This window comes from Triturus cristatus, chromosome 6 (assembly GCF_964204655.1).
Source record: "Triturus cristatus chromosome 6, aTriCri1.1, whole genome shotgun sequence".
In the NCBI taxonomy this organism is placed as follows: Eukaryota; Metazoa; Chordata; class Amphibia; order Caudata; family Salamandridae; genus Triturus; species Triturus cristatus.
The window spans coordinates 566,281,176-566,425,354 of NC_140589.1; positions in this window are offsets into that span (position 1 = coordinate 566,281,176).

The window sequence follows — 144,179 nt, forward strand, 5'->3', positions numbered from 1 at the left end:
GTGGGGTTTGAGGTTTCAGTCAGTAATGCAAATACATTCAGCATTACTAAGGCTGGTTGCCCTTGCTTGAGTGTAGGCAGTTACCCAGGTTACACATGGTGCTGGTCTGAAAAAGCAGTTTGGACATGTGCTTTTTTAAGAATCTGAAAAGTGGATTCAAAATGTGACAGACTGTAAAAGTGTTTATCACTTGCCAAAAAAAAGAGTAGTAAGTGTGCTTTCAAAATGGCAAAGAAATTTCGTTTTGTGACTAATGTGAAAACATGAGTCTTTGTGCATATAGGAATTACAGGCAGAGATTTATTGCGTATTGCTCTGGTGATTTCACAGTTGCATTGGATGGAAAGGGGAAGCCATTTTTTGGTGCAGAAGCAGACTCTTAGCACACACCCAGCTGCTTACCCTGTGGAATCATGCACAGTATTCACAAGCGAGTGGGGTTTGAGGTTTCAGTCAGTAATGCAAATACATTCAGCATCACTAAGGCTGGTTGCCCTTGCTTGAGTGTAGGCAGTCACCCAGGTTACACATGGTGCTGGTCTGAAAAAGCAGTTTGGACATGTGCTTTTTTAAGAATCTGAAAAGTGGATTCATAATGTGTCAGTCTGTAAAAGTGTTTATCACTTGCCAAAAAAAAGAGTAGTAAGAAAACCATTGTTTTCTGCCTAATTTCAAAGCATGACTTTGTGTGCACACAGGAATTATTTTTAGAAATTTAATTTGTGAAGGTGTTATTGTGATTTTCATTTATAGGAAAGGGGTTTATAGTATTTTAAGATTTCTAAAGAACATAAAAAATGTAGTAATATATTTAAATAAAATAAAGGAACCTATATTTGAAGACAACTGGAGGACCTAAGTTAGTTGGAGATGCTCATGTTGGGAAAAAGAAAAAATCTTCTGGTAAGCAAACAAAAGATTTTTTAAAGAACATATTCAAAAAAAGGAAAAATGTACAAAATGTCTGTACTGGAAAAAATGTTTTCAATAGAAAAGGAGAGGAAAAAATTGAGCATTTAGTTAATGCAAATATACCTTCTGCAACTAAAAAGATAAACTTAAACAGAAAAACAGCGTTTAAAGAGATACGTAGAAAAATGTTTCAGAGAAGAGTTATGTCCAATTTGATAAAGGATGTGAAGAAATATAAGCAAAATGCTAAGTTTTATAAGAGAAAAAAAGAAATTGAAGCCATTGCAGCAAAGGCATTAGAATTAAAAAGGAAACTATTCATTTTAATTTTGAATAGGATGCGTACATTAGATAAAATGGTTAATGGTTAATGTACTGAAATCACAAAGCAAAAGGAAAACAGTAGTGAACAGAACAAACTTTTGTAAAGTGTTTTTAGGAAAATGGATGCATAGTTCAAGTAGTGAACCTTTTTTTAATGAAGAGAGCTATTTTCAAAGTAATAGTTTGCTGCATGCAGTTGACACCAGAGGTCGTGCTTACGAAGTGAAAAATGGTTGCATAATGGAGAAGGAGATAATGGTTCCAAGAGATGAGGTACAAGTGATGGCGGATGAGGCTATGGGGAGACGTCCTAAAGCCCCAGTGTACACTTGGAATTGTAGTAGTATTTGCACTGTGCGTCAGGAATCTATTGATAAATTTCGTGAGTTTCTAAGAGAATATAGTAAAAAAAGTGTAAAACAGAAGATTAAGGTGCTTCAAAGTCTGGATCCATGCAGAGTGAGAGAGAATACTGGTTTGCAGGGTCATTCTCTGGCTTGTCTATCTAGAAAAGTGTGTAATAGTGTTTTCCATCATTTTAGGATGCTGGCTGTTCATCATACTGAAATGAGAAAGTTTGTGAGACGGTTGTATTTTGCTAAAAGTCCAGCAATAAAGTTAGATGAATTGAATAGGGCTCTGTTCCGTGGATCGGTATCAGATGTAGAGAAGGTTGTTGATGAAATTCAGTTTTGTTACTTTGGTCCTGAACAAAACAGTGCAGAAAAGGACACAGTAAATGAGGAAGAAGTGGAAGAGAATGTAGAACCCTCTGTAAGTAAGACATTTAATGATCACATAACAAAATTTGCAATGATCTCTAATGAAAGACCAAATATTACTTGTATTTGTTGCCGCAGAACTCATTATAGAAAACAAACCAGGTATGTTGATCTCTATAGAAAAAGTGAAAATGAAGATAATTATAAGTGGAAGGATTTTGCCACATATATATTTCTTGAAAATTGTTTTGAATTGGGTGAAGTTCAGCGTATTTGTAAATACTGTTATAATAAGTTAGAAGAAAATAGAATGCCGACCAGAGCTGTACATAATAATTTAGAATTGGATGCAATTCCTGCTGAACTTTCTGAATTAAATACATATGAGTCTATACTCACTCAATGTGTTCATCCGTTCCAGACCATAGTACGTATGGAGCCCAAAACTGGTAAATTACCTCCTTCAGATTTACTGAGAGGTTTAAAAGGAAGAGTGGTGTATTTGCCCTTGGATTTGAAAAAAAATATGGAAACTATTGATGCGGATACTTTGGAAACTGAACCATTAATTATTCTGGTTAATGGTGTACCTACAAAGAATAAGAAGATTTGGCAGGAGCTGGTAGATGTACGGAAAGTACAAAGAGCAAATTTGTATTTGAAAAGGAATAACAAATGGTATGAATCAATTTATATAGAAGAAGAAGAAGAAGATTTACAAGAAGACACAGAAACACCAACTGGACAAATTGAAAAAGTGGATAAGTCAAAGGAAGAAGAAATTTATGAACATTTTAGTATACATCCTCTTCATTCAAAAGAAGTTATGGGAGACAATATTGATCTGTTTCAGATGAAGAAAGCAAAAGGAACTCCCGTGAGTGTATGGGAGGAGAGCTTGGAAGCTCGATGTTTTCCCCAGCTGTTTCCTACAGGAAAAGGAGGACGATACGATGAACGTCCGGAACAGATTCCAGCTTCTGAGTATCGGACTACAAGACTATATGCTAAAGATCCCAGATTTCGACAAAGTATTCCTTATTTGTTCCATCTTTTATTTGAAAGCGACTTGTCTGCACTGTCTTATGCAGTAAATCACATTTTAAAAAGTGGAGTACATTTACAAAATGTGTCTGCTAAGGATTTTATGGAGAAAGTGCAGCACCGAGATGATCATTTGGAAACACAACTGATCAATCTGATGGCTTGTCAACGTGGGACAAATGAATATTGGTACCGACGTCATGGTGAATTAAAATGCATGTTACGGAATTTAGGAACACCAACATGGTTCGTTACCCTAAGCTGTGCTGAGTACGCTTGGGATGATTTACTGGATTTTCTACGAGAGGCAAATTCAAACATTAAAAACATCGAATACAAGACAGCAGGAGAACTGTGCTCATTGGATCCGGTTAATGTTTGCAGATATTTCAATCATAGATTTGAGGCTATGATGTCGTTCATCTGCAATAAAAAAAATCCACCTCTAGGAGAAGTAGTGGATTTCTTTTGGAGAAAAGAGTACCAGGCAAGAGGTGCTCCTCATATTCATATGCTGTTGTGGATCAAGGATGCCCCAAAGTTTGGAACAGATGCTGATGAAGCAGTGTTATCTTACATTGAAGAATATGCAACATGTGCTATACCAAAAAGCACAGAAGATAAAAAGTTAAAGGAGCAAGTTTTACGTTTCCAAAGTCATCGGTGTGGAAAATACTGTCGACGGAAATACAAGAGCAAAGATAAATACTACACTAAATGTCGATTTGGATTTCCTAGACCTGTTCTTTCAAATGGAAGAGTAAACAGTTTTATGTCATCTGTGAGACATACTATCACAAGAAAATCACCTAAGAATACCTACAACCTTAAAAGAAAAGAAGAATCAAAAAATATAAATGACTACAACCCAGTCATTTTATCCATGTGGAATGCTAACATGGATATACAGTATGTAGCTGACAATTCCATTGCTGTTGCTCGATATGTAACGTCTTACATTACGAAATCAGAAAAAACAGAATTGAAGGAAATGTGGGAAGAGATTTCTCACGAGAAGACTGTCAGTAAGAAGCTGTACAGTTTCAGTTTGAAGATGTTATCGCATCGAGAAATTGGATCCTACGAATGATCAGATAGGTTATCTTCTGCAACTCTCTACTCGAAATCAAGAAGAATAATTTGGGCAAGTTTAGGCCTTGCAGCAATGAGAAATCGGGTACTGAAATCTGTTGGAGAAATTGAATATTTGGCCGAGAATGACCCAGAAAGTACAGATATTTTGAAATCAAACATGTTGGACACATATTATCCCAAGAGAAGTCATCATCTGGAGAACATGTGTCTCTATGAAGTGCTGCAGAACTATATTTATTCACGGAAAGCCACAGAAGACATCAACAATGGAAAATATAAAGTTATTGGTGAGGAAGGATGTTTGGTGAAGCAAACAAAAGGAAGTTTGATAAATCACAGGAAGCTGAGTTGCGACACTACTGACAAAAAGGAATTTTACTACTTGGCTCTTTTACAGCTGTTTAAACCATGGCGTACAGAGGATGAACTACTGGGAGAATTTCAAAGCTATGAAGATTCTTTTAATGCTTGCAAAGACAGCATACAATGCAGTACATTCTCAACTTATCTGCAAATGTTAAATGAAGAAATTGAACAGGAAACTACAATTGCAGCAGAAATAGCTAGAGACAGTTCTCAGGACAGCCAAAGTTCAGGAACACTCAGTCAAGATCCCCTAGGACAACCAATCGTTGAAAATGAAGCATCAATAGCCATGAATGAAGTGGAAACAGCTATGAATCAAGCTCAAGAAGAATTTATAGACTTACAAAATTTGGAAAGACAACTGAACGAAGAGCAGCAACAAATTTATGAAGAGATCAGAAACAAAATTGATCACGGATTTCTACGTGAAAAAAAAGAGTGCTCATGCACATCATTTCATCCAATCAGGATGTATGTAAGCGGACAAGCTGGAACTGGAAAAAGTTTCCTTATAAAAGTCATCAGAAGCTACCTACAGCAAAAAACGGATTCTACTTTGTCTTGTGTGGTTACTGCTCCAACTGGGTTAGCAGCATATAACATAAAAGGAATCACTTTACATCGTTTGCTAATGTTACCAGTGGAGCATGAGAACAAAATACAATACAACAAGCTAACTGGAGAAGCATGCTTGGAAGTTTCAAGAGTATTGAAGAAGATGCAAGTTCTCATTATTGATGAGGTGAGCATGGTATCAAACTTAATGCTTGCCTTTGTGCATTTAAGAATGCAGCAAATTCTGAAGACAGACTATGACGTGTTATTTGGAGGAAAACACGTCATAGTTTTTGGAGATCTTTTGCAACTTACTCCAGTTAAAGGACAACCAGTGTTTAATACTGTGACACATGAAGACACAAAGAAGTCATTGGGAAGCATCGGTAATGCAAATATTTGGTCCTTCTTTGAGTACAAGGAACTTACTACTAATATGAGGCAAGCAAACGATGAAGAATATGGAAGTATTCTGAAAGATATCAGAATTGGACTACTCACTGAAGCTGGCAAAAAAGCATTACAGAGTCGGCTCCTACATAATTTATTTCCAAAGGAAGAAATAGTTGCAGAGAAGATATACAAGAACATTGCAGAAAAGAAAAGTGTCATCTGCTTAATGCCAACTCTACGTGAATGCTCAATATTCAATGAGGAGCTTTTGAAATTGGAAAAGGAAGATATCAGGAAATTGGAAGCAGTGGACAAAATTGAGGATGGAAGAATTACTGTCACATTAACAGGCACACTGAAAAATAAATTGCATTCACTAGAGAAGAACATTTCCAAAACAGCTGGATTAGAAAAAAATCTATATGTTTGCATGAACTGTAGAGTATTTTTAAGGAGAAATTTGGATGTTGAAAAAGGTTTAGTTAATGGAGCTATGGGAAGAGTTGTGGGTTTTATTAATTATCAGAAAAAAGATGGAATTGAATGTTTAAAAATAAAATTTGATCAGATAGAAGAAGTTAAAGACATTTGTCGTTGTTCAGTTCGTTTCATGCTTGTGAAAGATTTATATGTACGTAGGAAGCAGTTTCCGTTTTCTCTAGCATATGCTGTAACTATTCACAAGTCTCAAGGATTGACTGTAGATTGTGCATTTGTGAACATTGGTTCAACTGTGTTCAAAGAAGGTATGGCATATGTTGCTTTGTCACGAGTGAAAACATTATCAGGTTTATTCATGATAGACTTTGATGACTCAAAAGTTAGTGCTGATGCAAATTGTTTAAAGGAGTATAATAGATTAAGAAGAAGCTATGCTCCTCATTTAGGTCAGTATCCTGTGTTGGAGAAACGTGTAGTTTCTCGTAAAAGGAGAAATGAGAATATCTGTAATGAAGATGTAGAGAGGAGGAAAAAAAAGAGGAGTGATGTAATTGCAAGCAAAAAGAAAAAGGAAAATGAAGAACAGGTTGTAGGATGTCATTTTGAAAATAGCTCTGGTGTCAACTGCTACGCTAATGTAGTGCTGAATGTTGCATTTTATCTGGAAAGTGTGCAAGAGCAGATAATAGTAAATCAGGGAAAAAGATTCTGTTCTGAGTTGAGTCTCCTTTTTCAAAAGCTGAGTAATGATAAAACTCAAATAGAAAGTGCTACTGAAATTAGAAAACTTTTAGATGTATGTTCAGGACGAACACAGTTTTCTCAAAATGTACAGCAAGATGCACAGGAATTCTTGATGTTTTTTCTTCAGGTACTGGAAGAAGAAGGGGTTCCCATTAAAAATTTATTTGGTCTCTCTTATAAATGGGAACATAGTTGTGAAAACTGTTATAATATATGTGGCTCTAATGTTGATTCTGAAAGGTTTATTTATTTAACATTGCCAGAAAGTAAAACAGTCACTTTTGCTAAATTAGTTAAAGATGCTAATCATAGCATGGAATGCAATGAGTGTCAATCTCACATGTTTTCAACGTTAATTTTAAAGGAATACGGACAGTATGTAATTTTAATGATGCAACGCTGTAAAGCTGATGGTTCAAAATTAGATACTTTAATAAAGAAGTTTACAGGACAGCAATTATCAATTTCAGGAAAAACTTTTGTAACAGTTGCAATAATTTTCCATGATGGACCTACTGTAACTTTTGGACATTACACAGTTTATCTTAAATGTGAAAAAGGCTGGACACTGTGTAATGATTCCCAATTGATTTTTAAGCAACGTTTGCCTTTTGATTTAGCAAATTCCTATCTAATCTTCCTGAAACCTAAATTTTAGAGAGATTTGGCAACATCTGGACAAAACAATTTTACCATTTTATTGGATTACCAGTGGAATTTAAAAAAAAAATGATTTTACAAATTACCATTTGGCCGAATGGAAAGGTAACCAATTGTAATGTGGACTTTTTCAATTTTAAATGAAACTTTGGAAAACCAAAAATTTTGAAAAAATCGGTAACATCTGCACAATTAAAATTTTAGAATGTTATTGGATTGCCATTGGAAATTTATTCAAAAAAGATTTTTAAAATTACTATTTGGCCATGCGGAAAGGTAAACAATTCTATTGTGGACTTATTTAATTATTAATAAATCTTTCGGAAACCAAAATGTTACAGAGAATCGGTGAGATCTGTACAATTTAAACTTTAGATTTTTATTGGATTAACATTGGAAATTTAATCAAAAAAGAATTTTAAAATTACTATTTGGCCTAAAGGAAATGGAACCAGATGTATTGTGGAGTTATGTGAGATATATTTTTGTGATTATACTTCTGAAACGAAAATATCAGACGGTATTTTAAAGAAATAAGTATTGATATTAGATGATATTTTTTAAGAATATTATGCATTTCTATAAAGTTATGTTTATGCAAAAAGAGATTGTGGGCTTTTTTAAAACAATCTTTGAGATTGTTAATTTTTTTTTTGCCTGCTGTTAAATGATGAATGCAATTGCTTTCACAATTTATAGTGAAATGCAATATATTCTGAAAACAGCAAAAAAAAGGCACATTTTTTTTTTGAAAAATATGTAAATATGTGTACTGTATTATAAAATGTTTTATTAAATATTAATACTTTTTTCTTTTTTTTCAGATTGAGATAGAAAATTTTCGAAAACTAGAACCATTTTTAAAGCAATTAAAAAAAAATTTAAATGAATAAATATTTTTTTTTGAGTGGGTATGGTAAGTCAAAAATATCATGGTCCCTTTTTTCCACTTCTCCACAATCACATTTTCAGTTTTTCATTGTAGTCTCTCAAGGACCTTGTAATGTGATAATTGATTTTTAGTGTTTTAAAAAAAAAAAAAAAAAAATGACGCGTACCGTACGCGTACGGTAAAAAAAAAAAAAAATGTTTTAAAAACATATATAAAAAATAGATGAAAGGTAAGGTTGGCTCTTAAAAGAGCCGTTGTGTTCATGCAGGGACAGAGGAAAGAAAGAATGGGAATATTAGACGGTACGACAAGTGTGCTGATCTATTTTATTGTTCACTAGGGAAATACTGGTCTCCCTATAACAAATTAGATCATGACAAGTGGCGCACCGTATTTCAACCCTCAGAAACCGAGGGTTAATTTCCTGAGGAGAAGAAAAAGGAGATGCTCCCCCCACAGATGAAGGGCTCACCTGACCTGCAGAAGAAGGACTCGGCACTGCAGATGATGGTCCAGGCTGAGCTGCTGTGGATGTGCTTGGTTGATTTACTGAAGGGTTACCTTCAGTAAGTCGAGCATGTGTCCTTCTGTGTACATCCGTAAGGTGTCTCAACATGGTGTGATTCCCGAAGGAATACTTCCTGTCGGGATTCCCTCTTGAAAGTACACGGCCACACAGCTTACAAGTCACTAAGGGTGCATTTACCTTTTGCTGGCCCTCTGGAAAAGAAAAATACTCCCATATGAAAGAGGTCTTTTGTTTCCTCGCTCTCTGCCTCAAGGTAGTGCTGCTAGCCTCACTCTCAGAAGGGCTCTGCTGTTCTGCCATCGTATCACAAAGACAACCCAGCTCCTTCTCCTAAGGGATCACAAGCAGAAATGAGGGGAATGGGTGTGGTGTAGGAGAGTTCTAGAACTGAAAGTAGTTTCAACCAATCAAAAGTTGTGTTTCATGATCACATGACCCACCGTACGCTTACGGTGCGCTTACGGTGCGCTTACGGCAAAAGTACGCATGCGCGTAAAAAAGACACGCGCACGCGCGCATGCGCAAAACAGGCACGCCCCTTCACTTCCGCGTAACGTGCGCGTGCAGCGTACGCGTTACGCGCTGTGCGCGCGTGACGTGCGTCTACGCAAATTGCGTAAATGAACGCAAACAGCGTAGAAATCTAACGTAATTACAGCAAGACGTGCGCTTACCGTACGCGCACGGTAAAAAAAAAAAAAAAGGAAAAAAAATAAAATATGTAATACTAATAAATTTTACCTGTTTATTTTAAAAAAATGGTAAAATAAAAACATATTGTAGAATTTTTAAAATTTAACCATAGTCTTTAAAAAAGGATAGACAATTAAAATAAAAATATGTAAAAAAAAAAAGAAGAAAAAAACAAAAATTAGCATTTAAAAAACCTTGCAAATTCACTGAAAAAACCATGGGTTTCACTCACGTTATAGTTAGGAATTAGCATTTAAAAAACCTTGCAAATTCACTGAAAAAACCATGGGTTTCACACACGTTATAGTTAGGAATTAGCATTTAAAAAACCTTAGAAATTCAATGAAAAAACCAAAGGTTTCACACATATTATAGTTAGCTGGACATTTCACTCGTAAAAAACCATTGAAATTCCCCCGTTATAGTTAGTTCAGCTAACTATAACTCGCGCGCCCGCAATGCACTACTGATGACGTCACATATTACATCACTCATGACATGGTCAGTGACATCACTCATGACATCACTGATGACATCTCAAATGACATCACTGATGACATCATCCTTGTGACAGAGTGGTAGACCTCCTCTCACCCTAATATAACCTTTGATACAAACATTCAAAAAAAGAGACTGAAATTTTCAAAAAAATGGACATACCAGTTACAACAACCTATTCAGTAATTCTAAGATCCACATACACATCCACTCATCCACCAACAGTCCTATACAGTCACTCATACATGTACTCACACATCATATGTACTCATACACCTAAACATCCTGTAACACAATGCCACTCATCCATAGAGTTACTCACACATAGTCACTCATGCTAATAAAGAATCAAACATCCATTTACTTGCATATACAGTTATACACACACCACCACACTTACTTTTACAGAAACTTACACATACTAAGGTGCCAATTCCGATCCGGTAAAAACCGGGTACGAACCGTCGGACGGAGCCTTTTCTCCGTCCGACTCGTACCCGGTGCGAAATCCATCCGAAAATGCAAGTACGATTCATACGGAAACACCATTTCCGTACGATTCGAACAAAACACCGACCGAACAGAAACTAAACACAATTCCGATCCTGAAAGGAGCCGACGTGACGTCGGTACGCATCCAGCCTACGTTTCACGAACCAGGAAGTACGATTCGAACCGACGTCATCCCGCACGGAAAATATTTACCGGCTGCCAAAAACTGCCGGGAAATCAGGACGACACACGCAAGGAGCAGCTGGACGCGACGAACAGACATGGACCCGAACCTACGTGCCATCCCTGCCCTCCTAGCAGTCCACCTGGCGTACAGGAACCGACGCAGACGCCGCAGAAGGTCAGCACAACAACCAGGGGCAAAGGGGGGGGCAGGGGCAGGACACACAACACCAACACATGGTACCAAATCACACATGGCCTGGACATACCTGACCATCAGGGCCTGGTCACTTCCAGGGGGTGGGGGCAAGGCCAGCAACGCAAGCGTCCGCCACAACGGAAGTGGATGGTCACGCGAACCGGTACGTACCCTACCCAGGCCGCAAGAGCGTGGGTACGGAACGTACCACGCGTCCCCCTACGTCACTCCAACAATAGCGGTACGGCCCGTACCCACGTCAGAAAGGCCTTGGTACAGCTCGTACCAGCATTGCTGGGGTCATGTAGGGGTACGCGTGGTACGACCCGTAGCCACGCCCCCAAGGCCTGTGTACGGTGCGGACCCCACGGCCCGCAACAATGGTGGGACGCACCGTACCCACACACCAAAGGCATGGGTACGGCCCGTACCCAGGCACGCAGAGCGTGGGCAGGGGTATGTACGGACCGTACCCCCACCCGTGGAAGTACGGCCCGTACCCCCACCCGTGCATGTACGCCCCGAACCCCCACTCGTGTATGTACGCCCCGAACCCCCACCCGTGTATGTACGCCCCGAACCGCCACCCGTGTATGTACGCACCCAAGCGCCACCCGTGTATGTACGCCCCGAACCCCCACCCCACCCTGGTATGTACGCCCCGAACCCCCACCCGTGTATGTACGCACCCAAGCGCCACCCGTGCATGTACGCCCCGAACCCCCACCCCACCCTGGTATGTACGCCCCGAACCCCCAGCCGTGTATGTACGCACCAAACCCCCACCCGTGTATGTACGCACCAAACCACCACACCAGCCGTGTATGTACGCACCAAACCCCCACCCCAGCCGTGTATGTACGCACCGAACCACCACCCGTGTATGTACGCACCGAACCACCACCCGTGTATGTACGCCCCCGAACCCCCACCCCAGCAGAGTATGTACGCCCCGAACCCCCACCCGTGTATGTACGGACCGAACCCCCACCCCAGCCGTGTATGTACGCACCAAACCACCACCCGTGTATGTACGCCCCCTAACCCCCCCCAGCCGTGTATGTACGCACCGAACCACCAGCCGTGTATGTACGCACCAAACCCCCACCCGTGTATGTACGCACCTAACACACACCCCAGCAGAGTATGTACGCCCCGAACCCCCACCCGTGTATGTACGGACCGAACCCCCACCCCAGCAGAGTATGTACGCCCCGAACCCCCACCCGTGTATGTACGGACCGAACCCCCACCCCAGCCGTGTATGTACGCACCAAACCACCACCCGTGTATGTACGCACCAAACGCCCACCCGTGTATGTACGCACCAAACCACCACACCAGCCGTGTATGTACGCACCAAACCCCCACCCCAGCCGTGTATGTACGCACCGAACCACCACCCGTGTATGTACGCACCAAACACCCACCCGTGTATGTACGCACCTAACACCCACCCCAGCAGAGTATGTACGCCCCGAACCCCCACCCGTGTATGTACGGACCGAACCCCCACCCCAGCAGAGTATGTACGCCCCGAACCCCCACCCGTGTATGTACGGACCGAACCCCCACCCCAGCCGTGTATGTACGCACCAAACCACCACCCGTGTATGTACGCCCCCGAACCCCCCCCCAGCCGTGTATGTACGCACCGAACCACCAGCCGTGTATGTACGCACCAAACCCCCACCCCAGCCGTGTATGTACGCACCGAACCACCAGCCGTGTATGTACGCACCAAACCCCCACCCCAGCCGTGTATGTACGCACCGAACCACCACCCGTGTATGTACGCACCGAACCACCACCCGTGTATGTACGCCCCCGAACCCCCCCCAGCCGTGTATGTACGCACCAAACCCCCACCCGTGTATGTACGCACCTAACACCCACCCCAGCCGTGTATGTACGCACCGAACCACCACCCGTGTATGTACGGACCGAACCCCCACCCCAGCAGAGTATGTACGCCCCGAACCCCCACCCGTGTATGTACGGACCGAACCCCCACCCCAGCCGTGTATGTACGCACCAAACCACCACCCGTGTATGTACGCACCAAACCACCACCCCAGCCGTGTATGTACGCACCAAACCACCACCCGTGTATGTACGCACCAAACGCCCACCCGTGTATGTACGCACCAAACCACCACACCAGCCGTGTATGTACGCACCAAACCCCCACCCCAGCCGTGTATGTACGCACCGAACCACCACCCGTGTATGTACGCACCGAACCCCCCCCCAGCCGTGTATGTACGCACCGAACCACCACCCGTGTATGTACGGACCGAACCCCCACCCCAGCAGAGTATGTACGCCCCGAACCCCCACCCGTGTATGTACGGACCGAACCCCCACCCCAGCCGTGTATGTACGCACCAAACCCCCACCCGTGTATGTACGCACCAAACCACCACCCCAGCCGTGTATGTACGCACCAAACCACCACCCGTGTATGTACGCACCAAACGCCCACCCGTGTATGTACGCACCAAACCACCACACCAGCCGTGTATGTACGCACCAAACCCCCACCCCAGCCGTGTATGTACGCACCGAACCACCACCCGTGTATGTACGCACCGAACCCCCACCCCAGCAGAGTATGTACGCCCCGAACCCCCACCCGTGTATGTACGGACCGAACCCCCACCCGTGTATGTACGCACCAAACCCCCACCCGTGCATGTACGCACCGAACCTGCTATAAGAATGGGGTGTGCAAAACACCCCCAGCAGTGCCCAGACACAGGAGGGGTGGGTGCAGGGTCCTCCCAGCAGTGCCCAGACACAGGAGGGGTGGGTGCAGGGTCCTCCCAGCAGTGCCCAGACACAGGAGGGGTGTGTGCCTATCACTCCCAGCAGTGCCCAGACACAGGAGGGGTGTGTACCTATCACTCCCAGCAGTGCCCAGACATCGGACAATATACCCCATCAACAAGTTCAGTGACCTACAAGGGTGATACCCCAGATGCAGGCGGAGCCATCGCTGAGCCAGCATGGCTATATTGAAAGGCAACCCTCACACATCCAGGAAATGTAGACACAGCACAGCACAGCATTTGGGAGACACCCTGCAGGAAAAATGGCCTGGGCCACAGAGGACGGAACACACCTTGGGACAATGTCACCATACAGTGAGAGCAAACATGACCAAATACCATTTGCAGAGACCTTTGTGATGGCACGCAGATGGCAGGGTACACCCCATGAGCAGCACACTCCAACATTTCACAGACCCCTAACACATTATCACCACCCCAACGCAGGGAGCACCAGCACCAACAGCAAGTCCAGGAAAGCATCAGTGTGCAAAACAAAAAGAAAAGGCTTTATTCAGCAGGAAAATATATCAGAGAAAATGTCCACTATGTACAAGGGCCATGGGCCAGCCCAGCAGCAATGTCCGGGGGGGGGGTACACATCGGGACGTGTGTCCCCTAGCTTGCCTGCACAGTTCACAAGTCCATTTCATCCACAGAAGAGGGGGCATCAGGGGGGAGGGTGGAAACAGGCACCGCAGGGACAGGAGGGGAAAGGGTAGGTGTTGTGGGTGCAGGGAGGGATGAATCTGCCACAGGGGGGGTGCCAGCGCCAAAGGTGGAGGACAGAATGGCGCTGCACACGTCGGCAAGTTCCCCCAGCGACTCCCCCGTACCCAATCCAACCACAGGCCCCAAGGAGGGGGGGGGGGCAAAGGGATGGGTCGCAGCGCCACTGGGGGAGGGTGTGGACAGGGTGGGGGACTCAACTCCCCTGGCCGGGTCCCGCCTCCACCGCTTGCGGGGTGGTGTCATCCTGGGGCTGGGGGGCACACTCGCAGTGGATGATGCTGTCACTGACTGTTGGCCAGGAGAGCTAAGGGGAGTGGATTTGGAGGGAGTGGGTTGTGTGGAATGCGGACTCCCACTGTGGCTGCGTGTTCTACGTTTCCCCCCCGACCCAGTGGGTGTGCCTTCCTCACCCTGTGTGTGCGTGACAGGAGGTGTGCGCTTCGACTTCCCTGGTGGTGTGGTGCCTGTGTCTGTTGGGGTGCGTGCACGCTGACGTCTGGATGTGCGTGGGACAGGCACGGGAGTGGGAATTGTGGATGGGGCAGGGGTAGGGGGTGTTACGCAGCGCTGCAGGAGATCCAGTGCTGCAGTCAGTGTGGAGTCTATGGACCTCAGCAACTGCCGTTGGTCAGACTGCGCAGCCGACATGCCCTCCATGTATGCCTCCATCTGGGTCAGCACCTGGGTGTGGGCATGGAGGACATTTAGCATCGCAGTCTGACCAACCTGCAACTGCCTCAGGATGTCCACAGACTCCGCACTCACCGCAGCAGTGGTGACAGGGGCAGGGGGTGCGGTGCCTGGCAGGAAGGAGACATGTGGGGACCGAGCACGGAGGGAAGGGCCACGAGCATGTGGGAGGCCGGTGATGGAACCTGAGGTGGCGGGGGGATGTGGAGGGCTGCCATCAGCTGGGGGGGCAGACTCCGCCACCTCTGGGAGCTCAGCCTCGGACCCGTCTGCGTCATAGTCTGTGTTGGCAGTCAACAGGTCCTCCGCCTCACTCCCTTCGGCCTCCGTGCCACTCCATGTGCCAGACAGGACAGCACTGCTGGTACTGGTGCTCAATCTCTCCTCCCGGTCCGTGCTAGTGTCTCCTTCCGTGTCCCCCGGCGATGCTGTGGGCAAGGTGAAGAGACAGGAGAAAATCAGACACCTGTACACTTATGTCACATGAGTCAAATATACATAGGTCACATTGCATAGCCTGAAAAGCAACAGGAGTAACACCTACAAAACAATGTACACATGTAGGCCATGGAACACACAGTTTTTCTACCCACCATGCCACTGAGACACAATGGAGATCATGACACAACAGCAAATCACTGCACCTGAAATTTTAGAGAGGAGTCAGCCTCTGGGGACAAATGTGCACAGCACCTGCACCACACTGCGTCGTCAAAAAGGGATGAGCATGAATCATATCCATTTACTCTTGCCGCATGCTGCAAAGGCAATACATGAAACCAGGCCACACATGACAGGGTCACTGCACCTTGAGCGTATGTCCAGTCAAACATCACACACAGGCTAAACCCAGCAAGGAGGATGAAGCTTCTGACATGTAGGCCTTGTACGCACAAACCACCCACACCTGAGACAATCTCATTGAGACGGAGAAAGTATGTACACCTCTTACTCTGGGATGGAAACACATGGCCTCCACTAATTCATGACTGTAAACACACAGCCCCTGGTGGCCATGTCCACACATCATTGACAGGCAAACATCATCAGATTGTCTCAACAACACACACAGGTAATGCCCACTGTGAGTATGCACAAGCAAAATGGGTCCCCCTGTACAGTGGACACATGTAGCAACCTGTAGGTCCTAACAGTTGAGCCCAGGGTACAATGCCACCCTACGCAACCCATGGCAAAGACACAGTGAATGGCCATATTGTTGGATGACGCACATGATACCTAGGAAGAGGTGCCCCAGGGCACAGTAGTGCCCACACTCCTCCATGGTCCAGGATGGACATGACTGCAAATTAAGCAACCGTCCCTGCACTTAGCAGGCCTCCCACTCAGGCACATCATGTCAGAGGGCACACAATTGGACATGCATGCTGGAAGGCTGTACATTTTGGAGACACACCCCTATGTCGTGATTCACAATCAGTGCCAAGTGACATGGACACCACAATGACTGAAATTGGCCATGGCACACGCAAGGTCCCCATACCTGTGGCACATCACCCCCACACATGATGCTGATAGCATAGGGCACCTGCATGAACTGCCTGCATAAATAACCTTGTGCAAGAGTGGCGACAGACCAGGGAACACATTGCAAGGAGGGGAAGGGAGGGAGTGAGAACAGCACTGTGCTACTTTGTGGAGAAGTTGACGCACTGCACAATCAAACCCTGGCAGTGTATCCATGCAACTGCACACTTACATTGGCTGGGGACACACAACTGACACACATGTACCTACCCCCTTCCTGCTGCTGCCTCTCCTGTAGGCGCCTGTCCATATCGGGGAAGACCACCGCCAGCACACGCTTCTGGATGTGGGTCAGACGACGGCGGCCACGGTTCTTACGGCTCTCAGGTGAGTCCCCCAGCAGGAGCCGTGCAATCCTCCTCGTCCAGCACCGGATGTCCTGCCAGCGTTTCCTCACCTGAGACAGGCTCCGCCTCCGACCCTCTGTACCCCTCACGGCACTGACGGCTTCCCTCCAGATCTCCCCCTTGGCAATGGCGCCTACCTGTGAGGATGCAAAAGAGAGAATACATTAATCCACATGAGCAAAGACACAGAGACACACATATAGAACAATCCTCATTATGAACAGGCCATGGTATGCATGCAACTAATTGCACCTTTGTCATAGGGACATTATCCACTGTGGAAGGCCAAATGCACTACGTGCCAGTGGAAGCACACGGGTGGCATGAGGGGTACCACACACTCACTGACCAGGGATCACACTGTGCCTCACAGGCTACACCAGGATTATGTACAGCACCTCACAGCAGTCACCTGCCCCAGCACACTGATGCTACCTCAGCAGAGTACACAGACACACACAGGTACAGGACAATCACATGGCATTGCCAACTGCGGGTACACACCTCACTCTGCCCATGTGCCAGTAGACGTGGGTGTCACAGGTGTGGGGCTGGCTCAGCACGGCATGCACACAGCACTGCTCCCTGCTCACATCCGATGGCCAGGCCATATCCATCCCTCATGCTGCTTGTGTGCAACACTCCCCATATGCACTCACCCACATGACAGGGGACTAACACACACACCAATGTGCAGGGGACGAACACGGCCTTTGGACACTCACAGCACAGGTACACTGAACAAACACACATCCATGGGTACTGACACCTGTCACACTGGGGGGAACACAGGATCACATCAGGACTGTGGAAACAACATCCCCAGGAGGAGTATGCAGGCAGAATGTGGCATGCACCTTGCATTCATTGTCACAGTAGGCACTATGCAAGTGAGGAGTGCACACAGGAAACACAGCATGCTCTGCATGGGTGACATGAGGCCTTCCACACCCTGGGACCCACTCCAAACAACAGTGCATGTCTGTCACACATGGACACAATGCCAGAAGTCACTGTCACACAAAAGGGGCACAGTCTAAGCTAGTGGAGTCTGCACTCACCTGAACCCCTGGTCGACCATACAGGCTCTGGAACTGTGGGAGGATCACATCTATCAGGGCAAGGTTCTCCTCCTGGGTGAATGGCTGTGACCTCTCCACAGTCCTGGACATGGTGCCAGAGGAATCACTATCAGCAGCAGTGGTCAGGGATGAATGGATGTGCAGGCAAGTGCTCTCTCATGGGACCTGGCTGCCTTATATATGCCTGGCTGGCCTGTTCATGTATAGGAGTACAGATTGATTGGTCAGTCACATTAGCATCCTACGTTTCATCCAATCCCTTCAAACCTACCCCAGTGTGTGGCTTTGCATGGTTTCAGTTTTGATAATGATGTCAAGTCAACATCCACATTGCAACAATGTAGATTCTTTCAAACTGACTTCTGCTGTGCACCTGGTGCTCAAATTCAAAAATTTAACTCAGTCTCCATGGCAACCATCAGGCATTTAGGCCCTTATACTTGTCCCTCATGTGTCCCCTATGTGTTTTCATACATTTACACACAGGTACGGTGCGTTCCACGCCCTAGGGCACCCCACAAGCAGTGATACCGACCGTACATGCGCTTGTACGGTCCGGATCACAATATGGGCGCTGGCGTATGCGTACGCCACAGTAGTACGGACCGTACAAGCGCGTGTACAGTCCGTACTACTGTGGCGTACGCATACGCCAGCGCCCATATTGTGATCCGGACCGTACAAGCGCGTGTACAGTCCGTACTACTGTGGCGTACGCATACGCCAGCGCCCATATTGTGATCCGGACCGTACAAGCGCGTGTACAGTCCGTACTACTGTGGCGTACGCATACGCCAGCGCCCATATTGTGATCCGGACCGTACAAGCGCGTGTACAGTCCGTACTACTGTGGCGTACGCATACGCCAGCGCCCATATTGTGATCCGGACCGTACAAGCGCGTGTACAGTCCGTACTACTGTGGCGTACGCATACGCCAGCGCCCATATTGTGATCCGGACCGTACAAGCGCGTGTACAGTCCGTACTACTGTGGCGTACGCATACGCCAGCGCACATATTGTGATCCGGACCGTACAAGCGCGTGTACAGTCCGTACTACTGTGGCGTACGCATACGCCAGCGCCCATATTGTGATCCGGACCGTACAAGCGCGTGTACAGTCCGTACTACTGTGGCGTACGCATACGCCAGCGCACATATTGTGATCCGGACCGTACAAGCGCGTGTACAGTCCGTACTACTGTGGCGTACGCATACGCCAGCGCCCATATTGTGATCCGGACCGTACAAGCGCGTGTACAGTCCGTACTACTGTGGCGTACGCATACGCCAGCGGCAATATTGGCCCAGGGACCCTATACACGCGCTCCGAGCGTATGTACGGTGCGTATAACAACTGTCAGTGGTGACAGGCGGCACACAGACAGGAATGGAGCGGACAGGTATTGCCAAGGGTGGACACCAATGCATTGTCTGTGCAATACCACCTGTGTGTGACACAGGTGTGTCAGGATGTGATGTGGCACTTTACCCCTGAGGTGTGGGCAAAGCACATGTACGATGAGCTGTGTACACATGTCGTGTGTGATGGTGCGCATTGTACCACACATCCCCTGCACTCCTTTGACATGTGTGCATGTCGTACACACTAGTGGAGCCATGAGTCACTTGCATGTCCCAGTCACGGACACCCGCACCTGTCCCCTGATGCCAGGTACACGGAATATTACATATGACACGTGTATGGCTGCGTTGCATGCTGCAACCATGTCATGTGTGTGGCATGTCTTTCCATGATTTTGCTGTAGGTGTGTGATTCAATGTGTCAGCAGTTGCTGCTGCCAACATGTGTCTGTGTGTCGATGGGCATGGCACACTGTTCCGCACACCAGCCCACATATGTGATTTGCCATGAGGTGTGTATGTATCCAACTACACGGAGTATCAACACAAGTACATATCCACATGCTCCCTATGTATGTTCTGTCTCGACATGTACTCCTCAAAGGCAATGTGTGTGGCCTGTCCTATTCCTATGACATGTGACCAGTGCATATCGCATCCAACTACCTGTCTGTACCATACGCATACTACCTCTGCACATGTGTGGATGTCTGTGAATCCTGTGATGCGTGTGCATGTTCACTTACACTGGCCCACAGCTAGTCTCATGCCATGTCATCGTGATCTTGCCCCCCTCCGTTAGTGGCTGTCCCTTGGTAGGAGTGTAACCTGACTGGCGTTCGTGTCCAGGAACTGTGGCACAGACCTGACTCACAACGTGGCATATGTGTATTGGCTGTGTAACATGTGCTCAGTGCATTGACGATGTTGTTGTACAGTGCTCACTCTTAGGTGTTCCTTCCATTTCACTGCAGGGCTCCGCCTCTCCCTCGACGTATGCCAGACATTGCTGCCCTGCATGAACGGGACTGTATACGCCGCTACAGATTCAGCCAACGGTTGATTGATGAGTTGACTGGCCGGCTGGAAGCACAACTCCTCCCGCGCCACAGGTATCCAAGTGCACTGACACCCAAGTTGAAGGTGATGGCAGCCCTACATTTCCTTGCCACGGGTACGTTCCAACATACCATTGCTGATGTCGGGGGCATGTCCCAGACGATGTTCAGCCGTGTTCTGCATGATTTCTTAGAGGCCATGTTGGTTCACCTGGATGAGTACATTAAATTCCCAAATCGTGAGCAGTTGACAGATGTCAAGCGTGAGTTCTATGCCCTGGGAGGGATGCCCCATGTCATTGGGTCCATAGATGGGACACATGTTGCGTTGGTACCACCACAGGCACAGGAGGTGGTGTATAGGAATCGCAAACATTATCACTCCATTAATGCCCTTGTGGTGTGTCTGTCCAACATGGTGATTTCACATGTCTGTGTTCGCTTTCCAGGATCAGCACACGATGCCTTCATCATGAGGCGTAGCAGGGTGCCAGAAATGATGCTGCAGCTGCGGAACGAGCGAGCATGTATTGTTGGTGGGTAGACTCTGGCAGTTCAGTGTTTGGCGTCATCTTCCAATCTCACTGCCTGTGCTGACACACTTCTGTCCATGATGTTTCCTTGTAGGGGACGCTGGCTATCCCAACATGCCATGGCTGATGACGCCTGTCCGCAACCCCAGCACGGCTGCCGAGCACCTCTACAACAACGCACATGGGCGGACCAGGAGAGTCATTGAGAGGACGTTTGGACTTCTGAAGAGCCGATTCCGGTGCCTCCACAAGACCGGCGGAGCACTCCCATATGCCCCGGTGAAGGTGTGCAAGATCATCATCGTCTGCTGCATGCTGCACAACATGGCAGTGGAGGAAGCTGTTCCACTCATACTGGATCAAGATGACCAGGACCATCCACCCGTGGAGGATGAAGGGCTTGGTGACGGGGCAAGTGATGTGGAGGAGGAGGAGGCTGTGGAGGACATGCGGAGTCGGCTCATACGCAACTTCTTTGCTTAGTGGTGAGTTCCAGTGTCTGAGTGTGCACGCATTGGGCCGTGTGTGGCATGTGTTGCAATGTGTGTGTCCATCTGCATGTCTGCCAAGTGAGTCAGTGGTGTGTATTGAAGTGTCACTCAAGTGATGGCGCAATGGAAGGATGTTGTCTGAGGGTCATCATTGTCACCTGTCATGTTAACAACATGATACGTGTTAAGTACATGCTTGCGGATGTGCTCCTTTGTGCTGAATCCTTGTGTGTCTCTCTTCCACAGGTCCATGTGCATGCTGTCTGCTGGTGGCATTGTTGTGCTCCTGCTACTCCTCATGAACACAGCGACATGTGCTGATTCAGCGTCACATGCACGGGCAAGTGTTGAAATCTCCTCAGGGTAAGGGATGCCTCACGTCGTTTTGGGTGTGTGAATTGTTTGTAGTCTGTGTGCACTTCTCCGGTTCATGTGTGTTCCATTTGCATACATGGTGATCCTACATGGGGAACATGACATGGGGCAGGCTTCACCTGGAGCCATGCTCAGACTTGGTGACTGTCATGTGGCAGGGGATTGGGGATTGTGATGAGGCCATCATTGTGTGTAACACTGGCCTCGGAAACATACAGGTTGCACCGGGTTGACATGGTGTGTGATTGCCCCATCAGGGCCTCAATGGTGTATAGCGGCCTCTCCGTGGCAGCAGGGGGTGTTTAGCTGTTATCCGTCACTTGTGTGCCAGGTCAATGGGATGCCAGCATCTGTGTTGCAATGGGGGGTGCCAGTGTTGCTCCCACATGTACATCCACATGACCTGTGTATGTGTTGACAGAGTATCATTGTCATTCCAACACACATGACTAATAAATTTGTCCCTCTGTCTCCAAGGTGCCTCTTCCCTGTCAATGGTGCCCTGTTGCCACTGTGCGTGCCGCAGGTCTGGCATAGTTTTCATAGGTGGTGCATATGTGTCTATGTGTAGAGTGACAAGATGCTAGGGGTTTGTCAGGGAGTGGGAACTGTATTATGCACAAGATGCACAGTTCCATCCACCTCAAGGCAAGAGAGACCATCCCCCAGGGAAACTACAACATCTGTGTAGAATCCTACCCTGCAGTCTACGGACATGTGCCTCACGACTCCCATGGTACTTGTCCATATCCGGAGTGCATCTGCACAGCTCTGCTACTGCGTCGGGCAACCAGGCCACATCAACGTCCTAACGGGATGGGGGGAATGTTTCACAGCCAGCTGCAGGATGACCTTCTAGATCCACGCCCACACTCATGATGCAGCCCACAACCCCAACACAACCATGTGGCACAGTGATCCTAAACTGCATTCTGGCATCTCCATGCATCCAACCTTGGCCTAGCCACCATTCTCAACATCCGCCTGACGCAAGCATGCTGCACATTGTAGGGACACATGTCTAGACATACCTGGGAGCGGCAAGCCAGGTCACTCCACATGATCCCTGACCTCTGCGCATGACTGTTGCTCCCCTGAATGTGTCTGTAGCCACAGTTGTGCGGGAACCACTCAGCTGGTTGGGCCCAGCACAGGTGAGTTTGGTACTCCATGTCTGTATCAGATGAGACATTGGGACCCATGTGTGTCCTGGGCAAGACTGCGACCCCACGGTTTGGATGGTTGGAGTTAATTCTGAGATCAGGCATGCTTTGACTGTACGACACACACATGTATTGTAATAATGTAGAATCACGGCATCATCTTGTAAGTGTGATTAATTTATTTGTGGTGGGGTACGGGTTTGTGGGGATGACAAGAGGTGCACAGCGGGAGTGTAGAATCCAAAGTTCACTGGGGGAGTTGGTATCCTTGTCGTAGCAAAATGTCAGAGTCCATGCCACAGTCTTCGTCAACATAGGTCAGACAGTGACCAGCAAGTCCATGTGGCAGACAATGTCATGTGCTGCTATTGGGCCAGAGGGCCAGGTGCCAGGCCAGGTGACCTGGGAGATGGTGATGTTCTGCTGACTCTCACAGTCTTTTTCGTGGACGACCCACCTTCCTGCGGGGACCCTCGGAAGCAGTCCGTGACGATGTCTGTGACGCTCCGTCGGATGAATCCTCCTCCTCCTGATCCCTCCCTGTGTCTGGTAATGGCCTTCGCCTGGTGCCACAGGGAGGGTTGCCCATGTTGTCGGCAATCCGACGGAGTACACCGGTCATTTGGGTTTGCACCGCCACGAGCTCAGCCTGTCTATCCTCCATCCTTCCTTGGTGTTGCAGTTGACAGGCATGTTGCTGGGACTGCAGGGTCTTCATCTCCTGGAGGGTCCCCTTGATGTCATTGAGGGTGGACGCAATCTGGTCCATGCCCCTGGTGTCACGCCGGTATGTATCCAGGATGTTGCTGACCTGGGACACTACCGGGTCCTGAGCTGCCTGGTCAGGTTCGCGCCTCCGCCGTCCTCCACTCCCGCCACCCCTGCCCACGTGCACCTGGCCTGCCGTTGTGGGTGCATCGGGTCTCCGGGACCCCTGAGGGATGGCATCTGCGTTGCCGCCTGCCTCCTCCTGGGTGCCCGGAGGACCGTGTCCCTCCTGGGCAGACTGGCTGGGTGGTCGTGTGCGGGCAGGGCTCCTGGACGTCTCCTGGGATGTGGCAGGAATGGGGGTGGTGGTTGGCACAGTTGTACCTGACGCAGGTGCTGCAGGTGGTTGGACACCAGAGGGGCCAGGTTGGTCTGGGTCATCCACGGAGTGGTGAGAGTCATCGCTGGCGGTGGGGTCATCATCCCGCGGAGCCTGGTCCTGTGTGACTTCCCCCCCAGTGTTGGGGGGTGTTCGTCGACGTTGACCTGTGTGTGAGAGAGACAATGTTGACAGTGTCACATGTGGCATCCATGTTGCATGCATTTCTGATTTGGCACTCTTCCTCTGGGTAGTTGGATCTGTCCTGCATTCCTCTCACAGTGCACTTGTGCATGGCTATGTCCCTTGGCCACAGCTGTCAGGGCTTTACGCATGTGTGAGACACAATCTTAGTTGATGCATCTATTTGGGTACACAGTCAGCAGTGTGGTGTGCGGGCGTAGCGAGCCATGCAGAGGCGCCTTACGTGTTGCACTGTACGTGGCCAAATGGTGTTTTGGCAAGGCAATTTGATGTTGCAGGTAGGGGACTGAAGCATTTGTGACAGGGTTCTTACCGACACGGTGGGTGGGTATACTGGGTGTGTGGTTAGGTCTGTGCCTGCAGCACGGATGGACTCGTGCACAGATTGACACATGGACCGGTCTTCATCTACGGAAGGGGGGGTTGAGGCACTGCCAGACCTGGTCTGCATGCACACAGTCCACCGGCTGACGAGTGGACATGGCCACACCACCCAAGGGTGATTTAGTCTCCCTGTGTCTCCCTTCCTCCCTCCCTCTGTCACCCTCCTCCCTCCCTCTGTCGGTCTCCCTCTGTCACCCTACTCCCTCCCTCTGTCTGTCTCCCTGTGTCCCCCCTCTGTCTCCTTCCCTCTCATTCCCCCTCTCCCTCCCTCTCTTTGTCACTCTCTGTCACCTCAGGCCAGCTTCCTGGGCACACACAGTTAGCCGGTCTTTGAATGGCCATTGGCTTGTTCATGTGAGTTAGTCCCTGTTCTCCGGGCACCCATTGGGCAGTGTGTCTGAGTGTAGGCTGCTGCTGTGGCGGTGTGTGCTGAGACTCTATCAGAGCGATGCATCTTCATTGTCTGCTGTTATGTGCAAATTGTGCCTTCAGACCCATGGCATCCTGCATGGCAGCCATCATTTGCAGGCAAGACAGTACTGTGTGGGTACACACAGTTTGTATGGCTGTGCCCTGGGCCATATGGGCTGAGGGCATTGTTGTGTGCTTGTGAGTTGCTCAATGTTAGTTTTGCTGCCCCCACTCCCAGCATCGACCACATCCTGTGTTGTGTTGGTGTATTGTGTGGCCTGTGACTTGGCATGGCCCTGATTGATGCATGGGGCATGGAGGTGCCAGTGGCATGTGTGTGTTTGTGGAGTGTTGTTGTGTCCGGTGGTGGCTTGGGGGGGGTGGCATGCATGATTGATTGTGTATGGCATCCCCCCCATGTGAGGTGAGTTGTTTGTGTACTCACCAGGGTCTGGGAGTCCTGGCAGTCCGTGTAGTCCCTCCACCGCCAGCGTGGACATCACCTTCTCCTCCCAGGGATGGTATTGTACCGGTCTGGGGGGCGGCCCTCCTCCAGTGATGTTCCCCTGGTTGTGATTGTCAGTCATCTTCCTCTTGACCGTCCTCCGCAGATCGTACCACCTGGATTGGCACTCGTGCCTGGTCCTTCTGGTTGTCCCAACAGCATTCACAGAATCGACGATCCTCTGCCACATGGCGGTTTTTTCGGATATGCTGGTCTGTCTGACCAATGTCCCAAAGAGCTGTGGCTCGACTCTGAGGATTTCGTCGACAAGGATCTCCAGCTCCTCCTTTGTGAACTTTGGATTCTTGGTGGTGGACATGGCGTGGGGTGTGGTTGTGGGGGTGTGGGTGTGGATGGCTGTGGGTGTGTGGGTGTGGTAGTGGAGGTGTGTGTGTGAATGTGATGAGGGGGTGTTTGTGTAGGTGGTTGTGTGAAGGTATGCAAGTGTGAGGTTCAAGTATGGTGGTGTGGGTCGTCTGTGGGCTCTGGCAGCAGTGGGTCTGTTGCAAAGGCTCATGGTTTGTGTGTGTGGTCCATTTTTATTGGTCCATTTGTGGGTGTGGCTGTGTTTGAAATTTGTGTGGGTGTGTTATGAGGAGTGATTGAGTTTTGGGCCTCTGTTTGGCAGTTTGGCAGTTGCAGGTGAGTGTATGTGATGTTTGTGGGGTTGTTGGGCCTGTTTGGTGGTGTGGGGAAACTCTACTTGACTCTCCTTGTGTAAATATGGTTTGTCCGGGTTCAGTACGTGTTTTTTTGGCGTCAGTACGGTCCGTACATGCACTGGTGGGGGTGCGGTCCGTACATTCCCTGGTGGGGTGGTGGTTAGGTGCGTACATACACGGCTGGGGTGGGGGTTTGGTGCGTACATACACGGCTGGTGGTTCGGTGCGTACATACACGGCTGGGGGGGGTTCGGGGGCGTACATACACGGCTGGTGGTTCGGTGCGTACATACACGGCTGGGGGGGGGGTTCGGGGGCGTACATACATGGGTGGGTGTTTGGTGCGTACATACACGGCTGGTGGTTCGGTGCGTACATACACGGCTGGGGGGGGTTCGGGGGCGTACATACACGGCTGGTGGTTCGGTGCGTACATACACGGCTGGGGGGGGTTCGGGGGCGTACATACACGGCTGGTGGTTCGGTGCGTACATACACGGCTGGGGTGGGGGTTTGGTGCGTACATACACGGCTGGTGGTTCGGTGCGTACATACACGGCTGGGGGGGGTTCGGGGGCGTACATACACGGCTGGTGGTTCGGTGCGTACATACACGGCTGGGGGGGGGTTCGGGGGCGTACATACACGGGTGGGTGTTTGGTGCGTACATACACGGCTGGTGGTTCGGTGCGTACATACACGGCTGGGGGGGGGTTCGGGGGCGTACATACACGGCTGGTGGTTCGGTGCGTACATACACGGCTGGGGGGGGTTCGGGGGCGTACATACACGGGTGGGTGTTTGGTGCGTACATACACGGCTGGTGGTTCGGTGCGTACATACACGGCTGGGGTGGGGGTTTGGTGCGTACATACACGGCTGGTGGTTCGGTGCGTACATACACGGCTGGGGGGGGTTCGGGGGCGTACATACACGGCTGGTGGTTCGGTGCGTACATACACGGCTGGGGGGGGGTTCGGGGGCGTACATACACGGGTGGGTGTTTGGTGCGTACATACACGGCTGGTGGTTCGGTGCGTACATACACGGCTGGGGGGGGGTTCGGGGGCGTACATACACGGCTGGTGGTTCGGTGCGTACATACACGGCTGGGGGGGGGGTTCGGGGGCGTACATACATGGGTGGGTGTTTGGTGCGTACATACACGGCTGGTGGTTCGGTGCGTACATACACGGCTGGGGTGGGGGTTTGGTGCGTACATACACGGCTGGTGGTTCGGTGCGTACATACACGGCTGGGGGGGGTTCGGGGGCGTACATACACGGCTGGTGGTTCGGTGCGTACATACACGGCTGGTGGTTCGGTGCGTACATACACGGCTGGGGGGGGGTTCGGGGGCGTACATACACGGGTGGGTGTTTGGTGCGTACATACACGGCTGGTGGTTCGGTGCGTACATACACGGCTGGGGGGGGGTTCGGGGGCGTACATACACGGGTGGGTGTTTGGTGCGTACATACACGGCTGGTGGTTCGGTGCGTACATACACGGCTGGGGGGGGGTTCGGGGGCGTACATACACGGCTGGTGGTTCGGTGCGTACATACACGGCTGGGGGGGGGGTTCGGGGGCGTACATACATGGGTGGGTGTTTGGTGCGTACATACACGGCTGGTGGTTCGGTGCGTACATACACGGCTGGGGTGGGGGTTTGGTGCGTACATACACGGCTGGTGGTTCGGTGCGTACATACACGGCTGGGGGGGGGTTCGGGGGCGTACATACACGGCTGGTGGTTCGGTGCGTACATACACGGCTGGGGGGGGGTTCGGGGGCGTACATACACGGGTGGGTGTTTGGTGCGTACATACACGGCTGGTGGTTCGGTGCGTACATACACGGCTGGGGGGGGTTCGGGGGCGTACATACACGGGTGGGTGTTTGGTGCGTACATACACGGCTGGTGGTTCGGTCCGTACATACACGGCTGGGGGGGGTTCGGGGGCGTACATACACGGCTGGTGGTTCGGTGCGTACATACAGGGCTGGGGGGGGGGTTTGGTGCGTACATACACGGCTGGTGGTTCGGTGCGTACATACACGGGTGGGGGTTCGGGGCGTACATACGCGGGCGGGGGGTGGTGGGGTGTTCGGCGCGTATGCGGGCACATGTCTCCATGGTTGCTATGGGAGTTCGGTTCGGACGGTGTTTTTTGCGTACGGTTGTGAAATGGGGAGGACGGGAGGGATCGTACTTGCGCAGTCGGACTTTATTTTTCCGCACGGTGGGTTTCTCGCCCGGGGACGTGTCGGTGACTTTTCCCGACCCGAGGACGTGTGGGGAAATCTTCCCAATGCGATTCGTATGGACTTTTTTCCGTTCGAATCGTACTTGGCAGTTTGTACGCTACTTTGACGATTCGGACGGAAAAAAATCCGGATACGAGTCGGACGGGGAATTTTTTTACCGGATCGGAATTGGCACCTAAGTCTTTTAAACAATCACTTATAGAAACACATACTTATTCATACAGGAACTCTTCCAATCTCTCACTCTCACATATACTCACTTATAAACACCAATAGTCACATATACTAGTTTAAAACATATGTAGTTACTTATGAAGACACTATTGAGACAGTCATTCACTCACTAACACACCCATGCACACACTCATCTACCCATACAGTCCTGCACACATGCTGTCTTCAACACATACAAACAGTGAGTCACTCATTCATGCATCTATGCACTACGTAATACCCCCCACCGCACCATGAAGACACTCAGACACTCATACTGAGACTCAAAAAACCAAATAATAACCTATATAAACACCCATGTAGCTACTCACCAACCCATGCAGACACTTATACACAAAGTGAGAGACTGATACAGGTATTTACACATTTAAACATTACTCACTTAGCCATGTATTCAAAAAGATACACTTAATCAGTCAGTAATACAATCAATTTTTCAAAAACAAATCATCAATTTAGACACTTATATACTCATTTATTCTTCAATCGACCTTGAGATATACATATATTAAACATATTTAATTTTCAGAAAAACACACATTCACTGGATGATGTCATCAGTGATGTCATTTGAGATGTCATCAGTGATGTCATGAGTGATGTCACTGACCATGTCATGAGTGATGTAATATGTGACGTCATCAGTAGTGCATTGCGGGCGCGTGAGTTATAGTTAGCTGAACTAACTATAACGGGGGAATTTCAATGGTTTTTTACGAGTGAAATGTCCAGCTAACTATAACATGTGTGAAACCTTTGGTTTTTTTCATTGAATTTCTAAGGTTTTTTAAATGCTAATTCCTAACTATAACGTGTGTGAAACCCATGGTTTTTTCAGTGAATATGTATATATATATATATATATATATATATATATATATATATATATATATATATATGTAAAAATTCACTGAAAAAACCATAGGTTTCAGGGGTGTTATAGTTAGCTGGACTTTTCACTTGTACAAAACCATTGAAATTCCCCCGTTATAGTTAGTTCAGCTAACTATAACTCGCGCGCCCGCAATGCACTGCTGATGACGTCACATATTACATCACTCATGACATGGTCAGTGACATCACTCATGACATCACTGATGACATCTCAAATGACATCACTGATGACATCACTGATGACATCATCCAGTGAATGTGTGTTTTTCTGAAAATTAAATATGTTTTATATATGTATATCTCAAGGTCGATGGAAGAATAAATGGGTATATAAGTGTCTAAATGGATGATTTGTTTTTGAAAAATTGATTGTGTAACTGACTGATTAAGTGTATCATAGTGAATACATGGCTTAGTGAGTAATGTTTAAATATGTAAATATCTGTATCAGTCTCTCACTTTGTGTATAAGTGGCTGCATGCGTTGGTGAGTAGCTACATGGGTGTCTATATAGGTTATTAGTTGGTTTTTTGAGTATCAGTCTGAGTGTCTGCATGGTTCGGTGGGGGGTATTACGTAGTGCATAGGTGCATGAATGAGTGACTCACTGTTTGTATGGGTTGAACACAGCATGTGTGCAGGACTGTATGGGTGGATGAGTGTGTGTATGGGTGTGTTAGTGAGTGAATGACTGTCTCAATAGTGTCTTTATGAGTAACTACATATGTTTTAAACTAGTATATGTGACTATTGGTGTATATATGTGAGTATATGTGAGAGTGAGAGATTGAAAGAGTTCCTGTATGAATAAGTATGTGTTTCTATAAGTGATTGTTTAAAAGACTAAGTATGTGTAAGTTTCCGTAGAAGTAAGTATGGTGGTGTGTGTATAACTGTATATGCAAGTAAATGTATGTTTGATTCTTTATTAGCATGAGTGACTATGTGTGTGAGTAACTCTATGGATGAGTGGCATTGTGTAACAGGATGTATAGGTGTATGAGTACATATGATGAGTGAGTACATGTATGAGTGACTGTATAGGACTGTTGGTGAATGAGTGGATGTGGATGTGGATCTTAGAATTACTGAAGAGGTTGTTGTAACTGGTATTGGTATGTCCATTGTTTTGAAAATGTTAGTCTCTATTTTTGAATGTGTTTATCAAAGGTTATATTAGGGTGAGAGGAGGTCTGCCACTCTATCACAAGGATGATGTCATCAGTGATGTCATCAGTGATGTCATTTGAGATGTCATCAGTGATGTCATGAGTGATGTCACTGACCATTTCATGAGTGATGTAATATGTGACGTCATCAGCAGTGCATTGCGGGCGCGCGAGTTATAGTTAGCTGAACTAACTATAACGGGGGAATTTCAATGGTTTTGTACAAGTGAAAAGTCCAGCTAACTATAACACCCCTGAAACCTATGGTTTTTTCAGTGAATTTTTGAGGTTTTTTAAATGCTAATTCCTAACTATAACGTGCCTGAAACCTATGGTTTTTTCTGTGAATTTCAAAGGTTTTTTAAATGCTAATTTCTAACTATGCCTACAGAGATAGGACATGTGAAGAAAGAAGAAAAAATGCACAGAAAGAAACAAAAGAAGTGCAGAAAGAAGCAACAGAAGTCCTCAAATACGAAGATAAGTGCAGGAAGAAGGATAACGTGCAGAAAGAACAAAAAGAAGAGCAGAAAGAAGCCTTGTTGCAAAATCATCCTGTACCCTCAACTTTTTCAGACGGATACTGGTGGTAACTGAGTCTGACTAACCAGTCCTAGAGCCAGTGCCATGTTAAAAGACACTTAGAATACAGTGAAAACACCTACATACACTAGGGAACATTATGCGTTGGGGTCCCCCTGTGATTAGCATGACCTCCTCTGTAAGCCCCTAGTATATAATAGGGCATGGGGATTAAAACTACCTCTTAAAACAGGCCACAGGGCGTTTTTGCACACGTTAACTCAGGCCCCGTGCCCTCCATTCACCACTGTGGAAACACGCCCTGTGTCCATTTTTAGTTGGGAGATTAAGTTCATTTGAATCCTGAGGGTCCCTAGGGTCCAACTAGCCCACTAGGTACCTCCAGTAAGTGCCACAGAGCTGCGTTGCAGAGAGGTGTAAAAAGTGGCACGGCCTGGACCACCTCTCTACAATGCAGCTCAGTGGCGCTTACTGGAAGCACTTGGTGGGCTAGTTAGCCCCCAGGGGCCCTCAGTATTGAAGGGAAATTATATCCCCAATTTAAAACGTGCCATAGTGCGTGTTTGCACACGTCACCTCAGGCCCCGTCCCCTCCCTTCACCACTGTGTAAACGCGCCCTGTGGCTGTTCTAAGTTGAGAGATTAAGTTCCCTTGAATCCTAAGGGTCCCTAGGGTCAAACTAGACCACTAGGTACCTCCAGTAAGCGCCACAGAGCTGCGTTGCAGAGAGGTGTAAAAAGGGGCTTGGCCTCAGAACACCTGGCTGCAGCGCAGCTCCCTGGCGCATACTGGAGATGCCTGTTGGGAGCGCGTTTGCAGAGTGCTGCACGGAGGGGGCATGGCCTCCGGCACGATGCCAGTCTTTTATTTATTTTAGTTTTTTAAGAAGGGGGGCTGTTTGGTTCCCCTTCTTATTCTAATTTATTGGCCCTGATGACCCCATCCCCCAGGGCCAGTCTCCTAATTATATTTTTTTGACCCCAATCCCCAGGGCCGGCCACTGTTTTTTATTATTTTTAAAAAATATATATTCATAGACACACCTAGGACATGCTGGACAAACCGTACGTACCTATCACCATGACGATTTGCGTGATATTCATTAAAAGGCGACTATGCATGCAATGAATCCACGTGGAATGTATTTAAACCACTAGTGAAGCTCTGACATGTCTGATGCCCTACCGTGCCTAATCCTGGTAGACACCCTTGTCGTTTATTTATACAAACATGGGTAGCTATTGACGGGCACATTTAATACACATGCACACCAAGCCATTCAAAGGGGATTCGACAAAAATTCGACCAAAACTATGCAAGAAACCCCCCTCACGGTTAATAAAACACACATCCACTGCCGGATGTGTAATACTTTTTATTTTACTCTCTGGAAAGGGGACGAACATCACTTGAGAGTCACAGCGTGCTCCTGACAGAGCCCAATGCTGTGTTACACCCACCATTGCCTGCCGAGTGCCACACACCTCTGTGTTGTATTCCACTAGCTAGTGCATATGCTATGACACTCTCTAGCCCATGTGCACTGTAACACCACCCCGTGAATATGTCATGCCACACTTGTCTTCGCACGGGTTATATTTCCCCATCTAACGTGCCTTTCTCGATGCCTATGTTATAACGCACAGTGCTATGCCATACATATTACAATCTGGGATCCATATCTTTGTCACAGTGCATATGCAACGTTACACTCCCCAGCACATATTTTATATTACAACTTTAGAGACTAGTTAGGTTACACAACACTGCCCTGTGCATATTACACTCCAAGGCGCATATCGCATAGCACGCGCTAGTGCCTGTGCTATCTCGCGCTCTCCAATGAATCTGTCATTGCGCACAATGTATTGCATATTATATTTCACGCCCGGTTCATCTTATATCACACTTTTTGGTGCATAGTTTATACCATACACTATATCTAGTTTTCATTTTCAATCGTGCTCTCAGGACTATGTTCTATATAACACTGTGTTCACCTACCCTTTTCACGGGCATTACATTTTGCGATAGGGGGTGGAGGGTCAGGGGGTGTTTCTGCCAAGTGAGCCCGGAGTCACAGTCACAAACGTCCTCTTCTTCCTGAATAAAAGTGAGATTATGCTGCATACTTGTTCATATTTTAAGTAGTTCGCACAGACACAATGTTTTAAAAACAATAAAGTTCCTAATACCCGCCTTCTCTGAACAGTTAGCTTGCTGCCCCATCCCCTTCCTCCCTATCCTCTGTTGTGTGAATCCATGGACTAGCCTCCTCCCTCCTGCCATGCATGGTCTGATGTGCTGCCACTGCCCTCAATTTAGTATGATGTACCAGTCCACTCCTCCTGCCCTCCATTGCCCAATTCTATGCCCCATCATTGACCTCCTGCTTAAACTCTGTGCTTAGCTTGCTGCCCCTATTCTCCTTCCCCCTGCCCTCCGATGTCTTTGTGCATGCCCCTGCTCCATCCTTTTTGCCCACCATGTCCCATGGACCTGCCACTCCTATCTACTCTGAGTGTTCTGTTGAGCTGCCACTCCCCTCACACCTGCCTAGCATTGTCAGATGACTGTAACCTGTCCCTGCCACCTCCACCCTGCCTGTCCACATGCCATGCCCCTATCCTCTTCCTCCTGTCCTACATGGTCCATTGTACTGCCACACCCTTCTGCCCTCCCTGGTCTGTTGTGCTGCAACTGCTCCTCCTGCCTGCCCCGTGTGGTCTGTTGTGAGGTCCCTTCCCCTGAACTTTCTTGTCTGTGCACAGGTCCTGACCCTCCCTTCTATCCTCCATCGTCCTTTGTGCATGCCCCTCCACCCTCCTTCTTGCCCATCATAGCCATTGTGCTGCCACTAACCCTCCCACTTGCCATGCATGGTCTTCTGTGCTGCCATGGCCCCTCCCACCTTCCCTGTGTGGTCAGTTAGCTGCCCCTGACCCCCTCCCACCTTCCCTCCATGGTCTGTGTGTATGCCATCACAGTCTCACTGTTGCTCTTCATGGTGTGTCTTGCTTCTAGTGCCCATCCTGCCTGACCTCCATGGCTATCTTGCTGCTCCTGCCCTGCCCCCTTGCCCCCAGCCCTACTCCCTCCCTCCTGGCTTGTCTGTTCCATTGTAATGCCCCTGATCCGTCCCTCCTGCCCTTTATGGTCTGTTATGCTGCAGCTTTCTCTCCTGTCTGTCCATTATGGTCAGCTAGCTACCATTGCCTCTTGCCCCTCTGTTCTCTGTTGTCCATGTGCATGGTCCTGTCCCCTCCCTCTTGCTTTCTATGGATTGTTGTGCTGCACTCCCATCCTGCATGCCCTGTGTGGTGTATTGTGCTGCTGCAAACCCTGATGCCTGCCCTGCAGGGTCAGTTTGGTGCACCTCTCCATGTCCCTCCTGTCCTCTGTTATCCAAGTCCATGTCCCTTTCCCATTTCCTTCCATGATCCAATGTACCATACTTGCGAACATTTTGAACTTGGTAAGAGGGAGATTTTGAAAAAAAACTGGGGTATTGATTTTCCCCTTTGAGTTACATTGAAAAAGAGGATATTGTAGACAGGAGACAGATCAAATAAAGCCCATTTGAGCTTAAAAACATTGGACGTTTCCTGGCTGAATCGGGTCTGTTGGCATGTATGGTTGTACTACCATTGCCTCTTCCTTCTGCCCACAATGGTCTATTACATTGCCACAGCCTTGAAGGAGGGTAGATTTTGTATCACAGGGGGCCCCTGGCCCGTTCTGTCCACACCTGAAGTATGAGAACCTTGTCCTTGCCCTGCCAGCTGCATTTGTAGGCCGTATTAAATTGACCAGCGGGTCCTGTGTTGCTATATAATTATCCTGAGACATCCTTACCACTCAGCCAGCATAAAACCCCTGTGTAGGCCCTTCTGTTCAATATGTAGGCCTCTTTGTTAAATTGACCATAGCTCTGCAATTTTAGTGTATAGCAGTCTGAAGGCAGGTCTGCGAGGCCTTCTGATCCAAACTAGTAGCCCCCACCCTACCCGAGTGCTCCGTGCTCGGTATCAAAGTTCAACATCCCCCTGAAGCTGTCGACATACAGTAGGCTGCATCCTGGACTGGTACTTGCTTCCTGGGCAGGTTTCCCGCTTTTAAGGAAGTGGCAACCGCAGAGCGTCAAGTTAGGAGAACTGAGGAGATTTTATACATGAATATATTGAATTCCCGTACAATACCCATTATTTTCTGCTTGCTCTATGGAACTTACGATAAGCGATTGGCCTGAGAGACTGACCTTTTCACCCAGTCCATTGTCAGCATTAAGTGGGTAAATGACGAAATGTCTGGTAAAATCTGCAGACGAAGCTTTTGGGTAGCATACGTAGGTAGATGTAGCGTGCAAAGGAGCCCACAAAATGATATAAAAAGGGAGCACCCACAGATATCGACGGACTACCTCGCCGTCTGTATGTAGGTTAACAGGCAGTGCAGGTTTTCCCCAAGAGCTGGGAGCTCTTGTCTTCCTTTGCTTAAAATGTCTTGCTCTGCTTTGCTTGAAGTATCTTATTCTATTTTACCTATATGAAATGTCATGTTATGTTTAACCATTGTTCTCTTTACTTTTGCATTTAAAAGATTTTGTATTGTAATTGCAGGAATGCTTGCTCTAAGAGTAAACGTGAGTGTTCCTAGGTAACATTTTCCTTGGTGTAACTTGTTTCTCATGATGCATTTATAGATGTGTTTTCTCTCTCTCTCTGTCAGTACATTAATTGAGATACAGAGAATATTATGACAGCTGTATGATTATCTGGATTCTGTATTTTGTACTTTATGTCTCTATTCTGCGGTTTCTTTGAAGTTGCATCTTCTCATTAAACTGCCATTGTATTCTGCCTCCAATTCCATGTCTCATATGTCTGTTTTCTTCATTTTTGGAGCAAGCGTTCCTAGGCACCCCGGCTCAAATTAAGGTGCCCCTTTTGTCCCTGACTCACTCTCCTGCTCAGTTCTGTGGTGGCTCCCGGGGATCTGGGGACCGCCCCTAGCTTCCTTGACCCGTAATAGATCTTCCCTCCAACAGCCTCTCTTGCAAGTCCTGTATTGTTGGTTTGTTGCCCCTGCCCCCCTTTCCACTGCCCTCCATAGTCTGTTGTGCTTCCACGGCCCTTCCTGCCTGCTCAGTGTGGTTAAATTGTTGCCTTTGCACCCTCCTACCTGCCTTCAATTTTCAGAGTCCGTGCCCCTGGCCTCTGCCTCTCAACAGTATCCTAATGAACAACTAGATTGCTAACATTCTATATTTATTACAAAAGTGTGGAACGCCTGACATCATCTTGATGTAATCAAAACTGTAATACCTAGAGCATTTCCTTTAGAAATTACATATATGAGAGGGTCTTATTGGCATCAAAATTATGGTTAGTGCTCTAAAAGACTAAAATAAGGACATATTTTCTGAGTTTTCAAATAGCGACAAAGCACTTTTAAATTATTTGTTATCTTTATGTTTTTTTATCCAGTTGACCACTTGATTAAATGTTGCACTTAGGGGAGAGGATGTGGTGTTACTTCCAGAACTGCAGACTTTGCAACTGGGGAACCAGGTTGCAGTTTCTGCTTCAGCTCGACATTCTGTGATTCTGGTCAAATCACTTAGTCTCCCCATGTCTACAACCAAAATGAATTTGTTCTTGTGTGATGTAACCAATGCTCATGTAAAGCACTCCAATACCTGACAAGTCTGCACTATATAACACTGCAAAAACACAAAATAATAAGTGTTTTGCACACTTCTGTCATTGGGCTATATTTGGGCTACATCTGGGTGATTTTGGGCTACATTTGGGCTCTTTTGTCTCCGGTGGCCATCTTGGGAGATTTATTTGTTATGAAGTTTCCTAATTTCCTCATGTACTGCAGTCTCCTCAGAAGGAAATGCTTTCAGTTTTTTACTTTTTTACTTTGATTCCATCATGAAGGTATTCAGATATGTCACACATTTGCCATAAATTCTGAATGTTAGCACTCTAGTTGCTCATTAGATCACTGTAGTAAAACTACTGCACCATGGAAGTCTGCTCCTGGTATTAAAAGTGCATGTTTCAGTCTGCATGTCAGAATTTTTTAATGAAATAGAAGAGGATTTGAGAAGTCACTCAAAATGTGCCCTCATTTTCTTTCTTCAGCATTAATCATAATTTCTATGGCAAAATGAACCTCCTCATTGTGTCCCTTTTTAAATTAAATGTTTTAAGTGTTACCAGTTTATTCCAATCAAGATGGCTTCAGGTGTGCCATACGTTTGTCATAATGAAGACAGTAAGCGCTCTAGTTGTTTTTAAGAACATTCTGGGACATTCTGTCATTGGGCTATACTTGGGCTACATCTGGGTGATATTTGGGCTACATTTGGGCTCTTTTGTCTCTGGTGGCCATCTTGGGAGACTTATTTGTTATGAAGTTTCCTAATTTCCTCATTTACTGCAGTCTCCTCAGTAGGAAATACTTTCAGTTTTTTACTTTGATTCCATCAAGAAGGCATTCAGATGTGTCACACATTTGCCATAAATTCAGAATGTTAGCACTCTTTTTGCTCATTAGATCACTGTAGTAAAGCTACTGCTCACCAGGGAAAACTGCTGCTGGTATTGAAAGTGCATGTTTCAGTCTGCATGTCAGAATTTTTTAATGAAATAGAAGAGGATTTGAGAAGTCACTCAAAATGTGCCCTAATTTTTCTTTCTGCAGCACTAATCATACTTTTTATGGAAAAATGAACCCCCTCATTTTGTTCCTTTTTAAATTAAATGTTTTAAGAGTTACCACTTTAATCCAAGCAAGATGGCTTCAGGTGTGCCATACATTTATCATAAGTAGGACTGTTAGCGCTCTAGTAGTTCTTTGGAACACTCTGGGAAGCTGCAGTAGAACACAAAGGAATCAACTGACAGTCTCTGCCCTTGTTGGATGTACATGTTTTACTGAGAATGTCAGACTTCATTCTCACATGACTGAGAAAGATAATGTGAATTTACAGAAAATAAGCTCTCAGTTTAGCCTATAGATCACCTTCCAAACCTCTGTGGTAAAAGCATGAGAAAATATTTTTCTCTCAATCATGATATCCCAGCAGAAGGCTTTTTCACATGGTGAAATCACCTTAGAACATACCACAATTCCTAAAATGAGTATGGTACCATCAACAAATGATTTATAATGTAACTAAAGTCTTAAAACCTTCTATTAACTGCAATGCTTTTTAATGAGGTGCTATCATGTATATTGGTCCCAAGATGGCTGCCAACACTTCTTGGATGAAGTGCTGACAGCCAATCAGATCTCAGGATGAGATGTGTGGTTAGGCTCCGCCCACATATATATATGCTTTTAAATGCTATTTTCTCAGGAAATACTGAACAGATTTACACCAGACCTGCAAAAGGCACTTCCTTGACCTTATGGCTACCTCTCTGCCAAATTTCAAGTAATTCTGTTCAGCCGTTCGGGCTGTAGCTGTGTCTAAAGGTCCTATGGAAAAATGCATGGGGAAAACGTGTTTTGGGACCCCCCTTTTTTCTCGGCCCCTGCTTGACGAATCCCCCCGAGACTTTCAGGGTAGGAGCGGAGCGTAGCGCCCCACCTATTTTGAAAATTTCGCGAGGATTCGTCGACCGGCGCCAAAGTTATTCCAATTAGAATGTTGCGGATTTCCTATGGAAACAGGGTCCTAACTATAACTACCTACTGGCGACCGCCAGTAGGTAATATATGTATATATATATATATATATATATATTAAATGAGTAAAAATAGAAAGGACAACACCCTCTTGCACTTTACTATTAGGGAGTTGGATGTTTCGGGGCAGATTGCTTTTATGGGTATTTATAAAACACACTATCACCCTTAAAAGTATCCTGGTAGTGAGCGGGTGGGTGTGCCTAACCCTGCTAAGAGCAGGCTAGGTAATTGAAAATTCAGGTTTTCATGGAAGTCAAGAAGAGAGGAGGAGGCTCAGATGTGGAGTGGTAAGTCGTTCCACACTTTAAGAGGATGCCCGTCCTCCTGATCTGGCTCTGTATATGCTTGGGATATGTGCAAGAAGGAGTCTTGTGGAGAAGAGGTGTCTTATTGCCTGGTGGAAGGAGATGCAACTGTTCAGGTTGGTCAATTGTGTAGTACCTTGAATGTGTGTGTGAGGAGTTTGTAATTAGCACATTTTTGTATGGGTAGCCAGTGGAGGTCTCGGAGGTGTGCTTCTATGTGAGAGGCTAAGTATGAGTTTGGCTGCTGAGTTCTGAATGGTTTGTAGTCTCCTGGTGAGTTGCTAGGTGAGACTAGCATAGAGGGCATTCCTGTAATCCAATTTGCTGGTGATAAGGACGTCACTGATGTTTTTCTAGGCCTGGGCGGAACTCATGGAATTCTGTAAAGTTACAAAAACTGTACACGAGCTCCTGTGGAGTTCTGTGAGCAGGTGGAAAAATACATGTCATGCTGGTCTCGCAGTGTTTTAACGCCAGTAGCATATTCCGTGCTGAAAAATCAGTTTGAATAACACTTTGTATGCCCAAGTGTGTAGCCTTTTGGTTTTTCACTGCTTCTGCGTTGGTTTCTCCTGCTTGCTGTCTTTTCCCAACTCAATTCTGGCCTATCCACCCCCATATGATCACCCTATTCCCAATCCCATCTTTTATTGACATAGTTTTCTTGATGTCTGTCTTTCCCTGTGTGCATTTACGTTTCTGTGGATGGTTTCTGTGACTTTTTGTATTTTATTTTATGTTCTCCTTATCTGACCTGTCTTCCTCTTGTTTCCCTTTTCCAACCCAAGTTTCTATCCTAGTCTGACTCACTCCCATCCCATCCCATCCCAACCAGTCCAGTCCACTATAGCAGAAGCAGGCAGTGTCAGTGCCACCCGCACCCCCTGTGAAAGCTCCACTAAGCAACAGTTAACAACTATGTCCCGGGGATAAGCATCTCAGGACATAGGGAGACAGCCCTGGGTGGAGGTGGTCCCCAGAGCAATTAATGGCTTCAGAACGGGGTCCACCTGGCCTCCCTCTGTTCTTGCACGGCCTAACTTTTAGAGGTGGTGGTCCCGGAGGCTGAAAACAGCCCGGGAGGCAGCCACATAGCCCCATTAAATATTTGGCCAAGTCCCGGGGAGGTGGTTGTCCCAGGGGCTGTGCGGCCCCTAACCCTTATTGTTAAATTGGGCTGGCATCAGGGAGGTGGTGATCCCCGGGGCCGTAAAAGGACCTGAAGGTGGATCCGTGTGGCCTCCATCCACCGCTATTTAATTGATTGACCTTGCCTGGGGAATTGATGGTTTCTCGGGCCATAAAATTCCTGGGGAGGTGGGCTGCGCAGTCCCCCTACTCCATTTTAATATATTGTCCTGGCTCCGGGGAGGAGGCGATCTCCAGGGCCTGTATTGGGCATGGGACAGGAGACACTTGCACCCCCTCCTCAAAATAATATTTAAATTAGCCCCTGGGACTTGGCACACCGGGGGTTCAACTTTAAACAAATGCTTGTTTTTTTGTTGTTGCAATTTGGCAGCAAATTTGCAGACCCACCACGAAATTTCAGTAAATTGAAAAATAAATGCTCCACCACCAGGTCTAGGTGATTAAGGTATGCCTACCCTGCTCCTTCTCCCTTTTTTTACCTTTTTGTTTGGGACTCGACTGAGCCTGAGTCCAAAAATGGCAGCCAACACTTCCTGGTTGAATTGTTGGCGGCCAATCGGATCTCAGCATGAGATTTGTTGGATCTGCGGAGGATCCACATCCCTTTTTTAACTCAAAAACTACTGAACGCATTTACACCAAAAGACAAAAGCACTCTTTCTGGAGGCTGCCACCTCCCTGGTAATTTAATTGAATGCAGGGGGTGCGCAGACCCCTCTGCAGCTCCAGTGAAAGACACATCCCCAGGGGCTTTTGTTAAATTGAATGCGGAGGCATTGAAAATGCTCTCGCTTTCTGGAAGCTGAGCAAATTCCTTTCAGACAGAGGTGCATGCTCAGCAGCGCCCTATGTCTGAAAGCAATGCTGGTTCCTACAGGAGGTGGGGAGCTGTCAGGGACCGAGGGGACCTTCAGGCTACACCCGCAGTCCCCAATGAAAGTCACTGGGTGCCCTGGGTGGGATCAGGGCACCCAGAATGGAGACTCGGCCCTGGGAAATGGGGTCCATGGGGCCAAATTTGGGCCACTACTTGAAAATGTTTTTAAAAGGGTGGGCTTTTGGGGATGAGGTCCCTGGGGCCGAAATCAGCCCAGAGATGGGGCTGTCTGGACCCCCCTTCACTATATCAAAAACAATTAAAGGAAAGGCCTGGGGGGATGCTGACCCTGGGGCTGAAATCAGCCAGGAAGAGGGGCAGTGCAGCCCCCATCACCTATATAAAAAAGAATTGAAGAAAAGGTTGGAGCCCGCGGATGGGGTCCCAGGGGCTGAAATCAGCCAGGAAGGGGGAGGCCACGTGGCCCCCTTCAACCATTCAAAAAAGGCCTGGCCCCGGGGATGGGGTCCCCGGGCCAAAGGGGGGGGGGGCAGGCGGCCACCTCTTCTTCAGTGAAACACTTTTTTTAAACAAAGGCTGGCCTGGGGGAAGTCGCTGAAAGCCTCGCCCCCTTTCACCACCACGCTGCAAACGAACCTTCTGGAGCACTACTAGTTGAGGGATGAAGTCCCACACAGCTGGATTGCTGAGAGGTCATCAGAGGCAATATTGGTTGAGGGATGAAGCCCCCTTGGATGCTGAGGGTCCTTAGGGGCTGGTTATCCCACACGTTACCTCCAGTAAGTCCCACACATTATGATTGCTTGGACATCATCTGAGGCCCCACCCCCTTTCTCCACCACTTTGCAAAAGCACCTTCTGGTGCACTACTGGTTGCTGATGAAGTCCCCTTGTATGCTGAGGGCCCTTGGGGGCCAGGAACCCCTCCTGTAACCTCCAGGAAGTCCCACATAATTGGATTGCTGAGAGCTGGTTGGAGGCCCCACCCCCATTCTCCACCAGTCTGCAAATGCGCCTCCTTGCACACTGCTAGTGGGGGGAAGAAGTCCTCTTGGATGCTGAGGGTTTTTGGGGGGTCCTTGTTTTATCTCGCGGAAATCCCACACAGCAGGATTGCTGTAAGCTGGTCAGAGGCCCGCACACTTTCTCCACCACTCTGCAAACGTCCTAGTTAAAAAAACATCGAAAAATCATCAAAGGTTACAGGGTTCTCATAGTTAGGAGAGAGAAGTGAAAAAACCTGCATGAGGGCTTTAGCATGCTTCAGGGCTTTATAAGAATGACTGCAATGAGTGCAGATTCTTCAGCAGGTGGCCAGTATGTTGCTGACTATGTCTTATTTTTTTTAGAAAATCCTGCACAATAAGGTTGATGCAGTGAGCCAAACACAGGACCCTGAAATATCCCCCATCTGCCATAGCCATGATTATATTACTGTCATTGTCTGTGGCAACAAATCCAATTCTGAGATCTCTGGGTTGAAACTATTCAAATTCCTTGCTGTTAAAGACTTCCAATATGTTTTCAGCTATATGGGATTACTCCATAGCTATCATCGCTACTATTGCATGCTGCCGAACACCCTTAAAACTTTCTTCAGTCCTGAGACCTCCAGTTAGCTTTTGTGAAACCTCTACAAAAGAGATCCAATGTACAGCGATAGATATGTAATCAGTTGCTTGACAACTAGTCCACATATCTGTCATCAGGTGGATAGTGTGAACAGCACTTTGCTGCAGAGCTTGGCCAACCATTTGCAGCACATGGAAACTAGAGTGCCAGAGTGCTGGAACAGCTACTCTGGCAAAATAAGTCCGACTGGGGACCTTACATTTCCAGCTGATGGCCTCCATAAACTCTAAACATCACACTTGTTAGACCTAAAGCCTTAAGTTGGTCTTCCCCAAAATTTTTGCCTGTCTCCCTCCATTTTTCTGAAGTAATTTGTTCTGTTTTTAGGACTCTGCACACTTTATTACTGCTGGCCAGTGCTAAGGTGCTTGTGCTCTCTCTCCTAAACATGGTAATATTGGTTCATCCCCAATTTGCATATTTAATTTACTTATAATTCCTTGGTAAAGTGCACTATATGTGCCCAGGGCCTGTAAATTGAATACTATTAGTGAGCATGCAGCACTGGTTGTGTGTGCCGTTTCCAACTGCCATTTCGACCTGGCAAATAAACCCCCATGCCAGGACTAAACCTTCCCCTTTTATGCATATAAGTCACCCCTAAATTAGGCCTTGTATATCCTACAGGGCAGGGTGCAGTGTATTTAAAAGGCAGGACATGTACTTTTCAACTTTACATGTCTTGGCAGTGAAAAACTCGCAATTTTGTTTTTCACTACTGCAAGTCCTATCCCTCCCATAGGATAACATTGGGATTACATTATTACATCTTTCAAGTGTAACTCCTAAGTGTGAAGAGATAAACTGTTCAAGTTTAGTGCCACTGAACTCACAATTTAAAATTATAACTTATAGTGAAGTTGGATTTTAAATTCCAGTTTAGCAAATACCTCTTTTTGACAGTTCAAATATATTTAGAGGGGTTAGGCTCTTTATGGCAGCTAGAGTGGGCCATATTAAACTAAATGAAATGATTGTTCTATCTGTCTCTTTTTGTGCTCTTCTCTACTCAAACAGACTACAACCAATTACTCATTTTATAGGCCTTTGTATTTATTGACCTTGATTTTTTGCATTTTTATCAAACCCTTCTCTTCTTTTCGTCAGAGAAAAGGAGAGAGACCACTATTATTTGTTTCAATATATACATACAAATTTTGTGGTGTTGTGAAACAACAATAATTATAACAAACTTTCTAAGTGACAATGATAAACACATTTAAGAAAAAATGAAACATAAAATATAACAATTCATATATCAAATTGGTTGCAGAAAGGAATTACAAAAAATAACCAGTCATGAATTTGCATGATCTAGCAGTAGTTGCCATATTTTTTTTATCAAGGATGGTTCTGTTATGCTGCTATTGACTTCTGGGAACTGATATCTCAGTCCCTAAGGCTAAGAGTTCTTAACCATTCCTCTAGATGATCCTAACCATGTGCTCATGTTTCCCAAGAAAACCCATTATCATTCTAGGGGTTTTCCTCCGGGATATGACTGGGTTTGTTCTGCAAATAATGATGAAAAGATTATAGTTCGTTTCTTGTACTCTTGTACTGCCCCTTTAACTCCATTTGAATGTATAACTACTAAGTAATCAACAGTACCTGCTCTGTCCTCCTACTGTTATCATGTAAGTTGTAGAGCAGTTGGTTTCCCTGCTTCAGTCCAGTATTTAATCCCTATGTGTCATGGAATTTTCGTATTTCAAATAGTCTGTAATGAAAGTTGGCATTTACTTACTTAAGCCATTTGGTGCCTTCTGCCTGTCTCTGGAATACATGTCTGAGGTGGGTGACAGCTGGCTTCCCGAATTTCGTCTAGACAGTCACACACAATGGAAGGGTAGGTATGCCTGAGTGGTCATCTTCATGCAAATAGGCAATCCTGAGGAGGATGGGAGGGTGGAGCTGACACTTACACCTGAAAGGGCTGTTTTCTGTACCTACACAAAGGATATGGTGTGTCTGAAACCAGGGCAGGAAAGGAGAGCTTCTGTGCACTTCAACGCTTTCTTTGAAAGCTCCCCCACTTCAAAGGCACCACTGGGTATAAGTACTGGACCTCTGGCACTACCAGATCAGTATATATCTGGACCTGTGACCACTCTGTCAGGAAGAAGAGGATTTGCCGTGCTGCTGGGACTGTTGCTTTCTGAAATCTTGCCTTGCTGTGGTGCCCTGCTGCCTTCTGCTTTCTCTCTGTGTGGTGAGAAGTACTGCACCTGTATCACTTGAACCCAAAGTGACTCCAAGGACTTGCCTCCTGTTGCCAAAGTTTCAGGGAGACAAAAGACCTAGAACCCTCCTGCTACAACCCTTGAGCTCATCTGCTTGTGAGTCTGTCATGCCAAATGGTGCCACCCCATTCCTAAACTCTTGGAAGTGGACCTAGTGGTTTTCTCAGTGGAGCATCACCACCACTGCTTGGGGAAGATCAACACATCACCTCTAGACTTGGAGAAACGCAGCACATCACATTTGGAACCGCCAAACTTCAGAACCAACCAACCAACTCACGGAACCGATGCATCTCGCTGTTGTGACCAGGATCAAGGTACTTTTGCTCCCCGGCCTGCTTGGGTCCTGTATCCGGCCTGCACTCCATCGCGATGGGCCTGAACTTTTGACTTTGTCCCGGCCAGCTCATCCAATTAGCTATTTAGGCGCTATTTGCTTCGAAGTGCTTTAAAATTATTGCAGGTGTGCACCTATGGCAGGCAGTGGGTGCAGGCCAGGGGGAAATGGAATAATCCTTAAAAAATATATTTCTGGTGTGAGGGTATGGCCTATGGCCTGAGGCTGGTGCAGGCCAGGTTAGGGCAAGAGCAAAGCAAGCTGACTACAAAATGGCTATTGGTAGAATTTTGGACAGAAATGTTCCATCCACCCCTAGATTTTTCTAGTGTTGCTTGGAAGCTATTTGAACATCTTCCTTAGTATCTTCAAGGTGTGGAAGCAGGATGCAGTGATGGCGACGACTTGTGTGGTCATGTTCAGTTTGCTACTAATGATGATTCTGAGATTTCTTGCTTGGGTGCTGGGTGTGGGTGCCAGTTTGGCCGGCCACCAGTTGGAGTCCCGGGGTGAGGTGTTTTTGCCGAAGATGACTATGTCTGTCTTGTTGGTGTTGAGTTTGAACAGTTGGCTTGGCTTTGGTCATGCTGGTGGTCAACGTATTTCTTGTGTTGAGGGTTTTGTCGGAGAGGTAGAGTATGAGCTGCTTGTCGTTGGGCTAGGGGAGAATGCTGTGTGTGCGAATGACATTGGTCAGAGGGATCATGTATGTGTTGAAGAGTTTGGGTCTGAGCGATGAACCTTGAAGCACTCCACAGATGAGTTTGCAGAGTTCTAAGGAGTAAGAGCCCAGGTTGACAGCTTATGTTTTATCAGCTAAGTAGGAGCAGATCAAGGAGAGACTGGATGCTTTGGTGCCAATCGTGTGCAGGCATCAGATGAAGTTGGGGTGTGAGACTGTGGCAAATGCTGCAGAGAGATCCAGGAAAAGAGGGCTGCTGTGTCTCCTGTGTCAAGGACCATGCAGTTGTTGTCTGTGGCTGCAATGAGTGCTGTCTATTACTGTAGAGGGACCTAAATCCAGATTGTGTGGTGTCGAGGAGCTTATGGATGCTGAGGTGGTTGGTGAGGCATTAGTTGATTAGCTTCTCTAAGTCCTTGGCAGGGTATGGTAGAAGAGAGATGGGTCTGTTGTTGGACAGCGGCTGTGTCAGTGAATGGTTTCATGAGCAGGGAAGTGACAGTGGCATGTTTTCAGGTGTCTGCGAATGTGGCTGAGGCAATGGAGGTGTTGAGGATAGGTGTTAGTGCTTTGCTGATCAGTAGAAGTCCTTTGGTGAAGGTATATTTGGGCAAAGGTCAGATGGGGCTCACAAGTGGATAGTCTTTATGGTAGTGGTGGACTCGACGGTGGTGATAGCAGGCCACAAATTCAGGGTTCGTTCTTTGACCATGATGGAAAGTTGAGTCGCGATGGTGATGGAATCTGGTTGAGGGTTTCAATTGCAGTATGAAGAAGTGATTTTGTTACAGAAGAATTTCAAGAGCTTGTTCCAAGGATTTTGCGAGGGGGTGATGTTGCTGGAGGCAGCATGAGGTGTGGTGAAATCTTTGATGATGGCAAAAATATCCTTGCTGCTGTTTGTGCTGCATCAATGCAGTCTGCAAGAGCTTTACACTTGGTGTTCCGTATCTGCTGGTAGCAGCATCTTAGGGTGGATTTGAAGATGCCTTTATCTGTTGTGTCTTGACTTGTTCTCCAGTTGCGTGCAGTGGCATTTACTCCGCCTGAGTTCCTCTGTGTACCAGCTGGCCTGTAGTCGGGCTATTGCCATCGGGTTGCACTTGGGCGGACACCGGATTTTGGTACATGGAGTGATCCAGCTGTTTAAGATCTTGATGGCTTTTGGCAAGTTGCTTCTGTGCTCAGAGCCAGTGTGTGTAGAGGGTGGAAGCCCAGTCCTCTTCTGTGATGCTTTTCCAGCTGCGGCAGGATAGTCCAGTAGTGGTAGGTCTGTGGTGGTGAGGGATGGGTATGTGCTTATGCTGAAACTGACAAAGATGTGGTCTGTCCAGATCATATTTTCTGATTAGTCAACTGTGATGTTGCTGATTGAGGAGGAAATACAGTCCAATATTTCTCAGTCAGTGTGGCTGAGTTCATAAATGTATTAAGTGATGAAGAGTTTTTGAAGGTTTTCTAGAAGGGCCGTAGAGTTTGAGTTGGTGCTGTCTTAAAGGCGAACATTAAGGTCTCCAAGGAGGATGAAGGTGCTGGTGTTAATGGCATGGGGTACAACAAAGTTTGTTTTGTTGCTGGTGAAATTGCTGCAGGGTCCTGATGGTCTTTATATGAGGGTTCCGCTCAGGAAGAAGTTAGTAATGCATATCTTGAATGTGAGGATCCATGTAACTGGTGGGAGTGTTTGTGTAGGTGGTGCATCTGATGGTGTCTTTAAATATGATGTTGAATCTGCCTCAGCGCATGTACTGAGGGTCTTGCATTTATTTATTTATTTATTTTGAAGGTTTTATGGAGCGCAAACAAGATCCTTGCGGATATCAGAGCACTTTACATTAAAACCGGTTAATTATACAAACAGATAAATGCATGTAAGTCGCGTGTACATAACAACTCGTGCAATGGGAAGCAGTAGGGTACCAAACAAAACATATCCATTGAATCCGGTCAAGGTCAGATAAAGTGAATAAAGTGTCTAGTTGGACCAATAACAGAAACGATTACTAGGAAGGGTATGATTGATCTCCGAATCTCTTTAGTCTATGATCAGTTGAATTTTGCCATGAGGGCTTTTACTTCATTTTTGAAAGATGTGGTAGAGGCATTCAGTCTGGTTTCTGGGGGAAGTGTGTTCCATATCCTGGGCGCCATCCCAGAGAAGGATCGTTTATAGGTTTTTTTTCTTGCTGAATCTTTGAAGTGTCAGTAGTAGGTTCTCCGCACTTCTTGGAGATCTTGTTCCCCTAGAGATCGTCAACTTCTGTGCGAGGTAGCTGGGTGCATTGTGATGTATAGCCTTATGCGTCATTCAGGCTATTTTTTGGTGAATTCTGGCTTCAAGCGGTAGCCAATTCAAGTTTTTTAAGTCTGGGGAAATATGGGAACTTCTTTTCGAGCCAGTGATGAGTCTCGTTGCAACATTTATTGAGGCTCTTAGGGGTGCTGTTGTAGTTTTTGGAAGGCCACACAGAGAGACACTTCCGTACTCTACACAAGGGATAACAAGTGCTTGTTCTGCCAGCTTGAAGTCATTGACTGGCAGGAATGGTTTCAGCTTCCTCAGTGTGTTTATCTGGAAGTTTGCTCCCTTTGTTGCGTTGCTAATGTGTTTCTGCATAGTGAGGTTGATGTCCAGAGTTATTCCCAAGGACTTCGCTGAATCCACGATATTTGGATGAACGTTGAATTCCGTAAGATGTTTGATCAGGTCTTGCATAATGGGGACTTTGGCAGGTGGCGCTATAAGGAGAAATTCGGTTTTTAGAGCGTTCAATTTGAGATGGCTTTCTGCCAGCCAAATCTGGGTGTGCCTGAGCGCTGTGTTGAGCAATTTAATGTCTTCTAGGGTGTGAATCTTAAGATAAAGTTGTGTGTCGTCGGCGTACATATGATATTGCACGTTAGACTCTTGTAGCCTTTTGGTGAGAGGTTCCAGGAACAGGTTAAACAGTGTTGGAGATAGTGAGGACCCTTGTGGTGCCACCAACGTAACTGGTATGGGTTTGGAAAGAGAATTGTTGACCTTGAATTTTTGCGTTTGGTTATGGAGGAAAGAGGAAAACCAGTTTAGCACTGACTCCAAAAGACCCATTCTATGTTTCAGAAGATATATCAGATTCTCGTGTTTGACCATGTCAAAGGCTGAGGATAGGTCTAGCAGGATGAGTAGGCATGATTTGTTCTGATCAAGGATTTGTAGTGCATCGTCAATAATGTGAGTCATGGCTGATTCAGTGCTGTGACTTGCTTTGAAGTCTGATTGGTGTTTGTCAAGAAGGTCAAAGTGATCAATATGTTTAGTCAATTGGAGGTGTACACATTTTTCAAGTAATTTGGCCATGGTAGGAATATTGGAGATGGGACGATAGTTGTTTAGGTCCGTGGGGTCAGCTGTGGGTTTCTTTAGGATGGGTGATACCTGTCCGACTTTGAGGGAGTCCGGGATGCAGCCTTGTTGGAGTGAACTGTTAATGATTTTGGTCCAGAGAGGTAGAAGCCATGGGGTTAAGTCTTTAACAGCGTTTTCCGGGAGAGGATCGGTGAGGTGATTGGCAGGCTTCAGGGTATTAAGAATCTTGCCTAAAGCTTCTTCAGTGTAATTAGCAAAAGATGACCAGGCTGCGCCATTTTTTAAGTCAAACTTTAGGGGAATTTGGTGTGGCTCGGTTGTTAGTGGAGGACCGGAGAGTAGAAGTAGGACATTTAGGAGATCCTTCTTGATGTTGTCAGTCTTCTGATTAAAGAAGACAGAAAATTCTTCGCAGTTGGGTTGCGGGCGGGCTATGTCTTGTAGCCATTGAGGAGCGTCCTTAGATTGGGTTTTGATTAGCTCAAAAAGTTTTTGGGGATGATTTCTTGCTTGGTCTAGTTGGTGGCTGAAGAAGTCCTCTTTAGTGCGCTTGATCTTTCTATAATAAGCACTTCTCTTTTTCCTTAGTAACTTGAGGTGAACAGAAGGTGTTGTTGATCTCCAGGTGCGTTCCTGAGTTCTGAGAGACCGTCTATGCTCGCTAAGTAGGCCATTGTACCAGGGCTTAGAATTTATTGGAAACTCTCTTAGGTTGAAGGGGTGCTCCCTCATTAATTATCGAAGTCATAGAATTGAGGTAGAGGTTGATGAGATAATGGACGTCAGAAGATCCTGCAGGGGACAGAAGCAGGTTGTAGCTGGGGGAGGGTAGTATGTTGGGGTTGAGTTTTTTCAAGTCTCTTTTCCAAATCTTTGGTTTTGTGGATTGAACCGAGTTAAGTTTCAATGTTTCGTTGATAAAGAAGGTGATAATATAATGGTCTGACCAGTCACAGGGTTGGATCGACTCCAACTGAATGACGTCACTTTTGGAGATTATTAGATCCAGGATTGAGCCTTTTTTGTGTGTAGGTCTATTGCAAATTTGGGTGAGGGCTACATCATCGAGGAAGTGTTTGAGACTATTGACCACTGCGTCGTTGTGGTCGTTCCAATGGAGATTGAAGTCACCCAGGAATATTTGGGTATTTTGCCGTCCGGTGTTCGTTGAAACCATATCCATGAGGTGTTCGGTGAAGATGAGGTTGTCCCTAGGTGGATGATAGATGATGTGTAGCGAGCAAACTGGTTTGCCGTTGCTGCTAATGTCGAGGCATAAGTATTCGCAAGAGGGGAATACAGGGGATATGGCTCTGTTTACAGTGATGTTGCTACGATGTGTACAGGTGATACCTCCCCCTATCTTGTCGATTCTATCCAATCTAATGATGTCGTAGTTAGGGGGCACTAGAATGTCGATAAGTGGAGTGGAGGATTCCGTTAGCCAGGTTTCGGTTAATATTATCAGATCCAACTTCTGTAAGATGATGAGTTCCGCTATATCCGCTGCGTGTCTAGAGGCAGATCTACAATTTAGGAGATTGCATTTGAGACGGGGACGGATGAGGGAAGAAGTGGGGTCCTGAATGAGAGGGACTCTTCTTAGGTTGTTATCAATGATTCCTCTATTGTTGTGTGTAGAGAACCTGTGTGGGTTGAGGGGGATAGTAGGTATGTACCTCTGAGTGGGAGTTAAGGGGTTCGTAGGAGTGGGTTCGTAAGAGTGCAGTAGAGAGAGAAGATCGCTCTCCGAAAACGGATTGATGCTTCGCCTTGGGAGGGAACTGTTTTCCAACTGGGTGGAGTAAATTTCGAGGTGATATTTGGGTGATTCGGGCGCTCGCTAGATGTAGATGTTCTTGAGGGAGTAGTGCGCCATGATTGTTTCAACATCACCTCCTTAAAAGATTGGAGTTCCTTTTTGATTTGGTGAAGTGCGGTCATGATCTCATCCAGTCTTGGGTCTGGTGCGGTTATGAGTGAGGTAGGTGGCTGTGTTATGCAAGTGAATGGCTGCGACATGGTCCGGTTGGGTGTGTGATCAGGTGCAGGTATGAGTAGTATTGGCGTCAGTGTTGCGAATGTGGATGGCTACCTTGCAGCCAATGGGATGGCTGTAGCGATCTCTAGTGCAGAGGTTTGGTTTAGTTATGTTTCCATGAAGAAGAGCAGGACTGGAGCTTGGTTGTGCAGTATGTCCCATATCTCTATGGTGTGTGATTGGGTGTTGAGGAACATGCATGCGAGTATGGCGTTTTGGGTGGGTGTTGGTTTGTCTGTATGAGCTTGAGCAGTTGGCTGGTTTGTGTGAATGTTAGTGAGTGGGGTTCTAGGTGCTTTCGCTGCGGAAGTGGTTGATGTAGGGTGTGAGAGAGTGCATGAGAAATTGCAGGAGGCGCATTTGAAATCTCCCTCTGTGTTGTGTAGTGTGATATGGTAGCAGTGCGGCGAGCGGCGTGCAGGTTTGAGAGAGAGGAAGTGCAAAGCAGGGTAGCAGTAGTAGCAGACGACCAAATGCATGTATCTATTGTTTTCTCAGAGCCTCATATCAAAATCGGAGGAATTATCATCTGGTAAAATCGTCTCACCACGATGACTCTGTAAACTGGCATCCGTGTTTAAACATGCAAATTGCTCCCTGTTTTACAGGCAGAATTTCGGTGGAGTAAAACCCTGTGAGTGCAGTAATTTTGCACCTGACATCAGAGGTGTCGCCTCCATTGGTGAAGCAGGGGCAGTGGCCTGGGGGTGCACTGAACCCTGACTATTGCTGTATTTCCCAATTCATACAAAACCAAACGAGAGCGAACTAGCTTACACGAATTGAGATACCAGCGCTAAAGCTTCACACCTTCGTCTGAGTCTTGTCAGACAATGCAGCATGTCATACTTTCATGGATAATTTCTGTAATATTCTAAAATGCTAAACTCAATAACAGGGTGTAACGGCGAAACTTGCTAGATAGAGTGTGATTGGCGCGGTAGTTTGAAAATCAACTTTGCATTTTAAAAGGGCATGCCGACTGTGACATATTGTATAACACTTTCTGCACATAAAGTTAAACTCAAGGTCATTGGGTTCCGTTTAGAGTCAAAGTCTGTCTATTGCGATCAGTGGTCTAAACCGTTTGCCCTCTCATTATATCCACTGAACCAAACTTGGCGAAAAAAAATTACCACATGCTATTTTTAACAGTTTCGTTGAATTTAGCAGTTGTCGGTAAAGTGCTGTAACACAAAACAACAGAGATAAGACGTGCTGACAAGTGTGAGGACAAAATAATAGACTTGTCACGAAAATGTCACTTGGCCCCTGCTGAGGGTGGGTCAGTCTGGCCTGACATGAACTAGTTTCCAGACCATGACCCTGCGGCTTTGGAACAGATCCCTCGGCACTGGCGCCGAGTCACAAAGTGCAGGACAAAAATAGTTCAGTTGAATGAAGGCTGGCGGATCTTGCTGCTATGGCTGCTACCTCAGCAGAAAACGTCTTTTCAACAACCAGAAACATTTTTACTAGGCCGCGTTCTGATCCATGAGTAGCTTATTTAGTAAACATTTGGCAATTATAGGTAAATGTTAATTTGGAACTATTTAATTTGTGAATTCCGAAGTCTGCAGACTGGATCACAAAAAGTGGGCCCCAAGGCCGGATCACAAAACATTTTTGTCTGGAACTATTTCATGTCATTGGTGGTAATATAGGCACGGCTTGGGGGCAAAGACCGTTTACCACCATATTAAGAAAACAGTTTTGTACGGAAAAAAAATGCATGAATATTTGTGTGACAATTTTGTGGTGGTGGTGATGTGTTCTGTTGTTCTTTGTGCTGCATTATTGTAGTTTGATGTGGTTATATTGTGATGTGGTGGAATTGCTTTCTGTTTTCACTGTTTTATGGCTTGTGCTCTGTTACATTTAAATTACGTTTTCTAAATTGGGTCATGTTGATTTGTGTATTTTATTATATTCTGTTAATATTACATATGCCAGAAGATCGTGTTACATTTTCAGCCAAAAGTAGAACATGCTGCCTTGAGATGGTTGTAACAGTTTTTGTTGCATTTTATTGGTGTGTTGTACTGTGTTGTTGCGTTGTATACTTGTTATTTTATCGTTAAATTGTGGCGTTAAGTTTTACTGCATTGTGGTGATATGTTTCATTGCTTTTGCTATTTTTGTTGTGTGCTTTTGCAATATCGTGTCATGTTGTTGTGGTGTTGTTGTACCTCAACTGCAGTTTGTCTGCTAATATAAAAATCTGCTTTCATCATACAGTTGTAAAAGAGCTTTGCACCATGCACTGCCTTACTGAACGAGAAGTGTAATAGCGCCAGACCAAAAATATTTTGGAGCAGATTCACTAAAACATATACGAGGAATAATGGCAGTAGTGATCAACTATTTAGTCTTTTTTTATTTTGCTGAGTTTTATATAGCGCAAACTTGACCCAAATCCAATCAGGTATCAGAGCGCTTTACATAGCACCAGTTACGTTACATGAGGACACGCATTCATTATTTTTTTTTATTAGGCACTGGGAGATTTAGTGATTTGCCCAGAATTACAGGATGTTCAGCGTCATTACCGAGACTCGAACCCAGTTCTCCAGGTCTGAGGTCCAGCGCCCTAGCCGTTAGGCCATCTCCTCTCCCGTCTTACATTCCATTGTGAAACTGTCTAGACAGGAAGTGATATCACTGCATTTCCCATCTTCTATCTGCACAGGAAGTAACATCAATGGTTTCCCGCCAAAACTGTCTTTAGAAAAAAGCCAAGCAAGAAGACTTAATTTCCCATCATCTATCTGCACACCGCTCACCACTGTATTCACTTCTCCCACCTTCCAAGACCTACTTAATGGCCGCTGCTGTCCCGATTGTGCACCCAAGACAAGGCCATCTGCACCTGTCCGTGCCTGAACCATGCATTTAATGCCATCTTATTTAACCAGTAGATCGGCTCAATGCAATGCCCACAAAAAGCAACACATTGCGAAAGAGGTTAAAATGAAAACTGCTGACTGCTCCCGCCAATGCCCAAAAAGGTTGTATGCTGTCATTCGATGGTAGAGAAGTTGCTCCTCATGGGTAGATTACATTTTGTGCATGGTTACTGTCTGACAAGGGCAGTCAGACTTCTCAGAAGCACAGGGATTAGGGACATCTCTTTGCTGCCACTTCTATTTCCGTCTAGCTTGCAGGTTGGCATGGTTGAAGGAACGAGCAGTCAAAGAGTCTGAGTTCATTTTTCCTAGAAAAAAAAAAAACTTTTGTAGGTTGATCCTCCTCCCCAAGCACGCTCAGAAGAGTCATCAAGCATGCAAAGTAGCCAGTTTATATACACACTTAAAGCCAGGTGCACATAGCACTGGCTGCAAAATACTGGTCACAACCTGCGACCATTGTTTTTGTGACCAGTGTGATATTTTGCAAAACGACCTATGTACTAGTAGGCTGCTTTGCAAAATACCAATTTCTAGTGGTTAAAAGTTCGACCAAGCTCATGAATATTAATGAGGAACGTTGCACATTGTGACCCACTAGGAATGGAAGCTATCACAGTGATGGCCTGCTTCTAAATAAATCATTTTAAAAAATGCTACCTGTTTTTTAAAAAAGAAAACCGGATGCATAAAAAAAAAAATTATGAATGTTTAAGTAATATATATTTCATGAGTAGGCAGTAGTCCATGGGAACACTGCCCATTCTTGAAAACATTTTTTGTCACCATTCACATAGGGGACTGGGTCGCTTGGAAAACTGTTTATGTTTCTTAGTGGCTTATCACCTCTTTTGAGGTGATGATAAAATATTAATGTTTTGTGACTGGATTTTGATCCCACAATATTAATACATTCCAGACCGAATCGGTGTTAGAAATGGGTTTTCTGGTTGGCTAGGGCAAGCGCCTCAGCCAGGCAGAAACCATCACTCTAGTCAGGGCGAGGGAGTTACACACTTAAGATAACCCCTGCTCACCCCTTTGGTTGCTTGGCACGAGCAGTCAGGCTTAACCCAGAGGCAATGTGTAAAGCATTTGCGCAACAGACTCACACAGCAGCGACACACTAGACACACCACAAAAAAAACTCCACACAAGGTTATGTAAAAATAGCCTTTGTATTACTCATCAAACACATTAGAACATAATCACAAATATACACTGTGCCACCTGGCACTAGGTATTACTTTACAGGTGATTTATATACATGACCGGGCCAATCGGGCCGCTGTCAGAACCATCACACCTCACAATTAGCAACACAACCAGTAGCTACAGGCATGCACATCATAGCATTACATGAGGTAGCATTTTATGCATACATCATAATCCCATTAGGCACACCTTAAGCCTAAACCTCATCAGCAGCAGCAGTGTATCATATCATTATCACTGCCCACCTGGATATTCAGCGTAGCACATTATGCCTTAGCATCAGGAACCATGCACCACAGTAAACACTTGCAAAGTGCAAACATTTTACATCCACCGACCTGTGATGAGGAAATCATCTAGCAATATGTGACACCTTAGGTAACCATCCGCCTCAGGGCGAAACACTTCACTGATGACAGGATGCCCAACATTGACATTTGTGCCATCAATTTAACACCCATTAGTTGCTTCTGTTGCCACTAGCGTCAGCATCCTGAGTCTAGCAATTTGCAGGAGGCACCAAGGCTCACTAGGGACTCTAACAGGCAAACGGGTTCCCACCTGGACGACGGGGCGAGCACACCGTCCCTGGGTTCTCGCGCTAGTTACTGCGATGGACCCGCCGGCCCGCGCTTTTAATCACCACGTGGCTGGCCGGAAAGAGAGCCCCATGCCACTGGTGCTGCTCAGTAGTATGGCACGGGTACAAAGCTCTTTACGCTTTGCAGCAGGCAGCCTGGGGCAACACCCGTGCCCAGAACTGAAATGCAGCGAAAGGTTGCATCGGCCCAGTGCGGACCAGGGGGTTTCTTTTTCCAGTTCTCGGTCCCAATTGGGACTTCCCACCAACAGCGCTCCATCACGGACGGCGACGGCCGTCTGTTTCACAGTTGCCTTTTTGCGGGTTGCACACGGAGCCCGAGAGGCTCCAGTTTGATTGGGTTGCCGGCTCCACCCACAAACAGGCAAAGACTTTGCCTGACTTCCGGTGAGCTCCTGTTGGCTCGCTGTGCAGGGCAATGGTCCCGCCCACAACCAGGCTCAGCTTGGCTTCCGCCTGCTTCCTCCCTCAGACTGGCACTCTTCACTGTGCGGCTGGAGCCTATCCCCAAGGCTCAGGGAGATGCAGCAAAACCGTGCTACACATGCTGTGTTGCCCAGGTGCCCACAACTTTGGGCAGATACGTCTTCTAGTACGTTCAAAACGTGCTTGAAGATAAAACAAACATGTCAAGTGCTCTGCCTGCACTCAGCACCCAGGGCTCTTCACAAGGGGAGCATCCAAAGCGCTTCACCATGTGCTGGAGGCTGAGTCTCCTTCCAGTTTGATCAGCCCAGGCAGGCCAGCACACCGGGGCTCTTCAACAGGGAAGAAGCTTCACTGCCATGAGTAGGGAGCCCCAGATGGGGATTCCTCCTGGGACCAGCAGTTCCAAAGTACGCACACAGAAACCAACAGCCCTCTCATGGGGTCACAGCCCCAATATTTATATCAGTAATGTTCTTTGTTCTGCTCTGGCACAGGGCTTGTGAGGAAATACGATTTTCGATCTCCCTTGTATTCAGCCACCATTTCTTTGTGTTCCACCGCCATTTTGTGTTGCCCTCACTCAGGCAGCACAATGACCAAAGTTTTTCTGCTGATCTTACTGCGACGTGTCAAATAACCTTCTGCCTCTGTTTACAAGACTGATGTCAGGGACTGGCTGAGTCCACTAATCCTCGTCTGGTTTGACTAAACCCTGTCTCAACTGTCTGTCAGTTCACACCATACTTTCCTGACTTTATCTTATCTTCTGGCCTTCGCTATTCTCTACTTGTATTCTCTCATTTCACAACTGTCCTCCAAAGCATACAAATGTCCTGCCACCTGCAAGTTGGGTTGTAGACACTACCACTGATTAACTTGTGGGGAGGGGTGAAAAAAACAGTTGGAAGAGAGGTTTATTTGGGTTACTTGATATCTTGTTTATAAACTCTTCTCATTGGATAACCATGTATGCATTGGGAGTGTTCTTGGTGAATCTATGTGCTATAAAAGATTGTGCGCCACGGAGTAAAGTGGCAGTCTCCTAAGAACATACTGAGTGTACTTCTGGGACAAATGTACTTAGCTGCAGCTAATAAACCTGATCTTCTACGCTCAACAGAATGTCCTGTGTCTCTGTTCAACAAAGCAGGTGAACTCAGGAGATTAAGGCGTGCCCTGCACCGCCAGGCCCATAAGGCCCTGGTTCTTCAATTGGTGCCCTCTGTGAGGCGGCTTCAGAGGTAGCAGTCCTGCCCGAGGGTCGTGAGGAACCCCGCAAGAATATTCTGGAGGAATCGCGAACAACGTCAAGCGACCCCTGTATGTCGAAGTGGTCCGAAGGTCTTTTTCAGCGCGGTTTCTCCTTCCTGACGATGGTGTTCTACAGTGGCCACAGAATGGTAGCTTTGAGCCTGACATATTAGATAATTTGGAAGCAATTTTGTTTAAAAGAAAAGCCCGGCCGGAAATGTTTGACTCTTTCCGCCTCTGGCATAAGGAAGCCAAACAGAGAGAAATTAAACAGGCAAAACGAGATAAGAAAACACAAAGTATGACGATTATACAGGCTGCCCAGCAGTTGAAAGATAATGAGATTAATCATGAAATGGAAATTTCAGAGAGACAGCATCATATGGCGATAGATAAATGCTATCTGGTGTTGCCTATTTCCCCTTCTGATAAAAGTAAGGATCCGGAGGAAGACCCTTTGATGTCTCACTTATTGAGATTGCCTCCTCCCTATGTACAAGGTGCTAATGCACCCCCATTGTTACAACCAGTTCAGCCATTAGTTGTGCCTCCGCCTGCTCCGGCTCTTCCGCATTTGCCCCTTCCGGTAGTGCCACCCCCACCTCTTCCGTCACCGACTTCTTTGCCTCCGTTTCCTGAACATCAATCTCCCTTGCCTTCGGCTCCCCTTATAACTGTTAATTCTTCTGTTAGTTCACCTAATACCTTGTCCCCTGTTCTTATGTCTAATTCTCCTACTGTGCGCAAACGAATCACTGTCTCTGGGTTTCTGTCTCCTTTCTTTGAGACTTTGAATATGTCTCCGGCTTTTTCTCGAAGACAGTCTCGTAGTCAACTCCCAGGTTCCGACGAACGGGTGGTATTGGACTCTCTCGCTTGCAAATGGATCGAGAAGGGTCCCCAGTATAGTGTGAAAGATATCATGACCACCTTTCATCAGTGGGAGGCGCCCACGCAGAGATATGTATTTAATGTTGTGTGTGACACTCTCGCTAAAGAATGGGAGGATATGGATTTGGTTTTACTTCCTCAGGGTTTGTTAGATGTTCAGGCTAATTTCGATAAGGGACTCATTGTGGGTTCTAAGGTTGAGGATGCCGTAAGGACACTTGTCACTTTTAGGTCCTTATTTTCCTCACAGACTTTTTTTGATTCGGATCCTGCTGTTAGGCTGACATCCAAACATTATCCCATGAGAAAGGTTCCTCCAGTGTGGAGAGAAGCGGTTGCACAAGCAGGTGCTAATCCAGCTGTTCCCGCGCACTTCCAGCGTATATGGGTACATGTCCCCTGGAAGAGATCTGAAGTTTTGGCTCTTAAACAGTCTCTACCAGATACCCGTAAAAACCCTGCTGGCTATTATAAGGAGTTGTCCCAGACTGTTGATGCCTGTATTATGAATTTAGCCAATATTGATATGTTGATGGGAAATGTAGTCCCACAAGCATTATGGGCTCGGATTCGTAGGGAGGATCACGCCCTAGCATTGGGTGGCGATTGGGCTGCTATAACTGCCGCGGATGCAGCCCAAGTGGGTGGTGCTCAGCCTGATGCTTTGATTACAGAACTTCCTGGTAGGATTATTACTTTAATGAAAACGATGATGCCCGCCTTGCGAGTTAATTGGGATAAATTAGCTGCGTGTAAGCAGAAGAAAGATGAGAGTGTCTCTGATTTCTTCACTCGTTTTGAGGAGACGTTTATTGATCACAGTGGTCAGGATATGACTACGGAGGGTGGACAGCGATTATTTGTAGATAAATTCGTATTTAATTTGCTTCCCGAACTGTCACATAAGTTGAAAGACTCCGAGAGTTCATGGGCTGTTTCTTCTTCTGCCCAGATATTGGCTACTGCTCAATATTACAAGAACAGGGATAAAGAGGAGAAAGATAAGCAAGAGAAGAAGACGAAAGAATTAAAAACGAAGGTTCTTCTGCAACAAGCTTATCCTCCTCGTTATACTCAGCACCAGTTTCAACAGCCTCCACAGTTTCAGAGGGTGTATCATAAGCCTGAGCCCTTTATTCGGCGACCTTTATTAGGTCCTAACCAATGTGCCTATTGTAGAGAGGAAGGTCATTTTAAGAATAGCTGCCCGGTTTTATTGCAACGTAAGGGAGAACTATCTGCTCCACGAGGCCGTGGTGGTTTCCAGATAATGTACAGGGGTAGAGGTCGAGGTGTGATGCCTCAAGAACAGCGTTTCTTACCCCCTCCAAATTCTACGAACTACTTTGATCAGCAGAATACTCAGTCTACACAGTATTACAATGATGATTATCATGTTGAAGGTGAAAATGAAAGCCTTCATGCTAACTAGGACAGCCATAGACAAAGTGAGGGAGTTGTATCGATTCCAGTAAATCAGGATGGGCCTTATGTCAATGTCACTACAATGGGTGTTTCAGAGCCATTTCTTTTAGATACTGGTGCGATGAGAAGTTCTATCATTCACTCTAAACTCCCTGGGGCACCTTTGTCTGGCTTAACAAATGTATCGGTAGGATTTTCTGGCGCCCCAGTTCGTAACCCGGTCTCCTGTCCTTTGCCTATTTCAATTGGCCCTTATGATATGGAAGCTCCTCTTCTTTTAACGACTGGTTGCGGCAAAAATCTGTTGGGTTTGGATCTATTGAAAAGAATGCATGCAACGATATATTGTTCTCCTTCTGGTGTGTAACTTACTTTAGGGCAGAAATTGACTTCTTCAATGTATTTGTCTAAAGATCAATTCCCACCTGAATTGCTCTCTCTTCCTGTAACGCTCTGGGCTACGGGTCCAAATGATGTTGGTTGTCTTGAGATCCCGCCTTATGTTGTTACTCTCAAGCCCAATGCTAAATTGCCACGCATTCCTCAATACAGAATTTCCAATGAAGGTGAAAGAGCGCTTTTGGATATCATTTATGATTTGGTTCAGAAGGGTGTGATTGAGGAAACGAGAGGAAATGTATGTAATAGTCCTATTCTTCCTGTTCTTAAACACACTGATCCTTCTAAGCCTCCTGTTTATCGTTTAGTGATTGATCTTCCGGAGGTCAATAAAATTATTGTACCAGTTTCCTGTTGTTCCAGATATCACTGCCCTGTTAACTATGATACCTGCCTCAGCGGCTTGGTTTTCTGTTATTGATCTGAAAAAAGCTTTCTTCAGCATTCCCATTGCCAAAGAGAGTAGGGATATTTTTGGTTTCTCTTTAGGAGGCCAAATTTTCCGGTTCAAGCGCGCACCCCAAGGCTATTGTGAAAGCCCCTCCATTTAAAGTCAAGCTCTGAAATGTCAGCTCGATGTTTTTCCTTTGCCCCCAGGTGCTACACTTATTCAATATATGGATGATTTGTTGATTGCTGCTGATTCAGAGGGTGTCTGCAGGAATGTGACTGTTGCACTGTTACGTCACTTGTCTGATCTTAATCATAAGGTTTCGCCTTCTAAACTACAATATGTCCGTCGAGAGGTTACCTATCTGGGTCATCTCTTATCAAAGGAGGGAAGGCGATTAACCCCAGAACGAATTTAAGCAATTGCGCAAATGTCTGTGCCATCTACACAAAGAGAGGTGCGCTCCTTTCTGGGCATCACTTCTTATTGTAGACAATGGATTCCAAATTTTTCTTTGTTGGCCAATCCTTTGTTAGCACTCACTTTGAAAGCACACCCCAACCCCTTCCTTGGACTGACGAATGTCAGAAGAGTTTTTCTGATTTACGTACTGCTCTGTGTTCTGCTCCTGTGTTGGGTACTCCAGATTACAGTAAGCCCTTCACGCTCTATGTCCATGAAAGAGAGGGTTGTGCGTTGTCAGTCTTAACACAACGATTTGGAGACAAACAGCGGCCATGTGCCTATTTTTCAGCTACGTTAGACCCAGTAGCCAAGGCATTGCCTAGTTGACTTAAAGCTACAGCAGCAGCAGCGATTTCTATTTGTCAGTCTGCTGGAGTGGTGCTAGATAATACTCTCATTGTTATGGTACCACATGCAGTGGATACCTTGCTAAATAGGACGAAAACACAACATCTTACAAGTGCTCGATTGTCTGGATATGAGCTGACGCTCTTGGCTAGTCATGTGCACATCAAACGATGTAATATTTTAAATCCAGCCACACTGTTACCTCTTCCAGAAGAGAAAGATATTCGGAAACAACATGATTGTTTCCTCCATACTGAGGAGGAGACAAAAGGCAGGATTGATTTGAAAGATACGCCGTTAGTGGATCCAGATGGGATCCTATGGGTGGATGGGTCTTGTTTCAAACTCCCAAATGGTGAGACAACTTCAGCTTATGCTGTTACCACCTTGTATACAATCGTGGAGACAGCACGCATCAGACATAATTCAGCTCAGGCAGCTGAACTGATAGCTTTGACCAGAGCGTGTGTGTTATCTAAAGGAAAGAGAGTGAATGTGTATACCGACAGCCAGTATGCGTTCGGTGTGGCGCATAGCTTCGGTCGTTTGTGGAAGGAAAGAGGATTCCTTACCTCCCACGGTACTAAAATACAGCATGGTCAATTGGTAACTGATCTTCTTGAGTCACTTGTTTTGCCTACCCAGATAGCAATTGTGAAATGTAGTGCGCATAAGAAGATTACTGATGATGTTGGTCGCGGAAATGCTTTTGCGGATGAGGTAGCAAAAAGGACAGCCAGAGATGCTACAAGTCGCATGTATGTTGCGGGCCCTGTGAATTGGGTCCGGGAAAGAGGGATGTGTGAGGACACAATAGAAAGTGTGAGATCGATTCAGGGAGATGCTACAGATACAGAGTTGAGAAAGCGGAAAGAGAGTACAGGAATGTTAGACGCAACAGGATGTTGGATAAAATTGTCAGAACACCAGCGTTGGCTGTTACCAGACGCCTACGTACTGCCTGTAGTTACTATGGCGCATGGTCCAGCCCACATCAGTGCAAAAGGAATATGTAAACTTCTGGCTCCAGTGTGGCTGAACGAAGGGATTCCAAAATGTGCAGATAATGTGGTGAAGCATTGTATCATTTGCTTGATGTACAATCCGGGAAAGGGAACCCCAACTCCGGCAGGTCATTTTGCTCCCCCAACATATCCTTTTGAGGTGTTGCAAATCGACTACATTCACATGGATCGATGTAACAATCTTAAATATGTTCTGGTAGTGGTATGTGTCTTTTCCAGATGGATAGAGGCTTACCCCTTGAAAGACAACACTGCTTTGTCCACTGCCAAGGTTCTTCTAAAAGAGTTTTTCCCTAGGTTTGGTTTGCCGCGCACTGTCTGGAGTGACAATGGAAGTGAATTTGTAGGCCAAAAGGTGTGTACCGGTCTTGGTATAAGGCAGAAGTTTCATGCGGCAAATCATCCTCAGTCCGCGGGTTTGGTAGAGCGCTATAACGGCACTCTCTAACTTAAGCTTGCAAAAGTACAAGCCAGCACAGGTCTTAATTGGCCCGATGCTTTACCTTTGGCTCTCCTGTCCACTAGATCAGCTGTACATTCTCGTTTGGGACTCAGCCCATACAAGATTGTTTTTGGGCGCCCAGCTAATGTATGGGGAGTCCCTCGCCCTAGAAAGTATTCTGATATACAGTATCCAATGCTGATTGACTATTTACATGACCTCACCACTAAATTACGTGTTCTTCACCAACAGGTTCAAAACGCTTTACCAGAAGCCTCCACAGACCCAGGTCATTCTATCCAACCTGGAGACTGGGTCTGTGTGAAAAGTTTTCAGAGGACAAATAATTTGGAACCTCGCTGGAAGACGCCTCGACAAGTCCTTCTGACAACTCGCACAGCAGTAAAAGTCGAAGGGAAAAAGAACTGGATCCACGGCGTGCACTGCAAGAAAGTGCCCTTGCCCTTGCCTTTTGATCAGTGGGTTCGTGAGGGTATAGGTGATTCTGAAGGAGAAAAAGTCCCCCGATTCATACCTTTCAGTAGTGCACACCTGGATGGAACTCGATCGGAGAAAGAAGATGACGACATTCTACAAGAAGCCGTACCTTCCCATCTCCAATGAAATACTACAGAGCCACAGACCCTATTTCAAGACCAAACTGTACCAACAAGGACTAGATACAATTTAAGACCTAGATTGGTCAAGGACACCTGAGATTTCCATCTCTTCTGCTACATTTATCATCTGTCCAGGTTGCAGGGTCACGGTAGGAGTCTTGGTTTGTGACCTGTATAGTGGCTAGGCCCCCAGGACTTGCAGTGTCATAGGACGGCTAATAATCACAGCCAAGTGAGTAAGGAAGATTGCCGTGAGCAATAATTTTAGAGGATGGATGTTAAATTAGGAAAGAAGGATAATAAGGAAGAGATGAGAAAGAAATATTGTAAAATATTGTACAGTCGATGTGGCGTAACATTGTGTGTTTCTATATTTTTGTGTATCTAATTGGCTTGTGTAGGTTGGGTTATTCAATGCTATGCAGCAAAAAGATGTCCCTAATTCTATCTCCTTGCCTCTTCATTCTACTATCTCCCCACATCAATTATATACATTTCCCCAACATGAACTAATCAGGAGAACAGAATATTTTAATAATTCATTTATCCAATTGTTGCACCAACACCAATTGGTAGTCAACACAACCGACTGTTGGGTGTGTGGACTTATGCCTCATACCATAGATAAAGGGATGCCATATTTAGTCCTTCCATTTTCTTATGAAGGTTCCGCTTGGGCCTATTTTGTAATATTTTCAAATGCATATCAGAGCCGATTTAGACGTCCAGCTGGTTCCTATGGTAGCAAGCCAGATTTTAGTCTTAATTCTCTGATAAAGGGAATGGTGGCTATGACTAAAATTGTGGAGAATAATAAGGTTCCTGTTGACGAGCGACAAACATATACTAATTGGAACGTGACTCGTTACATTACTAGCCTTACAGATAAAACTAAACAGGGAAAATCTCCACCAATTTGGACTGTCCCTCATCAAGGTAATTTCTGTTTACAAATGAATGGCCAGACTACTGACACTGGAAAAAGAAAAAGCTTTTGTTCCCATACATACATCTACACGTCTCAGAATTCACCGCCGTTAGTGCCATCCCAGGGCACATATTTTGTCTGCCACGATAGAGCTTACACGTGGCTACCAACGGATTTTTCAGGAACATTCTATATAGCTTTTCTTCTCCCTCCTACATACACTGCTCCTTCAGGCCATTATAGAAACAGACATGGCAGAGGGATTATTGATTCTAAAGACACGGCAGGACAAGAGGGAAGTGGATTCCTCAAAGGATTTCTTCCTTTTTGGGGCCCAATGGCCAACAGCAGAAACATGAGACAGCTGGTTAGTGTTGTTGAGACTACCATAGATGTCACTGTGTTAGCCTTGAGTAATCTCACAGCTGAACTTCAGGTGGATCGTCTCATGACTTTGCAGAACCGGATTGCACTAGATGTTATTCTTGCAGATTGTGGTGGAGTCTGTAAATTGATCGGATCTAGCTGTTGTATTTATATACCTGACGACGCCCCTACGGTATACCAAGCCATCTCCAAATTATACATGATCTCCGAATCGATTTATCAAGAGGAAGGAGATTGGTCTTTATTAGGATGGCTTTGGGGATTACTATCTTAAATGGGGATGGAAGGTACTAACCTTCCTTGGAGTGGTTTTGGACATCATTTTTTCCTGTTGTCTCTGTATGCAGTGTAGCCCCGCCATCTGCGGTCTTTGTGCCACTCTGTGTGTCACAAGACCTGAGTCACAGAAAACAGAGAACATTAAAATGATGTTGCAGCAACAGTTTGACGACCTCATGGCTATTGACATTGATTCAGATTAACGTGAATCTGTGTGTTTTGCCTGAGTTATGGCAAAAGGAGGGTCTGAGGAAATTCGATTTTCGATCTCGCTTGTATTCAGCCACCATTTCTTTGTGTTCCACCGCCATTTTGTGTTGCCCTCAATCAGGTAGCACAATGAACGAAGTTTTTCTGCTGATCTTACTGCGACGTGTCAAATAACCTTCTGCCTCTGTTTACAAGACTGATGTCAGGGACTAGCTGAGTCCACTAATCCTCGTCTGGTTTGACTAAACCCTGTCTCAACTGTCTGTCAGTTCACACCATACTTTCCTGACTTTATCTTATCTTCTGGCCTTCGCTATTCTCTACTTGTATTCTCTCATTTCACAACTGTCCTCCAAAGCATACAAATGTCCTGCCACCTGCAAGTTGGGTTGTAGACACTACCACTGATTAACTTGTGGGGAGGGGTGACAAAAACAGTTGGAAGAGAGGTTTATTTGGGTTACTTGATATCTTGTTTTCAAACTTTTCTCATTGGTTATATCTTGTTTTTAAACTCTTCTCATTGGATAACCATGTATGCATTGGGAGTGTTCTTGGTGAATCTATGTGCTATAAAAGATTGTGCGCCACGGAGTAAAGTGGCAGTCTCCTAAGAACATACTGAGTGTACTTCTGGGACAACTGTACTTAGCTGCAGCTAATAAACCTGATATTCTACGCTCAACAGAATGTCCTGTGTCTCTGTTCAACAAAGCAGGTGAACTCAGGAGATTAAGGCGTGCCCTGCGCCGCCAGGCCCATAAGGCCCTGGTTCTTCACTTGGGGGCCCAGTTCAAGCCAGTTCTGGGGGGCACTCCAACATTTGTTGACCGTGCACAACAGCTCCCATTGACAGAGTAGGTCCTGGCCCCAGACACACCACAGAGGGGCGGAGCCAGCATTGCACAAGGCAGGCACAGACCTATTCAGGGTCAGGGAGTACCCCTCCCACTACTCCAAATGCAAATCAGCCTATTCAGCCTACCGGTGACTCACCCGACCACTCTGGAGCCACTGTACCTCCCCAGCCTTTGTCACTCCAGAGCCAGACATGCAATACACATCAGGCAGGCACAAAGACACATAGCACACAGAAATGCCCACTTCTAAAATAGTGATAATAAATCTGCATACACCATTACGCAGCATTTATTACCACAATTCCAAACATAGCAAACGTGATCATGCTACTCCTCTCAGATCAGGAATTACCACTGAAACACTTGTCAGGGAATCCCCAATACATTCCTATGAGAGGGCAACCTCATAGTAGTGAGAAACCAAAATTGACTGTTTGTCACTACCAGTACATGCCACACAGTTAAGGCACATGTCCTACCTTTTATCTACAGTGCACCCTGCCCATAGGGCTAGCTAGGGCCTACCTTAGGGCTGACTGATATGTAGTAAAAGGGGAGTCAAAGACGTGGCAAACACTTTACGTGCCACGTCACAGCGGCAGTAAACTGTGTATGCAGGCCCTGAAAGGCTACTTTGGTGGGTGGCGCAATCAGCGCTGCAAGCCCACCAGTAGCATTTCATTTACTGACCCTGGGTATCTGCGATACCACGTTACAAGGGACTGATAGGTGAATTAAAAACGCCAAATAGGTGTAGGCCAATCTTACCATAATTTACCATAGAGAGCACATGCACTTTACACTGGACAGCAGAGATAAAGTGCAGAGAGTTCTAAAGCCACCAACACCAGGTCAGAAAAAACACTAGGAGTTTCTGGGATGAGCCTGCAAAAAGGGCCAAGTCCAACAATTGGTATTTGGGACGGACACCCTAAATATGTCTCTTCGAAATACCAATTCAGTATTTGGTTGCAAACACAAATTGCAAATTAGTTACGTGATACCGATACCGAATCACAACTTGAGTTTTGTACATAAGAAAAGGCATTTTTGCGGTCTCTAATGACCTCATTCTGTGAATCAAGCCCTATGCGAACACAAAAAGGTTTAATACATCTGGCCTGTAATTTTGACTCCCCAGATTTGTGTTACATGTTTAAACAACTGAAAATGGTTGGAATGATGGATATATTCTTAAATTGGGTGTTCTTTCTTAATAACAATCTCTTGACGTGGGTTAAAACAAGTCATATAGGAGCATATTCACAAAGGTAAATTTACATATGTAGATTTACTCATGTGTACATTTACTCTTCTACTTTCTAGTAACTTTATTACTTTTAACCATTCATAATTTCTGAGTGTACTGAAACGTGTTGATTTACATGTCTCTAGTCCCTGAGTTAGGGGGTGGAGTATGCATAGACATAATTTACAACCATAAAGTTACTACAAGTAACTTTACAACAGTATTTTACATTCTGCACTGTTGGCGGAGATCTCTGCACCCGAGGCATAGATACTTGCAGTCAGGGCAGAGACCCGGCAAAAAGAGCAGAGATCTCCGTATGCTGGATGTAGACCTCCGCACCGAAGGGAATAGGAGAATTAAATATATTTGAACCAAATCACATGTACCTCCAATCCATTCTCTTACAACAGAAATACTGCCCACAGCCTCTGCTTTTTCCTCTTCGGTTTTTAGCTGCTGTAGCCACCACATTCTGCTTGAAGGACGCCGACTCCACCCTCAATTCTGAAGAGAAATAGACATTTCACTGAGGAGGAGACAGTCCTTAGATTTGTCTTGATACACTACAAACAACTGCATGTGCTGCCTTCATTCACCTCAGTGGAGCACATAAGGTAATCTGATGGCAGGGGTTGACAGACTCTGTCAATGCATTGAGGGAGGAGGCATGCATCGTGGTGGATAATACAAAGAAGTGGCAAGATAAGAGTAGGTGGGTGAAAGGAATGTTCTTCGAGATTTAGCTGGCACAAGTCCTTCCTGCAGGGACACCTGGATCCTATCTCTGTCTCCCCTCACTGGAGAGGACTGTCCTCTCCACAATACACCCCAGCTGCTGTATGGACTGGCTCTGGCAACACTAATGTGGTTTCAACAAGAATCTAAACATCTGTCTGTCTCCCTCAAAACAAGCCCAAAATCCCTCACCCATATTTGTCTTTCCCTGTACCTACATAAACCTACACCCCCTAAACAAAAACCTTAACAAACACCATTAAACACCTAATATTTTGATTGTTTTTTGTATTTGTATTATTTTCATTAAGTTACTGCTCCAAGTAGAGCTGCTGCTTCAGCTGGTGCAAGAGTTATTCCAAGTGCAGCAGGGCAACACATAGGGAAGGTCTTTCAATGCAACCCAAGAACACACCCAGCTATGTCCTTATGCTAACAATATCACTACCACTCTATAGGGAATTTTATTAAAGTGGTTTGTTAAACCCTAAACCGATATTTTACAATGTGTTTTTTATGACTTATAATTGTAGTAAAATCTGAACATGGCATTTATATTATTAAACTAATATATACTCATGCCCTCTCTTTTTTATTTTTAAGGACTTTTGCTGTTGTCCCAGCCATTACCTGCCACTACATCTACTTCTGCTCCTAGCACTGCTTCAAAACCTAGACCGGCATCACAGAGCACACTGATGGTAGAGACTAGTAAATTAAATGTCTTCTCTTTTGAGTTTCACTCCACCCTCCTGATTTGTTGCCGACAGGGTAGCTGTATGCCTATTGTTACATATGACTATTTGGACCCTGGTCAATATGTAAAGCAGTTGTTGAAAGAGTTATATTTGTCTGATAAAATTGTTCTTAGACGCAGCATTGTAAGGAAACACTAGAAGTGCCTGTTAGGCCTTGTCTTAACTTTCATGAGAGGAATCTGTGTGGGTCTCAAACATTTTATTGAAACCATCAAAATATCATAAAATATCATCTTCATGTATGATTTAGAATGGCTTACTCCTGTAAGTAAATCCCCCTGTAAGTTTCTGTCACATGACAGACCCTGGTGCCCACCTTACAAACATCAACACTGATCATTAGAGACATCCTGGAAGCAGCAATTAGGCTCTCTACCATTCGCTGGTGTAATAAATGTGGTTAATAGTTGGGGGGACGCCCCACTCAAAAATTAAACACAATCTCCCAGCTGGGTGGCACTGTGAGGTTCTTCATTAGAACTGCTGATGCTTCTGGATAGGAGCTGTGATGTGTTCCAGGGCTTAGTGTTACTCTGCATTCGATCTGTTGCAGCTTCTGATGGGTATGGCACAGTGTAGCTCTGTGAGGCTTTGCATTGCTTGGCTTGTGTTCTGATGAAGCCTTCAGTTTGGAACTAGGCAGCTTTGGGGGTCATGCATTATATCGCATCAGATCTGATGAAACCTGTAGCTAGTCAGAGAGAGATACACTCTGACTCCAGATGAGGGTCCAGGACCAGGAGGACATCACTTGGAGTGTCAGGACTCAAACCCACAGAGGCCAGAATGTCTAGTGGGTCTAGTAGGCTGAACAGCAAGGAGGGCCTCTGGAAACTTGTTGTTTTTCTGTAGCTCAAACAGGAGGTCAGCTGGCTGTCCCTTGGAGTCACTTCCGGGGTTCCTGGGTTCAAGGCAAGGCGGTCCAGTATTCCTTCTTCAGAGAGCAGGACAGTCATTCTTCAGAATCTTCTACCGATCCAGGAGTGTTCCGATGAGAGGTTCAGAAGACGTCACATTTATCCCAAGTACCAGCCTGTATGATGTCCCCCATCTTACCTTCCCACTTTACTTGATTTGGCTCTAAAATGTCTAGGGTAGCACAGGGCAGGGCGCCATAGGTTTGAACTGCATTTTTCAGTCACAGGTAGAGGTGGGCAAGCCGTAGATCATGTGACCCCGGACACTGGCCTGGCAGAAAAGGCACATTTGTTGTAGGCAGAAAAATGCCAACTTCCTAAAAGTGGCATGTTCAGAATTCTAACTTAATATCTGACTTTATCCATTAAAGAGTACTTTAAATTATCATTACAATTCATTTGAGTTTCATAAGCATTTCTCTATCTGTTTTCAAACTGAAGTTATCACTTACTAAGTGTAATACGGTAACCCAGCGCAAAGTGACTTTAGTAATTGGGTTTGGTAGTCATTTTGAATCTCCGGCTACATAATATCATTGGAGCCACACCCAGATTGCTTGAGGTTGAGACTGTTGCAGTGAATTAATGTGTTTCTCAGAATGTCTTGAATATTTGCCTAAATTTAAGGAGGTCTGTTCGCAGATTCACCAAACTTCATTCCGTTGTCAACTTCCTGAACAGGTCGAAGTCATTGCATCTGCAAGAAGGAAGTAAATAACAAGGTGAGATGTTATTTCTGAAGTTTAGTGCCTGCAAGTAGGTAAAACCTCAGTGGTTCAAGGATTAACAAGCATATACAAGTCCCTAAAGCACCAGTAGTGCCAAGATTTAAAAAGTGCAAAAAGAACAGATGATGGATGGAAGGCTCAACAAATCAAACATTCACCCCCAGTCATAGATCTTGGTTAAATCCATCATTTTTTTGCTCGCCACGCCTTTCCAGTTTCAACCCAGCTATATGCAAATCTGTCTTGTCCCTGCTCCCCATGGGAACATTCCAGCCCGAACTGCCAGGCCAGGTCCTCCTTGGACCAGAAACCAGCATCCTGGGACTGTTTTCGGGGTAGTTCCCTTCCCTTACTAAACTTTCAATCTGTTGCGATAATTCCATAGCTAACTGAGTAGATACCTTGTATGGGTACATGAAGCTTTCGTTACTCCTTCAGGGTTCAGAGGAATTTTAGATCAGTCCTAACCGGAGTAATAACTTTACAATTTTGTTTATGTGAGTTCCATGAGAAGACTATCCATAAGAGGGTTTTAATGTCGATAAGAATTTTTTTTTTTTTGCATGATCACTACCATTTGTTTTAGGACTTATGCTGCTGGTTCTTACACTGCCAATGCTAACCAAGCTCCAGTGCATGTGCTCTGACCTCTATAACATGTTGAATTTGTGTTTACTCCTAATTAACATATGTGACTTACCTATAAGTCCCTAGTACATGGTACAAAGTGTACATAGGGCGTGTAAGATAAATGTCTCTAGTGGACTGAAGCACCCATTTTGCCACCGTCTATAGTGACAGTGAAAACATGATTTCAGATCTAACACTGTATCCTGTGTGCGCAGTCTTAAAACTGCAAATTCTAAATGTGAAATAACCCCTTTTGGCACGCCTAACCCTTCCTTTCAAACTGTAATAAGTTACTGCATGCGTTTTGAAAGTGGTACATGTAAAGGTTTAATGTGAAAAAATATCCTTACTGTGAAAAGCCCCTAAAAGCTATTTTCACTCTCTCTGGGTGAGCTGTTTATTAGGAAAGCTGCAGGATACTATATTTAATTTAATAATGTTATTTCCAGCTAGAAACAGCTACAAAACTCCTTTTGACGTTTTTTCAAATATTTATTGCAAGCCCAATTAACAGGTGAACACGGAGTTTTAAGAAATATTTTAGAAAAGGTACTTTTAGATAGTTGTCATTAATGATTAGGGGCTCGAAGGACGATACTGGTCCTTCACATGTCCTGCCTTGACTGAGTAATAATCAACAGATGTGAAGGCCATGGAAGGAATTCTACCCTAGTTCAGCAGTAGTATTAACCTAGTAGTATTTTCTACATTGTTACTAACCCCACATACCCACTTGGAGTGTCTTTTATACAGTGTTATGAACCCTCACCTACTTAGTTGGCATGCTTCATCATAGGGTTCTGCCCCACACTAGGCTGATGGTGAAATGCCTAATGGGTACCTCAGGGCAAGGCTCTTTCTGTGGAAATCTTATTACTATCCATGGTGAATGATAGTGAGTCAGTGTAGATAGTGGGTATAGAGTGTAGTGTATAAATAATACAACTGTGTATAAATCCCCAAGAATTTGACTTCAATATTGGGGTCCTACAACAAGATTTTTTTAAAAACATGAGGACCAATGGGCCTAAGTCGTTCTATGGCTCTGTTCTTATGGTCCACATGTTTCATGCCTCTTGACCTGGCTTCAGAACTAATGTGTTTTGCCAAGGTTGTGTCTCCATTAATTTCATATCTTCATGAGTTAAATATGCATTTTTCCATAACAAGATGACTAGTTGATACCTTCGTCTTCTTTTCCCAAGGTGGAAGCAATATGAGGCTCAACTGCACAATGCTAAAGCAACAAGATTTCCTACTAAATCAAACCAAGTCAATTCAGGACAGATGTGGGTCAGGTATTTCTACTAATGGAAACAGCTCTCAGATTGCATGAGTTTCTAAAACTTGGTTTGAATACTTCATGGATGTCGGTGTGACAATGATTGAGTCTTCAGGGTCAGTTAGCCTCCATAGCAGCATTAGTAACCCATGCCCAAATATATCTGACACCCATGTGGCATTATCAGATGTCTCATTATTCACCAACAATGGGGATTATGAACCTCTGTTTTGCATCAGGCTGGACATTTTGCAGGACTTGATATCTGGATCCTTTAGTCAAAGAAATTCCAGTAGCCCCGGACTCTTTATTGTTCTCACAACAGAAAGATGACAGACATGTAGACTGATGGACAATCATTTTGTTCCATGCCTAGAGGCGAAAATAGTCCTAATTTGCACTAATAATTAGATGCCGAAGAGTCATGTGATCATGCAAGAATGAACTTGTGGTACTTTTCTGAAAAACATTGCCTGTGACATTTGTCTGTGGGACAAAGTACACCTTGAGGATCTATCTGCAGACTGTCTTCTAGGGAGGGAGAAGGTGCATGCTGACAGATTGAGCCGATTTTTTACATCTTACATTTTTCATCAGATCATATCAAGATGATGTTGTACTGTACTGGATCTGTTTGCCAGCAGACAAGACCATCTCGTCCCACATTTTTGCTCAGCTCACCCAGAGGACAAACCTAGAAAAGTGAATGTGATGCCATTCCCCTTGCCTCAGGGCCTTCTCCATTCTTTTTCCCATAACCTTTTCAACCAAGAATTGTAGCAACAATCAGAGATGAGAACATCTTAATAACAGTGAATGCTCGATGATGGCCAGATATTTAAGGTTTGTCCTGCTGAATCTGTTAGCACTTGCTTGCCTTGGGTCTTTCCAGTGCATCCTGCTCCTGTCCTTCTGCCGAGTCTGTCAGAGATAGCCCTGCATCACTGGCTTCGCGTGACGGTTTGGAGATTTTGCAATTAGAATTTCAGAGAACAGGGCGTTCAACTGATGTTGCATGGGTATATAAAGATCCAGATGTCCTGTGATTTGCAGAGTCCACAAAAGACATTGGGAACAATATTTAAAACAGTTCTCATATCAAGGTCGGCAACTTAAATCACATAATTTGTTAAAAAACCTGGATTTGGTAAAGGTTGGTTTTCTTTTGTGACTTTCTCCATCTTTTAAGAGAGGTCAGTGGGCAACCATAAGGCTGCTTGGAAAGATGTGGAAGGATATACCCCAGATACAAATCCTTTATCAAGTAGACTTTTAAACAGTTTTGAGAATCAAAATCTGAATTGTCATATATCTGCTTGCTTCGGATCTTTCATTAGAGCTATCAGCTCAGCATGATGTACATTTTGAACTAGTAGAATCTATTCCTATATACTTCTTGAAGTACCAAGTTTTTTCTTTGGATGCCTTTGTTGAAGCTAAATGGTTTTGGCTTGGGTGAGATCTCTTTATTTATTCAAGCCATATCAGATCATGAGGTTTTGAAACTGAAGCCATGTCCAAAGCTTTATAAATGTTTCACCCAATTCAGTATATTGTGTGACCTGATTTGTTTTCCATATCAGAAATCTGATGAACATGTTAAGTTAAATATATTGGATGCACATAGGGAAGTGACTGTGTATTTGAAAATAATGTCTTCATTTTGTTTAACTAACTCCCTTTCTGTTTCTTTCAGTACTTTAGATAAGGTTAAGAAATCTTTCTTACACAATGAGTAGCGAGTTGCAGTTGGCAATTTCAGATTCATATTCTCTTGCACGAGTTCCTTTGCCTGGAAATATTAAAGGCTGTTTCACTAGAGGGGTTGCTGTCTTATGGACTGAGGCCCGGGGTGTTTCATTGAAGGATATTTGGCTGCTACATGGTCTACCCCTGATACTTTTGTTTAGCATTATTGTTTCCATATCGGAGATGGTTCTTCCACGTCATTTGAAGAAGTGTCAGCAGAACATTTATGATAAAAAATGTGAATAAAGGTATTTTGCATCTGAGCTAACACTGTTGTTATTATGATATGGATTACTTGTTTCTTTCTCAATCAGCGAGGGCTGTGACAAAGAAGGCGGATGATATGGTAATGTTTGGATTACATGCAGATAAGAATCCTTACTCCAATTCACAGCCTTCCTCCTCACAGTCTGACATTCTGTCCCACCCTCCAGTCTCAGAATTAATAACTAGTAATGATACAGGAAGTGATGGTTGAGGAACCGTGTTGTATTAATTCAATAACACAAAATGGAGGACGTCAAAACAGGAAATATTGTTACAGGTAGTTGAAAAAAGATAAGATACTGTTTTTATGTTTATTGTGTGTGCAGAGGCAATTTAAAATGCCTTCTTGGGTTGTGGAAATGCTCAATCATTGTAGACTATGACAAGGAAAATTCTGGCAAGGAGTAATGAAGATTATCAAGAAGTGCTACAGCTATTTGAACCAAGGAGTGTAAAGATGTCAAAGGAAGTGCTACATAATTTGACTCTAAAAACATAATGTACAACATAATTTGCCTTACCTTGCTGCAAACTTGGTTGCAACATAATCCTATGCAGTAGTATGGCTAGCTTCCAAACTGGAAACAAGTTCAGATGAAATTTCCTGCTCTTCTGAAAGTGATGTGGAGGAACAAAATGTATAATTTTAGCCAGCCAGAGGATGTAGACATTTTCCTATCTAAGATAAAAGAAGAAGGACATAAGGGGAATTGACTGTGAATATGAAATAAGATAGTTGAGGGGAAAACTGTTTCAGAAGGAGAGAGGTACGTGGGATAAAGAGGAGAAGGGGAAAAAAAAAGAAAAAAAAAAAAAAAAAAAAAACATAGATATGAGATAAAATAAAATAAACAAAAATATGGAACATAGGGATAGGTGTTAGGAATATATAACTAAATGTTTCTGCTGTAAGAATAACTGGCATATGAAGTAATATGTTTTGTGGATGGTAACTCCTATTTTGTTTTATGTTTTATTTGGCGTGATTTTTGCATGCTGTCGCCACTGGGGTCTGGGCTCCTGAAGAGGCGATTTCAACGCCAGGTGTGAAGGGAGGGTTCCTCATGGGAGGGTGTGGAAAGGGGGATAGGAGGGTTAGAAAATGTGTAAAATTGTTCTCATATTGCGCAAGATTGTTTCTTTATGTTAATTGCTCTAGAAGTCTGGTAAGATCAGGACGGTATGAGTGGATCAGTTAAGATAAAATTTCTCTCCTGGAACGTCAACGGTCTAGGAGGCAGCAGGAAACAACGGAGGGTTTGTGAGTACTTAAGGGGTACGGATGCCCATTTTATTTTGTTACAGGAAACCCACCTAGAGGCAAAACTATGTGAACAGGCTTATCGCACATCAGGGTGGGTTCAGGATATATTATGTTCACATCAGACAGGTTGTACCAGAGGTGTTGCTATAATTCTTAGATCGAATAGAGGGATTAAAGTTCAGAAATGGGAAACAGACAATTCAGGAAGATGGTTAGTGGCGGCCCTATCTATAGCTGGATTGGTTTTCACGTGCGCAGTGTATTACGGCCCGAATGATGATGATTCGGGTTCCATTTTAAAATTGAATGCATGCCTCATACAGTATCCTGCCCCGGTTATTTTAGGGGGAGATTTTAATTTAGTTTTTGATGGGCAGGCTGACCGAACCTCAAGGGCGAAATATTGTGTTCCAACCAAAACTTTGTCATCATTGAAGTATATGATGAAGGATTATACGCTTCTAGACATTTGGAGAGTGAAAAATCCAGTTCAAAGAGAGTATTCCTTTTACAGCAAGAAATATAAGCAATTTTCAAGAATTGATTTTTTTTTGGTGGATCAATTTTTGCTTTCTAATACTGTCTCGACTGCTTATATTCCGGTAGGCCTTTCAGACCACTCTCTGGTAGAACTTGTTCTTAGCTTAAATCTTATAAAAACAGTGACTAGATGGACACTTGATAGATCACTTCTCGCGGATGACAAAGTGATGGTTCTAGTAAGTACGGGAATAACCGAGTTTTTTTATTTTAATCTTGGTTCTACCACCGTACAAATGGTTTGGGAATCCTTTAAAGCTAGCTTAAGAGGCTTGTTGAGCTCGCAAATGTCATACAGGAGAAAAATGCGTAAGAGAGAAGAAATAGATGATATTAAAGCCATAAAAGACAAAGATTTGGATTTACAAAGGGCTGCTTTGATGGACAGGGAGAGGATCCCCAAATTTGAGAGAGAACTGTTGGAACTACAAGCAGCGTTCAGCGCAAGGTGCGATAAGATCAATAAAGAGAAATGGGAAGCTAGTAGGCTGAAAAATTTTGAGTATGGTGAAAAGTGTGGAGCCCTTCTTGCCTGGAAATCAAGGGCGGATAGGGTTAGGAATAATATAAAGGCTGTAGTGCAAAGGGATTCTGGCCTATTAACTTCAGAGGATGATTCGATTAGAGATGAGGCGATGGGGTTCATGTCTACTCTATATCAAGAGGATACTAGAGTTGGATTGGGCGAGGTAGATGAATGGCTTAATTTGGTTAATCTGCCTCAACTGACAGAGATAGAGAAAATACACTTAGTTAGCGAAATCAGAGAGGGTGAAATTCTAGAACAATTAAAAAAAATGAGTAGAGGGAAAGCTGCTGGCCCGGATGGGCTCCCGATAGAAATTTATTCTGATAACTCTGAATTAGTTGTTCCCGTTCTGAAGACACTTTTTAATAGTATTCTTTTAAATGGAGAGTCTATCCCCCCATCTTGGTCGGAGGCTACTATAACTTTGTTAGTTAAACCAAACAAAGATCCACAAAAAATGGAGTCGTATAGACCAATTTCATTGTTAAATTCGGATCTAAAAATCTTTTCAGGGATATTGGCCACTAGATTGGCGAGATCCATTAAAACAATTGTACACCCCGACCAAAGGGGGTTTATACCAGGGAGGCAGCTCAACGAACTCACGTTTCAAGTTTTAGGAGCAATTGATTATGCTGAAGTAAAAGGGCTCCCGCTGGCCATTGTAGCAATAGACGCAGCCAAGGCCTTCGATCGGGTGAACTGGGGGTACCTTTGGGCCTCTTTGAGGAAGTTCGGTTTCCCTTTACTGTTCATTGAGGCACTTAAATCCTTATACTCTGGACCTCGTGCAAAAGTCCTAGTGAATGGGGGGCTATCGGATTGGTTTAAAATTACTAGGGGTACAAGGCAGGGTTGCCCCTTGTCCCCATTATTGTTTGATCTTTATATAGAGCCTTTTGTTTGTACACTTAGAAGTGATAACACAATTATTCCTTTTAAAATCGGCGAACTGGAGTTGAAAACTGCACTGTACGCGGATGATCTCTTATTGTATACGTCTAATCATGTTGAGGCAATTCCACGGCTTTTTGAACTAGCAGAGGAATTTGGAAGAGTCTCGGGGTATAAAATTAACAAGGAAAAAACGGATATAATGGGTTGGAATAATTTAATCCCGATAGAAGGGGCTAAACAAAAAATCAGATACTTAGGAATTCTTTTGACTCAGAAATTAGCTGATATTTCTAAAACTAGTTGGTTGCAAGTTGTTAAGGAAGTAAGTAAGCTAATGGTGAGATGGGGAAGTATTCCGCTTAATATTTACGGGAGAGTAAATCTCGTTAAAATGATCATCCTCCCCAAAATAACGTTTCTTTTTAATACTATCCCTTTAATATTTAATTATAAGGACATTGCCTCTCTGCAGGGAAAGATTAGTTCATTTATTTGGGCCACCAAATCGCCTAGGATAGCGTGGAAGAAATTGAGGAGGGGTTTGAATATAGGGGGATTGGCTCTACCTGACTTGTTAATATACTGCCATGCCTTTCATTTTAAGAATTTTAGAATACTGGTTAATAAATTGGACTCTTCTTCACAAGGGCGTCTTTTTCAGGCTCTACTATATGACCAACCACAAGGTCTTGAGAGTTTTCTTCTTAAATTTGGAGACCAAAAATTTTTTAAAAAGGTCCGCCTCAAGATTCTATTAACAGCACTTAAAAATTGGGGATTTATTCGGAAAACTTTCGGGATCCCCTATTTCAATCAATATGCCCCAATTTGGGATTCCCCAGGCACTCCTGAATGCCTTTTAGATCAACTATCTCAGCCTCTTAAAGTAGCAGGGATCAAAGTATGGGGAGACCTGTGTTGTGAGTTTAGGCTTATGGATTGGGAGTCTCTAGCAAACCTAACGAATGGATCCCTAACCAGGTTTAAGTTTTATCAACTGTCTGCGTGGTGGGTTAGACAATCTCGGGGACTGACAGTGGATTTCCCAATCTTTGATTCTATTTGTAGGGTGGGAGGTTGGAAACGGGAAGTCTCGTTTTGGTACCAAACACTGGTCGGTTATGGGGATAGTTTAATATTTGAGATAGAGAAACTTTGGGGCAATGGCCTAATAGGGAATACGGAGGAGATACAAGAAATTTGGAGAGACTCGTTCCGCATGTCTCAGAGTATCATTAAACCCGCTAATTTGAGGAGAAACCATTTGTTTACAGCTTATAGGGTCTATTGGACTCCGGCAAAACTGTCCCGGGTCTCATCTAATAATTACTTTTGTCCAAGATGCAAATTTTCGGCAGCAGATGACACCCATATGTTTTTGAATTGTCCCAGGATTTCCGGTTACTGGGGGTCTGTATGCCGTTTTTTAGAAGAGCTTTTAGGTGTACCAATCATTAGTTGTCCCAGATTGATATTTTTTGGTAGTATACAAGGATATAATACAAATATTGCTGCACAACTTGTGTTTTATGTGATCGTCATTGCCAGGAGAGAAATTTGTAGACATTGGAAGTCTGAGATTCCTCCTAAATTTGCTGATTGTCTGAGGAATATTATATGGATTAGCCAGTCAGATATTGCATGTGATCAAAGAAATTCGGAGACACTTTGGTCTCCTCTACTGGCTTGGTTAAAGAAAGTCTGATGGGTCCAATGATTAAGCCAGGGGTCTGTGGTCAATCCTTTCCTAGCACCAACGTGATTCCCAGTGGTAAACGGAAATGGATAAGGAAACAGCCCTTCTCTGGGGGAATCCGGCGGCTGCACATAGGCCCCGAGGGCAGGAATCGAAATGGTCAGTGTGGAGGGCCCGGATAGTTCCCATCTAGAGCAATCTGTATCTGGCGTATGTATGAGGACACAAAAAAAACAAAAAAAAAAAAAAACAAAAAAAAAAACAATACACAGGCTTGTTGCAAACACATGCGGAGCCTACTGCTAGTGCTTCCTGTGCTGATAGAAAGGGTTAACTCTCCGTGTCCTCCACACCCTTGCCTTCGGATGTGTTGGTACATTGTTTTCCTCATCGATGCCTTATTCACAGCCTTTCCTTACAAAGTGAAGAGCTGTCACCGAGTTTTTAAAATGTATTTGTGAAATTTATGTGTGTTTCTATGCTTATTTGTTGTTGAGAAGGCAGATTGGCTTTCAATTTCATTTCTTATTTAGGTTTGAAGAGTGTCTTTGTTTTCAATAGGGCGCGCAAATCACTTAAATTCTACATGCAAACACCTCTCTGTATGCCAGTCACAGCAATGATAGAGCTCTTTATGGCTATGCTAATTCTCTGGTTAGTCGAGCATGGCTGTCTCCTGTCTTAACACAGTTAGAGACTATTTAATGTGCATTTATTCCTGGTTGTAATAAAATCTTCAAATTTAGATTCAGAGTCAGTGGTCCTTTGGGAATTAAAACTGATTTGGCTAATTATGTATTGAGATTTGAGTTTTCTCCTCTCGACACTATTTAGCAGATAAAAAGATCCTGGTGACCTGGGAGGATTCTTGGTGAGAAGCAGGTAAACAAGAATCCGGCTTCATCAGTTGGTAGCAGAGTAGGATGGTTATCTCTGATAGTGAGGGGAGATCTAGATCAGGATAAGAGATTCTAGAGGCCCATAGAAGTCAAGTGATGGTGACTCATCGGATGGCGAGCAGCGGACGACGGCGATTGATGGAGACTGTTGGAGAGTAGCAGTGCGGCGGAAAGCAGCAGTTTGTGGAGGAGTGAGTATGAATAGGGTGAGATGTTTGTAGATTGCGGGGTTGATTTGTTTGTGTGATGTCTTGCGGAGTTGGAGTGAGTGTTGAGTGATTGTGAGATCAGGCTGTGAGCGCGCGCAGCCCCGGGAAAATCTTAGGCTCGACGAGTAGCTTAAGTGTTTGTGGTGTAGAAGACACCCGAGGTAGATTTTGTTGACCACCGAAAGGGGATCGTGAGATGTCATTGATTACCCAGACCGAGATAGGGGGAGCGAATGTGTGAGTGTGTGAGGAACCGACGCTGGCCGTGGGTTGTTGTATGTGGAATTTGAGCGGTTGAAACCTATCAGAGGCGATTGTTTGGTCGTTTCACGGACAGACAGTTGCCAGTTGAGGTCGACAATTTCGAGAGACTGTGGACGGACAGTCAGAGAAATAACTTGTTTGGGACACATGTTTATTTCAGTGTATGAGTGGGATGAATGCAAGAGTGAGACGTGGATTGTGAAGGAGGAGAACTGCTGCGAGCGGAGGAAAAGTGACGTCAGAAGGTGTCGCACTACGATAGGTCGATTGGTTTGAGTCGCGCTGCTATTGGTGGATTTGACATCAGGAAGTGAACGAAAACATTGTGTGTGAGCGAAAATCTGTTCATCATGAAATGTTTTAAGGTTTTTCGAGAATTATGTAGAGGTGATAAACATGTGGTTACTCGAGGGGGAGAAGAAGCCCCTCCCGAGGATACTCCGGCGCATTATATGGCAAGAAATGTGGGGTTGCATACCATAATTTGGCTTGAAAATTGGCATAAAATGACCCAAGGTGAGGGAGAATTGGCTTTTCCACGATATGGTTCCTTCAGGTTGGAAGTGTTGTATCAGTTGAAATCTGTAATGGCGGCACTACGACCTTTGCCGAGACCAACTCAGTTCGAGGCATTGCATGCATGGATTAGAGCAGCACATGACAAGCAGAGAGACCGCAGTCAGGAAAGGGTGAAGAAGTCAATTTAGGCATTCCAAGAGGCGAGGTGGGATGCACAAGAGAAGAGGTGGAGAGTACAAACTATAGAAGGGGACAGGTTGTACCCACTACTAGAGAAGACAGACAGTGCTAAATCAAAGAGTGTAGATGACGATGACAGTGATACAGATGACAGTCTAGTAGAGAGGTTGTTGTCTGAGAGACCACCTCCATACAATCCAGATTCCTATGAAGGGAAATCGGCTCCAGCAGAAGGGACTAGTGGATTACAGACTCAGTCAGAGGTTAGAGTAGAAGGGAAAATCTCGACAGGAACTAAGGGTATGAAAAATCAGCCTGTAGCAAGCACAGAGGTTGGGAGAGGTGTGAGGTTACCGGATGCTCTAAAGGTACCGGTTACTATTGGACCTATTGTTTCAATTTACGACCCAGATCAAGAGAAAGTAGGGAGTCTAGCACAGTCAGCTGTAAGAGCGAGGAGTGTGGTCGAGGGAAATGGATCAGTGAGTGGAATGGAGCAGACTCCAAAACCTATAGAATGGAGTACGCCATTGCCAGCTACAGCAGATCCTTTGAGGGGACAGGTGGATGCGAGATCAGGGAAGCCGAGGTCTTTGGCCGAGTCAAGATCAGATTTGCGGATGTGGGCACGCCAGTGAGAAATCAGAATCAGAGTGAGAGACTGTAGAAAGTGAATGAGGCACTGTAGCGAATCGTTCTGTTCCTATGAGCATGTCAGAAGCGATTATGATGAACGAAATGGGGCAGCATGTCGAGAAATACTGAAAGGGAGAATTTTAGATGTTGTAAGGTTGAAAGAAGAAGTAGATGAGATAATAAGTGGAAATTTGCCTCTTGAAAGAACGTACATGTACGAGCAAGACAAGTTACTTTTTGTAGCGAAGGATGTGACTCGCAAGGCAAGGACTGCACATGAGAAGTTGTCAGATTTGGCTAAGAAGTATGATCTGGACCTGTCTAAAACTAAATCATTGCAGGGAAGCCATAGATTGCAGTAAAGTGACCAAGAATTGGAAGAGAAGAGGGTCCAGGGATTGAGGACCCATATCAAAGATTTAATTGTAGCAATGCGTGCATGGATCATGCTTGACAAGTGGGAAGAAAGGTGGTCCAAGAAGAAGAGTTCTAGAAGGACGATAAGAGAGACGCCACCTCCTGGTGGGGGAATGATGGATGTAGGAAATTTCCCTTTACGAGAGGTACAGAATGGAATATACGTTCATGTGCCCTGGAGTAGGGGTGATTTGGCTGCATTTACGAACGATTATCCCAGCTTGAGGGAGAGGCCTGTCGAGTGGTACAAGCAGGTTGATCGGTTTGTCAAAATCTTGAAGGTGTTGTGGATTGACTTTAACACATTGTTTGACATTGTGGTTCCGAGTGATTTATGGTCGGCATGTAAGATCGCTGTTGAGTGGCCAACTTCAGAGCCTGACAGGGATCCTATCTCGAATGGTCCGTCACCCATAGTCATGAAGAAGTTTGAACAGGTGATTACGTGGCTGAAGTCAAAAATTTCACCTCAGGATATTGATTGGGTCAAAATAGATCGGACAGTGCAAGAGCCAAAAGAGACAGTACATGAGTTTATGAAAGACTCTTGCAGGCCTTCAAGCAGTACAGTGGATTAGATGTCTTGGATACGAAAGACATGGGACAGTTTGTTTCGAAGTTTGTGTTGGTATTAAGGGCAGAGGTTAGTCTCATGATACAGCAACATTTGATTTGTTGGCAGAATAAGCCGATGGATGAGATTTTGCGGTATGCCAGGTACTGTAGTGATGAGATAGAGTCGAAGCACACGAAGTTGAAGGACAAATTGATGCTTGTTCAGATGCAAACGGCTCAGGGGTAGCCTAGTGGAGGAACGTTAGGAAGGAAGCAGGGAAATAACCAAGGAGGAAATCAGAATGTCCAAGGTCAGGGAAGACCAAAGTCAGTTGATCCTAGGACAGGAATGGATGTGGCGACATTGAAAAAGACCACTGCGTGTCATCTTTGTCACCAGGTGGGACACTAGAAACGCGAATGTCCCTTGAATCCGATGAACCAGGTGCAGCAAGAAGTAGAGATAGTTCAGGTACCTGTACCTGACATGGTTCCCACTGTGACTAGACCTAGGATGGTGACAGGGGGGACTAGTAGTCAGCAGGTACAAGTTCCTCAGCCACCTAGGGTCCAAAATGTTCAGCAAGGAGTTCGAACTTACCAACAGATGCCCTTGTTCGAAGGGTGCGAGGAGTTTGATCCAGACCCGTTGGCATGACGGTGCCTGAGAGGGGAGGAAGACTGCACGCTTGGAGCAGTGAGGTAGACCAGAGGGGACCATTTGTAGAAGCAGACATCGATGGTCACCCTACCACCTTTTTGGTTGACACTGGCGCTACCCGGTCTACTGTAATATCAGCAGTAGTCCCTAACCTACCCCTCTCGGGACAATCGATCCAAGTCGTTGGCGTAGCAAATAAGAAACTGACTAGCCTACTGACTGAGACAATTCCTGTGAGAATAGGAACATTCAAAGATCGACACCAATTCGTGGTGTGCGACTCGAGTCCAGTTTGCCTGTTAGGAAGAGATCTGTTGTGCAAGTTGAATTGCACCATCTATTGCACACCAAAGGGAGTTGAAGTACAGACAAAGGATGATGATGCGACCTTTAAGGTTCCAAATCAGCGCGTGTGTATAGAAATTTACCCGGCGCTGACAGTGGAGGAGCTTCCACTTTTGTTGAGGGATTCTTTGTCAATCGATGTGTGGGACCTGAGTGGAGAAGAGATCGGATTGGTCAAAGGTGTAGATCCAGTGGAGATACAGGTCAAGCCGAATGTAGAATTCCCTAGGATGCCCCAGTACAATTTGTCACCTGAGACAATTGCAGGGATCAAACCTGTAATTGAGTCTATGATCAAGCAGGTAATTCTGAAAGAGATCATGGGTAGCCCATGTAATTCACCTATCATGGGACTCCAGAAACCGAGTGGGAAATTCAGGATTGTGCAAGACCTGCGAAAAATCAATGATATAGTTGTTCCATGTTGTACGGTGGTACAGAATCCATCTGTGATTCTGTTTCAAATCCCATGTGAAGCTGAGTGGTTTACAGTGATTGACTTGTGTCAAGCATTCTTTTCGATCCCACTCCATGAGGAAAGCCAATTTCTTTTTGCTTTCCGGCTGGAGAATCGTGTGTTAACGTGGTGTCATATCCCACAGGGGTACACAGAGAGTCCATCGATCTTTAATCAGATCTTGAAGAAGAATCTTGAAAGTCTTGTGTTGCCGCAGAACTCAGTTCTAGTGCAATACATCGATGACCTGCTCGTTGCTTCAGAAACTGAAGACGCTTGCAGGATCGATACCATTGCTTTACTGAATCATTTGGCAGAAAACAGACACAAGGTGTCTCCGAACAAATTGCAGTACTGTCTGAGTGAAGTGCAGTATTTGGGTCACCGAATTGAAAAGGGCAAGAGAAAGGTGTCACCAGATCGCATTGAGGCCATTATGAATATGCCTGTGCCCACCACTCAGAGAGAAGTCAGAATATTCTTGGGGATGGTTGGTTACTGTCGCCAATGGACTCCAAACTTCTCCTTTGAAGCGAAGCCTTTGCAACGGCTGACGCACAAAGATGTGAGTGATCCGGTACCATGGGACAACAACTGTTTGATGTCATTTTTGAGGCTGAGAGGAGCCCTGTGTCGCAGTCCAGCTTTGGGGATGCCTGATTAAAACAAGGCATTCACATTATTCTGTTGCAAGAGAGAAGGTTGTGTATTGTCAGTCCTGACTCAGAATCATGGAGGTGTCCGTAGACCAGTTGCCTACTTTCAGCTACTTTAGATCCAGTAGCTTCACCGTTGCCCGGAATTTCTTAAATCCGTTGCTGCAACAGGTGTCAGTATTGAAAGATATGAGAGTATTGTAATGGGACATCCGCTTACAGTTTATGTGCCACACTCTGTTGAACTGTTGATGACAAGGATTAAAACACAGACCTCACGAACAACAGGTTGACACATTACGAGCAAGTTATACTTGCTGTAGAAAATGTAACATTGAAGAGGTGTTCTATTTTAAATCCGGCAACATTGATGCCTATTCCAAATGTGGATGATGAAGATTGTGAGGATCACGATTGTCTCGACGTGACTGAACTATGCACCAAACCGAGACCAGACATTGTTGATGAACCGCTCCTTGACCCTGATGAAATCTTCTTTGTGGACGGTTCATGTCTAAGAGACAATGTCGGTTGATTAAGAGCAGCGTTTGCTGTATGGCCATCACAGGGGTGGTTGAAGCTGCTTGTTTAGAGGGAGTACACTCCGCACAGGTAGCTGAAATCATTGCTTTGACCCGTGCCTGTTTAGCTGCTGATCAGATTTGGATAACAATTTATACTGATAGTCAGGACGGGTTTGGTGTTGTTCATGATTTCGGACAGTTGTGGTCACAGAGAGGGTTTATGACATCTTCAGGTTCTCCCATTAGAAAGGGGGAATATGTGAGACAGTTGTTGGAAGCATTACAATGTCCGAAAGAGATTGCCGTTGTCAAATGTTCTGCCCATTCCAAGGGAAGTGACTTTGTGTCTATGGGGAACAACTACGCCGATGAAGTTGCCCGATTCTGTGCAGAACAAGGATGTATATTTACTGGAGGGTATACTGGAGAAAGCCAAGAAAGAACCGATCTCAGCATGATGTTAGCCATGGCTGATACATGGGAGGAGCTAAAACGATTGCATGATGAGGTTCCTGATCAAGAAAGGAATGGCTGGATAAGACTGGAATGTGAGAAGGGAGATGTGGATGTGTGGGTTTCGAGTGATGGATGAGCTTTGCTACCGGAATGTCTGTTGAGTCCAATGGCAAGATTGATACATGGTGCAGTACATCTTGGCAGAGATGCGATGGTGCAATTGTTCAGACCGACGTGGTACAATCCGAAGTTTCGTGCAGTTGCTGAAGCTGTATGCCAGAGGTGTGTTACATGTCAGCAGATGAATGCAGGAAAGAGAACTGCCGTGACTTTAAGTCACATTGGGAGGTCAGGAGGGCCTTTTAATAGGATGCAGTTGGACTTTATTGAGATGCCAAAGTGTAATGGGTTGAGGTACATCTTAGTTGTGGTATGTGTCTTTTCAAGATGGGTGGAGGCTTACCCAACACGTAGATGTGACACACTCACTGTAGCTAAACTGTTGCTGAGAGAGCTAATCCCGAGGTTCGGTTTTCCAACCTCTTTGGAGTCAGACAGAGGGACACACTTCCATAGCGAAATCATGAAATTGCTCTGTGCTACCTTGAATGTGGATCAGAGATTGCATTGCAGTTATTGACCAGAGGCTTCTGGGATTGTGGAACAAGTTAATGGGACTTTGAAAGCGCGGATGGCGAAAGTGTGTTCGTCGACATCCCTGAAATGGCCTGACGCACTGCCCTTGGTCCTCATGAGCCTTCGTAGTGTTCCTTATAGGAGGACGGGGTTGTCAGCACATGAGATCTTAATGCGGAGGGCAATGCGAGTACCAGCGATACCTGCCACTGCTTTGATTAACATCACAGATGACTTGATTCTCGACTACTGTAAGGGACTGGCTGACGACCGTTCTGTATACCAGCAGGTGCAAGCAGCAACTGTTCCAGCCGCAAGTGACCTGTGCCATGACTTGTGCCCGGGAGACTGGGTGCTTGTGCGTAAACAAGTGAGGAAGAGTTGCCTGGATGTTCGTTGGTGTGGTCCGTACCAGGTGATACTGGTCACGAACACGGCAGTGAAGTGTGGGGGACTGCCGAACTGGGTGCATGCCTCCCATACCTGCAGAGTTCCAGCACCCTTGGAAGATACAGCCCCTCTCATAAACGAAAATCCAGCTGAGGTGGCAGGGCCATCTAAGAGGGTAAGCCAAGCTGTGGGGGTTACTGATGTAGTTGGTTGTGCACTAAATCGAGCTGAAAGGGGTTGTGCAAATCGAAGCCCCGAATTTGATTCAGACGGAGAAAGTGTTGCTGTGGGTGGAGAAGAGTCAAATTCTGCTGAAGGAAGTAGTGCACAGGGTACCAGAAGGGAGAGCAGAAGTGCCACAGAAGCAGAAAGAGTTTGGCCCGTGAGTCAGAGGCGGCTGAACTTAAGATTGGCACCTGAGAGAGATCTTGCCCCAGTTTCTGAAACATCTGAATCTGAACAAAGTGACGAAGAGCAAGCTCGAGCTAATCTGAGACGGTCAAGGAGAATAAGAGTGCCGTGTCAAAGGTACACCTCACCAGAGTGGACATACGCTGTGACTGATGCCAGGTGTATTGAGCACGGGAGGTTGAGGTCCTTGACGCTGGTCAGCAATTCTCCGAACATGAAAATAGACGTGCTATTACTGGTTCCAGGGGTGGAAATCGAAGGAATACTGACTCTCAATTTTCCGAATCCACCACTTATGAGCAAGATTCGTGAATTGAACTTGGAGACACTGGTTTATCCGACTTTTGGTATTGTACCACCGCATCAAGAGTTAGTGGTGCTTCGTCTTGAACTTTTGCAAGGTGTCTTACAGATTTTGGGAGCTGATCTTATTCTGGACTAAAGGTAAAAACTTTGTTGTACATAGAAGTCCAAAGAAGAAGATAACCTAGGCCCGAGTGGAAGAAGAATAAAGTTAGGGACTTTCCGTCAAGACGACGAAAGAGGGCTATGGAAGTCTTTTTGTGGACGGGGTAAATAAGGAACTGAAAGTTACAAGGGGATTTCCAGCTTTTGAAGTGTCGCCTGAACTGGTTGACAAGCAATATCTGGAGGAGAAAGAGACTCTTACTTGTTGCTGTCGAGCCAGGAACTTTGAGAACTTTGCAGGGATGGCAGATGCTGGAAATACTCACCGTAGGGCTAAATTAGTGATAGGTACACTCTTAGGGTTGGTGATAGTCTCTATAGTTGTAATAGTTGTAGCCTCATATATTGTTTCACATGAGCAGGAGGGGGAGGTACAGGGGACACCTACACCTACCACCTCTAGCCAGAAGGAGGTTACTATAGGAGCTAAAAGAGCTTTGCTACTCGAAGAGAGTCGTAGATTTCACATAGATATATCTAGAAGTGATTTTAAGCTTAATGCGTATGCAAAATTGTTGTACAAATATGTGGATGCGATGGATGCGAAAGACAGCTATGTGTGAATGCAGCTACCTTCTTCTGTAGATGAGGGTATTAGATACCATCACCTTCCACTAACATATGGAATTTCTTGTAGTTTGTTACTCAGTATCTTTTATGAGAGGAAACAGTTTGAGTATTTATTTTCCAATCACGATGCAGTACTTCCTGAAGTTCCAGCTTATAAGCATTTGACTAAATATGATTATTACAAGTCAGAGGACAGACTCCGGAAGTATTTCATACCGACTTTGGAACCGGATACGGCTTATGCTCACCTACATAATCTGACATGTTCATTGTCAGATACAGAGAAGAAGTTTGTAGGTCAGGTAGAGGATAGATATAGAAAACTAACACAGACACAAAATACAGGAGATAGTCCGGTAGATTGGACTAACGAGGAGAGATTACACAGATCTAAAGGGAGTTATGGTCCCATAGCATTGGACCAGGTGCAAAATGGGAAGTTATGTGTGAGACGTCCTCAGACCTACTATGAAAAGGTCTTGGTAGGACAAAGTACGTGTGACCATATCTTTACAATGGAAGATTCTGCTAAGAACTTTTTGCAAGGTTCGGTGCAAGTGATTCCAACTGTTAATTATGTGTGTGGAAGGAATGCCTATGTGAGGTTGCCTGCGAATTGGTATGGTACATGTTACTTGGCTATTATTTTCCCGAAAATCTATCATGCGAAAGATCTGGAGCTTTTGGAGACTGGACATCATTCTAAAGTACGGAGAGCTGTGAGTGCGGGAGCAGTGATTGGGGATGTTTTTGGAGCAATGATACCAAGTTTGGGTGTGGTTCTGAATGATGGGAAGATAAGAAGGTTGGCAACTATGGTTGATGAGTTGTCAATGAACACCGCAAGGTCATTGATACTGGTGGATGGAGAGATGTTATCGATAAGGACGATGGTTTTGCAGAATCGCCTTGCTTTAGACGTACTATTGGCAAAAGAGGGTGGAGTCTGTAAATTATTGAAAGTTCAGGAATGTTGTACGTATATTCCAGACAATAGCAAGGATCTGGAGAGATATATAGATAACATTATCACGATTCATTAAGAGATTGAGGATTTGACTGAAGAAGGGGTGTGGGAAAAGGTTGGTAAAGGAATGGGACCCAAGGTCAAGCTAACCATTGTTGGACGAGAAACAAGTCTTTTTGGAAAAGTACTGGAAGAAGACCTGGCTGAAGAGTTGTGCCGAAAGGCGTGTTCTACGTTTTTGGGGTTTTGTATTAGGGACAGTGCCCCGTGGGTTGCAGTTGAGGTTTAGATGGGAAGCTAGAAGGAGCATCTTAGAACTAGCTCTGACTAAGTGAATGCACTTCTCGGGAAGTCTTCACTTCTGACACCTTTTTATTCTCTTGCCTGAGAAGGGAAATGCTAAGTAGGGATGTCACCTTAGGGGTAGAGTAGGGAAAGACTAACTGATTTTTCTTTTAGGCTAATGGTTTCAGATATAGATATTGGACTAACCATTGTTTTGTTAATGCTTTTGGAATTGATAATCCTTTTCATTCTGAGTCGTTTTGACCTATGCAGCCCATAACGTCCTTTTTCCCCTGACAAACGGTCAGTACGGGACATAGCAGACCGATCGGATCCATGAGGCTTAACAAACTCAGAGTTTATGTACTCCAACCAGAGGATTTGTGAGTAACACCACAATCCACTACACTCACAGCACACTTTAGGGTGTGTGCTGATATTTACACCCACGTGGCCTCCCCTTTTTGGTCACGCACAAATTTGGTCCTGACGAAAGCCTTATGGTCTAACCCAGAGGCTGAAACTAGTAGACCCAAATATTTAATAGGGATACCGGGGTATATACCATACCCCTTAAGAGATCCCAAGTCTGTTTTTACTTATGTCCTGGGACCCTTCCATTAATACTTTTCAAAAAGGGCATTCCTAGAGACATTCTTAACTCATAACTGCACTTCACATATCACTTCACTTTCCTTCACCGAACAACCTGCTCCGCTGTAATTCAGACGTTGTAGCACAGCTGGATTGCACTAGGTGATCCAGCTGGCCCCGATGATGAAGCATGCCACCTACCAGGTAGATGGGTGAGGGGTTTCCTAAAAACTATCTACAGTTGTTTGCACTCCTTTCTATTGAAGGTATTGGCAAAAAGTGTTTGACCGCAGATACCTCGCAATAGAACTTGTCCATTTTGATTAATTAAGAAACCATTGCAGACTGTTCTCCTCACACTATAGTGAATCAGTGAGTAGGGCATTTGCGATGTGTAGTATGCATCGCAAAAAATGGAGACTGAGTTGATCCATCAAAGGGGTTGAGAAATGGGAATAGAATCAAAGATCATTTACGGCAATGCATTAGTTCCAAAATTTAGTTTTTGCTAAGGGAATTTGGAATAGGGATTAATGGGCAACTCAATGACAGTCAATAGACTTGAGTCGAAACTAGTAGTACTATAGGTGATGTGTTTTAGAGAAGTACAATGTGACTGTGTTTGCTTGTCATAACAAATGTGTGGAAGTCAGTAATTTAATCCCTAAGCTGCATTTTAAAATCTTCTTTATTTCTTTCATCAGCAACCAGGGGCAAGAAGAGGGACATTTCTGAAGGTCCTGGAGAAGCTGGTCAGCCAGTGGCGACTGCCAGCGCCACTGCCAAGGGCTCTGCTGATCCCAGTAACTCCTTTTATGATTGTTATAGACTTCTTAGGGTAGAATCTTGGGGTATTGGAATGTTGGTGCTCTCTATCATGAAGATTCAGATAGCAGGGTCAATAAGCTAGTATTACAAATAACATTCTAAGATCAAAGAGTCACCCTTCTCAACCAAAAGGGACAGGGTAGGTAAACCAATAAAACAAAATATTTTCCTTTTGTGCTGCAACTTTAAATGTCCAATAAGTATGCACAGAGCAGATTACAATATTAAACTCAATAGTCTGTATTGCCAATAATCACCTGTATCCTATTTATGCTCAAAATGATTTATTAATATGGATTATTCAAAATAAATTCACAATCTATAAATCAATGAATAAAAAGTACACAAATATATAAAAATATAAAGAACCAGAGGGGATGTTCCTACGTTCTTAATGGGCTCCAAAAATCATCTCAGCATTACATTAAATTTACACAGCCAAACCCTCCCTTTTTTATACAATTACAGTTGTTTTATCACACATAAACCTTTAAAATAGCATTGCAATTAAAAACTATTTTAATAAGTACTTTATCTTAAAAGGTTCTGTGGACAGAACATTTTAAGATAAAGGACTTGTTAAATGTGTGTTTAATTGCAATACAGACTTTTGAGTTTAATATTGTATTCTGTTCAGTGCATACATATTGGACTACTATTGGACATTTAAAGTTGCAGCACAAAAGGGACAATTGTTTGTTGATTGATTAAAAATATAGTTCACTATGAATGTCTGTTGAGAAGGCTTGGCTTTTCCTGCTCGTGCTCCAACACAGTTGAGTTCATGAGAGAGTGGCCATGGTCATCATGAACCCCCCCCCCCTGAATATAATGTGCTGCTGTCTCGTTCGCTTATAGTTACAGTATAATAGCAGTTACCCATGACATTGCTGCATGGCTGGAAAGTATGAGGTCTCACTACCATTGCATGTGCTAACCAACACCATATGTTTTTCATTGACCATTATTCCACCCCTGGCTTGTCTAACTTTGTAAACCAACCAATCAAATGCCCAGAGTGATAACTGAAAGATACTGCAGTGCTAATTGAACTGAAGTGCTGTATTGCAGTTGTATTTGGGGCTGCATATCAGCTAAACTATATGCAATATTTTATTCTAGCCATACAGAACACTGGTGATGCCAGCTCCAGTGCCGCAGCAGGAGGAGACGGGTCAGTTGGAAGGGGAGAAGCAGCAGCAGAGACAGGCACTGGTAAATCACATAATTTCTTGCAATTACTATGCTCACTAGCTATTGGACATTCATCGTCATCAAGATATGACCTTGAAGTGAACCCCCACCCCCAGATTTACCAGCCACAGTAGTGGTTTAGTTATCAATATAGCCTCTATCTGCAACTCAGCAAAAGCTCACACAATAAGCGTTGATGGCTTGAGGGAGACATGAAAGAATGGAAGGTTAAAAGAAAGGAAATGGTATATGAGTGGAAGGGTGGGTTGTTAAATGGGTGAGTGGGTGAGTAAAGGGATAGATGGGAGAAAAGATGGTTTGAAGAAAGGGTGGCTAGGCTATCGAATGGATGGATAATTGTGAGAAGTTGGCCTGGCATATGCTGGTCACTAGTTAAAGTGGCCACTTTGCACCAGTCCAATTCGACTCTTATGGTAGATAGGTTTAAGACAACCTTTTAAAGAAAGCTATCCTAGTAGTAGCTGTGGAGAGCAGCCTTCAGGCTAAGTCTCAGAGGAATGTAAAGCAGCTTGTTTTACCTTATAATCTCTTGAATTACCAAATGAAAGGACACCACACAGGTATATATATAAAATATATATGTATTTATTTCGAGACACACTCTAGTAATCTCTTTATGAGATTAGAAGTCAGGAACATATGCACAAATCAATGTTTCACAACAAATTAAGCCCTTATATGGCTGGGGCCCCAGGGGCGAATGATGATGCTGGCGACTGTGAGTAAAATATGGATCATATCTAATGCGCCGGTGGATAATGGGCCAGTGTGGATTAGTTGCAATATTTTACATGGGGTGTTGCTTGTTAACTAAAGTGACTCTTCTGTTCTCTGGAAAACCAGGAAAAAGGAGAGGACCCTCTAGCTACTTTTTGTGAAGAAAGAACTAAGTTCAACAAAAAAAACTGAAAGATTTCTGTGGGAGCACAGGTATACTTAATCCGGGAAGTAGAGTTTGTCCTCAAACTCAGGTGGTTCACCCAGAAGTTGGTCAGCTAACACACTTGATTCAATTTCAGATCAATCACCCTCCTCCTCATCCTGTGCTGCTGTTTTAGGAACCGTGTAATTGTGTGGTATAAAATGTTGGTTCATTTTGATTATAGTCGATCTCTCCATGTTTTGAGGCAAGAGACTGGACCTTCTCACTGTAACAACCGCACCAGCAGCACTGAACACAGGTTCAGCAGACACACTAGAGACAGGAAAGCCAAATACTTCATTGCCAGCCTCTTGAGCTCTGGCCATTGGTACATCCCATACCAATACATCAATGGATTTTGATCCACATAGACTTCTTTTGGATCATCCAGATACTCCTGGAACATCCTGTGGATGGTCGTTGGTGCTGCCAATTGATCAACTTATTTTGCCATCGCCTCTGCACTGGACTTGAGCCCTGGCAATTGGAACCAATACAATGCAGAGGTTGGGTCCGGTCCTTCTGGTGTTTCCTGTGTTCTGCTTGATGGTGTTGTTGGCTGCTGCGAAACAAGACAGCCCTCTCTGGAAGTAAAAGCTGGCAACCCAGAACTCTTGGGTGGGACTCGAAGTTCAATCTGTTCTTCTTCCAAGTCTCCGGCATGCTGTACAATCCACCTCTTCTATTTTAAAACATCCCCTTCAGGAAAAGGAATGAAAGTGGGCAGATTGTTTTTGTACCATGGATCAACTAGTGGGCCACAGATGTACTCTTTGAACTCGATGATGCCATGTTGCAGCATTGTATTACAAGCCAAGTGAAGGATTAAGTTCTCAACCAAAGCAAGCACTTCCGTGTTTTTATTCACACCTGTGGGGGTGAACCTTTCAGGCATCCTCCTTGCTAACTTCCAGTGTGAATACCTCTTCTTTAAAAAAACATTTTGGGGGATTTTATTGCTATTAAATACACAGTCAAATACATAACACATTCCAGTTGGAGTATAAGAAAATCATCTAAAGATATCTCATATCTAATAATTCATACAGATTCATTAAAAAAAATCAGTGAAATAGACATCCCCCGGATAGAAAAATACATACTGACTGATAAAATCATATTTCATTCAGCATTTATGTGATCTACCATTGCCCCCCAAATTCTTAAGCATAACTTCCTTCTCTGTGGTCCTTTAAGAGAACATAAGCAGTCGTCAAAGCACCATCCATAAATACTCCCAAGAGACACGGTCAAATGCCTTTTCTGCATCAAGTAGTACCTACCCCAATGGAGCTTGGTGCACATTGGCCAAATCAAATAAAGTCACTACCCTGCTGACATAATTGACGGTGCCTCTTCCTGGAATAAAAGCGTGCTGACGGATTGAACCCAAAGAGGTGATCACCCTAGCTAGATGCATATCCAGGATCTTTGCAAACATTTTACCATCACAATTCAGCAGAGAAATTGGCCTATAGGAACCAGGCAGTATAGCTGATTTATCTTTTTTTTTAAACAACAATATTAGCAGAATAAGGATGATGGTGCCCGCCCCTTCTGTGCCTCCTGACAAACTAACAGCATATCTATTTTCAATTCTTGAAAAAAGACTTTATAAAATTCTAATTTATGAGGGCCAGATGCCTTGCCTATTGCTAATGAATTAATAGCTTCTTCCAGCTCTTCTAATCTAATAGGACTATCTAATTGTTTGGAATCCTCTTGACTAAGAGTCTTTGTGAACAGATCTTGCGACAATACATTGGACCCCAGGCTCCCAGCTTTACCCTTCCCTGAATTTAAATTTGGTAAAAAATCCGGAACACTGTAAGAATCTCGGAGGTTGTCTCAACCAATTTCCCGGTCAGATCTTCTATAGAGGCTATCCCTCATTCAACCTCCTAGAACCTGACCTGTTTAGCCAAGCACCTTCCTGTAGCCTCCCCAAATTTGTAACATTCTCTTATGTATGTATGATATTTGCAGGCAATATGTTTAGACCGTTGTAAATTATTCCTAGCCTTGCAGCGGGCCACCTCTGTTTGCGTCTCAGTGGTGGACGGATTATCATGCAGACATTGTACTAGGTTGCGTTCCGCCCTTCTCCAATCACCGGGGGGGGGGAAGCGATGCAGGGAAAAACAGCAGATAGCAGAACTCAGAAGTCAGCCAAAAGTAAAGATACCAGACTCCCCTGCGCTCGCATCTAAATTCCCGCTACGCTCACGTCCACCAGCCTCAAGATGCTGTCATACGTCAGTAGTAGGCTCTGCACCAGTAGAGAGCCTCAGAAGTCTGTGGCCATCCTACGGGCGGTTCAGCGCATGGCGAGGGCAAAGTCGAAAAGGAGCAGCTCACACTGTTCCTGTAGTCTGCAATGGTAAGCCTGCTGTCAGTAGTTTACTTGGCTCATTCAGAGTGGCACACCCAGTATGGCAAGCCCTGGGAACCTCTTTACCACCCATGCCCTGGGTAACCATGGTCATATATTAGGGACCTATAAAGGGGTAAAGTCCTAGTCAATTGGGGTTGCCAATTTACACATAACATTTAAGGAGAGAGCTCTAGCACTGGAGCCTGGGCAGCAGCCTACAATGCACTTTCAGAGTCAAACCCATCAGTATTGGAGAAAAACGGGGGGGGTGACCATACAAAAAGGGCACCTTCCTACATCCTCCCAACAGAGGTGTAACAAGGAGAAATACCTTTATTATGCTTTATTTCTTTTTCAAAACACAAGCACAGGTGCACCACACATCGAAAGATCGGGAAAGGCAATAATATAATTCATTCCCCACATCAAGGTTATTCAAAAATAGTTCATTTTTATTCAAAGATTATAATAATTATCTCATCTTAAAACACAAGATTGTAGATACAATTTGATCTTGACAACACAGCCAACGCGTTTCGTCCTTGAAGCGGACTTCTTCAGGGCTGTTTGAACACAAACACATAAATATTCATAAAAATACACATAAAAATACATATACAACCCAAGACATTCTATGCTACAAATTCCATAAGTGCAATTATTTGTAATTTTCTTACATCAATGTCATCTTATTACAGGCTACATAGCCTCTTTATGAAACAATAAGTATATTCATTCAGTGTAACTCTTCTTATCTACTTCCAACATATACAGCGCTATATTGTTGCTCTTAACAGTCATTGGTATCTGTATCCCAGAGTTAAAGCAAATCACAAAGATCATATATAAACCGAGCACGGGGGTAGGGAAAGAGAGACATGTTCAGTATAACCCCAAATGGCTACTTTAATGAATTCTAGAAAAAGATAAATAGTAAAAAAGCGACAAGTGAAAACAGAAAAATTAGAACAGAAAAGATAACAAAACTATAAACAAAATATTAGTAGTCATGCAAAAGAAACTCAATCGGGCTTTTATGGTCTCAGGCATTGCTAAACCGGGGCCATGGACCATCAGTGACTTCAAAATTACACAGTAACGCTAGGAGTAACGGATTCATAAGATCCTATCTTTTAGAGTACATAAGGGTTCAATAATACCCACCATGTAAAAGGTGCACGAACTAATCAATCCTATTCTGCATGAATAGATACAGTGCCAGGGAATTCATTCACAATGCTCGCTAAAAAAATAGATACATGCATTGCATAAGATTCTAGCACCGAGATAGCTTTGGCAGCCTCATGTTGTCCAAAACAAATGTCAGGTTGCCGAATCTATTTTTCTACTTCTGCTTTCATTTCATGTAGTTTTTAATTTTGTGCTGATGGGTAAAAAATACAGGCTTGCAACGGTTGTATTGACATAGCCAATGCTAGTTTTCTCTAAGCTCTAATATGTATCGACTGTCAATTTCCATCATGCACACAAGCTGAGGAGGACCCCGGTTTATAAGCCACTAAAATAGGACGGCCTTTGTTTATTGACGATGGGTCTCTATCACCACCTACAGTGAATATCAGTCACTGACATTTAATCTGGCAATGTGATACATTAGAGAATCCAAGCGAGAGAAGGATGGTGACTCATTTCATTTCCTGGCAGAGAGCTCAGGGGGTACAGTCAAAATAAACATACGAATTGCTCAAAAGCGGAGCTGCGGATGCACAGAGTCTATTTCTGGGAGTGCATTAAGAAATGTTCATTTTAAGAAGCACGAATACTTTTCGAGAGCATGTCTATAAATGTCGTACATTCATTCACACAAAGAACAGGGCCTCACGCTGTGTCTCGGTAACCAAGCTATAGTTTTTGGGGAGCAGCGGTGTTTTTACTGCATTCTAATCTTGCCTAGCGTTTCAAAGAAATGTTTTCGTCTTCCCCAGGCGCTGAGTAGTGGTTCCTAACAGCTCCTGCGGTGGACCGCTGCTTTGTATTGTCAACGTGACACGAGTAGCAACCTGCTCTGTGTGTGTCGGAAGGGAACAGATGAAGCGCGGCGCGGAGCAGCGTCATCTTTAATGTTGCAAGAAAGCAAACACATCAATTGTGGCATTTTGTCAATAAGCACTGACGCAGGCAAAAAGGAAAAAAAAAGAATACAGAAGCGAAGAAAGGTTGGGGGCGGCTGGACATTGAATAATTGTTCGTTTTATGGGGCATGCGAGATGTTGATGGTTACACAGAACACATCAGTGTTTGAACAGCAAGACGAGCTGTTTCCTGTGACATGGTGTCCCAGCATCCACCTCACACTTGTAGTGTATACGAAAAGCAAAACGTGGGTTATATAATCTCTAACGATTACGTACTCAGGGCTAAAGGTGCTCAACTGAAATTAGGGGCTTTTGTGTAGTCACTTTCAACATTTACATTAGAATGTGTGTTAAAAAAGGCCCACTGTTCATCAACTTAATTTTTCTTTGAATTACTCTAATCTACCCCATTGTTTAAGGCCGAATTATAGTATCTTTGGGGCTATTAATTTCAAATTTGACAAATTTGTTCCAAAGAAAGAAATCACGTGTCGCTTCACATTTTCAAATAAGAATAGAGCAGTCTCTTATTATCTTTCCCTACTTCTGACATGGACTTGAGGCCATTTGTAGAATATCTGGTCACAAAACACTGGTCGCAAATTTTCACTAGAATTTTGCGACAGTAAGGATTTCTAAGAGCCAATCTATGTACTGATAAGTCGCTTCTTAAACATTTAAATAACGGTCGCAATCCAACCTACCTCTTGAATATTATTGAGGTAGCTCGCAAATTGCGACCTACTATGATTAGAGGATAGTGGACAGCACGGTCCAGCAGACCACCATGTCTGTGACAGCTGTTAAATAAAGCAATTTTTTTTTAAATGCACTCCATTTTCCTTAAAGGAAACAGAGATGTGTTTAAAAAAAAGTGTTCTTTAAGAAAAATAAACGTTTAAGACCAGTGGACCACTGCCTACACTGAAACAAACTTGTTTTTAACATTCACAAAAGGGAAAGAAGTTCCTCGAGGAACTCTTGTCTTTTGTAAACGCATTGCCATCTTCTACAAGATGTCAGTAAATTTTCAATGTTTTACAACCAGAATAAAGTAACAACGTACTAAGAATCATGTGGGCCTAATGCACTAAGAATTGATTCCCAACAAGTGGTTTCAAATTGTAGACTGTCTTTTTGCGAATCAATTCTGATTTTGCAAACTCTGCTTTGTACAATAGGTCAGTTCACAGAATATCGAACGTTAGGGGGGGGCACAGAATGACCTGTCTAATGACTATTCATTTGGCAGCTCAGAAAGTGCAAGCAATGAGACTGGTTGCAGTCACAAGGATGGTGGTCACCAAGGATTTTGTTTTTCGAAAAGAGGCTGCTTGCCTTAAGTCTGACCACACTGCCAATAGCTCGGGGTAGCACTTTAACCCATCATTCTTTTGCTCAACATGCCACCTTGGTTCCAAACTTAGGTGACATAGTTAGCAAAAGAATGATGGGCTAGAGTGCTACCCTAAGCTATTGACAGTGGTTAGACTTATTGGAAGAAGCCTCCCATCACCTCTTATGTTGTTTATGCACCTCCCTAAGTGGTAATGGTATGCCCAGAAGTGGGTCTCAGTAGTGGCCAGCAACATAAACATATGGTGGGGCACAATGCCCAAAAAACTCATTATATTTATATTGCTGGCCATAGGTTTTGGTCAGCGTCACTTGTTCCGATGCTCTCCTTGGACTCGGGGAGAAAGAGAGGGACTTCCTCCCTTGTGCCACGCAAATCCAACCAATAGCTCCAGGATTGGTTGGAGCAGGCTAACCCAGTGCTCATTTGGAGGCTGGGGCTTGCAGCTGCAATCCCTCGGCTGGTTTTTCAGCCCTGGGATTGCAGGCTTTGAAGTGCACATGACAGATTGGTCGGCTGTAGACAGCTGGCCAATCTTTCATGCACACTAGCAGGGGGCTGCCGTAAGTACAATTGCAATAATCAGCCCCGGCCACTGCCCTCGCGCTGAAGCTGTGTGAACCTGCCACAAATATTAAAATTGTATTTATTACCATTTTATGAATCTGTGTGCCTGCTGCACAGGCAGCAGGTGGGGCAATGCTCCTCCACGATAACGGAGGAGCCGTGGCGGGTCTTGTGGTCACTGTGTCACTGGAAACAAGCTGTATCGGCTTATGAGCCCATAACTAGGGCGAAACCAGTCCTGGGTTGCTTGTGTTCTGGTTCAGGAAGAACCTGGTTTGGCAGTTCGGGCAGGACTATCCCGAATGGAGCAGGGTCAAGACTGATTTGCATATGGCTGCATCCAAACTGAGGTGGCATAGTGATCAAAAGAATGATGGATTGGAGTGCTACCTCAAGCTATTGACAGAGGTTAGACATATTACATGTCGGGCCACTACCAACTCTCTCAGAAACCTTTTTCAAGATTCACAAAGAGGAAGGGATTCAAAGAACCATATACCACCACCTTTGAGGTGTTGGTATCTAATCGGTGATTTGAAACTTCAATTCCAATCACAAACTATCCATACATTCCTCTTAGACTCATAAACAGGAGGGGTATGCACCTTTAATGCTTTTTCCAGTTTGCCATTCAGACAGGGTCACAAAAGCCCTTTTATGAGTTTGAAAGAATTTCCGTTCTTGTAAAGGAGCTTTTACACACAAAAAAAATCCCTTTTGCAGTTACAAACCATGTGATTTTCTGAGTCTGAATTTTCCGATTCGCTAAAGCCCTTTGTAGATGAGGCCCATTTATACACAAGATACTGAATAAGCATTTGGAGGGACTGCCCGTCCAGAAACTAAATCGGTATCTATTTGGAATTCCATTTTAGTAGTCAGAAAAGTAAAATATGATTAGTAAAAAGGAAAACAATGGTTTCAAACGCTGAATTGGAGAGTTGGTGACCAAAATGAAGCTTAGTACATCTGGTCCTTAGTATGTTATTTTATACTATGTTATGTCATGTTACGGTGTATAGCTTACAAAGTGCTTTCCTACCTACAGAATGGCCTCTAGGATTCGATAACTATAAAAGCATCCAGGTTTTAAGGAAAGATCCTGATTTTGAGTTCAGTTTAAGATAAAGTAACATGATTGTCTTCTTCTCAACTTACAGAAGTGACAGACAATCACAGTTTTGAAAATGATATATCTTGCATCATGAACAGGAACATAATGTCTGACTTTACATACCAAGACCTCAATTACAGTTGATTAATTGCGATATGTCCAGTAACTACTTTTCAGTACATATCGCAATTATGCGTAGTGTGATAAACACCTAATTCTGCCTTTTTTTTCCTAGTAAATTTTGTCAGTCAAACCTGTTGAATTTTCTTAGGGGAAAATGCCCAGTAGATAATGGGACATCCAGATTTTGGGGCATATTTATGAAAGAGTTCTGTCTGCCTTGTGCCACGCAGCAAGGCGCAAGAGTTACGAAACTCCGAAGTTTGAAACATCAAGCCCCACAAGGTAGACTGGTCTCCAACCAGTTGATTGTGAGCTACCAGTAGCTCTCAAACACCTTCAAAGCAGCTTGCAGCCTTGAGTTAATTTTTAAGTAAGCACAGGGCCACATTTTTCTTTTAATGTTAAGGGAAGGCTGTGTTCACATTATGAAGTTCACATTATTAGTGGAGTAGTGTGGCTCACTGGTTAGAGGCGGCAGACCCGGAAGCAGAGGACGGTCCGGGACCAGGGTTCAATTCCCGACGCGGCAGGGTCGTGGACCAGGGTCAGCGGACTCGATAATTCTCGCCTCGGTGCCCACTCTAACCAGGGATCACACTCGGCAACTCTGGGCATTAGCTTGCCTCATCTCCACAACGGCCCCCCACATTCGCCAGGGATGCCTGGTTTCACCTTGGAGATACCCAGGAGGGACCATCTCACAGGGATAGCCAGGACGGGTTCCCCAGCGGTCTACAGCGCCACGACGCCTCGGCAGCAGTGCGCTTTACAAAAAACACATACATAAATTATTATCATCAGGCTGCAGATAGTAGAGCCTGATAATGAGTAGTACTCAGTCAGATTAATGGGCCAGGCTGGGTCACAGAGGTGAAGAACTGAAGCACTAAAGTATTTAACTTCTAAATAAAAGTCATTGTTCACTCAGTATTGGAAATGAGAACAAAATGATGTTTTTTAATGCTTTTGAATGGGAGAAAAATAGGATGAAAAATTACCTTAATGATTAACTTTTCATTTAACTTTTTCCCCATTTCAAAGGCCTTTTGATTCCAGTGGCTAATAGACACTGTGACATATTTATAACTAGACACTAGTCATGGTCATGAGAGAAATTTAAAGTGAAAAAACTTTTTCTATGAAGCGTTAGGTATTAATATCTTTCTCCATTTTCTATTAAGCTGAGATCCTCCTAATGTTCTATGCTATGAAGTATGTTTATTCACTTAAAATTCCTCCCATTAAAACAAATGCATTTTTCTGTTATAACTATTGCACCATGTGTCCTGGCCACTGGGAGCAAGATGCTTGGTATTTGTAAATGTGACACTTGGAAATGGGAGAGCATTTAAATGATTAGTTTTATGAAATCTATATAATGAAAGTTAACTCAGTAGTTTAATTTTCTTGATACAGTGCCCTATTTAGAAGTGAAAAATACAGCCATTATTTTAAGTTGGAGAAATTTAAAGTGCAGAAAAATGTTCCATATTCTGAACATTTTTGCAGAACATTTTTCTGCACTTTAAATTTCTCCCATTTGTGTTATACATGTAACAGGGCCATATATGGCAGAAGGTATGCCTATGTCACAAGTACATATGAAAGTCTCTCAGTCACCCATACACATATATCAAACTCATACACACACACATGTTCATACTTCCCCAAAGACCATGCTCTCACTGACACACATGGCAACCCTGCCATAGTGCCCCTAGTCAAAGTATTTTGCTCAAACCATGGCATCTGGCTCTATGGACATTAAGCTTCAGGCCAAGTAAGCTGGGCATGGAGCATCCAGTAACAATGCGCGAGTTACTTAGCATTCAGTAGCTCACAATGATTTTCACTGATCAGAAGTAGCTCTCACTACAGAAAAGGTTGGAGACACTAATCACTGTGTTGCGTTACTCTGTCCCAGTGAGGCATTCCATGGATGGAGCATGGGGGTTACCACGCATCCACCCATATATTTTGGTGCAATACCAGATTTTCCATTATTGATAGACCAAGGAATGCGCAAAAATGCTACATCTCCCCAGGTAAGGCGTAACAAGGAAAAATATCTTTATTACTCCTTGTTACTTCCTCTTTCTATTAGTTCTGCATTCAGCCGCACAAAATAAATTCAGATCCCTGCGCTATTGAAGTAAATCAGATGTGAAAAATATTGCACCCTTTTGAGGGTCCGCTGTAATCAGGGCCCTAGTAGGGCAGTACTGCGAAGGGATTTGTGAACCGTACAGATGGGACTGAATTGGACAGATCTGTCTATGGGATGAAAATGAAGTTGTGTTAAAATAAAAAAACTGTGAGATCTTTTGTAACACCAGTGTTAGACCTGGAATCTTTTTGTGTGTTTCCCCTGTCTTTTTGCGTTCTGACCTCCTGGTTTTGACTCTGTTTTTGCTGGTTTAGTGTCTCTGCACACTTTCTCACTGCTGTTCAGTGTCACAGTGCAAGTGCTCTGTTATATTCTTTCTTTTATTTCTTTTGTAGTTTCCTTTGTCCCCTTCCCTCAGCTTGGAACATAGAACATAGTACCTGCATGTGCATTTTATGTTCTATGTTCCAGCTTCGACAGTTGAACTGTTTGATCTGGTTTTCTTTGCTGTGGCTGTGCCTCATCTACTCTCCACTAATAAACCACTTATTGCTGATCTGACAATCACCAGTGCATTTACCTTACAAATTTGGCGACAAGCGGAAGAAGACTCCTATCTCCACGTTTCTGAGGCACAGGTTATTGGAGTCTTCTGGACCTGCATTCACCTGTGTGAAGATATACCATTAAAGAGAACTTGATGTGTTGCGGTACCTGTTTGGCGAAATCCCGAGTTTCCACGCATTTTCTCCGAGTTGTGAGGAAATTTCTCGTGTTTCACGAGTTTTAAACTGGTTTCGTGGTTGCTGCAGACGTCATCGAGGTCAACGTCAACGAGGTTGCTGAGATACGACAAGCGACGCGAGCTTTGTGGGTGTCGTAGACGTCATCTCCTGGGCAACGAGGTTGCTGAGATACTAGAAGCGACGTGAAATTCGTAGTGACTGTGAATGTCAAGGATTCTAGTCCTCCTATTGGCTGCGTTTTGCGTCATCACGCGGGCAGGCATTTTTTTTTTTAAATAAAAAAAAACAAAGGAAGTGTTCTGAGTTGCAGCGGTGAATCGCTGTTCGTGATTTAGTTTAGCAAGGTCCTGGTTATCAAGCAAGGAACGTTTGGCATCATTTGTGACACCTGTGGTAAAATTCATTCTTACAATTGTTACAGCGGCGATATCATTAGCGCAAGCAGTGATTTTTAATAGCGCTATACTCGAGTTAACTAAGTGCAGTAATTCTGGTCACCTGTGGGAAAGTTCATTTTACATTTATTACAGTGGTGATCTCTTTAGCGCAAGCAGTGATTTTAATAGCGCTATACTCGAGTAACTAAGTGTAGTAAATCTGGTGGAAGTTTCTGCAGACGGCGGTAAAAGATCGAAATATGTACCAGTGATAGTGACTATGACTTTGATCAAATTCATTAATTGAATTTACCACAGTAGATAACTGAAGCAACTCCATCGGAATCTCCACTCTTTCTAGCTGATATGCTGAGAGCGTGAATAACTGTCCCTGGGATGCTGGAAGCAGAATTATTTTGTTCACATTTGCTTGGTTCGTGTAATGTTTCAATTTGTGTACATCATTACACAAATTGATATACTTTCGTGATACACCTATTTCAAATTTCAATGGCAGTATTATCTTTTTCAAATGTGCTATTGTAGTATGCATTATTTCACAAGATGTTTTGAGAAGAATAAGTTTGTAAGTTGGTGATAGGCATTCTTGGAATATCTGGATTTACTACTTTACCGTGGGTGCGTATATGCACTGATTTCTATTTTTGACTTCGTAAGTTTATAGTATTACGATGCAATTTGATCCTCCTTCTAAATTTTTACAATCCAAAGGGGAACCACCTATTCCATGGGCAAGATGGAAAGAAGAGTTTTTCACATTTCTTAAAGCCATTGATGGTGAACGAATGTCTGATGAAAGGAAAAAAAATATTTTTCTTCATTCCTTAGGTTCTGAAGGCCAACTTGTGTATAGGACTCTTCCTCCAGTTAGATCTGGTGGGGATCATAATGTTTACGATGAAGCTGTTCTACGTATTGAAGGTAGGTTTAAGCCTACCACTAGTGTGGCCCTCAACAGGTTTAAATTTTACACTAGAGCACAAGATGAAAATGAAAGCTTTGATGAGTTCTTAACAGCTCTCCGTGCGTTATCTCTACATTGCAATTTTGGCTTAATCACAGACGAAATGATGAGGGATCCAATAATTTTTCATGTTAAAAGTAAGAAGGTTCAAGAGCAGTTGTGGATTTTGGGGGATCCAAGTTTAGAAGTAGCCATTAGTACAGCCAAAGCTTTAGATCAATCCGATTAATGGATTAAATCTCTTAACAAAGATGTTAAATCTGGCACATCTAATGAGATTAGTGTTGTAAATCCTAGCACGTCTAAACCTATGTTCAATAGTAAGAATAGTGTTAAACCTAAACAGTTATATTGTTACAGATGTGGTCATCCCGATCATATTGCTTCGTTTCCACATTGTCTTGAAATGGGGAAAGAATGCAATAAGTGTGGACGCACAGGGCATTTTTAAAAAATGTGTAAGATTGTACCCAAGTTTGGTTCAACAAAAAATGTTCAATCTTCATTTTCTGTTCCAAATAAGGGTAAAGTTTCTTATGTTTCTCATGATGTCTCGGTGGATGATAAATCTCAAAGTAGTACGGAGTCTGGTAGTGTTGTTTCAATTCAAGACAACTGTGAAGATTCTGAGATTGACAGAATTTCTTCACCCAAATGTAGAGTTTATGTCATGGGAAAACAGTTGGAACTTATGGCAGACTCTGGATCACCTTGGTCCATAATTACAAAAGATTATTGCTATGAATGTTTTGGGGAGTTGATTAATTGTGACTCTCTCTGCAAACCTGATATCATTGCGTTCAATTTTGATGGTTCAAAAATTGATTTTATAGGATTTAAGGTTGTACCTATTGAATTCAGAGGGAATTCTGCTATCATCAAACTGTATGTAACCTTCAAAGTTGTCAATGTTTTAGGTTGGCGTGATCAAGCTAAGTTGAGCATTGTTTTAAATCCGAGGTGCAAAGAACCAGGTCAGTACTTGCAGTATCATTATCTGGAACAGAGATTATGAAGTTATATCCTCAAGTATTTTCAGATAAGTTAGGTAAACTTGTTGGTTTTAGCCATAGGATCAAAGTTAAGGCAAATGCTGTTCCAATAAGACAAAAGTTGAGGGGTGTTGCCATTAGTGTTAGTGCGGAACTTAAGGTGATGCTGGATGCTATGGTTAAGGATGATATCATTGAAGAGGTTGAGTCATCTGAATGGGTTTCTCCCATTGTTTTGGCTCGTAAACCTGATAATAGCATTAGTCTATGTGTTGATTTGAGGGCGTTAAATTCTAGTTTGATTACTGACTGTCATCCTCTTCCCAACATCAATGAAATGATATGCATGTTAGATGGTGCTTGTATTTTTTCTACTCTGCTTATCACCAAATTGATCTAACAGATGATTCTAAACATTTCATGGCGTTTATCACACCCCATGGGTTGTTCCAGTTTAAAAGAATGCCTTTTGGCCTAGCTTCAGCTGCATCTGTGTTTCAAAGAGCAATGTATCATATCTTTAAGGATGTGAACATGTTTGTCAAATGTTTTCAAGATGATATACTCATATTTTCTAAAAATATGGATGAACATGTTATTCATTTAAAAGAGGTATGTTCTAGGTTGAGTACATCTGGTTTAACACTTAAGGCTTCGAAACGCAATTTTTTTTGCAAATCTGTTGAGTATCTTGGTCATACTCTTTCTGGTGAATGTGTGGTACCGAAAAAAGCTTTGGTTGATGCGAATGTAAAGGCTCCTGCTCCTGATAATAAGGAAAAACTTCTTTCGTTTGCTGGTCTTTGTGAATACTATAGCAAGTTTATACAAAACTTTGCTACTAAAATGGAGCCTCTTAGAGAGTTAACTAGCAAATCGTCTGATTTTATTTGGACTGATGTACAAGAAATGGCTTTCAGAGATATCAAAAAGGAGATTGTCAATGCACCTACTCTTAAATCTTTTTGCCTTAATAAAAAGTGCATTATCACGGTTGATGCCAGTCTTTATGGACTGGGTGGTGTTCTCAGTCAGTGCTCTGGGAAAGATGAGTGGTGTGTAGCCTTTGCTTCCAGAACGTTGTCTGCTACGGAAAGAAGGTATGCGGTAATTGAGAAGGAATTACTTGCATGCATTTGGGCTATTGAACATTTTCGTAACTACGTATGGGGTAGCAGGTTCCTACTCAGGACTGATCATAAACCTCTTGTTGGTATTCTATCTCCTGGGGGTGGGTGGAACTCCACGGCCCGCATAGCCCGTCTTACCTCCCGTTTACAAGAATATGATTTTGAGGTAGTGTATGTTCAAGGCAGGAATAATATCACAGCTGATTTTCTCTCTAGGCTACCATGCTCTGATGGGTGTGTGTCCACTATTGCACAAGATGTTATGTTATGTTATGTTATTTATTCTTTTGTATAGCGCAACGGTTACTCAAAAAGAGTGTCCCGGCGCTTTTAGGTAAGGGAAACAGATTTCAGAATAACACAACACAACTAAAAACAGGTTAAAAGATAAACAAAAAGAAAACAAAAGACTGGGAAACCTATTGAGTAAACAGCCAGGTTTTGAGACCTCTTCTAAAATCAAGGAGAGTGAACGCCCCCCTCAAAGGGAGCGGTAGTGCGTTCCACATCTGTGGGGCCAACAGACTGAAAGAGCGGCCCCCCAGGCGAGCCCTCTTCACACGCGGAACAGCCGCCAAGAGTAGAGATTCTGACCTCAACGAGCGAGTCGGATGGTAGAAGGTCAGTCTCTTTTGAAGATGTTTAGCTCCCACCGCATGGAGCGCCTTGTAGGCCAGGGTCAAAGCCTTAAAGGCAATCCGTTTGCGGATGGGTAGCCAGTGTAACGCCACCAACAACCCAGAGGCACTGGCCCATCTACTTAGGCCGAAGATGGCCCTGGCCGCCGCGTTCTGTACAACTTGAAGCCTTTGTAGCAGATACTCTGGCAGGCCCAGGTAAAGAATGTTGGCATAATCCAACCTGGAGCCTATCAGAGCCTGCACCGTCAGCCTCCTATGCTCCTCGGATAAGAGAGGCAGGAACCTCCGCAGCATTTTTAACAGGCCAAAGCAAGTGCCGGTTACCCCCAGGATCTGGGCTTTCATCGTCAGCCCCTTGTCCATCTTAACCCCCAAGTTTTTAGCCATGGGAGAAGAGCCGGACGGAGGGAACATGTCGATGGGCCACCAGGCCTGCCAGCTAGGCTCCGTCTCGCAACCAAAGAAGAGTACCTCCGATTTGTCGGAATTGCACTTGAGGCTGTTCCGTTGGAACCAAGCGAACACAGCCCCAAGGCAATTCTGGATACTCTCCCCGTCAAAGTCAGCCCCTCTCTCGCAAGAGAAGAGGAGCTGGGTGTCGTCGGCATACGACACGATCCGGGCACCAAATGACTCCGCCACCGCCGCCAAAGGGGTCATAAAGATGTTAAAAAGGGTCGGGCTCAGAATAGAGCCCTGAGGGACCCCGACTCCCAGAGGCGGCATTACGGCGGTGTCAGATGATGTCCAGACCGTTTGCCGGCGGCCGGCCAAAAAGGAAGAAAACCATTTGAGCACCGTCCCCCGCAGACCAATCTCAAAGAGTCTTGCGAGCAGGCCCTCATGGGGGACGGTGTCAAAAGCCGCCGACAAGTCCAACAACACCAGCATGACTTTGCCCCCGGTATCCAACACCCCTTTAATGGTTTCAGAAACCTCAAGGAGCGCGGTCTCGGTGCTACGATGTGGACGGAAGCCCGACTGGGAGTCATGTAATATCTCATGAGACTCCAGAAAATTGGAGAGCACCGACTGAACGTGCTTCTCCAAAATTTTTACAAGGGCCGGCAGCAACGAAATTGGCCTATAATTGGCTGGGGCTTTCGGGTCAAGTCCCGGCTTTTTAAGCAGCGGGACGACCATTGCCTGCTTCCATACTGGCGGCACCTCTCCCAGACTCAACGAGAGGTTGAGAAGAGGGTGTGCCAGCGGATTAACCAACTCCGCCAGTTTACCCAGGAGCTTAGCAGGGCAAGGGTCAAGCGGAGACCCGGATTTTAAATTGCCCATAAGTGCTAAAGAAGCTGAGGCTGGCAGAGAAGGAAACTCAGCCAATAAGGCGCCCTGCGCGACAGAGGGAGGCGAGCCCGCCACGGGCAGCGGCGATATAACCAGTTCACTCGATAGAAAGGAGTCCTGGATAAGTTTGATCTTGCCTGTAAAAAAACACGCAAGATCCGCCGCCCAAGATTCTGCGGGCCCCTCTTCCGAAGCAGTAGTCCGAGGGGAGATGAATTCTCGAACGATGGTAAAGATCTCCTTACTGGAGTTCGAAGCTGCTTCGATTCTCCCCGCAAGATAGGCTTTCTTTTCGAGGCGGATGTCTCGGTGGTAAGCTTTAATCACAGCCATGTAGGCAGACCTGTCCTTGCTGTCATAATGTGCCCGCCAGGCCCTTTCGGCCACCTTGCACTGCTGCCGCGTAGCCTTCAGAGCAGGGGTGAACCAAGGGGCCGAGACCCGCCTAGATGTCAGGCGGGGGGGCGGGACTGGGGCCAGGTCATTCAGCCTCTCCGTCAGCCATTCTTGCAGGGACTCCAGATCTCTATCTAGCTCGCCAGACAGAGGACAAGGGTGCGTCACAGCAGCCTGAGCCAGCAACTCAGGGGTCACCCTGCTAAATGCTCTAAAGGCTCGTCCCCGCTGCTGTGAGACAGGGTATGGCGCCCTGGCGTTGCCGTTGATTACAAATTTGGCCAGCCAGTGATCCGACCACAAGACCGGGAGAGTCTCTTTCACCACTAGAGGCGAGGTCGAGAAGACCTGATCTAGAGTGTGCCCCTTGTCATGGGTCGGGCCCTGCAAATGCGGGATAAGACCCAGCGGAGTCATAGCCTCCAAAAGCTTAATAGCGGCGGGGTCCGACGGATCATCCATCCGGATGTTAAAGTCCCCCGCCACTAAGCAGTGTTCTGCTCTCAGTGCTAGGCCAACCAGCACTGAATCAAGATCAGCAAAAAACGTCCCAAGCGGACCAGGGGGGCGGTAGACTAACAGTCCCTTTACTGATTGATGCGGCGCTAGCACAATTGAAAAAGCCAACGATTCCGAGCCGCGGATGTCCTCAGTGGGCAGGATAGAGCAGGGCGTGCCCTTCTTAACCATCAATGCAACCCCGCCACCCCTGCCCTTTGCTCTGTCCTTCCTGAAGACATCGAAATCCTGCGGAATGGCCATAGCCACATCAGGATTGGAAGCTTCACCCCACCAGGTCTCCGTCAGCATTAGGCAAAGTGGCTTCTCTGTCTCGAGGAGCTCAAAGATGTGTTGTGCATGGCTGCGTGCAGATCTAGTGTTCAACAGCATGCAGGCATACTCTGCACCAGCACTGTCAATAGGCGGGGCTGATGACAAAACCCGTGTCGGATGCCAGCCGCATCCCGGACATCGCGACTTACCTCTGTAGCGGCCCGGGAAGACAGTACAACAGCAGCTCTCCCTATGATTCAAGGAGCGCAGCTCCCTAGAAGAGTACCGCACCAAATGAGGGCCCGGATTACTCATTCTCGGTGAGCAGAGCCCCGCCCGCCGCCGAAACGCCTCCGGGACGCTGACGGGCGCAGACGGGCAGGACTCTGGCAAGACTCCGGCGAGCGACGGCGTCCTAGCTGCGCGTCCCGCTGCGCGGGTGAGAGCGACTTTAAATAGGCACCGAAGTGGAGGGAGGAGCGCCTGGACGCTCCAAGATGGCACCCGCCACAAAAAGCCTGGGCCCAATCCAAGATGGCGCTGGTCGCCGATGAAAGACGATCCCCGGACCACCCACAGAACCCGGGCCCACCAAAACGGTGGTGAGTATTCCACAATTTAAATGCAGGTGTGAGGGGGGGGGAGAGCCCAGCCAGTGCACAATAAGTAAAACAAGGACAAGTGCCAAACGCGCAAAAACGCGCTAAACGCGCTAGAAACTGCCCCAAGTAAAATATTAAAATCTGCAGCCCTTACAAACCGCAGCGCGGTAGAACGGGACCTTTCAGGCAGACCACCAATGAGAAGTGCCTTAAATAGGCACCGAAGTGGAGGGAGGAGCGCCTGGACGCTCCAAGATGGCGCCCGCCACAAAAAGCCTGGGCCCAATCCAAGATGGCGCTGGTCGCCGATGAAAGACGATCCCCGGACCACCCACAGAACCCGGGCCCACCAAAACGGTGGTGAGTATTCCACAATTGGACATTATTGTCACTATAAAAGATTTTGTTTCTCATGAGTTTGTAAATCTGTCCAAAAGTGAGTGGTCTAGAGAAGTGGATGATGATGTTTTGTGTCAACAGATTTTTGAATTCATAAAAAAGGGATGGCCCAAGGAAAGGCTTGTGTCCGCGGAAATTGCTCCATATTGTCGTATTTCTGCTGAAATTGAAGAAAGTGGTGGTTTACTTTTTAAAGGGGGGAAAATTATTCCTCCTGCTAAGTTGCAGAAAAAGATTTTGTTTCTTTCCCATCAAGGACATTTGGGTATGTCGTCAATGAAACGACTAATTAGGGCAAATTTCTGGTGGCCTGGTCTTGATAAGATGGTTGACAAAACAGTTAGGGAATGTCCTGAATGCATAAGTAGTGATAAGATGCTCCAGGTTTCTTCTGCCCCTCTCAATCCAGTGAGTTGGCCAGTTCATCCTTGGCAGAAAGTGGCTTTTGATATTTCTGGGCCTTTCAAGCAATTACCTCTAAATGCTCGTTTTGCATTAGACATTATGGATTATCACTCTAAATGGCCTGAGGTTAAATTTGTTGCAAGCATTTCATCTCAGGTGATCATTACTTTTTTGAAAGAGGTTTTTGCCCGTGAGGGAGCACCAGAAGTGTTGGTGACTGATAATGGGGTTCAACTCGTTTCACAGGAAATGAAAGAGTTTCTTTTACAGTGTAACATTAAACATCATACCACGTCTCTATACGAACCAAGAGAAAACGGTCTAGTAGAACGTTTCAATCGTGTTCTTAAAGAAGGCATTCAGTTGATTAATGGATCTTCTGACCCGTGGATGGATATAGTGAGGAGGAAGTTATGGATGTATCGCATCACTCCTCACTCTGTAACTGGTGTTAGTCCTTTTAGACTATTGAAGGGTAGAGAACCTTCTTCTGACATCTGTCCTTGGTGGATTAAAAAAATTAACTCTAATAACAACATGCTTGATATTGATGTTGTTGCCAAACGTGTGGAAGAAAAACAAAACAAAATGAAATCTGTGTTCGATTCAAAAATGAAAGTCAAAGATCATGATTTTGTTGTAGGAGAATGGGTCAGAATCAAAAAACCTAGTTTTTTTATAAAAGTTCGTTCTAAATTCTACCAACCGATTAAGATTGTGAAGGTTTGTAAGAGTAGTATTATCACTCAAGATGGTAGGGTTTGGAATGTGAGAAGGGTTGCTAAATGCAAGGTTTTAAATAATGCTGGCTCATCTCCATTATGCAATTCTGAGAAAGTTTCTGCTGATGCTTTAGTGCATACGCAATCTGTTGCGTCAAGAGTTAAAGAAAATGTCCGTCCTAGAATTTTACCTGGTAGATATTTAACTTGATCATTACGATTTATGTTATTTTATGTTACAAAGGAGATGTGTTATATTCTTTCTTTTATTTCTTTTGTAGTTTCCTTTGTCCCCTTCCCTCAGCTTGGAACATAGAACATAGTACCTGCGTGTGCATTTTATGTTCTATGTTCCAGCTTCGACAGTTGAACTGTTTGATCTGGTTTTCTTTGCTGTGGCTGTGCCTCATCTACTCTCCACTAATAAACCACTTATTGCTGAACTGACAATCTCCAGCGCATTTACTTTACATGCTCCTGTTGTAAATTGTTATTATGAATTGGTGTTTCCATAATTGGCATATTTGATTTACTGGTAAGCCCCTAGTAAAGTGCCCTGAGTGTGCCAGGGCCTGTAAATCAAATGCTGCTAGTGGGCTTGCAGCACTGATTGTGCCACCCACATGAGTGGCCCTGAAAAGGTATCTCAGAACTGCTACTGCAGGTTCTGCATGCAGTTTGTAAACTGCCATGTCGCCCTGGCAAGAGCACCAGATGATTTTTATATTCTGTGTTTGAAAATACCACTTTTAGAAAGTAGGTATTTTCTTGCTTAGCCATCCAGTGTGCCTCTGTTGGGTTTGTGGATTGACTGTCTGGCTTTGGAGTGACAGGGGCCGGGGATGTACATTCTCTTCAGACAGCCACTGGGGGCTCAAGGTGTGTCCTGCCTTTCCTGGATGAGTCAGGGCTGGGCTGAATAGACCTGGGCTGCATTTAGAGTAGTGGAAGGAGATTTCCTTGCACCTGAATGGGCCTGGTCTGCCTTGAACAATGCTATCTTCACTTCTTGCCAGGAAGCTGGGCCAGAGATGACAGAACTGATTTGGACTAAGCCCAGACACTCTCTGCCTGAGAGAACAAAGGCATTTTGAGTATAAATATTGGGGCTCAGACCACAGAACTTTAGAACTCGTTGGAATCAAGGGACCTGCCAAGAAGAAGAGCTTAAAGTGCTGCCAGGAGGAGTACTGCCCCCTCTGCTGTGCTGTTGCTTTGTTGGATTGGCCTGCAGTTGCTGCTTTCGCCTTGTGCAGTGAAAGGACTTGACTGAACGCTCTTTACTGACATAAGAGAGTGCAACATAATAATATATTGAACAAACAGTCATTATAAGGACTGAAATCCAATTTACAAAGCAGATTACTCGTGCTCTGTGAGCTGGCTTCAGACCTTATGATTTGTACATAGGGAGGACACCAGGGACTATATAAGAATGATGGATATCATGACAGTCTGTTTCTATTTCTCATAAACCTACTATAATTAGTAGGTTTCCTTGCTAACCATAGCAGTGTTCCGTTATTTATATTTGGGCATCACCCGATTGAAGCATTTATAGTCTGTGAATTAATAGCCATAGTTTGGGCTTTTGCCTCTATTGTCTTCATAAATTTATAATCTCAGTGAGCATCTCCCTCGACTCTGGTATTGAGAGGTGATCTCACTCTGGGTGTGGTTTATAACTAAAACTGGCCATGTTTTTCCTGGTAATGTAACCGGTCCTGAATGTACTCTAGGGACTACATGAGGGAGTTTTACCAGAAAGACTAATATTGCTAAATATATGTTGAAAACACTTTGAGTGAAGAACCGGTTTGTGGGTTAAGGGGGGTGAAACATTACTCAAACACCACCCTCAATCCTTGTCAGGGTGAAGCACAAAAAGTCACTAACCTGTACTTAACCAGCTGTTAACTTGGCACAAAATCATTCAGGCTTCACTTAGAGGCAATGTGTGAAGTATTTATGCATTACTTAAACAGCAACAAAGTGAAAACACAACACAAGACAAATCCCACACCAATTTAGAAAAATAGAGTAAAATATAATAAATATTTTGACACCAAATTGACAAATATATAATCAGTAGAACCAATGATATGCAATCTATATCGTTTTGGAGTAAAGTAGCCCTTAGAAGCAAGCAGTGCCAACTGCGATTATCTGACCATGGTGGACCAGGTCCAAGCCACAAGTTCAGGCTGACCGTGATGGAGCGTGGGAGGTAGACAGGCCTGAGTTCAGCCCACTGTTAAAAGTACCTTGTGTCCTGGTCTTTGAGGTGTGAAGTCCTGCGTCAAGATGTCTTGCTCTGGTTATGTGCCTGTGAAACCAGTAAACAGGTGCTGCAATGCGAGTGTCGGAATGAGTTGTGCTATTTTGACGTCAATGAAGCTGCAGGTGCTGCGAGGATTTGCATCCAGTTGCGTTGGTGCGGGAGGTGAGATACGTCGAGGTGGGCCAGTTGTTGACATTGAGATGTGTCGCACTAGATGGGTGCTGGTGAAGCCACCGAACAGAAGCTGCAATGCGGTGTCCTGCACTGAGCTGGGTTAGTGTCAGAGTTGAGATTCGCTGGTCTGAGTTGGTGCTTGTGCAGCTGAACAGAAGCTGCAATGCGTGGTCCTGCCTTGAAGTGTCCCGAGATGTGTCAGCGCCAAGAGGCCTGTTGCGTCCCTGTAACTTGGAACAGGAGGTCAACCAACTGACCCTTAGAAACTATCTGGAGGTGTTGGGTCCAAACAAGCAGAATGGCCTCAGAAAACCAGTCAACAGTAGCAGAAGAGCCTTTGAGCAGCAGAGCAGGCCTTGGGCAGCAGGGCAGACTTCACACAGCTGGGCAGTCCTTCTTCTGTAGAGTCCACAGGTCTAGAAGTGATCTGAAGAATGGGTGTGAGGGTCTTACCTTTATACCTGGTGCCCCCATTGAATTGGGAGAAGCCTCTGGAGTTTTGCTCCTACAGAAGTGTCTGGAGATCCTGCCCTCTGCACTGTGTCCAGTCTGTCTGGCGGCACAATAGCCTAATATGAAATCCTGTGTGTGTGAACTGGCACCTTTGAAGTGCAAGTGTCGGAAGGTGACAGTCTTGCCCCCTTATCAAGCCAACATGGCCCATCCTGCCAACACTCAAACACTCTATTGTGATGAATACACAGAGGACACCTGCTAACTACACCTAGTTATGTGACCTAGGAACAGGCTGCAGGCACTAAATGGTTAGGACAAGAAAATTCCAACTTTCTAAAAGTGGCATTTTCAGAGTTGTGACAAACTCCAACTTTACCATTAAAGAGGATCTTAAATTAGAATTCCTCAGACACCAAACATGATATTCCTACCTGATTCCACACAAAGATTATCACTTAAGATGGTAACCCAATGTTATCCTATGGGAGATACGATTTAGGAATTTTTATGTAAAACTTAAAAGTACATGTCCACCATTTTAAATACAATGCTCCCTTCTCTTTGTGCTGTTTAGGGCCTAACCTACGGATGACTTATATGTATTAAAAGGAAAGATTTAGGTCAGGCAAAAAGGTTTGTTTGCCAGGTTGAAATGGCAATTTAAAACTGTACACAGCGGTTGCAATGGCACGGATGGAACATGTTTTAAAAAGGCTAATTCAGTGGGTGGCACAATAAGTGTTGCTCGCCCACTAGTAGCAGTTAATTTACAGGCCCTGGGTACCTGTAGTACAACATTACTAGGGACATACAAGTAAATTAAATGTGCAAAGTGGGAATGAGCTAAATTTCACCTTGTTTAAAAGAGAGAACACAAGCACTTTAGCACTGCTATCAGTGAGTCCTATGGCCAACAAAAACTAATTCAGAAATACTGGAGGGGTGAAGGCAGAAGGTTTGGGGGTCACCCTGCAGAGAGGGTCAAGTCCAACACTTTGTTATACATAAATGGACCATATTGAAATGGAGGGTCAATATTGATGTACTTTATGAATTGCCCTGCTGAATCTGCAGCTTTCAATTCAAATAAATATTAAAATACTTCTGTAATATATACTCTCGTCTCTGGTTAACTTCTGTGTATCAAACAATTCAGATGGTCAGAGCTTTAAAAGATGCTTAAAGTTTGAGTAGCGCATCTGAGCGTCATGTTGTGAATCCCCCCCCTTCAAAATGAGGGCACACCTGGAAAATTTCCTTAGTCCTCAGGGGATTTGGCTTACTGTTCCATTTCAGAGAAATAGAAAACAGACTGGTGTCTCTAACTTTTCTCCATAACTGTTTAGTATTGTCTAGATCAATAGTTTTATAAGGCAGACACCTCTGTCAGATATCCTCTTATTCTTTTGCAGTTGCGCAGACTCTTACCTGAATCTCTGAAAGCTGTAGGAAATCACAACAACTGGAGTTTATAGTGATTGATTGATTGTTTATTATGCACAATCAGCACACACATGTTATGTGTCAGAATTATTCAAATTATTGTTATCTAAGTAGCCATAATATAAAACAAGATGAATATTAGAAAAAACCAGAAGCATCTTATCGCATCACTGAATTGAAATGATAACAACTGGATAATTCTGGGATTACACCATTTATTGTGGTAATATCTTTTTAAGAAGGTCATAGAAGCCCTTAGTTTACCATAGAGAGGTAGAACACTATCATATCGTGTCAGGCTTCATTTTGGAACTGCTGACATAAATAAAGTGGCCATTCTGGCAGTTTGATTAGACACTGAAACACTTCTTTTTAGGTGGCACTATGCCAGTGACTTTGATGTACACATATGCGGTAAGGAGGAAATTTCAAATTGATGGGAGAGAAAACTTGTGGGTCAATATAGTGTATGATAGCTCATAAGTGGCATCTCTCTGTTCCTTCAGGATATACTGTATCTCTTCATTTCTACGATCATTTGAGCCTGCAATACATACATTTTTGAAGATAGAAAAACTTGGCAGATGCAAAGGCATGTATACAGCTCACAACATGGATTTTAGATTTAGTAAATTCTGCTATGCGTTTTGGTGATACAACTGGGTGTCAATAGAATTTGACTAATAATGGGAACCTAAAGTACCAAATATAGTTGATCGCAAGAATTATAATTCTCCGAGAATGTTGCGAATTGGGAAATCTGATTTAGATAAATATTGCATTACAATGTTTAGTGTTATATAGGTGCAACTTGTTGAACCTGCTTCAATTTGTATTCTTTGTGTTAAAACATATGTGGCACACATAAAGGAGTAAATATAGGGCAAATGAATTAGACTACATTTTTGTTACACTGTTTAGTCATATATGAATGCGACTTTTCAAATTAATTTTGATTCATGTAATTTAATTAATTTGTGGTTTTGTTCTATCTTTTGATCAATTTTGCTGTATAAGAAAGTAAACAATTTCTTTGATTGTATCTGTATATACACTTTTCAGCATTATGATACCAACCCAATTAGAATGCTCTAATGAGCCTTGATCATATGGTTTTTACACATTGTTGCTCTTTTTTATGCTTATGTGTATGAAAATGATGGATCTGGCCATGAGAAAATGTGGTAATTTATGTGTATTGTGGAGTAAAGTCTTTTTTGAGAGTTTGCTTTGAACAGAAGCACATTCATTCAGGATTAACTAATGTACGCAGCCTGTATGCGATAGATGTTATTTTGAGCATATATAACAATGCAGGTAACAGATTTTGTTTTTATATTTTGTTTTGTTGTAGAGTAAGTTCACAACATTTGTATTAAGCCCCAAAAAAGCGATTGACATCTCGAAACATGTTTGCCATTTTTGAGTGATTGAAAAATGTGCGGATTACTTTGATGTCAAATTCTTTCGCCCCTAGCATTTCTTTGAATTTTATTTGTATTTTATTCTTGAGGTGACAGACGGCTTCCTGTGAAGGAGCAATGGTGTCGGTCTAATTTGGAGGATCTGACTCAACTGCGTGACTTTTCTGGGGCAGGCACCAGATGCAAAATAACTATGATCCTTACATGTCAATAGACCCGATTCAGGAGTGACACTCCTTATTTTTTAAACCAAAAGACTTATTTTAGCTGTCTCCCGGCTGAATTTGCTGCTGCTACAATAGAAGTCAATGGGGAGAATACATTCCCCTGATTTGTTTTTGGAAATCTCTCACTTTCCTGTTCTAAAATGTTGGCATGTATGATGATCCTAATTGTTGGACCAGGCCCTTTCTGCAGGGTCACCCCCAAACATTTTGCCTTCCTCCTCCTCTTTTTGCTGAATTATTTTTTGTTGTCTTTACTTTTCTGGGCACTTTACTACTACTAACCACTGCTAAATGGTAACATTGGCTATAAGTCCATAGTAAAGCGCACTTGTGCCCAGGACCTGCAAAGTCAAAGCTACTAGTGGGCCTGCAGCACTGATTGTGTCACCCACTCCAGTAGCCCTTCCACATGCCTCAGGCCTGCCATTGCAGAGCTTTTGTGTGCAGTTTTAAACTGCCATGTTGACCTGGAAAGATAACCCACTAGCCAGGCCCAAACCATCCCTTTTAATACACATAAGTCATACCTAAGGTAGGCCCTAAACAGCCCCAAGGGCAGGGGGCAGTGTATTTAAAATGTTGGACATGTACTTTTAAGATTTACTTGTTGAGGTAGCGAAAAACTCTCAAATTTGTTTTTGACTACTGCAAGGCCTATCTTGCCAAAAGGGATTACCTTGTTCTATCTTATAAGTGTACATTCCTATTGGCACAAGATGGAAATTTCAGGTTTGGTGTCTCTGGGCTCACAATTTGAAATCACAACTTATGGGGAAGTTGGATTTTAAATTGTAGGTCTCAAAATGCCACTTTTATAAAGTTAAAAGATGTAGCGCACGTGCACTCGAAAGTAATCCAGTTCAATAGGGTAATCTCATTTTCAAAAGTTATACTGTGAGAGTGTGCACCATGTAGGGGGTTCTGACGGCCTACTAAATACAAAAGTAAACGAAAAGCCTGGATAAGTATCCAGGGACTCAAAGTGCACTACTAGCAATGTCACTTAATCCAAAGTGAACAAAAATAATTAACAAAAACATTTGCAAATTTATAACAATTCCAAGCAAATAGTCAATGAATCATGATCTTTATCACTGATTTTCAATGTATGTCCATGACATATCAAGCAAAGAAGATATCCAAAGATCTGCTTTTATTCAGTCCATAGCAGTTAGTTTTCATCAACAGATGATCATGATGAAAATCATGATCATCTGTTGAGGAAAAATAACTCTAATATGGACTGAATAAAAGCAGGAGGAACTGCCACTCTGCTGATCTGTTTTGCTGTGTTGGCCTGCTGCCTCTTGCCTGGGAGTGAGAATGACTGGACCTGTGTCTCTACATCCTCCAAGAACTTTAGTGGATCCAAGGGATTTCTGGTTGCCTCCTGTTTTGAAGCCTCAGGGCCATCAACTCTGCTTCAGCTGCTGGACTCTGCTAACTGTGAGTCCTACCTTGCCAGTCCTGGTCCTTGAAAGTGGTTTCCGCAATTGTTTTTCAAATCAAAAGTCGGCGCAGAGACGACTTTGCACAGATCGGATCTGATGCAGTACCCTACGACAGCGCCGCCTTGAGTACATCACTGCGTGGCTTGACAGCGACATGGGACCCAACTGCGATGCTCAACGATGATGCGTCTACCCTTCTACGTGGATCGGAACATCCACATCGAGACTTCAACGCTGACGCTTGCTCCATCCAAGGCACTTTTATCAGCGGGACCTGTATGGGTCCTGTAACCGGCCTGTCCTCCATCGAGTTTGGCCTAAACATTGGATTTACTATGGTTCAGTGTGACCTCAAGTAACCCTCAAGAGCTATTTGCTTTTGAAAACTATATTGCAGTTTATTCTTTAAAAAATGATATCTCCAATCCTACTTTTATTGGATTTTTGTCGTTTTGTTTCATCTTGTTCTACTCATAAAAATATTATTTATTTACCTAAACTAGTCTGGAGTCTTTTTGTGGTGTTTTCACTCTGTTACTGTAATTTGAGTGTTGCACAAATACTTTACACATTGCCTCTTAAGTTAAGCCTGACTGATCTGTGTCAAGCTACCAGAGGGTGAGCACAAGTTAATTTAGGTTGTGTGTCTGATTACACTGATTAGGATTGTGGTCCCTACTTTGACAGGGTGCAAACCTCTGCCAACTAGAGACCCAATTCCTAAACATTAATTCTATCACCCACACTTCTTGGGCAGAGCTGTGGAAACACTCAAGGCCAATACATAACACAACAATAATAAACACTAACTTACCTCGGAATAGGCAAATATTGCCAGGTCACAGAAAGATACACCAGGATGTGTGTTGTTAAGCTCCACCCTATTTTGTGGCAAGTTTCAGGAAGTGTATTATAATTTTAAAAGCCTTATTTTGCTTTTTTTCCGGCTAGCAAACAGTAGGCTTCATATAGTAAAGTTGAGGACAATGGAATGAGAAGGTAATGTGCATTAGGACATAATTCCCCTTTCTGTGGAGTCAAATTTAGAGTCAAGTGTAAATTGCATATGTGCTAATTACAGGACTGTACAAAAGGTAATTAGCTGGTGCGGAATTCGCACCTAATATTGCGAGTCAATTTTAACTGGGCAATACAAGCGAACCTAGAAGCTAGAATGCATACCTTTACACATTTTTTTATTTCAGGATTCAAGATCTGTAATTTCCAGATGCAGTTTCAACATTTTACATTCATAATTATTGTAGATGCTCAAAATACATGGCGTTGGAGGTGGGGAGACTGGAGAGGCCAATGTTTCTTACGTGCTATATGAATGTGTATATTTAAGTGTATATTTCTAAAGCATATCTTTTGCATATTTGTTGAAGCACACTTTAAATGATCCATACTATAACCTGAATAGCTTGATTTAAATCGAGCTCGAAGTATTTTTGCTCTGTCTAATAACAAAGCACTGGAAAAGTCTTAATCAACTGGAAGAATTCATAAACGAAATCTGAGTTTTAAAGTAAATGCTTTCAGCATGTGCGGCTTTTATGGAGCTGCCAATGTAAACCTGTGCAGTAGGTCACAAGAGTGAAATCAGACAGTAGCAGATTGCCGTATGTGTCTGTCTTATTCCATTAAATACGAATGTATGATTACATTGTCTTATATGCAGCAGGGAGTTGGCTGAAAGAAAAATATTCGTTCAATTTTTTCTCCAGCAAAAATGTTGTGGTTAACACTGGGGATGCAAGGAAGTTCCCTGATCAGGAGGCAAACCAACATATTAAAACTTGCAAGTGAACAAAGGCGCTGAAGTGCGGCTGAAACAGCAGCAACTGTAGGTTTAGAAAAGTGAGCTACAGTTAGGGAAAATATTGCATGCCATGAAATGTCACACTATGCCTGCAGATGAGTATTCCGTAATGAAAGGCAGTATTTTTTCCAATGGAACGTTCAGATTGGTATCTACTAAATTTGGAAAGTTGGGATAGCCAGGTCTCAGAGGACTAAAATATAAAACGCCAGAAAAGTCTGCATTCACATCCTCAACTGGAAATCAATATACAGCTCTCAAAATATTACTTATATCGATCAGTTTGCAAAGTAATGGTGTGGAACAAAATTATGTAGGTATAAAAGTTATCAAAGTTCCAAATTATGTTTTTTAATTTTATAAATAGATGCAAATGCAATTTATTTTACGAACATAATTAAAATAATGGCAGGATCTATAAAGCAGGCCGTGTTGTTCTAAATTGTTGTGCAACAGATTAAATGCTATAGGTGAAGACGTGGTCTTTCTGCGGTTTCCTGCCATTTGATTAGTTTGACCCCAACATTTTAAAAGTGCAGATTAAGTCATTCTACAACCCATATAGTGTTTTGATTTCCATGAAAATACGAGAACCCACTCGGTTGAGTAATATTATATGCACACTCAATTGTCAATAGGAAAGGATTATGCTGTCTCCATATTAAAATACTTTTTTCTCCATGTACCCTCTTTATTTATTCTGAAAGTGAAAACACAACAGTTGTGTCATTAGATACAGTAAAAATGTTCCTAAATATTTTCCCAAAACAGATTCATAATTTCATAAGACTATCGACATGGAATCGATATCTCTCCCCAACTCATAAGTAGAATTCAAAACATGTATTGGCAATATCCTTGATCTGGCTTTAATCTCTATCACCCAGCACTCACACATGTGCATCACTCACACTGCACTCACACAGGTATACCCATTGCTGTCTTAATAATTTTTAGAGCCCCGGGCAAGATATATTTTTTGTTCCCTTTTTTTATAACAACTTTGAATTTTATTACACACTTTTGTGCTAATTGTAGCCCAAACAGTTGAAATATGTATTTCTGAGGACCCCACAAATCCTTAAAATTACGCTAGGCAAAGAGAGACGAAGTTAGTGGTAGGCAGTGAGAAGAAGAGAGTTTCAGGTATAGGAACATACAGAGGTGAGCTAGAGAGTGATGAAGTCTACTTTTCCTACAGGGGGCATTGGAGGGTGGGGGCACTGGGCAATTGCCCCTCTGCCTATGCCTTAAAACTCCTCTGGACACATCCTTCACCCTGTACTGACGCAGACACACTGATCACGTGCACTCACACAGACACACTGCTCACCATACAATCACACAGCATTGGCGACTAGTGGCCTTCAGTAACCAAGTCGCACTGATGGTTCGGGGGGGAGGTTCGCTCACACTCATTTGTTCCCAAGTCTTTCTAACTCATTCTCAATCAGTCCCATTAACTTACTCCGATTCATACTTTTACTTTCTCTGACTAGCTCTGCATCACTGACTCACTTAGGAGCTGATAACAAGTTTGGCGGTCCAGTGGCCAACCAAACTCAGGGTGGCATAGTGGAAACCTTCGCACTGGCGGTCCAACTGCCACATTATGTGTGTGGCGGTCCCACTGCTACAGGACTGCTGCAACCACTGAGGATCCGTGTTCCCTCAGTGGTGGAGCAGCAGTCTGGGGCAGCAAGTTGCTGGCTGTGCCGCTGCAGCACCGCCAAGCATATTACGACTTTACAAACCTCCACACAAAGTGTTGCAGTCAGAAAAGTATGCCCCTGGTGCCCCTGTGCAGGGGGGTGCATACAGGGGACACATATTGTGTCCCTGTCTGTATGCTCCCCTGTTCCTGCATGGCATAGCATGGACTGCACAGTCCATGCTATGCAGGAAAGGGCTTTGGCACTCCCTCTGTGCTGCATTTCTAAGGCTCACATATGAGCCTCAGAATTGCACCGTTGCAGGACCGCCAAAGCAGACACATAATCTGGCGGGCGGTGTGCGGATGGCTTTGGTGCGTCCCACTCCCACATCGCCAAAGCTGAAATCAGCCCCTGAGAATGCAAGGTTATTAGCCCCCGCTAAGAGATGAGCCTGACATTTGGAGGGAACCATCTATGGTGCACAAAAGTTGGCAAAGATGCGAGGGTAAAGGTCAACGGTAGACGGGGGCTCAATGGGCTTCCTTTGGGAGTTAGAATTCTGTGAGACAATCACTATATGCACCCACTCCTGAAGAACAATGAACACAGCAAGCAGGGCCCACAGGAAGTCTAACAAAAGGAGACCTCCGAGGGTGAAGTGTTCAGCACAGCTCTACATTTAAACTGGATCTTGTTGCTTAACTCTTTTTTGTGAAGTTATTGCAGCCACAATCATACAGTTTGGTAGTGCCATAACGAAAATAAAATTTACTGTCACCCACTTCAGTGGTCCTAATTTCATCGACTTCAGAAGGATGCCAAGAAGAGACCATTAGCTGGGAATTCTAAGTTTGAGTCTTGCAGTTTGTACACCATTCCTCACTGGCATTAATTCACTGAATCCTCCTCTGACCTGTCGAGCTGTTGTGGAGATGGCATGCACATTCAGAAAGCATTGCTGACTGTCACTCTCATCTACTGCTGCCCCACAGATCTGGGTTCAGCTGATATCAGATTTAATTAAATTAGCCTCCTAACCTTTTGTAGGGGAATTTTCTCCATAGATCAAAAGAGCATAACGTATGCGACCCGTACTGCTTTTTACATATTGTTTTCAAATTTAAGATGTAATTTCTTATTTTTTTTTAATGATTTTTACTTTACAGACCATTACGTTTTTCTTGAATGTTTCTTCAATTTAATATTGTGAAGCTTATAAAGCACATTCTTGCATTAGTTTGAATGTCCTTTTCCAGATTCATTTAGGATTAAAAAAACAATCCTTCATACTCACTCATCCATTCATACATTCACACAGTCTGATTTTCTCCGTCACATACTTTTACAGACGCACTAACTCAAAGACACACTCGTACACAGACATACACTGTCACCCACAAACACTCTCACCCATATGCAGACAACATTAAAAAATATCCTGCAAAGGTCTCATTTGGACAGCTACTCTTTTCTGCTTCTGGTGCTGGGGGACACTGAAACCTCGCACCTATGACGGAGGTCGCAGGTACCAGGCTTTAGTTTGATTGTTCACCCCATCCTTTCCCAACTCTTGACGAGTTGGGAAAAGGGTGGCATGACAGGCTAATTGACATGTAGCCAAGCTCACTGCAGGGCTTGAGCATGCTGTGCCCATGGCTAACTTTACCTGTGTTTCCTCGGTATGCCACATATGGCGGGTGTTCACTGAGGCGTGCCTGGTCCCAAGGTCTGGGATGGAATTTCTCCAGCTCTGGTGATCGCTCTCAGAAGGCTGGTGCAGGCACCTTTGTGCGCCTTCGCCAGCTCTCAGACAGAGACTGTTGCTGGACAGAAGCAGTTCAGCATTTTTCTTTTGTTACACCAAGAGTGAATATATGTTATTATTAACTCTTAGCATAACACAAAGAAATGGGCCAGAAAACAAAGGGCTCATAACCCTTGAGCCCATTAAAAGGAACCACCACTGTCACCCAGGCATAACTCACTTTACATCAGTCCCCTGCATTTATATAATAATGCCACTCACCCACCAATCACACAGAGCACAGCTCACCCTGCACCCATACCAACCCCCAACTTGCACTCATACACTCCCAAAAACCTGCTTTCGGGTTCATTACTCATCCCACACTCACAGTCGCACTGCTCATCCTCACCGACATAGGTACATAGCGCAGCCTGCACTTACAGACACACTGTTGACCATGCACTCACACACACACACTGCTCAGCCTACACTCAGATAGACACTACCCTTGTCCTGTCCTCATACAGACCCTCTACCCACAATACACAGCAAAATCCTGCACACAGGCACATTACCCAAAACAGGCACATCATGCATTCTAAACTCACACATGCTTCTCACCCTGCACTGATACAGATGCTCAGCACTTGACAGTACTGAATATGTCCACCTCGCAAGGATGACAGTTTGAGACAGTACTGCTAGGATTAGAGCCAAGTCAGCACCTCCACCATTCCAACCCGTAGCTCTAAAGTTACTCACAGAGGTAGGAAGCCAGTACTCGATCAGCTGAGCTACAGTACCCACAAGTCAAACCGAATTGCTTCTCAGGAAGGTGTGCAACACCCCTATATAACGGATCCCCAACCTTCTCATCTTGCCCCCAAAACCCACCCCCCATTAGCAGTGGTGGACTGTGGCTGCCTGTCGGGCTTCTCAGTCCATCTTAAAGTATAGCACTCTTTTACCTACTTCAGGATTTGCCCTCTGTGCCCGTGGGGTTGTACAGAGCCCCTTTTCTGCACCATCTCAAAGGTCCTGTCCTTGTGTATGAACTAAATATAAGGAGACTGGCTACTCTCTATCCCCCCCCCACCCTCCATTACTCCCAGCCCCACTGTCCTTTCCCTGCAAGACTGAGTATATTCAACTACTCATGTGGATAATGGAAGAATGATGATGAGATCTGATGTGGTAAATTCAGATGTCAACAGGGGGTAAACAATGAAAATAACTCCCATGTTGCAGTGCAGGAGATAGATTTGGGGGTGCTGGATTCAGATAGTGCAATATGATGGAGGAGGGGCACCATGTGCCAGTAGGAGATGCTAGTTCTAATCCTCACATCGCTATTACTGTGTGACCCTGGGCAAACTACCCTTTCCTCTCTATGACTTTCAGTTACTCCCAAAAATGGGAGGTAATTGCTACAGTGCACAGAGGTTTGCCCCTTGCATAATTCAGCTGCACAACAGAATCACGTAAACACCAAGGGTAAATGTAAATTGTAAATTGATACTTGTATAGCGCACTACTCACCCGCAAGGGTCTCAAGGCGCTTGTACGAATACCGCTGTGGAACCCATCCTTGCTTTCCCTGTGAGGCGTCCACTCCTGGGCACCCCCAAGGTGGAGGCCAGGCATCCTTAGCGTTGTGGGGGCCGTTGTGGAGATTAAGCAAGCTATTGCCCAGAGTTGCAGAGTGGGACTCCATGATTGGAATAGGCACCGAGGCGAGAATTATCAGGTCCGTGGAATTTTTGAGCCCAAGACCCGCCGAGGCGGGGAATTGAACCCTGGTCCCAGGCTAGACCTCTGCATTAGGGTCTGCCGCTCAAATCATTGAGCCACACTTCTCCAAGGGTATGAAACACCTGTCAGCTTCTTCATCCTTGACCAACCGCAGTCCGCTGTTTTACAGTCACTGGAACCAGTCTGCCAAGGCTTCCTTTAAAATAGTATTTTTATCCTGAGCCCTTTGAGTACCCATCCTGTAGGAATTTGTTATTTTTGCACTTTTGAGACTCATAAGGGTCAACGGCGCGTGGAATGATTTAGAGCCTGGTGCCCTGTACTGAATGCATGGAATGCACAGTTTACTGTGCAGGGCATGATACAGTATGCAGTAGATGCAGCCTTATAGATCAGCAAGGGCGACAACAAGCACACCATGCTTTGGGAGTGTTTTTACATATCAGAAAGGTTTGGGCTTCTTTGGAGACCCAGGGCAAAGGAGGAAGTGTCAACTGGGCTGAATCTCATCAAGCAGACCCTACACTCAGGCCCCAATGCTTGGGCTGCTAAAATAACGGCACTGAGAGAGAAAACAGTTAATGCTTCGGTAACAGCTCGAACCTTTTGAAATATAACTGACATCGAGGATTCGAAAATAAAAGTCTCAGTACTGCAGCTCTGCTTAGGAGCTACATCTAGGAAGTTTGCTAAATGCAGTGAGAACAGATTACAGCTATGCACAATGGTGCTATATGAATCGATCAGGAGTGGATGTCCATCACACTCTTATTCACAAACCCATATTTGGTGCAATGGAATTCTAGGTTAAAATGCACGTAATTTTTTGTCAGTGGTACCACCACTTTGTGACCTTCCTATGGGAGGGCCAATATTGTTTTACAATAGGCAGTTACCCATCATAGGACACCATTTTTAGGTCTTGCCTAGGTAGCGCATGCGCTGTCTCCTCGAGAGATGCTGTATACAGTATAGCGGGGGAAGCTCTGCCCACTTTCCGCCTATCTTTGTGATTGGCCGAATTCCTAAATGCTGCAATCTGATTGGTTTTCGACAACTTAATCCCGCCTCCTGGCAGCCATGCCGTCATTTTTTTCCTTCCATAGCTATCAGCCCCTTTACTTTTAAAACTCTTTGGTTCCCCTGCCTCCCGCATTCTGTAAGTTCTCTGCCAACCACCACCCCCCCACCCACTCCCATTCGTGCCTTTTTGAATGCCCTCATTTTTGTTTACAATGCTATAGGTCTCGCATAAATACGAGTCCTATTGCATTTATAAATGCTTGTTTCCTCCTGGGATTAGCTGGGTGAATTCGCACTATATTTTGCCTGACCTGTCCTATTCTGTCCAGAACACATGCATGCGCATACAACATCTTTACACGTCATACACGGGCCAATTTACGGCAGAAGGCAAAGACAGCACATGCAGCGAAATGAAACAGGAGAAAGTGAAGCGCGGTGGGTTCCACTCCGTTCTCCTCACCCGCAGATCACCCGCCTGACTACTCTTCTTTGGTGTGGCTTTTTATTAAGTTTTTTTTAACTTTATTATACCGCACTCGCGCCTTTCTGTTCTGTACTCAGAGGCGCGCCGGGCTTAGGAGCTGTTCCGGCGGAGCAACCACCCTTGCACAGCGCACGCGGGATGTGCAACTCATTAAATGTTATTGACACACTGTGAGTGATCCAATCAGGGTCATAAATAAAGCTCATTGGGCATGGCAGATCTCTTTGCTGGCGATGTAAATCCTACATGGGACACTGTGATAAGCAGCTGCTGAGGGCAGGCCACGGAGCATGCGGCGTGAGAGGCAGCATCAGTTCGGAGTCAGAACAGTGCTGAGAGCAAAAAGGCGCCGTCACCGCAGCAGCATTTTGGAGGATGGCAACAACGCACATCCCAGCAGCAGCAGGTGAGTAAAGTGGCAACCAGTGCATGCAAGAGTCCGAGAGGAACCTTGGGCGCAGAAGCTGCGTAAAGCTGTGTGCTGCCAGAGTTCCTACTGCTGCTCCCGCTAGAGCTAACATAGCCCCATAGATTTAACAAAGTGTTCCTTGGGATTCTGTAGATCAACTCTAAGCGCACTACAGAGAGCAATGGGCTTGTGAGGAACAAGCTGCACAAACAGCTTGAACACCCCCACTGCCAAAGTACCTACATTGACTTCGGGCACCAATGCACTTCCTTTTTGCAAATTGGTGCCTGCTTTTTTCTGGCAGTCAGTGGGAACCCAAGCTCTTGCACTTTGCAAATTGGTGCATGTTCTTCTCTGGGACCCAGTGTGCTGTGACTCTTCAAACTGGATAAACATGGCCAACAGCCCAGATAGGGATACAGCTGAGTTGTCCTTTCTCCCCTCTCAGCCATGCTCCCTCTCTCTCTATGGGAATCTTGTTCCTGCTGTTTGCCATCTCTCTCGCTGCCCGCCCGTCAGTGCTCAGCAACAGAAATGGGATGTATGTCATTACATCGCATACTAATACCACGCGTGCCATTACAACGCGGGTATTACTACGCGATGTCAATGACATCGCATGCCATTACATCGCATACTTTTACCACGAGTATGCCTTTACCACGCATGCCATTACAACGCAAAGGCATGTGTGGTAAAGCTATACTCGTGGTAAAAGTATGCAAGGTAAGTGACAGCCCTACCCCTACACCTACACAACACACTACTCCCACCCCTACAATATCCCTAACCCTAAAACACTACTACACTACCCACACTACTCCCACCCCTACACTACCCTAAACCCTAAAATAATACTACACTACCCACACTACTCCCATCCCTACACTACCTTAAAACACTACAGCACTACCCACACTACTCCCACCCCTACACTACCCTAAACCCTAAAACACTACAACACTACCCACACTACTCCCAACCCTACACTACCCTAAAACACTACAGCACTACCCACACTACTCCCACCCCTACACTACCCTAAACCCTAAGACACAACTACACTAACCACACTACTCCCACCCCTACACTACCCTAAACCCTAAAACACTCCTACACTAGCCAACCTACAACCACCCCTACACTACCCTAAACCCTAAAACACTACTACACTACAACACTACCCACACCCCTACACTACCCTAAACCCTAAAACACTACTACACTACCCCCACTACTTCCACCCCTACACTACACTACCCTACCCTAAACCACTACCCCCACCCCTAGCACAATCAGCCTTACCTCTTTCCTCATGGTTCCAGCGTCGCCGTCTCTGCTCCCTGTTCCTGCTTCCTGCGTCGTCAGAGGTCCACGTCGTTGTGAGAAAACAGCCTCAGTTTCCTCACAATGACGTGGATAGCCATTACATCGCATGCGTTGTCGGCGCCACTCCTCATTACCTAGCGCCTGGGAGATTAATGTCCTCTTTCTTGCAGTAATATTGCTCATTTTAAAAGTGTATATATTTTAATTGTGACGCTTTTACTTACCTCATTCCGGGGCTCTGGTCTTTTTCTTTGGTGTCCCTGCCCGATCCGCCGCGGCTGCATTGCCGTTTGAGCGGCGGGAGAAAACACCTCTCTGACCCAGAACTCACTTCCGGCAGGACGCGGTCTAGTCGTCCGCCGGAAGGGAAGGTATTTAAGTTGTCCTCTGGTGGGGAACAGCGGATTGTCGGCGCCACTCCTCATTACCTAGCGCCTGGGAGATTAATGTCCTCTTTCTTGCAGTAATATTGCTCATTTTAAAAGTGTATATATTTTAATTGTGACGCTTTTACTTACCTCATTCCGGGGCTCTGGTCTTTTTCTTTGGTGTCCCTGCCCGATCCGCCGCGGCTGCATTGCCGTTTGAGCGGCGGGAGAAAACACCTCTCTGACCCAGAACTCACTTCCGGCAGGACGCGGTCTAGTCGTCCGCCGGAAGGGAAGGTATTTAAGTTGTCCTCTGGTGGGGAACAGCGGATTGTCGGCGCCACTCCTCATTACCTAGCGCCTGGGAGATTAATGTCCTCTTTCTTGCAGTAATATTGCTCATTTTAAAAGTGTATATATTTTAATTGTGACGCTTTTACTTACCTCATTCCGGGGCTCTGGTCTTTTTCTTTGGTGTCCCTGCCCGATCCGCCGCGGCTGCATTGCCGTTTGAGCGGCGGGAGAAAACACCTCTCTGACCCAGAACTCACTTCCGGCAGGACGCGGTCTAGTCGTCCGCCAGAAGGGAAGGTATTTAAGTTGTCCTCTGGTGGGGAACAGCGGATTGTCGGCGCCACTCCTCATTACCTAGCGCCTGGGAGATTAATGTCCTCTTTCTTGCAGTAATATTGCTCATTTTAAAAGTGTATATATTTTAATTGTGACGCTTTTACTTACCTCATTCCGGGGCTCTGGTCTTTTTCTTTGGTGTCCCTGCCCGATCCGCCGCGGCTGCATTGCCGTTTGAGCGGCGGGAGAAAACACCTCTCTGACCCAGAACTCACTTCCGGCAGGACGCGGTCTAGTCGTCCGCCGGAAGGGAAGGTATTTAAGTTGTCCTCTGGTGGGGAACAGCGGATTGTCGGCGCCACTCCTCATTACCTAGCGCCTGGGAGATTAATGTCCTCTTTCTTGCAGTAATATTGCTCATTTTAAAAGTGTATATATTTTAATTGTGACGCTTTTACTTACCTTTTTCCGGGGCTCTGGTCTTTTTCTTTGGTGTCCCTGCCCGATCCGCCGCGGCTGCATTGCCGTTTGAGCGGCGGGAGAAAACACCTCTCTGACCCAGAACTCACTTCCGGCAGGACGCGGTCTAGTCGTCCGCCAGAAGGGAAGGTATTTAAGTTGTCCTCTGGTGGGGAACAGCGGATTGTCGGCGCCACTCCTCATTACCTAGCGCCTGGGAGATTAATGTCCTCTTTCTTGCAGTAATATTGCTCATTTTAAAAGTGTATATATTTTAATTGTGACGCTTTTACTTACCTCATTCCGGGGCTCTGGTCTTTTTCTTTGGTGTCCCTGCCCGATCCGCCGCGGCTGCATTGCCGTTTGAGCGGCGGGAGAAAACACCTCTCTGACCCAGAACTCACTTCCGGCAGGACGCGGTCTAGTCGTCCGCCGGAAGGGAAGGTACTTAACCCGTATGTGTCATACGCGCAGCGGACGAGCGCAGTGGGCGCGCCGGATGCGCGCCGAAGGCGCGCCTAAGGCAAGCCCGTCTGCGCCCGTCCGCGGCCGACCGGGGCGCGGGGCCATACCCCTTGGCTGTTTCTTGCCACCTCGCCCTTACACAAAGGAGGAGCTCACCAATCTCCGCACGAAGATCATTAAGGAGTGTGAGCATTGTTGGACAGGCCACACGAAGGGCTTGCTTCCTCCCCGCATGACAGGGCCCAAGCCCCGGCCCGCCAGGCGTGACCCACGGAAATCACCCGCACCCCGTCTCCCGACGGAACTCCTGCCCTCGGACCTCCATGTATCACGGGCCCCAGCCCCCACCGGCTCCCCCGGCCGGGTCAAGCCGCCATCTTGGGCCCTGCGCCACGAGGCCGCGTGGCCTCCACCCGACCCTAACCCTGGGCCTGGCCGGCCCCGACATCCCGGCACCACCATCCACCCAGGAGGTGAGCGGACCACTTGGCAGGTCAATGGGAGAACGAAGCGCCAAGGACTCTCCCCCGCCAGGTGTCGATCACCTCCAGCTCCCCCAAGCCCCGGCTCCACCCCCTGCTGGGTGTCTGGACACCTTCATCCCGGACCCTCCGACCTCCAAGTGCGAGGGTCCGGACATCAAAGGGCGCCTGCCCTATAACTGGAGCAGCTCTGGAGCAGGAAGGCAGTTGTATCCTGGAGTCGAGAGACACCGAGAGAACTCAGCCTTGACGGACTACTGGCGCTGCCGTAGCCCTATCTTGCGAACTATCGTCCTGCCTGCTGGCGCTGCCGCGGCCTTCTGCAACATCCATCCTCGTCGGGACCTGCTGGCGCTGCCGCGGCCCGTTGTAACGACCATCTTCACCGGGACCTGCTGGCGCTGCCGCGGACCGTACATCGACCATCTTCACCAGGACCTGCTGGCGCTGCCGCGGACCGTGTATCGACCATCTCTACCGGGACCTGCTGGCGCTGCCGCGGCCCGTACCAGCTAAACCACCAAGCTCGAGGATTGTGAGCTAACCACCAGACCATCTCAACTACCAGACTGGTAACCGGACTGTCCCGCTACCCCCTTTTCCTACCTTGAGAGACTTGAATCGAGGGGACCCCTGAGTCCAGACCTCCTTGTACCATTCCATCGTACCTTAAGAAGTGCTTATAAAGAACGCTAAACCTTCTTCTTGTGTGGTATCTGTCTGTGGGGGGGGAAGTTATTTGTCTGTACGATCGCTAGAGACGGCTCTCCCCGGAGACCTCTCCCCCTGTCCTCGGCCGACCCTCCCGGTCCGTCTAACATTGGTGGCCAGCGGCGCGATCCGAATCAACGCGTAATCGTACAGAGAGTAGCTCAACCCACGACAAAACCACGATGTCAGCCAAAGATAGCGGTTCCACTGAAAAGTTCCAAATGGATAAGTTGGAAGAATATAGCCACCGCAAACTTAAACAATTCTGTATGGAACTAGGCATTGCTACCACCGGCCTGAGTACCAAAGACGATTTGAAGCGCGCCCTTGAGTCGTGGGCAGAAACTGGGATCGCCGGATCCTCCGACCAAAACAGTGTCGCACCAGAGGGGAACGCCACGGCTCCCGAGGAGCTGGGAACGGGCCTCTCGCAGGAGGAGATCCAAGAAAGAGAAAGAACCAGATTACACGAGTTGGAAATGGCACGACTCAAGATGGACGGTGAACTAAAATTAGCCGAGCAGAAACTAAATCTAGAGCATATGCGGCTCCGAGAAGAACGAGAAGAAAAGCAGAGACAGAGAGAGCTTGAGGAAAAAAGAATAACACTCGATCACGAGCGCAAACTGGCGGAAATAGAACTTCGGAAACAGAATAAAGAACCGGGGGTGCCTGAGCGACCGCACACCCCGGGGCCAACCGAGAAAAAAGTCCACATCCCCAAGGATGTTGTCCGAGAGTATGTCCGAGGAGACGACATACAACAGTGGTTCAAAGCCTACGAGATCGCCATGACCTCCCACCGGATCGACCGGAGTGATTGGGGAGCCGGACTATGGGGGAGGTTCGTCAACGAAGGTCGCGATGCCCTGTTGCAGCTCCCAGATCACCAAATGACGTCCTACGACCACATGAAGGCTGCCCTCCTCACCCGCTACGGCCTCACACCCGAGATGTACCGCCAGAGGTTCAGAGATTGCACCCGGATCCCGGGTACAACTTGGGTGGAGTATGTTAACTATTTCAGCCGAGCCTTCGAGGGTTGGATCAAGGGGAGCCATGTAACGACATACGAACAACTCTTTAACCTTATGGTATGGGAACACCTGTCGAACAACTGTTTCGTCGAGCTCAGGCAGCACCTCCTCGACAGTAAATTGACTGACCCCCGGCAGCTCGCCGCCGAAGCTGACCGATGGGAAAGCACCCGAGTGGGCCGGAGAGGGCCACACGAGCAAAACCGAAGCAACCAAGGCCAGCACCGTCCTCGGGGAGGAGGAGGAGGCCAGGGGCGAGGGAGAGACCCCCTACCGGCAACACCCGTGGCCAGCACCCCGCCTCCGGCCGGCCGGGGCAACCCCCCGATGCGTCCTGGGTTCCGAGCCAACGTCACGTGCCACCGATGCCAGCGAGTCGGCCACTACGCCAATGACCCGAGCTGCCCGCAGAACCAAACGCCCAAGCCCCGCCAGGTAGCTGCCGCCGCCCTGGGGGAAGAGCGACTATCAGAGGAACAGGAAGAGTATGAGCCGGCCCAGCAAGAGTGGGAACCGGCCGCCATGGTTCTGGCGTGCCTAGGGGGAAAAGACATGGTCCCGCGGGCTCCCCTACCCGCTAACACCAGGAAATACGGTCAGTGGGTGACCATTAATGGACATCGGGCCGAGGCCTTGCGTGACACAGGCGCCAGTGTGACGGCCGTCCGCTGTCACCTGGTGAAGCCCGAGCAGATCCTGCCGAACATTCTCTGCCCCGTCCGCTCAGCCGACAATTCTGAAAGTCTGTGCCAAATGGCCTGCGTTCCATTCGAATGGGGAGGGGTCTCCGGCCTGTTGAAAGTGACGGTCCGGGATGATGCCCCCGTGGACTGCCTCCTGGGAAATGACCTTGAGAGTTCCCCGTGGGCCACCGTCGAGAGAAGAGAGCACCTGGGGATGCTGGGCCTCCCGGACTGGGCCTGCATAACCACCCGGTCCATGGCCGCCCGTGCCGTCCCCCGATCAGAAGAACCGGAATGGCCAGCACCTCCGCCCCCGGTCGCCCCAGTAGGAGACAACGACGAGGCCAACCCCACGGAACCGACGACCGAAGGGGACGCGCAACCCCCGGACCTTCCCGGCCTGGCTCAGTGGCGTCAAGAAGGGGGGCCCACCCAAGAACAGTTCCGCCAGGAACAAAAGACCTGCCCCTCCCTCGAGGGACTCCGCCAACAAGCCAGCACCCAGAGCGCAGGGGACTCCACCGGATCTCACTGGGTCTACTGGGATAACGACCTGCTATACAGCGAACAAAGAATCGCAGAGCTAGGGGCCGGTCGAGTGCTGGTGGTACCTCTCCGCTTCAGAGACTTCCTGCTCAACCTGGCCCACGATGTCCCCCTGGCTGGACACCTGGGCCAGGACAAAACTTACAGTCGCCTGGTGACCCACTTTTTCTGGCCGAAGATGAGGAACGACGTCCTGAACCACTGCCGGTCCTGCCCCACGTGCCAAGCCAGCGGGAAGAGTGGCCGTAAGCTGAAAGCCCCTCTGCAACCCTTCCCAGTGGTCACCACCCCGTTCGAGAGGGTGGGAATAGACATTGTGGGGCCCCTGGACCCCCGCACGGCACAAGGACACAGGTTCATCCTGGTACTGGTGGACCACGCCACCCGCTACCCCGAGGCGGTGCCCCTACGAACTGTGACAGCTCCGGTGGTTGGCCGGGCCCTAATGGGGATCTTCTCCCGGGTGGGCTTCCCCCGAGAAGTCGTCAGCGACCGAGGCACGAACTTCATCTCCAAATACATGAAGTCCCTCTGGCAACAATGCGGGGTCACCTACAGATTCACGACCCCCTATCACCCCCAAGGGAACGGACTAGTGGAGCGATTCAACCGCACTCTCAAGGGGATGATTGGGGGATTGGAAGAGCCCCTCCGTCGCCAGTGGGATGTACTACTCCCGTGCCTCCTCTTCGCCTACCGAGAAGTTCCCCAGAAGTCCCTCGGTTTTAGCCCTTTCGAACTCCTGTACGGGCACCCGGTGCGAGGGCCCCTCAGCCTAGTCAAAGAAGGTTGGGAGATGGCCCCCCTAAAGACCCCTCCAGACGTCTTCAGGTACCTCCTGGCCCTACGCAATCAGACCCGGCGCTTCAGGGAGATGGCCAAGGCGAACCTCGAGGCCAGCCAGGAAGACATGAAGAGATGGTATGATCACAATGCCTCCTCCGTCGAGTTCGAGCCTGGTCAACAAGTGTGGGTGATGTCCCCCACCGAACCCTGTGCCTTGCAAGATAAGTGGACGGGGCCCTTCAAAGTGGTCGAGCGCAAAAGCCCCGTCACTTACCTCATCGACATGGGGACCCCCCGGAACCCCCTTCGGGTCCTCGACACCAACAGACTCAAACCACACTTTGTGCGCTCAGAACTCAGCCTCCTGATGGCTACGGACAGTGGGGCAGAGGAGGACTCCGAACCCCTCCCGGATCTCCTGAAGACTCAGGAGAATGACGGTTCCGTGGACGGGGTCCGGCTCTCTGATGCCCTCACCCCGGAGCAACGCCAGGGCTGCCGGGACCTCCTGCTGCGGTTCGCTACCCTGTTCTCCCTCACCCCCGGGGTCACCCCGTGGTGTTTGCACGACGTGGACACCGGGGACAGTCCCCCTATCCGACACCGGGCCTACCGCGTACCAGATCGGGTACGGGCCTGCATACAAGAGGAAGTGGCCAAAATGCTCACGATCGGGGTCATCGAGCCCTCGGACAGTCCCTGGGCCAGCCCGGTTGTATTAGTCCCCAAAGCCGCTGCCCCCGGCGCCACACCTGAACTGAGATTCTGCGTCGACTACCGGGGCTTGAACGCTGTCACCCGGACCGACGCTCATCCTATCCCTCGAGCGGACGAATTGATCGACCGGCTGGGGGCCGCCCGCTACCTCAGTATCTTCGACCTAACAGCGGGCTACTGGCATATCGGTCTCACACCCCGGGCTCAGGAACGGTCAGCCTTCTCTACTCCCGATGGCCACTACCAATTCAAGGTCATGCCCTTCGGCATGAAGAACGCCCCCGCCACGTTTCAACGTCTTGTGAACCAGGTCTTGGCGGGGCTCGAAGAGTTCAGCGCTGCCTACCTGGACGATATCGCTGTATACAGCCGCCACTGGTCCGACCACCTCCTCCACCTCCAAGAGGTCCTACAGGCCCTCCAGCGGGCCGGCCTCACGATTAAGGCCGGCAAATGCCAAATTGGTCAAGGGTCCGTGACCTACCTTGGGCACCAGGTGGGAAGCGGGCTGGTGGCCCCGCTGCAACTTAAGATTGCTGCCATCCAGGCCTGGCAGCCCCCCGTCACCCAGACCGAGGTCCGAGCCTTCTTGGGGCTCACCGGCTACTACCGGCGGTTCGTGAAGGACTACGGCAGCATCGTGGGGCCCCTCACGGGTCTCACGTCCAAAAACCAACCGAAGCGGATTAGCTGGACCCCCGATTGTCAAGCGGCCTTCGAGAAGCTGAAGGCCGCCCTGTGCACCGCCCCTGTGCTCCAGGCCCCCGATTACAGTCGGGAATTCGTGGTACAGACAGACGCCTCCGACCACGGCATCGGAGCGGTTCTTTCCCAATTGAACCCCGAAGGTCATGACCAGCCGGTGGCCTTCATCAGCCGACGTCTCCTGGCCCGAGAACAGCGCTGGAGCACAATCGAGAGGGAGGCCTTCGCAGTGGTGTGGGCCCTCAAAAAGCTCCGGCCCTATCTCTTCGGTACCCACTTCCGGGTACAAACCGACCATCGACCCCTGCAGTGGCTGATGCAGATGCGGGGGGAGAACCCAAAACTATTGCGCTGGTCCATCTCCCTGCAGGGAATGAACTTCACCGTGGAGCACCGACCGGGCCAAGACCACGCCAACGCAGACGGCCTGTCACGCTTTTTCCGCCTCAACGAGGAGAGTCCCCAAGAAGATGGGTGACTCTCCCCGCCTTCAGCTGGGGGGGACGCATGTTGGACAGGCCACACGAAGGGCTTGCTTCCTCCCCGCATGACAGGGCCCAAGCCCCGGCCCGCCAGGCGTGACCCACGGAAATCACCCGCACCCCGTCTCCCGACGGAACTCCTGCCCTCGGACCTCCATGTATCACGGGCCCCAGCCCCCACCGGCTCCCCCGGCCGGGTCAAGCCGCCATCTTGGGCCCTGCGCCACGAGGCCGCGTGGCCTCCACCCGACCCTAACCCTGGGCCTGGCCGGCCCCGACATCCCGGCACCACCATCCACCCAGGAGGTGAGCGGACCACTTGGCAGGTCAATGGGAGAACGAAGCGCCAAGGACTCTCCCCCGCCAGGTGTCGATCACCTCCAGCTCCCCCAAGCCCCGGCTCCACCCCCTGCTGGGTGTCTGGACACCTTCATCCCGGACCCTCCGACCTCCAAGTGCGAGGGTCCGGACATCAAAGGGCGCCTGCCCTATAACTGGAGCAGCTCTGGAGCAGGAAGGCAGTTGTATCCTGGAGTCGAGAGACACCGAGAGAACTCAGCCTTGACGGACTACTGGCGCTGCCGTAGCCCTATCTTGCGAACTATCGTCCTGCCTGCTGGCACTGCCGCGGCCTTCTGCAACATCCATCCTCGTCGGGACCTGCTGGCGCTGCCGCGGCCCGTTGTAACGACCATCTTCACCGGGACCTGCTGGCGCTGCCGCGGACCGTACATCGACCATCTTCACCAGGACCTGCTGGCGCTGCCGCGGACCGTGTATCGACCATCTCTACCGGGACCTGCTGGCGCTGCCGCGGCCCGTACCAGCTAAACCACCAAGCTCGAGGATTGTGAGCTAACCACCAGACCATCTCAACTACCAGACTGGTAACCGGACTGTCCCGCTACCCCCTTTTCCTACCTTGAGAGACTTGAATCGAGGGGACCCCTGAGTCCAGACCTCCTTGTACCATTCCATAGTACCTTAAGAAGTGCTTATAAAGAACGCTAAACCTTCTTCTTGTGTGGTATCTGTCTGTGGGGGGGGGAAGTTATTTGTCTGTACGATCGCTAGAGACGGCTCTCCCCGGAGACCTCTCCCCCTGTCCTTGGCCGACCCTCCCGGTCCGTCTAACAAGCATAATATGGATATTGGCAAGAATGACCATGAACTACCATGTAGGCATTGTGGATATACTCTGAGGGAACACTCCACAGGGAGACTTTCTGATACTCACAATGCACAGGGTAACAGCAGGAAGATTAGCTGCGCCCTGCTCAACTGTAGGTCCCTAAACAAACATAGGCTAGAGATTCATGATCTCCTGACTGATAGTAAATGGGATATGCTGTTTTTAACAGAGACCTGGCTCAATGAGGACTCGGACCCTGAATTAACGGAGGCTCTTCCCCACGGTTATAAAATCTGTAGGCAAGACAGACTTAGCGGGAGAGGTGGGGGTATTGCAATAATTTATAGGGAGAGTGTTACATGCACCCTAGAGTCCGCCAATGTTGCAGACAGTGAAACAGGAGCTTTCTCCATTTTGATTGACACTAACACGGTTATTAAAGGCCTATTAGTGTACAGACCTCCTGGTGCCAGCAAGGTCTTCACTGATAGTTTGATACATAACACCATCTCCTCAGCCATGCGCTTTAATAAATATCTCTTGCTAGGTGACTTCAATCTTCATTTGGAAGACGTCAACAATACAGCAGCACAAGAAATGCGACAAGAGTTACATACTATGCAGTTACAACTATGCTCCACCCTTCCCACACATCGTCTAGGGCATCAGCTGGATCCCATTTTCTGCAACTGGGAAAATATTAAGCAGGAACTCCCCATACCTCTGATATGGACAGATCACTACCTTGTCCCTTTTTCCTTCCACCTGAAGGATTATAATAATCGGAGCCAAACCACTTGCATCAAGAGAAGACAAAGAAAATGGGCTAAATTCTCTTATAATATGTTCAGGGACAGCTTTATCCAGGAAGGCCCCCCCACTGAGTTGGGCACTACCCTCAATGAGGCTTGCGAAAACTTAGATGCACATATTACATTGGCTCTGAATTTAGCAGCTCCCTGGTCTAACAAGGGCCCGGTGCGATCAACCAAATCAGCACCATGGTTTAATGCGGAACTAAAAGAAGCCAAGGCTGCCTGTAAACGGGCAGAACGAGCCTGGAGAAAGGCCTATCTTGTAGAAGCAGGAACGCGGTATAAAGTCTGCCTTAAGAACTATCATGCCTTGATTAGGAAAACCAAGGCAACGTTCTACACCGATTGTATGGACAGGGCTAACTGCTCCACTAAGGAGCTATTTATGATCTATAAAGAGATCTCAACATTAGCCTCCTTAGATGAATTGGCGGGCGCCTCTGCGCAAACCTGCAACAAAATCGCTGAGTTCTTCCAAAAAAAGGTGTTGGACATCTATTCCACTTTTCCTTGCGATGCCAGAACTGGCTCCAATAGGCTCCCCCCCCACGAGGAACTCAGATGGGGGGATGAGAAGGAAGGCTATATCAGCCAGTTCCTTGTTCCTGAGGAGGAACTTTTGACAACAGTAGCGAGGGGAATTAAATCAGGCTCCCCGAGGGATCCCGCACCGGCCAGAATATTAGCTAGTTCTATGAGCTTCTTAGCCCCCTATATCAGACACATACTTTCTCTATCCTTTGACTCAGGCAAGGTTCCGCCTGGATGGAAACAAGCAGTCGTGCTACCCCTAAAAAAAAAACCTCAAGTGAGTGCCACTCAGCTTAACAACCTACGCCCTATTTCCCTCTTACCCTTCTTTTCCAAACTTGCCGAAAAATTGGCCAACCAACAACTCACAGCACACATAGAGGCGAACAGCCTTTTCCACACTTGCCAGTCTGGCTTTCGCGCTCACCACTCCACAGAGTCAGCCCTACTTTTCTCTACAGAGGCGCTGAGGAAGCATGTGGACGAAGGGCAAGTAGCAGCACTGATACTTCTCGATCTCAGTGCTGCCTTCGACACTGTAGCACACCACACCTTGCTACAGTGTTTGAAGAGAGGGGGAGTGACGGGAAAAGCGTGGCTATGGCTAGAATCATTTCTGACTGACCGCAGCTTCTATGTGGAGCAAGGGGGCAACAGATCAGATGTTTTTGATCTTAGGCAGGGAGTCCCTCAAGGTTCTAGCCTCAGCCCCACCCTATTCAATTTATACGTTACACCTGTGGCGCTTATTGCTGAGCAGTATGGGGTTGAGGTAGTAACATATGCCGATGACACTCAGCTGGTTGTTGCCCTGACCCAGCCAGCTGAGCAGGCTGCTAGTAAATTCACATCCTGTCTCCAAGACCTTTCAGCCTGGATGGCTAGTAACTGCCTCCGCCTGAACGGTGACAAGACAGAGGTACTTATCGTCGGCAGATCTCCCTCAGTTTGGACCTCGGCCTGGCGGCCGCAGGCCTTGGGACCTCTGCCGATTCCAAGGGATCAGGTGAAAAATTTAGGCTTTTGGATTGACTCAAACCTGACTTTTGACTACCAATCCCGGTGTGTCTCTGGCATCTGCTTTGCTATCCTTCGCAAACTGAGAAAGACGCTTGACCTGCTCCCGGAATCTGCTAGGAAAACTTTGGTACATGCCCTAGTCACCTCTAGGTTGGACTATGGGAATGTTCTCTATTTGGGAGCAAATGCAAGCTGTCATCGAAGACTCCAGACTATCCAAAATGCCGCCGCTCGCTTGGTACTTCGGTTACCAAGAAGAGCTTCCTCGAAAAAATCCCTGGAGAAACTACACTGACTTCCTATTAAGGAACGTGTTGATTTCAAGGCCCTATGCGTTGCCCACAGAATAATTCAGGGGAAATGCCCGGGCTTCTTGCGCAGCCTGCTCCTTCCTTATATTCCTGCTCGGCAGCTGCGCTCCCTTGGAGGTGGATTCCTATCGATTCCTAGAATCAAGAGAGCCAGGATGGGTGGGAGGTCGTTCCGCTCCTTAGCTGCCCGCAGATGGAACACCCTTCCCCCCCGACTACGGACAGAAACATCAGAACTGATTTTTCGGAAAGAGCTGAAGACGTTTCTCTTCCCCAAAGGCTAATCATCTGCTCTCTTGGTTTTGCCGAGTAGGTGCTGCTACAATCCTTGAAAGCGCGGGGACACACTGTATAGTGTAACCAGGCGCTCTACAAACTCAGAAATAATAATAATAAAAGCGCATGCGATGTAATGGTATGCGTGGTTTTTACCACGTGTTGTAACATCGCATGCGTTGTAACGCATGCGATGTAATTGCAACGCGTGGTAAAAACCGCGTAGAAATGGCTGTTCCCACAGAAATGTGTGTGACACAGGACCAGAGCAGTGAAAGCAGCAGCCAGCAGTCCGTCACCATTCACGAGAGTCGGACCCTGCTCCGGAGACTGGCAGTCTCTGCAGTCAATCCCATTCTGCTGATAACAGGACTCCTCTCTGATTACACCCCTGCCAATCTGATGGCAGCTGTGCCTCACCTGCCTCTACAAACTCCCCCGAGTCTGCCCTGCTCTGGAGGTCCGAGGTGTCCTTCTGTTTATTTATAACTGAGGGAAACAACGTCCGAACTAGTGCACTTAAGTTAAAAAAAAAATGCCCTTTTTCTAAAACTTCTCTTTACATACTATCCTGGTAAGCCCCCAAAGGAATTCTCCACCGTGGCCGCATCCAGAAATAAAGTCACCACTCTGGGGCACTCAGGGGCAGAGAGGAGGTGTCCCACTGAATCATCACAGCAGGTGGAAATTTGCTTTTCAAGTGCATTTCTTTATATTTTCCAAATTCACAAAACACTTCAGTCGTACGCCTGGAAAGATGCCATAGGTCTTTTTACAAAGGTGTTAACGCATGCATAACCGCCATACAGTAATAAAACTGCATTTCAAAACTTTTTTTTCTCCCTTTGGAAAACATTTTTTAAGTCAAGCCTACAACACTTCTGTGGCAGGATGATCTGTGCATGTGCCCGCATCACCGTCCTGAAAGGCAAGTAGAGATCCTCAATGCCTGCTTTTACTCGTGCTTCTGTAATAAAAAAATATATACATAATAATCACCGCAAATCATTGGGGCTTGCTTGTGGTCTGGTGGGTGATCACCGTCAGCTGGGGCTGTCATTACGCTGAAAATACATATGAGCGAGGCTACGTTGTAGTACTTAGCGCTAAATACTTATAAGGTCCCAAAGGGGAGACTGATTGCATTGCAAATGCTTGTTAAATACAGCAGCCAACCAAGACACGCCTCCTTGTGATATTTATCGTATG